The sequence below is a fragment of the Pelecanus crispus genome, chromosome 6 (genome assembly GCF_030463565.1).
Source record: "Pelecanus crispus isolate bPelCri1 chromosome 6, bPelCri1.pri, whole genome shotgun sequence".
NCBI lineage: Eukaryota > Metazoa > Chordata > Aves > Pelecaniformes > Pelecanidae > Pelecanus > Pelecanus crispus.
The window spans coordinates 53,787,526-53,931,704 of NC_134648.1; the positions used below are offsets into that span (position 1 = coordinate 53,787,526).

The following is a 144,179-nucleotide window of genomic DNA, read 5'->3' on the forward strand; positions in this document are numbered from 1 at the left end:
AAATTCTTTTAAAAAAAACACTTGGCCCATTGTTTTAGACACCTAGCCAAATATCATTAAATTAATATTTCTCTTCTTTTAAACAACTTAGCACAAGATGTTGCATTTTCTTCATATGCACTTTCTTGTTGTGACTTTACATTGAGTATTTCCTACACAAGAAAAAAAATCCATTTGTTTCTTTTCCTTTTTCTCTTTTTTTGTCACTGGTTAAGATAAATACCCACAGAGGTTTTTTTCCTTTTTTTTTTTTTTTTTTTTTAATGAAAAGAACAATCTGACCCTTAAATATGTCTCTGTTGATTTTTCAAGCCAGCACCCAGCTGGTGGCTGTGTCCATGGACATTCTTTTGGAGTTTAGAAAGATAATGCATCTGATTCAAAAATGGGGGAAAAAAAAAATCTAGCTTGGATCACGTGCCAAAACGTAAACTAAGCCTTACTGAAAGTTTCTAGTTCACTCCAATCATTTCTCCTCTTTTTAATTACCAGGGGAAGGCTTTATGGATGCATACTCCATTACAAAGACACACTCTTTTTCATCCCTTTCAAAGGCTCTTCTTACATAGCTGCTCTTTGTCTAATATGCCATGGTAGGAGCACTCTGGTGATATTGCCATGGTTCAATCTTTTCCTTTGTGTCTTGCCCTGGTAATCTTATACAGGCTGAAATTTCCATGTGTGTAGCTTTCTGTTGCCATTCTGCAGTGCTGTGTTCCTGATTTGTTTTGGCAGAGCAAGCTTGAGTCTTTATGGCACAGTGAAATATTCTTCGATGCTATATAATTCAGACTGAATAAGGAGTCTGTATAAGGCACGTGTCTCAATATATATATGTATATAAAAACACTAATGTTAATTCAAGTCAAGCATCTTTTACATTTAATTTCTGTCTTCAAGTAACGCTTTGTTTTCATGTTCCCTTTCTTTGGTTTCATTGGGGATCACTCCATTCTCCAGGTCTGAGTGCTGCTGGATGCAGTTGGTCAGGACTGCAGTGCTAGAAGAGTTCTCAGAATTACACATCTTCTCCGTCTCCTCTTCCTTTTTTTCTTCGTCCAAGGAGTAGTTTCGGAAGGTCTCGTAAATTTTACGCACATCCTCGGGGATGGTCTTTTTGAGGTCTTTGTTTTTCCTTTTGGTCATCTTAGCAGATGATCCAAACTTGTTAATGATGTTGTCCTCGGATGCCCCCTGCCCGTGCTTGTTGAACTGATCTGACCCTTTAAGGCGCAGGTTGTTAGGCCTATTGTTGATGCTTTCCTGAGATGAGGCCTTGAAGCGTCCTGTTTCCAAGGCAGTAAAGACAGAGCGCTTCTCTGGAGAGAGCATGTCTAAGGAGTGGGCTCGCTGGTCCAGGCCCAGGCGCCTGCGCTCCATGCTGCGGATGGTGGCTGCCCGCTGAAGCTTGTCATGGATCTCCACGCTGAGCCGCCTCCGTGTCTCTCTGAACTCAGCCGTCACATTCGCTTTCCACTCTGCTGCATGGGCTTTTATTTCTCCAACCTTTACAACAAGAAGACACATGAATTAAAAAAATGAAAAAGCAAAATGAAATGACAGGCTTTCCTATAGAACAGCAGCAAAAGCACTTTCTTCTCTGGCATAAAATCGGAGGCAGGTCCCAACTCCAGAGCATCCATCTGGACCCAAACTTCAACAGCAAAGTGGTTATACTGGGCAAGCTCTAAACACACCAACTAGTGACTAGCTAATGGCTTATGTGGCATATAACTTGTCTGCCTGTTTCACATTTTGCCACCCAACAGGTTTTATAGCTGTGTTACATGATGGGAGGTGTTCATGCTAATCCCTCCTTGGTTAAGAACCAGATTCCTGACTTATAATGTCAGTGGTAGATGGTCAAGAGTGGGAAAAATTAATCACATATACCAATATGCTTCAGAACAGCACAACAACCAGTGTAGCAATATAGTAATGTATTTTCCCATATTGCTCATGGATGGAGCTGTTCAGTCCCACTGAAGGTTCTGTTCAGTGCCACAGAGGCACAGAGAAATTAACGTTGGAAATACCTATTAGATAATTTCAAGTGGACCTCTGTGATCCAGTCTAGGGTTCATTGTCAGGGACAAATGTAGCTGTCTTTAATGGAGGTCTCCATTACGTAACTGTCCAAATACCACCCTCTCAAGCCAGATTGGGGAGTTTTCAACACATACTCTTGTGTAGGCACCATGAGCATGTCCATAAATGTCTCACTGCTTTGCTCTGTTTTACTCCTTTGCAGCTGAGAGCAGAATAATGGCTAAGAATAAAGCACCTACATGGCTCCTGTATTGAATAAATATTTCTTCCGAAATGAGAAAAAAGAACATAAATGACTGAGCAGTATCTCAGTCAACACAGGCCTTCTCCAAAGTTCAGGTAAAGGAGAATAGATTCTGGAGTACAAACTCAGTAGCCAGAACTCAGTTTCTGCATTTAGTGATCCACAAGGAAGTCATCTTCGGTTTCTCAGGCCAGATGAGCAGGTGTCCATTTAGACCTGTATTGCTTGTGGCAGCAGGCATCTCACATCCACCATGAGAGATCAGATTCCCACCTATAGGTGCCTACTGATGATCAACCTGACAGCCAAACTCTCTGTGAAGCCCCCTTTATTAATGGAGATCCACAGGGGATGCACCAGGACTCAGGTAGCACAGATGACTTCATAAATGATAAACAGCACTACCCCTCTGCCAAACTTTTGTCTATGCCTGCTCTTTGGCTAACCCTGCCAAGCTAGCTTTGCTAGTAATGCAGGAGATTGCCTTAAAAATTGAAATTATATTATTAACGTCCTCCACAATAGGGTGTAGCTCTAGAGTCATGTCAATTGTCTTCTTTTTTTCCACCCTTATTTGAGTGAAGCATCAGCAATACTGTCTTTGAATCATGGAGGACATGTTCTGAGTGAATTTAATCATGTTGTCCCTGATGCTGACTACTCAGTTTCTTCAATTTTTAATAATATGGTATTCATATTTATGGTAAGATATGGTAAGGGCCCTGAATCTAAACCTTTATTCAGAACCATAATCCCTGGCATAGGGAAAAGTGAGAAAAAACGATGTAAAACCCTGGTTTAAAGGCAGATTCTTGTTTCATAATGAAGAGAGCCAACTAAAGTCTTCAAATCCCATGCATCTCCAATTTTTAAAGAGAGAACACTGAATTTTTTATCACAATTTTGTTGCTAGTTTCAGAGTGAAGGCTGGCCTCTCCTATTCCATAGTTGCAATCCTACTGATGTGCTCTGTGTATTTGGTAGTATCGATAGAGGTGTAACAACCTAGGTTGCTTCATTTGCTTTTATTCCTCCCTTTGTGAAGGAGCAAAAGATCAGAGCTAACTGGACACCAAAGGCAGCCAGTGGAGTAAACCATGGGGAATATTGAGCATTGGTCATGCAGAGGAGCATCCTTCTTTAGACAAGCAGGAATCAGATGCTTAAGCTCTTATAAAATGACAAACCACTGAGCAATTACTAGTCATACCTCTTCTTTTGTCTTCTTGGACAGGACTCTTAACCAGTCTCCAATCATACTCAGGACAGCAGCAAAATAAGCAAGGCCAACAAGGATCCAGAACCACACCAAGGGTTTATACCACTCCCGGTAATGGATGTCAGCATTTCCTCCTGAAATAAGCATATACTTATGCTTAGAAATCATGAGGTGCCAAAATTATGACAAAATACCTGCAATTCTGAGAAATTCCTGAAAGTATTTCTTGACTCTTGCCAACACCACTGTAGTTCTAATAATAGACAAGAGGCCTGTCAGATGGGAGGAACACAGTCTGTTCTTAATTTGAGACTTCTTCAAATCCTCTATTGTTCTGCTGCTACGTGACCTGACAGACCACCTAGTAAACACTTTTCTTTATATTGTTCATTCCTGCTTTGATAGTACTTGCAACAGCATGAACGCATTTCCAAGAAAAAAAATTTAATACAGCTAGTCTTCCTTATTCTGGAGCCTGGTAGTTAAGAAACTTTACAGTTCAACCCCCTCAGGTTATAGAGTTTCCAGATTTGGGGGGGGGGGGGTTAACTACAGGATTGATACACCTATGTGCAGGAGAAAGAAAAGTAGCTTTGTCTTCCTCTCCAAATCAGGATATCTGACAGGAAGCCAAACATGCATCAGCCCTCATAATAAGAATATATTGTCTGCTTGGGTATCAGTTATAGAGGTGCATTCTCTGGCCAGTGACTTGAGACGAGATATGGATCAAATGAAGCAACAAATAACCTATATGGTCTTCATGCAAGTCTCAAGGTGAGCTGGTAAAACAGGTATGCAAGACATTTGGCAAATCTAATGGACTATGAAGAGCCTAAAATAAGTGCAGTAGCAGCCAGGCAGCAGCTAGAATTAACACAGAATAGAATCATAGAATGCTTTGGGTTGGAAGAGACCTTGAGAGATCATCGAGCCCAACCCCCCTGCAGTAAGCAGGGATTGAACCTGTGAACTTGGCGTTATTAGCACCATGTTCTAACCAACAGAGCTAACCCGGCTGGTCATAGAATTAACTTTTTGAAAATAAAGTAACCACAACCTCACTTTTGAGATTCCCAGTCCTATCACAGTGCTATGTGCACTGCAAGAATGAGAGCCAGCAAGAGGAAGGCACAGCCCTGAGCTGAAAAGAGTGGCAAAGAGTCTGCACAGCCCCATGGGCCCAGCCATATCGCCCAGTGCAGATGAACAAACACCACCTTGGTGGCAGCTGTGTAAATCTCTACCTGAAGACCAAGCCTACCAGGGGACTCGGGCAGAGGATTGCATATTTTCTGGACTCCAGCCTTGGTTAGACAAGAGCTAGACACCAATCTGTACCTCTGTATGACTACAGAGAGATTTGGGGATTTTCCCCCATTAAAATCACCAGACAACACAGTTCAGCATTTCCCCCTGAGCTTTTTGCAATCTGAGACATTCCTACAACTCTTTAATTTTATCCAGACTCAGTATGAGTATACACACGGTGTTCGAACATCCCCATGGAAGGTCAGACATTTGAGAACTGGCAGGGACCCAAATGTTGGTTTTGATGTTAATGTCTCCCCATAGACTGCATGAATCACTCTCTTTTTTCCAGTCTTTAAGAGTGTGAAACAATGGGAGGTGGGGGCTGCTGTTGCCATGGTACAACGAGGCTCTGCTGATCGTACATGTCCCTGAGGAAGCTGGCTATGAAACAGATTGTCTAGGTCTATCTCGGGGAGTAATCAGGCAACTGAGGAAGTATGAGACCACTTTTTTCAGCCTATCAGATATTCTGTTTTTTTCAGGCTCCATCCGCAATTGTACCTCCAACAGTAGTACAAAAACTTTCCCAGTTTGCCAAGAGGTGGGACATGTTCTAGGTGGAATAAATCAGCACAGATCCACTGATGCTGTTTTACCCAATACGATGTAGTATTTTTGATTTGATGTCGAAGAGACAGAGACACTGAGAGATTAAAGTGACAGAAAATAAAAATGACAGAGAATCTGTCTCAAAACCAGCAATAAACCCCAAATCTCCTGGTGATCACCTGCCTTAAACTCTTACCATGAGATCACCTCTGAACTTTTCTCATTCAGGGTCCTCCGTTTGATTTTTGAAAAATCCTGGTTATTAGTAGCCACCCAGCTGTGGATTATATTCTCCTAATCATGTTGGATATAGAACACTTTAATTTAATAGTCAGAGCTTTTTTACTATTATATTATTAAAGAAAACAATACCAAAGTGTGATATGCCTAAGAAAAATATTGTGAATTATTTTTTATTTCACACTGTGATACCACAAAGACAGAATATCAGTGAGCTTCTCTTCACATTTAAGTGGTTAAAATGGACCAAGCTCATACAATCACTTCTGTATCTGAATGATCATAAAACACTTCTTTTTCATATCTGGGGCTCTCTTTTTTCAGTGACTTTTTTCCTCAGTAATTCATGTCTTCTATACCACTATGTCAGAAAAAAAAAGGATTAGAGTCTTCTTTACAGAAAGACTTGTCTGCAGCTCTTCAGCAAAGAAAATTTTATATATCCCTGTAGTTTTATTTGATGTTTTTAAGTCATTCATATTTCATTGATTTAAAGGAAGTAACAAAACAGTAGTATAATATGGCTGTTTGTAACACAGGCATCTTAATGCCTTTAATTAGGACCACTAACAGGAATGAGGAGTAGAGGTCATGCACTAATGGGAGAAAAAATTCCACTTATTTTAACCACCTTTTCATTAACAAAGCAGTTGTGTGAAAAAAAAGAATCTCTCATGTCTCCAGCCAGCAATCTTAACTCCCTCTTTGGAAATTGATAAGCATGGATATTTATAGTTCCTGCTAGTACTGTATTAATCTTGGAGAGTATCCTCCTAGCACTGAGATGCATACCCTACTAGTCCTTCTCTTCCTACATGACTTTTCCTTAACAGGGCAACTGCACTGTCAAAATTTCTGCCAAGGTTAGAGAACAAAATGCAGTTTCTGAAATGCTGCAGCTCCTGTAGTAGCAGCCTACTACTGCATCTGACCAGAGATTTCTCCAGCCCTATGGCTCGGCCCTACTTTGTAAAAGCTTCATCCATTCATCATTTTGGCTACTTGCTTCTGCAGTCAGCCTCAGATTGAGCCCTAATGGACTAATACAAATCTTGAATTCAATGGGAAAGTCATTTGACTTGTGCATAATTCATTACACAATAAAGGATAATCGGGACTTCCCAGGCTCCTGTTATCTACACTGCTGAAAGCTTGCAATATGCAGATGGCAAGGCAACCTGGTATTGCACAGTGACTCCAACAGAAACACCTGGCATCATTTCACTGGAATATAACACATTGTGAAAAGCCTCCTCTCTATACCAGAAAACAAATTCTAAGGGCCAAGGCCCTCGTGCACAGCACCTAGGCTCGAAGCTGCTCACCTGCTACAAAGTCACCGAAGCCAACAGTAGTCAGAGTGACAACCACGAAGTAGATGGACTCCAAGGCTGTCCATCCCTCAATGTGTTTGAAGATAACTGCAGGAATGGTCACAAACACAATGCAGCCTGCCAGGATGAAGAGGATGGTAGAGATCACCCGGATCTTTGTTTGACTCACTTGCTTTTTCTAGAAAAAGGAAATAACAAAAGAAAGAAAATGGTTTTGAGTGGATTTCTGGAACTGTATACCTTGTGAATGGCAGACTGATCATGCTGGTGTCACCTGGTATGTCTCTTTCTGCCTTTTGTGAGCTTATTAGGTGGAATACAGCCCTCCCTCCCCATTAGTGAGAGCCCTGCCCTGGCAATAATGAACCTCTATGTCTGGCCCCAGAAAATTGTGATTCTCATTTTCCATGCACTAGGCAGTTACTAACCTACCAGAAACACAGCCTGGAAAACAGTCCTGAGCTTCAGAAAGGCTCCAGTACACTCCAGTTCAGGTTCAATGTGTAAGAAAAAGTGTACATTCACACCCCCACACATGTATATGTACACCCACATTGCCTCACCAGCACGAAGCATTCAACAAGCAAGACCAAGACTAAAAACGACAAAAACTCTTCTTGTCCTCTAAAAACCTGAGATTTTATGTAGAAATAATTAATGCTTTGGGTTTTCTAGACTCAGGATTTCCAGCTGTCATTCACAAATATGAAGGTTAAATCTCCTTTTCAAAAATAGGTAGCTATATTATGAGTTTACTCCAGAAATAAAGAAATTATGTCAAATACCAAACAACCTGAGATAAAATTACCTATGTAAACCCACCCTGGAAAGCTCTTGAACAAAGAGTATGTGTGTTACTGGCTGCTATAAACTGAATACAAATATGAGCAGCATAATTGCAACATTTTACACTCCTAGTTCATATAAACTCTCAATTTATTTAATATAAACTTAGATTTTCTTTCCAGTAATATAGATGCAAGCCTGAATTAAGACAACTGACTCTGGCAGGTTTATTTCAGATTTTCTCTACTGTAAATAAACTCAAAATTCAATAGAGTTTCACAGAAAACCTGGAAATTACTAGAAATCTTATGGCGGATTAATTACAGTGGCAGTGTAAATTCTGTATTTATCTTGGAAAAGAAGTGTGGAAGTCACTGTAAGTCACATATTTCCAAATCAGTTTTCCAAATCAAGCATCTCCCTTATCCCAGAATGAGATTTCATTTCAGATTAGGACATTGCCTAGACAGGAAATACGGTCTCAGAAGTTATCTTTATAATATACAGAAGGGATATTGCCTGAACTGGTTAATATCTAACCAGCTTGTGAGCAGTACTGCTGCTTCCACTAAAGCATGAACATTTCTTTTAGAGGTGCAATGTCAGACCCTCATTAGGCACTCATCTGATCTGCGATGCTCTGCATTTAGAACCCAGGTAGCAGCATAAATATGCCATGTTTCATAAATACTTTTAGTATTTTAGTATTTTAGTATTAGTACTTTTAGTTCTGAAACTGTTTGAGAAGATCTCTACATTTAATATTTTTCTTTTTGTGTGTGCACATTTTCTGTGTCTGGCTGAACAGAAACAGTTAAATAGGATTAGTAATATAATGCCATAAATAAGATTAATCAAACATAAGACATGGAAAAAACTGCCACTAAAGTACCAAGGAGAAAAACAACACAAGAATATAAAACCTGACTTGACTTCTTATTTCCTCTTTTTCTGGAGAGTTATTTTGACCAATTTGCTAAAATACTAAAGGATGATCTAGACTTTAAGATGTATGGATACACCTTCACAATGGCAGGATTTCAGAATTACTGTATGCGTGGTGAAGGGAAAGCAACTCATCACATGGATGTCATGTGGTGTCTTGGATTGGCACACTTGCTTTTTGTTGTGGAGGATGAGGATTTAACCGAGTTGTTTATTGGCCCCTAGTTTGGCCAAGGTGACTTGTTCACTTATACTAAATGCTTCAGTTTCCTGATACGTAAAAATGAAATGGCAGACACCTTGTTACAGTGGAAGTTAGGAGGCACATGCAGTGCTGTATAGTAATGGGAATCCTTGGACAAAAAGTATTTTGGAGCTGCCAAGCACTACTAGTAAAGCAAAGTTATGCATAGTAATCCTTCCTCCAGTCCCCATATAGCAACATTAAAATGCACTTCAATGTGTGTCAGGATTGTCTTGTCTCATGGTAGGAACAGGAGCAGAAAGAATGGCCTGCAAATCAGTACCAAATGTTCAGGACACCACTTGTTCTTGAGTGATACACTCAGCCAAAGGTGGTTGGTGTTTTCAAGTAAAAATGGTAACGACGTTAATGAGAGGATCTGCAGAAAGGCCTGACTCATGCTTATTGTGCACCTCAGTCACTCACACAAAAGCTGAGCAGCTGAGGGTCTGTTTTTTTCTTACTCTTCCACTGTTACAAATGAAGTCAGAAAGCAACAGTGAATCACGCACAACATTTTTAGAGCTCCTGAAAAGAGCACAAAAGCAAGACTGAGAAGTAGAATTACTTAATGGACAATAACACATGAAATTCAGGATACCAGTGAAAGGGGGGGTCTTATTACAGTTAGACATGCATTCAGAGGACATTCACAGTAGAGTACAACTGCTATAGATCAAAAAAATGCTAAGGCATGAATGTCATTATTCATGGAATATGTACATTGCAGTAATCACACATTACAAAAAGATTGGTTTGCCTGGGTTTTTTTTGCAGATGGAGCTGGCCTTGCTATTTTACTAAAAAGAACATAATTTTGTGCTGTCCAGGTTCTCAGGAATAAGGAAATGCAGCCTTTGCACTCCAGTTTTGGCACAGTCGTATCAAGATGAGACTAGATTAGCCTAAGTCACTGCAGTATTACACTGTAATAACTCATTATTAAAAGAAAGATATATATATATAACATTATATATATATAAAAAATACTAAAGGTTGAGAAATCTGAAAAGGTTCATACAAACTCCTCTTTTAAATAGTATTTGCAATCTGGAGCCAAACATTGGCAAATAGCTGAGCAACTCCAGCCACGCTTACACATCCTCTGAGCCCATTTTGTGGCATAAATACAGAATTTTCTATAGGTGTCAAAATGAAACGGTAAGAGAGGCCTTTCTCTGGGAAAAGTAGTTCATCTCATAGCACTTTAAGTAAAATGAAAACACTTTTAAAAGAGATGTTTTCTATTTTTTTCTTTTTTTTTAGTTTTGTTTTACCAAGTTCTCTCCACATTGATGAAACAGATAGTTTGTAAGATATTCATCAAATATAAATAAATTAGTGCCTGCTAACAAGAGAGACTTCAATTTAAATCCACCTAGAGCTAATCTGGAAAAGATTAAAGGAGGGATCTAAGAAGAAAAGAACAGAATGTTTTCTGTAATATAACCACCTACTGAGGGGGTCACTTCCATTTACTAATGAAGGCGCTGATTTTACTCTCAAGGTGGCTAAGTGCTAAACAGGCAACATCACTGGTATCATCTTGCTCATGTTAATTCAAACAACCTACTGTAAACCTGCTCTAGTGCCAAGAGGGGTGAGGACAGACATTCTCATGAAAACACCCTTATCAGTGGAATTTAGTTCTTATCCATCTCTTCCATCAATAATTGTGACCTCGCTTTTTTCTTATTTTCTATTACATAGAGGGGTCTTATCAGTTTTGGTCTTATGCAATAATTTCAGGGGTTAAAAGAAATCCCTATTTTTTCCTTTTTTTTCCTTTTTTCTTTTCTCTCTCTTTCTCTGGTCTCTGGTCAGACCAAAGCTGATGAACTGGATTCTTTTACAGCTCCTGCCCTTTTCAGGTGAATTAACTCAGGCACTATTTTTCTGACCTGACTGTTGACAACAAAAAGACTAAACAAGGTTCTTAAGCTTTCAAACTGAAACCACGGGGATGATACATATTCCATTGCAAAGGGAGTAGGAGACATTAAGTATGGGATCAAAAGATGCTACAGCCGTTTATCAGACTAGACTAAATGCTAAATATATAGAACATATATATTTCCATGAACAGCATATTTCAAATATGCTTATTCCAAGATTTTGTAGTGTCACCTCCCATGTCACAGAAACTCCCCCGATATTCAGTACTACTCAACCAAAAATAGCACTGGAACATTTGCTGCTTCACAGTGAGCTCAGATGGTTCCTCCATCTTCCAAACATTTTCTTTTCTGAATTCCTGACAAATACCCCCAAGACTCCAGGCAAGTTGTTTACCTGTTTAGCTAGATGACCAATGTCATATTTTTAGTACTTGTATAATGTGTCTGCATGGAACATGCTGTCCTCATCTTTCCACAAGGCTCTGCATTTTGGAGCACTCCTCCAAAGAAAACACATTTCTTAAACATTTCTTTTCTTTTAACTTTATGCCCTCTCCCATGCTGCCAACTATTCTTGGAACAGATTGTCTGTGCCGTGCACTAATTAAAGAGCTTGTCTTTTAAATCACTTTCTCCAGATCAAATATTTCAACAAGAGGAAAGCCAGGTTTTGTACACAAAGCACAAAACAGAATATCACATATATGGGTTCTATTTTTTTCTTTGCCACAAACATTAGGTATGTCCTTAGTTAAAATTTTTTTGCTAGGCTAGTATAGGCTCGCAGATAGTCATATCACACTGCTTGCCTTTCAGCTCAGTGAAAAGCAAGCCAGCCCTGGTCCAGGACCTGGCACATACCTCAGTAAGGTGCAATGCCCATCTCAATGGGCTGTATGGAAAGACTGGCACAGCACTGGGCTCATAGAGCTCCTTAGTGATCAGTGGTATGGTTGCATCAACCTCACTGCTGCCTACATCTGCACTGTGGAATAGACAACCCTACCCGAGGGGATGCAATACTGGACCTGATGGTCACCAACGCAAGTGAGCTCATCGGTGATGTCAAGACTGGAGGCAGCCTGGGCTGCAGTGATCATGTGTTGGTAGAGTTCATGCTCCTGAGGGTCATAGGAAAAGCGAGGAGTACAGTCAGGACCCTAAATTTTAGAAAAGCAGACTTGCAGCTCCTCAAGGAGTTAGTCAGAAGGACCCCTGGGAAACAGTTCTCAGGTACAAGGGAACAGAACAGAACTGGCAGATCTTTAAGGACACCTTACATAGAGCACAAGAGATCTTAGTCTCCAAGTGTAAGAAATCAGGCAAGGAAGGGAAGAGACCAGCATGGCTGAATCGAGACCTGCTGGTCACACTAAAGAGTAAGAGGGAACTGCACAGGCAGCGGAAGCAGGGACAGGTGCCCTGGGAAGAGTACAGGGAAACTGCCCAGTTGTGTAGGGAGGGGGTCAGGAAGGCCAAGGCGCAGCTGGAGCTGAATTTGGCAAGGGATGTGAAGAATAACAAGAAGGGCTTCTACAGGTATGTCAGCCAGAAAAGGAAGGTTAAAGAAAGCATACTCCACCCCGACAAACAAGAATGGTGACCTAGTATCAACAGACAAGGAGAAAGCAGAGGTACTCAACAACTTTTTGCCTCATTCTCACCGGCAACCTCTCTCCTCACCCCTCAATGGACCACAAGATGGGGACCAGGGGGTAAAGCCCCTCCCACTGTAAGGGAAGATCAGGTTCGAGACCACCTGAGGAACCTGAATGTACACAAGTCTATGGGACCTGATGAGATGCATCCCAGAGTCCTGAGGGAAATGGCTGATGTAGTTGCCAAGCCACTCTCCATAATATTTGAAAAGTCATGGCAGTCAGTGAAGTCCCTGCTGACTGGAAAAAGGGGAATGTTGCGCCCATTTTTAAAAAGGGAAGAAAGGAGGACCCTGGGAACTACCGACCTGTCAGCCTCACCTCTGTGCCTGGGAAGATCATGGAGCAGATCCTCCTAGAAGCTATACTCAAGCACATGGAGGACAGGGAGGTGATTCGAGACAGCCAGCAAGGATTCACCAAGGGCAAGTCCTGCCTGACCAACCTAGTGGCTTTCTATGAAGGAGTGACTGCATCAGTGGACAAGGGAAAAGCAATGGATGTCATCTACTTGGATTTCTGTAAAGCCTTCAACACAGTCCCCCACAGCATCCTTCTCTCTAAATTGGGAAGATATGGATTTGATGGGTGGACAGTTCACTGGATAAGGAATTGGCTGGATGGTCTCATCCAGAGGATAGCAGTCAACAGCTCAATGTCCAAATGGAGACCGGTGACAAGTGGAGTCCCTCAGGGGTCCGTACTGGGACTGGTGCTGTTTAACATCATCATCAATGACAGAGATAGTGGGATTGAGTGCACCCTCAGCAAGTTTCCAGATGACACCAAGCTGAGTGGTGCAGTTGACACACCAGAAAGATGAGATGTCATCCAAAGGGACCTGGACAAGCTGGAGAGGTGGGCCTGTGTGAACCTCATGAGGTTCAACAAGGCCAAGTGCAAGGTCCTGCACCTGGGACGGGGCAACCCCCGATATCAATACAGGCTGGGGGATGAAGGGATTGAGAGCAGCCCTGTGGAGAAGGACTTAGAATCATTTAGGTTGGAAAAGACCTTTAAGATCATCCAGTCCAAACATTAACCTAACACTACCAAGTCCACTACTAAACCAATTAAGGGGAGAGTAGTAATTTCATGTTTCCTGGCTTGGTGGCTGCATTATTTTTTAATGAAAGTAAAAACTAGGAATCATTAAGGTTGGAAAGGATCTCTAAGATCATCAGTCCAATCATCAACCCAACACCACCATGCCCACTAAACCATGTCCCAAAGTGCCACGTCTACCCATTTTTTGAACACTTCCAGGGATGGTGACTCCACCGCCTCTCTGGGCAGCCTATTCCAATGCTTGACTACCCTTTCCGTGAAGAAATTTTTCCTAATGTACGATCTAAACCTCCCCTGGTGCAGCTTGAGCCCATTTCCTCTCATCCTATCACTTGTTACTTGGGAGAAGAGACCAACACCCACCTCACTACAACCTCCTTTCAGGTAGCTGTAGAGAGCGATAAGGTCTCCCCTCAGCCTCCTCTTCTCCAGACTAAACAACCCCAGTTCCCTCAGCCGCTCCTCATAAGGCCTGTGCTCCAGACCCTTCACCAGCTTCGTTGCCCTTCTCCGGACACGCTCCAGCAACTCAATGTCCTTGTACTGAGGTGCCCAAAACTGAACACCGTATTTGAGCTGTGGCCTCACCAGTGCCAAGTTCAGGGGGACGATCACTTCCCTGCTTCTGGTGGCCACACTGTTCCTGATACAAGCCACGATGCTGTTGGCCTTCTTGGTGATCTGGGCATACTGCTGGCTCATGTTCAGCCAGCTGTCAACCAACACCCCCAGTACTTGGGGGTACTGGTGGATGAAAAGCTGGACATGAGCCAGCAATGTGCACTTGCACCCAGAAAGCCAACCGTATCCTGGGCTGCATCAAAAGAAGCGTGGCCAGCAGGTCGAGGGAGGTGATTCTGCCCCTCTGCTCTGCTCTGGTGAGACCCCACCTGGAGTACTGCGTCCAGCTCTGGGGCCCTCAGCACAAGAAGGTCATGGACCTGTTGGAGCGGGTCCAGAAGAGGGCCACAAAAATGATCCAAGGGCTGGAGCACCTCTCTTATGAGGACAGGCTGAGAGAGTTGGGGTTGTTCAGCCTGGAGAAGAGAAGGCTGCAGGGAGACCTTAATGCGGCCTTTCAGTACTTAAAGGGGGCCTGTAGGAAGGATGAGGAGAATCTTTTTAGCAAGGCCTGTTGTGACAGGACAAGGAATAATGGTTTTAAACTAAAGAAGAATAGATTTAGACTAGACATAAGGAAGAAATTTTTACAATGAGGGTGGTGAAGCACTGGAACAGGTTGCCCAGAGAGGCAGTGGAGGCTCCATCCCTGGCAACATTCAAGGCCAGGTTGGACGGGGCTCTGAGCACCCTGATCTGGTTAAAGCTGTCCCTGGCCCCTGCAGGGGGCTTGGGCTAGATGACCTCTAAAGGTCCCTTCCAACCCAAAGCATTCTATGATTCTAGAATTCTATGATTCTAAATTGTCCTAGCTCCTTCACATTCAAAATGAGACTGAAACTACATGTATTTTAAATATCACTGGTGTAGAGATAGCGTCTAAGAACAAGATAACAATCTTTTGTTCTTCTGTGTTTTCTGAATACAGCTGATTCCAGCCAGCACCAACGAACCCACTGCAGGACGCTGCTGAGCCCCTCAGACAAGATTGTGGCACCTCTGTTAAAGTGCGTTTAAGAAAGGTCGGAAATGCTGGACAGGCAGAGGAAGAGGGAATAGAGGATGGAATGCGGGAATAACAAGGTCAGGGGAGTGGGAGGTGTTCCATGACAGAGCAGGTACTTCCCTGGAGGGACTGCAGCCTGTGGAGGACCAGTGAAGGACCAGAGGAAAAGGGTTGAGAAAGAAGGAGCAGCAGAGAGAAACCTCTGTGTCCTGACTGCAATTCCTGTGCCACTCGCTGCTGCACTGGACAAACTGAGTGTGAGCTGCAGCAATAACATGGGCAGAGGAGAGGTATCTGGAGTGAAGTGAGGGGAGGAAAGGCATTTTGAATTTTTATCTTTTTTTTGTTTCTAACCACCCAACTCAGTAATTAAATAGTTATGCAAATTGGCAATAAATTAAGTTAAATTCTACAAGTCAAGTCTGTTTTGCCCGTGACAGTACTTGGTAAGTGGTTTCGCTGTCTTTATTTTGACCCACAAGTTTTCTCACTCTTGTTTTTCCTATTTTCTCCACATCCCACTGCAGGGAGGGGAGCGAGCAAGCAGCTGTGTGGGTGCTTGTTGCCAGCCAGGGCCTACTCACCACATCAATGAAGAAGGCAACACCCTTTGAAAGCATAGCAGCAGAATTCTAAATAATATATTTTAAAAGATATACAACATTTCAGACACCTCCATGGGTTAAGAACAGTGGTTTGAACCATTCCACTAGAGACAGGCTTCCCCCACTGCCTAACCAGCTCTCTGTGCCCCAGTGTTATTTTAATTCTCATGTTTTATAATGAATGCTGCTATTGCTGCATAAGAAAATGTAGAATCCATCCCCTATTTCTTAACTGTAGTAAGTACCACAGGGGAGACAGACAGAAAAAGCTGTAAGCACCCACATTTGTTACTAAGCTTGGGAGAGACAATCCTGAACACATACAGGGCACAGGTCAGAGCAAAGAAGGATTTTTTTTTTATATTGCTGTTTTTCCCCATGAAACCACGCTTCTGCAGAGTGTTTGCCTAGACCCAGATGGAATATGCAGCAAGCTTCTCACAGAGCAGCAGCTTTCTCTAATATTATTTTTTTAAATCTCTAGGCATGGATGTTGCTGCAGTCATAATGTGAGTACTGGTACCATGTTATGAAAATACAGAAACACTGGCTTGGAAATTTTCTAGGCTTGATATACCTCTTTCCAATCTTCTTCCTCTCTAGAAAGTATACATAGGGCTTTCTGATATGCACCAACTAATTTTTGCATGTTGCTTATTATGCTACTGAAGAAACAAAAATAACAGGAACGAGCCCAAACCTCTGTTCTGGCTGAGCTGTATTCAGCCCAAGAAAAAAAAAAAAGTTGAATAAGAGGGATCCATGTATACATACGCTTTTCTCAGACATTGGAGCAGACAAAGGACAACAGAGGTTCATGGCACAGACTTAAGCAATTTCAAAGGATGCTTGCAGAGGCCAAATTTGGAATGTATTGTTCCTTCCTTCCCTCCTTCAACTCCCTTCTGAGTTACACCTATATTGCCCTCTCCAGGGAGTGCAAGAATGGGTTAATAATGGTTGTTCCACATCAATTCCCTGTAACTGAATGGATTTTACCTTGCCATTCCTGGTAACCCTGATTTTGATCAGTGTTGAGTCAGTGCTTTCATCTTGTTCATCAGTGCAATTCAGGGGAAAAAATAAAATGCAGTTACAATGGTGCAAAGAAAAGTACCACATAGCAGCAAGGCTAGATTTATGAGTATATGCTCAGCATCTAATTAAGAAATGCACTGAGACAGAGAAAGACAATTAGTGTAGCTAGATCAATGAGAGATCTAGTTATCTGTTGCATGACATGGCCACTTTCAAAGACTTAGCAAGAGAAAGAAAATTGAATCTCATGTTAGAAATATCTCCTCTTAGCAGGGTGGGGAAATTCAATATTCCTTTTTTTAGCTCTGTTTGGGCTTTCATTTTTTTATTCTGTTATTTTTTTGTTTTGTTTTCTTGCTCTACGGTGGAATAAAGGATCCAGATTCCTTCATACTGTTGAGTTTTCAGAACATTTCCCTAGTGATTAGGAATGCAACAACATCAGCATTCATAAGGCTAGAGAAGATACTTTGTTGGACTAGATATTGAAAGGTTAAACAGTGACCTTTTGAAACAGGGAGTTGATCTTCAGGCTAGACTTCTTGTATCTGTTTCTAGACTGCAGGTTTCAGTTTCCGCTTAGTTTGGAATAACTGGCTAAACAGCCTCCCCTTGCCCTTCTCAGGTACAATAGCATACATCATTCTCTGCAAGAAATTCTTGCAGAAGCCTCCAAAGCACATTTTATATTTACCATGAGATTTCTTATAGGTATTAACACTATAAAGATTGCAATATTGCAGTCTTTCTAGAGACAAGCAGTATTTGTGACAAGCCAAGTAACCAAAGAGCGTTCTCTCAGGTAACTAGCCCACAAGGAGTGAATTTTACTCCAGGTGGGATACAGATCCCAGAAAAGCAGAAGGAGAGTAAAAGGAGGAAGACAGCAGCTCTCCCTGGGCAAAAATGCAGAAAGAGTGGAAAATGTCTCATGCCTAGAAGTGTCCCTCCATGCCACAACTCTCCCCCTGCTCCTCCCAGCCTTCTCCAACATTTTCCAGGAGCTGCCACTGCTTACCTGCAAAGGTAAAAGGAGGGCAGGAAGGACCTTCAAAAGGCAAGGTCTGGCATAGGGTAAAGGGTGCATCAAATACTTTGTCCCACGGCTCACAACAGTTCTTATTACCACAATGACATGTGTATGTGCCAAGGGAAAATATGAACATGTAAATTACATTAGAGTGGTTAATACAACAGCTTGACAGTCCTGAAAGGTGAAGGTTGAATACATAGAGCAACATAACCCTAAATTCACCACCTCCATCCAGCCTGTTCATAACCTTGAAGTAGCATCTCTTAAGTGAAAAAGTAGTACAGTCCTCATGTCTGCGATGAGGCACCATGTACAGGTACCCTCATTAAGTACTTTCTATTTAATGCCTTTCAAGATCCATCACCCTCCGCACACTCAGTCTCTGACGCTTCCCCCAAGGTTGCCCACAGGAGTTTTGGAGGATATTCTGAAGAACACTAACTGGAATGGCTCTATGTATTTGTAGGGGGAGGGGGTGGGGGTCAACAATCACTGAATTATGAGTGATTTTGTGTTGCAGTTGCATTTCTGTCTTGCTTTTCCTTTACTCCCTATATTGCAAACTTAAACAATTTTGAGATTAGGATTTTCTTTAGGATATTGTCCTGGTTTTGGCTGAGATAGAGTTAATTTTCTTCATAGTAGCTGGTATAGTGCTGTGTTTTGGATTTGTGCTGAAAACTGTTGATCATACAGGGAGGTTTTCATTACTGCTGAGCAGTGCTTACACAGAGTCAAGTCCTTTTCCTGCTTCTCACACCACCCCACCAGCGAGTAGGCTGGGGGTGCACACGAAGCTGGGAGGGGACACAGCCAGGACAGCTGACCCCAATTGACCAAAGGGATATTCCATACCATATGATGTCATAAACTCGGGAAAACCTGGCTGGGGGTCTGCTGCTCAGGGGTCTGCTGCTTGGGAACTAGCTGGGATCAGTCAGCAGGTGGTGAGAAATTGCATTGTTGATCACTTGTTTTGTATATTCTTTTGTCATTATTATTATTTTCCCTTTCTTCTCTGTCCTATTAAATTGTCTTTATCTCAACCCATGTGTTTTACCTTTGGTTTTTTTTTCATTTTCTCCCCCATCCCACTGCAGGGGGGAGTGAGTGAATGGCTATGTGGTGTTCAGCTGCCTGCCAGGTTAAACCACGACAGATATAAATCAGGTTTTCAGAGATGGCAACACCTGCATCAAAACTCTGGCACATAGGATTTGGTATTTCAGCACTGCACTGTCAGTAACACAGAAATGTTTCCACAGCAATATGACCAAAACTTAAGGTAGTAACAAAAGGAGGATATTCACTATTAATGTTTAGGAAAGAGTACTTTTCAGGCTGATGGTTGAAAAGTTCACATGTTCTTTGTCATTAATCAGCAGCTTCCACTGGAGTATCTTATTTTTTAAGCATCATACAGAGTATCTAGGAAGCCTTAGCTGCTCAGTAAACTTCTAATCATGCTTTCAGATCCTGTTTGTCTTGTGTTTCATGACAGACAATTGCTTGAGACTCACGGGCTTTATTTCCAGTGCACTGCACTGCAATTAAAAGTTATGTGACTAATACTAATTTTAGCAGGAAGCAGGCAGGTATAGTTTTACCCTTTAGAATAGTAGTTCCAGAACATTTCAAACCATAAAGAAGGACTGTTTAACTCACTTCCTTAGTAAGAAAATTGGGATTCAGGCTCTGCGTGGAAATACAACTCCTTGCCACTGCTTATACTGAGACCATTCTGAATACTAACCTGTTTTCAAACCAAATGAGAGATGGCAAAGATTGGGCTTTGATGTAGAGAAAGAAATAGTGCCCATCTTTTTTCACCATAGAAAACAGAAAAGAAACAGAGTGAACAATAGCTGGCAAAAGGACAGATCATATTCCAGAGATAATCCCTGATGTACATAAAAAGTAGCCTGAGTACATTCAAATTAATAGTGGAAGAAAACACCTTCCTGAAAACTTACTTCATCATTACTCTCTTGTTTTTATGTTCTTCTTTAAGGATGATAAATCATCATGCATAGATCTATCCATCACCCATAGAAGGGTTTGGAAACCCTTCTACTCAGTGTCAATTGCCAAATACTCTCTTACCTTGCACTTAAATCAGTTTTTTTAGCCACTAATTGCCTATTAAACCTGTCTTTGGTTTATTAATTAATTCTGTGTAAACATTCAAACAGGTGCTAAAATATTAGGCACCCTACAAAAAAAAGCTAAACTAGATGAAGAAAAACCCTGAAGATAACAGAGGATCTTGGGTTCATATACTACAATAGCTGCAGTCTATCCACAATCAGAAAGCAATGTAATGAAAATTGCTTCTCAAATGAAAAATAAACTATTACAATTTACTGTAATAGAGACAGATACCTGAACATTGATAAATAAAGCCTTTGTATTAATCATGGATTCCAGACTAGTTTTTGTACAATATTCTGGTTTTAGGAGCTGTAAAACATAACGAGCACTGCAGTTCAGTGACAAGTCTGACTCCAGTAAGAAGAATTATTGATGGTTTGAACCTCTAATAATTTTAAATAATGCAGAAAAAAATAATGAAAAGATATTAAAAGGCCTCACATAAGCAGGCAAAACACTACAAGATTTTCTCTGAAGTGCCCTGTAGTCAACAGCTACACTGTGCAGTGCCTAACACTCACAGAAAGAGTTGTTATAGTAATACCAGTGATATTACTTTTGGGGGTGGACTTCAGTGCTTATCAGGTTTCAGTTTTGGTGCACTGGAGCTGACTTGAGATTTCCAGATAACGCTATGCTCTGGATTTAAGCGAGTTTTAAAGTCTGGTTTTACAATAGCCTTTCCTTCTCTGTTTATACTATCATCTTTTTAGGGAGACTGATTTGATTCTAAAATTGGAGCAATTACTATGTCTTCCTGGTGTTGGCATGTCCCCCTTTCTTAGACCTGCTGCCTTCTCTTTCTAGCAACCCCAGGAATGCCCTTTCAACTATCATCAGGCTCAACAGCTCCTGGGGCTCTCTTTAGAGGTAGACTCACTTCAAGACCTTCATGATCCTCTCTTTGAAATTGCATCAGGCTGATGCTATAATTCTCACAAGCCCTTACAGGCGTAACAGACTTTGTTGGTAAAACCAAAATGTTTAAAAGACCTTTCAGAGATGTCAAGATCTGAATGTAACTGTTCAGGTTAATATTAACCCTTAAATTATATGCCAATTTGCAAGAGGTTATTGACAGTGAGCCCACGTAAGCTTTGGACTCAAAACTTCTACTCAGCAACAAAGACCAGTGCATAAGAACAAATCAGTAAAATATTTGCTGCACTTAAGTTACTTTCCCTGAAGCAGATTACCTGTAAGCATCACTAGTTGAATTAAATACCCAGTTAGAGGAAAGAAAACACCAAAAGCCGGGATCCATAGATTTTGTCATTAATTTTTTAGTACTAGCATACTATCTCAGCGCTGTGCAGAAAAGATACTTTCCTGCAGCTCAAATATAATGGAGGGGGAAAGTGATCCAAAGAGTAAATCCAACATATTCAAGACTATACCACAAGCCAGTAGTTGAACCTAAAGTAGAATTCAGTGACAAATTTGGCTCTGGTGGATGAAGAGTCACTACATGTAATGAAGTCACAGCCTGTACCATTTTGTTTAGTTCACCCATCGGATTATCATTTGTCTGTAGCTTCTATTGGCACTGGAGCATGAGGACTACTAAAGCAGGTGATGATCAAAAGCAAAAATAAAACTTCCTGCTATCTTTCCATCACCATAATTAAAGCACTGATAAGAAACATAAAAAAAGATGTGGCATGCAGTATCTCAAGGAGAAAAGTATTTCAGAGACATTCAGAAATTCACCACTTCTGCCTTTCATCCTCCAGTTCAACTTTGTAGGAGTCTGCAGTCACACTTTGCCATTGCTAAGCATACTGCAGAGAAGTGTCCAGATGGCCCTGGGTCTGGACTGCTTTACATCCAAGAAAAGCAATTAGAACAATTTAGAAAAATGCCTAAGAAGGGCATTGAAGGAGTCCAGGCAGGAAGGAGCAGAGAGAGGAATACGTTTGTAGAGTACCGAGAGACTAACAGTCCTCTTTGTAACAGGTATGTTACTGATTAACTAGAGGAGAATGCACCCAGAGTTTTCCAATCTGGAGCATGCATCTTGACAATGAAGTCCTGGATTTCAGGAGTGCTCATGCATTTTGACTTAAACAGTTGTCACACAATATTTTTTGAAAGGATTGAAACATGCATCCTCACCGCATCTTATTGTTTTCTGCATAGTGAAACTCCTTTTCAAGAGGATGGAGGGAGGAGTGCACCCATCAGAATTGGTTCACAACCCACTCCAGTGTGGTGGGAGATACACTGTTTGAATTTCCATATGCTTAAAAAGTCATTGTGCTGGAGTCTTATTTTCCTGAGGAGACCATATCGGCCTTAAATTGCTAGAGACAAATGATTCCGAAGAGCCTAACATCTCAGTATTGACTGTGTTTTTAAAGACAGTTATTTTTGGTCTCAATAAAGTTTGATGAGGAAGACAAGTGGAAATAAAAAGAGGCAGAGCACTTGCAGACTCTGGTGCATCCATGCTCAGTATGCTAGCTACTGTATATTGCTCTTCCAATCTGCTCTTTCTGCCATACTCTTTGTATAGAGCCTATGCAGTTGCTGTAATTTCTGGATTCTTGCAGTACCTGCATTCCTTAATTTCACTTTTATCATCACCTAATTTACAAAAAGCATGTCTTCAGATTTAAAACAGAGGAACTGAAAATGAAATTAAAATACTCACCAGATTCATAAGGTACTATGAATGTATTCCAGGCAAGCACTAGAGTGTATCTAGATTTTTTATTACTCTTATGTTGTAAAGCCCATTTTTAGCCAAGTATGCTTTATGAGGATTATGAAGGATAACACATTGCCTGCAGATCTTTTCTGATAGTGTTGGGCTATGCATGTATCCATAAACTTCATGTTAATGAACTGAAAGATTCAGATCTGGGTCTAGGTTTTGGTTTAAATCACCCCTAAACTTCAGGATGCTCAGACTTGAAATGTACATTCAGGTGCATACCTACTTGAAATAAACACCACATTAAGTATCTACATACATAAACCAATCCTTTGTTGACCTACAGGCAGGCACCCCTATTTTAACCTTCCTCAGGGAACTGTGACTCTTAGATGGACCTTTAAGGTGTTACAGGCAAAAGAACAGGTAGTGAGCTGAGACTGTTCACATACATTTGTTCTGGGTTTGTGAATCAGTGCTCTAAAACACTTCTTTTTATCTGTACAAGCTATCACCACACAGATTATCTTTTTCCTGAGCAAGTTATTCTGCGTGGGGAGCAAAACAGAAGCAGATTCAAAGAAGCAAAATCCCAACTAGTGAGATACGCAAAGAATCACAGAAATCAAATTAAAAATGTCTGCATACTCTATGCTCTGCATAATGTTTCTCTCCAAGGCTACATCACCTTTGGTCTTTCTGTAACAAGGTGATCTTTTGTACGAGGAAAGCATTTGCATCATTTCTTCTTCAGTTTTGCTGCAGGTATGTTACCAAGTTCATATGAAACACTACTTTTGCTGGTGAAGTGGGAATTCTGGGAATTATGAGGGAAAACTTCCTCTGACATAGAATCATAGAATCATTTAGATTGGTGTCCTGGTTTCGGCTGGGATAGAGTTAATTTTCTTCCTAGTAGCAGGCATAGTGCTGTGTTTTGGATTTAGTAGGAGAAGAATGTTGATAACACGCTGATGTTTTAGTTGTTGCTGAGTACTGCTTATGCTAGTCAAGGACTTTTTCAGCTTCCCATGCTCTGCCAGGTACACAAGAAACTGGGAGGGGGCACAGCCAGAATAGTCGATCCAAACTGACCAAAGGGCTATTCCATACCATATGATATCATACTCAGTATATAAACTGGGGGGGTTGGCCTGGGAGCAGCAATCACTGCTCGGGAACTGGCTGGGCATCGGTCAGCAGGTGGTGAGCAATTGCATTGTGCATCACTTGCTTTGTATATTATTATTATTATTATTATTATTATTATTATTATTATTATTATTAACATTATTATATTATTATCATTAGCTTGGTGTTTTGGTGTTATCTGCAAACTTACTGAGGGTGCGCTCGATCCTCTCATCCAGAGCATTGATAAAGATATTAAACAGAACTGGCCCCAATACTGAACCCTGGGGAACACCACTTGTGACCAGCCACCAACTGGATTTAACTCTTTGGGCTCGGCCAGCCAGCCAGTTTTTACCCAGCGAAGAGTATACCCATCCAAGCCAGGGGCAGCCAGTTTCTCCAGGAGAATGCTGTGGGAAATGGTATCAAAGCTTTACTAAAGTCTGGGTAGACAACATCCACAGCCTTTCCCACATCCACTAAGTGGGTCATCTTGTCATAGAAGGAGATCAGGGTAGTGAAGCAGGACCTGCCTTTCATAAACCCTTGCTGACTGGGCCTGATCGCCTGGTTGTCCTGTACATGCTGTGTGATGGCACAGATGATCTGCTCCATAACCTTCCCTGGCACCAAGGTCAGTCTGACAGGCCTGTAGTTCCCCAGATCCTCCTTCCAGCCCTTCTTGTAGATGAGGGTCACATTTGCTAACCTCCAGTCAACTGGGACCTCCCCATTTCTCCAGGACTGCTGATAAAGGATTGAAAGTGGCTTGGTGAGCACTTCCGCCAGTTCCCTCAGTACCCTTGGGTGGATCCCATCTGGCCCCACAGACTTACGTGTGTCTCAGTGGTATAGCAGGTCACTAACCATTTCTTGTTGGATTATGGGGGCTTCATTCCATTCCCCATCCCTGTCTTCCAGCTCAGGGGGCTGGGTACCCAGAGAACAACTGGCCTGACTATTGAAGGACTGAGGCAAAGAAGGCATTAAGTACCTCAGCCTTTTCCTCATCTTTTGTCACTGTGTTTCCCCTCACATCCAATAAAGGATGGACATTGTCCTTAGCCCTCCTTTTGTTGCTAATATATTCATAGAAACATTTTGTATTGTCTTTTACAGCAGTAGCCATCTTGAGTTTTAGTTGGACTTTGGCCCTTCTAATTTTCTCCCTTCACAACCTCATGACATCCTTGTAGTCATCCTGAGTGAGCAGCTGTTTGCTTCTACTTTCCCATTCTTCTAGCAGTATCTTCACATCAGCTTCACTTACTTTCTGTCATCCCTAACCACGTTTTCCAACCTCTCAGCCTCACTTTGTCTTAAGTTCCCTTCTGGCTTCTTGCCTCCAAAACTCTATGCTTCACCACCGACTTGCCATTTGTTACTATTGCATCCTTTTCTCTGCCTATACCTTTTCCTGTCTATTTAAAAACACTGTTTACAAAACATTGTTTCCACAGAGCCTTAGTACACTGAGGCTGTTCCTGGTTGTCTTCTATGGTATCAAAGAGCTAATAACCAATAACAGAATGTAATTAAATCTACTCTCTTTACTGCAACAATCAGAAATTCTTACTAGATTATGGAAGTGTAGGATTCCTTTCTGGTGACTGATTTTTTACATTTCTCAGACGGTTTTTTTTGGTGAAAATGACCCAGGAAATTGTGAGGCTAAGCTTTGAACACTGAAATGTCAGCTTATAAATCTTGTATCATTTTGGAATAATACTGTATATGTGCACCAGTAGGTTGAATTTCACACTCCGTCCTGACAGCTCTGTCAAGAGACAGGATGCCAGCAGATGGCAGATTGATCATTGCACTGGACCGTTCCCCTGTGGAAGTTCTTGAGTGAATTAAAAAAAAAAATATTGTAGCTTTTTTCCTTATAGAAAATCACAATAAATAACACTATATTAAAAAAGAAAAGATAGGGTGTTAATATCCTCTGGGGTTTTAGCAGCTGATGTAATAACATACATGTGCTGGCTAGTAATGGAATGCAATAAAAGAAAATAAAAGAGATTGTGTTGATTTTGGTATATTTTGATTAGATAACAGGAAGTGGAGAGGAAACTTTTCCATCAGTCTTCCATTGACTTAATCTGCTCAGAAATGCAGGTGTCAAGCCATATATTCAGAACTACAAATAGGATCTTACTAGCTAACGTGTCACTTAGGTTATAATATATTTATCTGTTAACCATGTCCCAAATTTTGAATTCAGTAACAAGAGTGCAAAACAGAATAATTTCACTGGTTTGCCTAAGCAGCTATCTGGATTTGAATTTCTGGCTTTGGGAACAATCTCATCTGGAAGTTTGATTCAGCTGTCAAAAATGAGAAGAATCAATGCTGATATGGGGCTGGAAGAAAAAGCACAGGGTCAGGGCTGCCTGGCTATGGCATTACCCTAGGGAAGAAGAGGTGAAGGTGGTACTTCAAGGAAACCTCAATGAACAGCAAACTTTGCTGAGAACTCACTCACCAGTCCCGCACAGGTACAATGCTACAGGTTTGATGCGAGTCAAGGGAAAGAAGAGGAGCAGAGAGAGCAAGGGGAGAGATAATAGAGCAAATGGATGGACAGAGGGGAGACAAAGAGAAAAGACAGTATTTTTAAGTGTTCCTCCTCTGCACAGTTACTCTCTTGTACAGTTTCTTTCCCAGGATCTGTTTTCCATTCATTTTCAGATAAGGAGTTTGTAAAGACAATTCCTGTCACTTGTATAGTAACAAAAGAGATCAGAGAAGCCAAAAATCTCTAAAAAGAAGTTGAATCTCTAAGAGAAAGAGTAGCTAAGGTAGATCTGATGTATTAGAAAGGCAAACAACAAAGTTTAGGAAAGGTAGAGCTTTGACAGTTGCTAAAAGAAAGCTTTCCACCAGCTCAGTGGGACTTCTCTTACTCCTGCCCCAGCCCCAGCCCCATCTTCCAAGAACTACTTTTCCTAGGACTGTTTCAAGTTTAAGGTAATGCCTACTGCTGTCTTTCAGAAAAAGAAAAAAAAAGGTGTATATCATTTTCATAACACTTACATTTCTCTTAAATGTAGAGCAAACCATTTCTCAAGAGATCAATGGGCAAACAGGTTCTCCAAGCTGAAAACCTGAAAGACAGGTAGCAGATGTGTCTGTTCTGACAAGTCCCTGGTTCAGTGAAGTGTGAGTTGTTTACAGAGGCATTGTGTTTCTGCACAAAATAGCATATTTTCTTGAGACATGAGCTTTAGGGGTGCAGCCTTGCCACCATGCATGTCTCTGGCTGCTCGCTCACATCCCTGTATCGCAATTCACACCCTACCAGCTGTGTTGCCAGACCTGTCCTCAGTGTCATGCTGTAAACCAGAGGAGTGAAAGCAGTAACCAAGTCCAGGAACTGCTCACAGTGGCTTCACCTCAGAAGCCAGAAAATCCTGGAGTGCTCTCAGAAGCATGTTGTGCCCAGGCTGCATGCCTGCATCTGTACTGAATTGCAAGATGAGGGAAGATCTGTCAGGTTATGCTCATCTCATCTACTTCCAGTGAGAATCCAACACTCGTTACAAGGTTTGAATAAAGACTATCTGAATTTAGCCTATATTTAACTCATGATAATGACAGCTGCTGCATTCTGTAACTGTGCACTCTGCCTATAGATTGCTTTGCTTTCTATCTTTAGATGCTTGCAGCCTCTGTGTGTACAGAGCAAGCCAAAAGAATGGGGTTTGTTCTGCTCTTTATTATAGAAACAGTCTCAGGCCATTCATAAGACCCCTTACATATATAAGATAACGATACTACCTTTATGGTTTTATGTCACCTTGGAATGCATATTTCATATCTACAGTGTCCGGAAAGCTTTGCCAGGTGAAAATTATTTAAGAATTATCAACTTCTTAATTGGATTTTGAGTGTGTATATGGTTTTCTCAGATGGGATGGAAGAACTATCACTGAACCCAGATATTGAATGCTTGTGACCAGTGCATATAGTGAATCTGGTGACCCTGTACGTATCCATTTTCTGGGGAATCACGCTTGTATGCATGTGAGAACAGACTAGTAGGGTTCTAGGCAGAACCTGGGTTCTGCCTCTGATTATTGAAGATGGGACGTACAAGAATAATCAGTAGCTGAGTAGGTAGGGCTTGCAAGGGGGACCCTTTGTTTTACGTCCCTGACCTGGTTGATGTTTATTTACTTGTACCAAACATGATTACTCCAGTAGGACAGATGGCATAGACTAGCCAATGCATGGTGTTTGGGAAACCTCCTTGTAACCCAGGCAGCGTTATTCTGCCAGTGCCTCCCTTTCCTAAAATGGCACATGAAAAGTTCCTGTTTTTACAAAGCATTATTTTGCAATGAAATACTTCCAGACCTACCTAGTCACAAATGAATAGTTGTTTTCCTGGTTATCTATACACTGAAATAGTGGAAACATCTTAGATTAGAAGATGAGCAGTGGCATGTCCAGCTCCTCTGCTGAAATATTCTGTCAATACTGTGAGAGTAGTGTGTATTTGATAAGAGCAGATCTCATACCCCCTTTATGGAGTTCAAGTTGTTCTTAAAATTCCCACAGAGTGTGTGGGCTGATCACTGCAACAGCTAAATGTGGCATTATTAGGCTCTAATTTGTGCTGCTAATTAATGTAGGTTTGGTGGGGCTTCGCACATCTTGTCAGAGGCAGCAGAAGTGCACTAGAAGAGCTCCTCTGGGAGCAATCCTCCTTTCATCTTTCCAGCTAGGCCGGGGGATGCCGGGGCAAGCCGTCCCTTGTGTGGCATGGGCTCCATGCTCACAGTTACACTGTTGGATGGAGCAAGAGTCCTGTTAAGGACATGCGTTGGGTGAAAAGACTGCTGTGCTGACAGAGAAATCTTCCTCTCCTTCCCGCCTGCCAGTGTGCGCATACTGCCTCTTACCTAGCCTCAAAAATGATCCTAACAACAATGCAAGATCAAGTTGCCTTCAAATCCCATCTACCTGTACAGACGATGACAAAGTTGTAAGGATTTCAGGAGCTCTTGGCTGCCCTGACACCAGCCGCATAACATCCATCCCTAAGGGTGAACAGGATAAACAGAGTCAACTGGAGACAGACAGAAGCAGAGTGTTGAGGCATATGCACATGGAAACTTGATATATTATAGTATCCAGGACACATGCAAAGTTTCTTCCCATTCCCTTCCTCAAGGGTACAAGCTGGACTGTCCCAAATTGCCCTTGAGAACCCACTAGAAGGCAGATAATACAGGTAGCTAGTGAATGCCATCTTAGAGACTCAGCTACAAGGCCTGTGGGGGCAGACCTTGCACTAATTTTCATATCTGTTAATTGCTTTTCAAAATGGGATGATTAGAACTGCATGTGATATTCATGGTGCAAGTGCACCATGGATTTGTGCAGTGGTAGAACGGTCCTTTGGTTTTCAACTCCTTTGCTGACACTCTTTTTTCCCTTTTTTAACTGCTGCTAAGTTTTGCAGTGTTATTTTCAGACAACCATCCACAGCAATCCCAGGTCCTTTTTGGAGTAGTGAAATTTGATGCTACCCCTGTATGAATATTTTAGGATCTCTTTCCTCAAACTTAAGAAATATGCATTATTTTGTATCAGTGACACTGGATTCCATTTACCATCTTACCATCCTTTTGCAGCTTCCATTTTAGCTATCCTGAAACATCTAGAGACATAACTTGGAGACACTGTCACCTGCATATTCATCTTCTTGTCTGAACCATTCAAGGCTATCCCTGTTACAACAGTAAGATCCCAGCAAGGAGTCCAGTAGAATCACACCAATAATGCTACCATCTATTCTTAATCTTCATTTACCCTTTAAACCTGCACTAATGCGTAAGACCTTCTGTCTTACCTCATCACAGCTTCATTTCCTTACAGCCTTTCATGAGAAAACTTGTCAAAAGCTTTCTGAAAATTCAATTTGTTATATCACTAAATCATTGATACAAACTCAGCGACCCCTCAGCTAGCTCCAAAAGATTGGTGAGGCACACCACCCAACATTTTATTATGCTTTTCAGTGTCCTTTTAGCCTATGATTGTTCCTTTTAGTTTCCTCCTAACTATTCTCCTAATTTTTATGTCTTCTCTTTAAAGGTGGTAGCAGGTTGCTTTATGCTCACAAACATGCTGAATTTGAGTTCATCATGGAGACAATTACAAAGTAAGAAACAAGAGTTACACATTGAATTAGATTTTGTACTCTGCTCAGGATTAAATCAAGAGCTGTTACTCCACTTGTGGATTCATCTGATTAGGCCTGAACATTTCTGGACCCTAACAATGTAAACACAATGTGATAATAAATTACATAAGTACTAAAATTATAATGATTATTATATTCTGCATTAGCTAACAATATAAAGTATATATGATGTATAATATATTAATGATCATATATAATATGTCAAATGTCATGTAAATAATCATATAAAGTGAAACCACTGATATTAAGACTAATTACTAAGACACTTGTAACTTCTAAACTATATCAGGAATATTTCAAATAGCTGCACCTCATTACTAGGAATATTGAAGGAAATTATGTATAACCCCATCCACCAAATCACAAAAGAACAGATATAATGGATTTATGAGAATCAAAATAAAGGGAAAGTACACATCTTGGCTAAACAAGGGGACCACAGAGCTCTAAATTGCTTTGGAAGCTCATGAAATAACAAGGAGGAAAAGAAATAATTTAGATGGTTATAAACAACAAGCAACTGCAGTAACTCAAGAAAAGGAAGTAGTACTTTGAATACCAAAAGAACTCCCATTATGTGCCAAAGGGCTATATTCTGTATGAAACATTAGTATCGGCATTCATCTGTGAATCTTAAAATACTTCAAATAGCACATTGTCTTGGTTTCAGCTGGGACAGGGTTAATTTTCTTCCTAGTAGCTGGCATAGTGCTGTGTTTTGGATTTAGTAGGAGAAGAATGTTGATAACACACTGATGTTGTTGCTAAGAACTGCTTATGCTAGTCAAGGACTTTTCAGCTTCCCATGCTCTGCCAGTGAGAAGCTGGGAGGGAGCACAGCCAGGACAGCTGACCCAAACTGACCAAAGGGCTATTCCATACCATATGACATCATGCTCAGTATATAAACTGGGGGGGTTGGCCGGGGAGCTGCGATCACTGCTCGGGAACTGTCTGGGTATCGGTCGGCGGGTGGTGAGCAATTGCATTGTGCATCACTTGCTTTGTATATTATTATTATCATTATTATATTGTTATTATTATCATTACTATTTTACTTTATTTCAATTCTTAAACTGTCCTTATCTCAACCCAGGAGTATTTCTCACTCTTACTCCTCTAATTCTCTCCCCCTTTCCATCGAGGTAGGGGGAGTGAGCGTGTGGCTGCGTGGTGCTTAGTTGCTGGCTGGGGCTAAACCATGACACGCATGTATTATTTTATTCGTAAACTATCATACTGACAGTTTAATGGTCTTGTCCATGTCACCCAGAAAGCCAATACCACAGCTGACAATTAATCAAAGATTTTCTGACATTCAATTCATATCATGACTTCAAGATTGTAGTTTTTCTTAGGCAGAAGCAGGCTGGAAAGTTCAGAGATTCCTTTGAAGCGAAGCATGTATAATAGGAAGCTAGGTAAAAAAGAAATTAGGGATCTTAGCTACTTCTGGTTTTGCAGACCCAACCTGAGCCACCTTTCAATAACCTTATTTTCATTTCATGAAAATGTAGGCCATTTTCAGGTGCTCTCCATTCGGGCATGTACATGCTTACTCATCCATAATCGCTAGTCACATTTTTCCACATTTAGCCTGAGAGATACTCCTTATGGCTGGTCTGGGACACTTCACAGTAATTTAATCAAAAGAGAAATTGCTCATACTCCAGTCTAATACTCAATTAGTTCCTTTCAAAAAGAGTTACAAGTAATTTGCTCTCATCTGTGGGAATGTTTTAGAAATAGATGCCTATTAAACTAACCAGCTTGGACAGCTTCTCATCCACTCCATCCCTGGAAAGACTTACCTCCAGTTACAGTGCCTCCAAGGGAAGCATCACACAGGTCACTTCTAGAAGTTCTGCTTCAAAGAGAGAATCCCTGAAGTGAACCATTGGCAAATTAGCAAAACAGCATCTGCCAGGTCTGCAGCACTGCTTGCGAAAGAATTGCTTATGGTGATAGAGACTCAAAAAATGGGGGTACTGGCAACATGAAGGGAAATTATATATGAGAAAGTCTATACAGAAATCTAGTGTAGGATGTATCCATGGTAGGCAGGGTGGGTAAATACCATGAAGATGATTCCAGTCAGTGGCATTATGCCAGTTTTTGCAGCTGCAAATCTACTCCAGCACATCTGTCTTCTTGCAGTGAAAGCATATCACTCAGCCCAAGTTCACATTCACACCAGTAACCCTGCTTTCCAAGTCTTTCAGGCTTTATTAGTGATACAGTCAGGATCTACTCCGCATCCCTGTTCCTCCAGAAGTTACACTACCCTCTCTGTTTTCAGTGAATGGGCATGCATGTCCAAAGCAACCTGTTATGTTTTGAGGGCTGTTTTACAACCAGTCCTTGCAAGAAACCTAGCTTAGGAGATAGAGTCCCCAGAGATATCCTCAAGAAGGAAATTCAAAACCTGATCTATAACCCCTGCATCACCATCTAGAGAAGTCTATTTCTCTCCACTGACTACAGAGGCCTCTAAGGTTGTTAAGCATCATCTCAACTAGACATGTAAATATTTCATGGTGCCCAACATGTAAAAAGGACTGCAAGTTACAGCAACAGAATTAAAAGCAAGTTATACAACTCAAGCAAAAAACTGACAATGAACTTACTCTGAAAACATTTTCCACCCTTGCGATACCCTTCCCAAAGATGGTTCCAAGTTGGTCTCCAATCCCAGCCAGCAAGAAGCCAAACAGTGGAATCCCAAAGATGGCATACAAGATGCAGAAAACCTTGCCTCCAACAGTGCTTGGGGCAATGTTCCCATACCCTGAGGAGAAAAACAATTGTCAGACTCTCAGAACTTCTACATGGCTTGTTAGAAAAACTAATTGGGTTAGAAAAACTGCTGGTCCTGCAGGCATACCTTTGTTCCACATGTAATTCCTGTTTACAGACTTTCCACGGCATGATGTCATTTCCCAGGCGAGCTACACCCTGTGATTTAGTTCTTGTAGACTCAGTTACCCGTATTTTCTATAGATTCAGATCCTAGCTAAAGTTACTGTTTGATTAATTAATCTATCTTGACTTATCATGGCACAAAAATCACTCCATGTTGGCCTCGTGCCTGCGCTCTGCTGCTCCTCTTGGGCTGTGCCAATGACTTCCTGACAGGAGTGTGATTCACCTGACAAGGCTCATTTTCAGTGGTTAGCTCATAATTTCCTCAGCCCCTCATCACACTGACTAGTTACACTGCAGCCTCCAAACTGTACCCATACTACACGAACCTGCCCTTGAACTCTTTATTCAGTTCCCCTTTCAATTTGACAATAAAGAGCCTAACATTTGTATTTCATGAGGTTTTCTAATAGCTTTTAGCAAGGAAGTTTTTAAGCTTTCACTCTGAAGATCCTACTCCATTTATATTTAAAAATCATTATTGATGCTGTAATAAAGGTGCATATGTGCCTGCCTTCCATCCTCTGTTAGGGTAACCTGGGGATGTTGAAAAGATGACAGATTCTGACCAAGACATAATTACCCAGCTGTATATCCTGAGTGAAAACTCTCACTTTGGCCCAAGCAAGTTTGGGCACATTTGCTTTTGATTCCCAGCCTTGTAACTCCAGATAAAATATTGGGAACATCTGATACTGGCAAAAAGGCAGCTCTCCACCTGTCCTATGAAGTAAATGCAGTCACCACAGTTTGTTCAGGCACTTCTTCCCTTCCCTGCACCACCCATGTGAATTTAACCTTAGGAATCTATGTAGAGCATTATGACTCCAGCAGCCATGGTATTTCTGTTAAAATGTTAATGTTAAAGAGAAAAAACAAGAATTGTGGCAGTAATATTTGCACCTTTTTATTTAAGATCAGGTATCTATTGAAATGTTATAGAGATTTGCATTCTGACTACACATAATTATTTTAATATTAAAAATGATCACACCATCACAAATCACTGATGAAATAAAGTGTTAACAGAGCATCCAGAGAGATGGAGATCTAAGAGTGTCTGCTTCATCTACAGCAATTCCTCCTGGTCCTTGGGAATTAAGGCTGGGCTCCCAGGTCCTAATCCTGTTAGATTTGTGACACTGGCACTGGATATATCTCTCTGTCATGAGATGGTGAAAGGACTATGGTTGGACTGGATGATCTTAAAGGTCTTTTCCAACCTAAACGATTCTATGATTCTATAACTATGCCGACACATAACACTGCCTCCCCCTTCAATCCACAGTCCTTTTCATGGCTGCATCCATGATCCCAGATTTCTCCTAAAAGTCCAAGAAGATCCAGGCTCCACAGTCCAGTGGACTGAGGTTGACCAGGTAATCTACTGAGTGTCTGCCTAAGAGGAGGCCTAACAGGGCTCTTATGGATAAAATAAAGTCATTTTCGTGCCCAGACACAATACGTAGACTCTATGCAGCCTATAAAAATCTCATTCATGGAGAATTTAAAGCAAATATGGGCAAAAATCCAAGCTCTTTTCAATAAGTTATTTAAATAGCAGATGTCAATGAATATGCCTACATAAACTATGCCTACATAGTGGCATTTATTTTAATGAGTAATTTAAAAGCTTGTCACTTGGGTCTATTGAGTAAACAAATATTAAGGGAGGGTTTTCTTACATTTGATTCAGAAGTGTTTTCTTTCTCAACACCCGCTGGCTTAATGTTACTGTTAGAAATATGTGGTAATGTAGCTTAGTACATAAAGGAACACAGGGAGGGGTATGCTATATACAGTCACTCTTTTACGCTCACTCTTGACAACAAAGAAAAGGCAGAGCCAAAGGCACAGACTCCACTGTTTGAGATGATCACCACAGCAAGTCTTGTAACTGCCACGGGGTTTTTTGTTTTTTGTTGTATTACCTGCATAAAGAACTTGCAGAATTCAGTCAGATTCTCACACTTCAATGAAGGGTGATGTGATTGTCAGATTATTTGTCTATACAGTTGCCAGTGTGTGCATCACAGTTGTAATACAGAGAAGCACTTTATCCAATAAATATATGATTTCCAAATAATCAGATCTCTTGACCTCTAACCACGACAACACTGAAATCAAGCTTAAAATTATAAAACCACTGTATAATTATCAGCAGATTAACTTTAACATCATTCTTATCAGTTTATCACGTTTTTCCTTCAGACCACCTTCTGAAATCCCAGCTGCTTGAACAATCTTCAAGAGAGGAATTGGCTCACAGAGGAGAGGATAAAAACCTTAACATATCTAAGGCCAGCATTCAGAGATCAAGACACTGAATACATTGGACAAAATGTATAGGGGGGACAGATGATAAGGGCCTGAATAATTAACTTACTAAAATTTGTGGTTCAAAAAAAGCAAATGGAGCAGTTCAGTATACCCTTCATCTAATACAGAGAAATGCATCAATATTTCAAGGCCACAAATTCTAGAATGGAAAAAAAAAATGTTTTTTTTTTACACAATGTACAATTCGTGGAATTCCTTCTAATTATTAGTATGAAAGCAAGGAAGGATTTTAAAAAGGATACTTATGTGAATATATTTCCAGTTACAAGGAGTAGGTTATAAGAATTACTTCCATCAAACTTCAGAGCATAAGCCAAAATTAATTGATGTACTTAGGAAGAAAGTTACCTTTATGTGTAAATTCATCTATAATATTAAAATCCAAATGCCCAACAACCATAGAATAGTTATTTCATTGGGTACTAGTTCTTGATCGTTTTAGTGAAAGTTAAGACCACCTGCATCTACATCAAGAACAGGGTTATAAAGCCTTAGCTACACCAGTGCTACCTGTTCTCAGTTCAGCATTGCTATTCTACCCTAATTGTGTAAACAGTTTCTGATATTTACCCAGAGGCTCAATGCCCTTGACACATACCAGAGGCATACCTTCTGAGAATTGAGAGAAATACAGTTCAGCCACTTTATTTCTTTGTGATCTACCTTCCTCAAACTGATTTCATTATCCAGGTCTCGGTGTGACTATGTATTTTAAAAGATAAACAATAAACATACCTATTGTTGTGATGACTGTTCCAGCAAAGAAAAAGGCACTTCCAAGGTCCCAATGACTGCTGTTGTTAGAGGAATTTCCTATGGGACTGACTCCTGCATTATCAGCATCAATAGCATGCTGAAAAAAAAGAGACAACAAATCAGCCTTATGCATGCCTTACTATATCCTATGCAAGTCGGTATAGGCTCCAAAGGGAAATATCCAGGACCACGGGAACAGCTTAGATTTAAACTTTTTAATACCTGCTCAAAGTATAGTAGCATCCTCTGTACACAAGAGCTGAATATATGAGTAAACTAAATAGCTATTAAGGTGGAAGAAAGATACAATGCATAGACAAATGACAAAAGACATAAAGCAATTGAGAAATAGAGGACTGACACCACAAAGAGATCCATAAATATCATTCTTGTAGTAATAACTCCCAAAGGAAAAGTTCCACAATGGGAACAGCTGATGTTAGAACTAGCAAGAAGTGTGATAAATACATATGTTTATGAAGTCAACTGAAGCTAGTCAACCAAAGCTTTTAATTCCCAGACAATTAATAATTCATTAAGTTATTGATATTTTATGCTAACTAAAGAAAAAATAGGATCTATAGATCCCACTTGAAATGAACGAATAGGATAGCTATGGAAACATCATGAAACAACTTTGTGATCAGTTAGGACTTCCAAGTTGCCACACTGGACACGACCGCGTGTCCACAAATATAGCACGGTACAGAGACTCACAGCTAGTGTTTGAATGAACTAAATTCAGAACAGAAGCTGAGGTAGCTATACTGCCTCCCAGTCACTGTCCTACATCTCAGACAGCACTGAATCAAACCAGGCAGGCATATTAGCCTGCTGAATGTTCGCTTGGGAATTTCTAAAAGTGCACCATATTGTGTTATGGGGACATACACGTTTGCCTTTCATTGCAGATTCAGAGTCCAAAGGAAGATAGAGCTAAATATATCAGCCTCTGTGCTGGTTTTGGCTGGGGTAGAGTTAATTTTCTTCATAGTAGCTGCTATGGGTTTATGGTTTGGATTTGTGGTGGAAACAGTGTTGATAATTTCGAGATGTTTTTGCTACTGCTGAGCAGTGCTTACACAGAGACAAGGCCTTTTCTGCTTCTCACACTACCCCACCAGCGAGTAGGCTGGGGGTGCACAAGAAGATGGGAGGGGACACAGCTGGAATAGCTGACCCCAGCTGACAAGTGCAATATTCCATACCATATGACGTCATGCTCAGCATATATAACTGGGGGAAGAAGTTCGGCGTTACGGCATTTTGTCTTCCCAAGTAACTGTTACATGAGAATGGAGCCCTGCTTTTCTGGAGATGGCTGAACACCTGCCTGCTGATGGGAAGCAGTGAATGAATTCCTTGTTTTGCTTTCCTTGCATGCATGGCTTTTGCTTTCCCTATTAAACTGTCTTTATCTCAACCCACGAGTTTTCTCATTTTCACTCTTCTCATTCTCTCCCCCATCCCACCGGGGGAGACTGAGCGAGCAGCTGTGTGGTGTTTAGTCGCTGGCTGGGGTTAAACCACAACAGCCCTTTTTGGCACCCACTGTGGGGCTCAAAGGGTTTGAGATAATGACAGATTTGATTGGAATGTGCTAGATTGAATTTATAGCTTATTGCTGTTTAGCTATTAATCGGCAGGCTTCTGTGCTTGCCATGGCACTTGCTTGCCTCACTGTGTATTAGAGTCTAGTGCTTCTTGGTGGCTGCTTTTTGCTTTTGCTGCTTGCCGTGGTGCTGTACTGCTTATCATCTGACTCTGCTGTGCCTGGGAACATTCTGATAACAGCAATGGTGGTGTGCCTGGGCTGGCAGATGGCCAGGGCATTGCTGCTGTTTCTGTGCTGCTGTACTGGACGGACTAAAACTCCAGTGTGAACTCGAGTTGAAGGGACTATGACCTGTGGATGAGTCCACATGGGAGCAGGACACCCCAAAGCGTCTGTGGCCATGGATAAGCCCACGCCAGAGCAGGTACATCTTGAAGCGTCTGTGGCCATGGTTATGTCTGTGTCACAGCAGGTATATATCTGAAGGGATCGTGGCCCAAGGATAAGTCCACACTGGAGAAGGTACACCTCAAAGCATCTGTGGCTGTGGATAAGTCCGTGTTGCAGCAGGTACACCTTGAAGCATCAGTGGCTGTGAATTAGTTCATGCTGGAGCACCTCAAAGCGTGTGGCCATGGATAAGCCCATGACAGCAGCTACACCCCTGGCGGGAGTGCAGCCATGGGTAAGGCCACGTTGGAGCAGGTTTACTTCTGAAGAGACTGTGGCTGTGGGTAAGGCCACACTGGAGCAGGTGTGTCTCTGAAGGCATTGTGGCCCATGGAGAAAGCCACACCGGAACAGGTGCACCTCAAAGTGACTGTGGCTGTGGGTAAGTCTACGTCGCAGCAGGTATACCCCTGGAGAGACTGTGGCTCATAGCTCAGGCTCCACTTGGAGCAGGTACACCCCTAGAGACTGCAATCTGTGGATAAGTCCAAGCTGGAGCAGGGGCAAGGGGAGGAGTTCACTGCAATGTTAAACACTATGGTCTGGTCCAAAGGGACCAGGGGTGGAGATTGTAATGGAAATACCTTTAAATTGTTGTAACCTGGGATTTGAGTTGCATGTGATGGGAATTACTATAGCAGGAACCCCTTGTTGCTAGCCAGGTTAGCAGTAAGGGAAGGAGTTCATTGCAATATTAAACCCTATAACCTGGCCCAAAAGGAGCAGGGGTGGAGATCATAATGGATATGCCTTTAAATTGTTGTCACCCATGATTTGAGTTGCATGTATAGGAATTACTATAGCAGAAACCACCTGAATCAATGGAGGACAAGCCATACAGAAGCAGTGCGAGTGCAGCAGTGACCCAACCTGAGCTGGCTTTGACTCCCAGGAACTCCACACAACACACCACGTCTCCTGTCCTGAGTGACCACCATAACACATGGAGCCCAAAGTCATGGACTAAATGAACTTTAGTGGACTTTTTGTGGACATTTCTGGACATTTTAAATACATTTCACAGGGGTGGTCCATAGACTAAGGGAATGATATCTATGTATTGTATCAAAGGATGGGAAGGGAGGTGATGGTTAATGAGGACGCATTGGATAGTGTGCGACCTGAGCATGGCATAAATGGTATGGAATAAAGGGTGGAGAATGTGCTGGTTTTGGCTGGGATAGAGTTAATTTTCTTCATAGTAGCTAGTATAGGGTTATGTTTTGGATTTGTGCTGAAAACAGTGTTGATAATTTAGAGATGTTTTAGTCATTGCTGAGCAGTGCTCACACAGAGTCAAGACCTTTTCTGCTTCTCACACCACCCCACCAGCGGGTAGGCTGGGGATGCACAAGAAGTTGGGAGGGGACACAGCTGGGACAGCTGATCCCAACTGACAAGAGCGACATTCCACACCATATGATGTCATGCTCAGCATATAAAACTGGGGGAAGAAGGAGGAAAGGGGAAACATTTGGAGTTATGGTGTTTGTCTTCCTAAATAACTGTCACACATGATGGAGCCCTGCTTTCCTCGAGATGTCTGAACACCTACCTGCCGATGGGAAGTAGTGAATGAATTCCTTGGTTTGCTTTGCTTGTGTGTGCAGCTTTTGCTTTACTTATTCAACTGTCTTTATCTTGACCCACAAGTTTTCTCACTTTTACTCTACTGGTTCTCTCCCCGATCCCAGCAGGGGCAGGGAGTGAGCAAGTGGCTGTGTGGTGTTTAGTTGCTGGCTGGGGTCAAGCCATGCCAATCTCTCATCAGCATCTGGCACATTGAGGTGAATCGCTCTAAGTTCACTTTTGAGATGCCCTTTCGTACATATTCTCTAGCTGCTTGTAAATGTCATGCAATCTATTGCCTGTTGTAGAGAAATTCAGACCTCACTCTGGAACAGCAGCTAAAATGACTGCCTTTCAAAGTAAACCTCTCCCTCTTAAATGTTCCCAAGTGAGACTAGTTTCCATAAAACCAATGCAAAGGAACCAAGTTTCTTTCTTTCTGTCTCTTACCTTTTCCAGCTCTTTGCCTTTCTCCCATTCTGTTCCAACCTCACTTCATGTTGCTGTTTTCATGATACTCACACTACTGCCATATCTTCTGCTTCTCTCTCACTCTGATATTTTCTTCTCCCTCTAAATATTGCCACCAGCCTTTAGCCTTGGTTATTTCAGTGAACTTATTCTCTGGCTCAACAGCAAAGGCAAAGTGCTACCTCTTACATCCTGTCTTTGACTTTGTTCAACACAGAATTCCCACCTATCAGTACAAGTTTGTTTTGCCTTTTCTTATTACATTTCTTTAACCACTTCTCTTTTCCCTCTGACTTAGGATCTATGAATTGTCAATGTGGCTTTTATTTCACCTTTTTCTATACAGTCCATGTGCAAAGCAAGGTTAACTATTCTATTTTACCATTGCCCCACTTCTCATCTGTTCATATCTATGATTTCTCTCCTGATATGCTCTATAACCACATATTCTCTTGTGCTTTTAGCACTGACTTTTAAATACAACCATTTAAACACCTCTTCTATCCCTAGCTTTCATGATACACTTTTCTCCTCATTCACCTCTTCCCTCTGATGGCTCAGTTATCACATTTATTCTTTTCTTCCCCTTCCATTTTGCACCTTTCCTCACTCATTTTTTGCCTATATTTCCAGCTGACTTCATTGTCACAAATGTTTCTCTACCACATTTTTTTTTCTTGAGCTAGTTTCAGCTAATCTGCTCCCCAGTTTTTAGTTATTCATCACATTGCCCCACAAAAAGGGAAAGGAGTGGGAGAAGAGGTGCATGGGCAAGAACAGAGGCCAGCTATCAGAGATCAATATGGGACAGCCTTTTTTAACAGCAGAGCTGCTACATGCCAGGCTAAGCTGATTGCGAAATTACAGCATGAGCAAGCTCTGGACTGAACTGGTTGCATTTCATGTGGGCAGAAAGCCAGGGTTCCTCAGCACCTGTCCATACCTCAAGAAACAAGGATATAGAGCAAGGAAGTGTTTAGGACCAAACTCTTTGAAAGGGCTTCTGTACCAGTTGCTGGCATATTGCAGGTGGTGTGAAAGCAGAGATCATTTGTTTATTTACCCAGAAGAGTGTAAATCAGCATAACAGACAGGTTGCTTGTTTAAATAGGCCATGACACACTGTCAGCTACCCCAGCATGTTAGTTCTGCCAAGGAATGCTGCTTGCCTTCCCCTTGAGTGTGTGAATGTCAGCGAGCTAATTACAACACATTTTAATCACATTTGAGTTTACACACTTTAGCAACTCTATTAGGGGCCAAGCACTATCCCCTGAAGTGAAGGACTGTCCTGTTGCCTTAGGTAGCTTTGAGCTTCTCAGGCTCCCTGCTCATCCAGAAAAAAATCATTTTTTCTTTAAAGCTTGACTGATATCATTCATTTATAAATATCCAACTATCCCAGTGCTATCTCTTAATACATAGTATTTTGCATACAGCAATGGAGGACAGAAAAGGAACAGTAAGAGGAGAGCAGCCCTGCAGTTAGCAGCACTTAAATATGCAATTTCAGGTCATGCGATGGGTAAAGGATGCCTTATTACCACCACCACAAGTCCACCTACACAGAAGTATCCTGCTAGATGAAGACTGACACAAAACTCAAACAAGGACACTATCACTGGCAAGACTCTCCCAGTTCACACAGACCATGAAAATTTACAACAGTTTCCTATCTGTGAAACTTCAGATAGGCTTTGCAGCATGACCTGAAGAGCGGCATTCTCAGGCTATCTTGGAGTAGGGAAAGAACCAATTTCCAGAGTGCTAACCACTCGGTTGGCAAACCTTCCACATTTAAGACATTTTAAAATAGCAGTTTCAGATATTTGTATAGTTGAAGTAGCATCAAAAGTAACAGGTCATCAAAGTACCTATAGCTGTTTCACACTTACTGCTTTCCTGATCCCTTCTTCCTTCTCAAGAGGAGTTACCTGCACATGCACAACATTTTTCCAGTATTTTTTATGAATTCAAAAAGCACTCTAATGAATAATTACTGATCTACGGTAATTTATCTTTTGAAATGCCACCCATTCAGGGAAGGCAATAACTTGGAATACCTCAAAGGGCTGAAATTGTCTTTCTTGCTGTTCAAGTTATGGATGTGACCTAAAACCAATAGGCAAACAGGAGTGAGGGAAATGGCAAAACTACCAAAGTAAATCCAAGTGCTCAATATTATTATTATTTTTTTAATAATTGGGTTTTTTTCTGATCACAATTTTCAGTTTGGTTCCCTGTCATTTTACAGATGTGTATTTTACTCTCAGCCTCTTTGGTATCAGCACACTACAGTCCTTCTGTAACCAAAAAGACATGGTGTGGTGAATCTGCATGGGACTGAAGGCAAACCCCACAGCAAAAGCCCAGCATATGTGGTGATACTGGGATGACTGAATCCTGTATTCCCAAAAAGAGTGCAATCCAGACTCCATCTCAATCTGGAATAAGCTTTATCAATTCCACCTGTTGATATTCAGGCATTTTTATTTAAAGGCTATGAGGCATGGGCCCACTCTGGCCTGCCTAGTTGTTAACATATAGTCCAAAGAAAGGTATAGTGAACACTAGCTTGTCTCACCAGGTTTCAAGAGTTACCCCCCCACAACATAAGATCAAAATAGTATCTCTTCTCTATGGATAAAACCAATTATATTCTCCTTATACCAAATAAAAACTACTGGGGTTTCACCGTCTCAGTCCCTGCCCCAGTGACGCCATACAAGTGTCAGGCTCCAGCTCTCCACAGCCCTGTCCTGCCCAGCCACAGTGTCCGCCAAGCTGGGGCCTGACCCTTGGGCTGATGTCCCAGCCCAGCCTCAGCCCACCTCCGTCCCCAGGGAGGTGCCTGATAGTCTGGGCTGGGGGATGCCCCTAGCTGCCCCCGGCCAGCCATGCTCCCTGGCTGCCAGTAGTGGGGTCCACAGCTGCCAGCTCCCTGTCCCCTGGGGTGCAGGTGGCCCTCACTGTGCCTGGATGCTCACATATCTGATCCTCCTTGGGGCGTGAGTGAGGACATGCCAGCTTTCACTAACGTGTTAGGTACCTTGATCACTAATTAAGACAAATATGTCAAGAAAAAGTCTAGAGTTATGCCCATAGGTAACAAGATAGCTGGGAGCTAGTGCAGCTGATGAGGAGACAGGAACCAAACAGACTGTTTCTGGTTTCTCTGGGAAGAAAGTCTTTTTTTATCTGCTTCACTTGTTCATGTTTCTTTAGTTTCTCCAGTAAGATCCCAAGCATGAAGAAGACAAATCTTTTCCAAGGACAAGCATAATACCCTTCTTGAGTGCTGAGCTACTCAAAGGATGTACCCTATGTGTAACCAAGGATAGGAATTTGATAAGAAACGAAAAGAAAATTCTTGTCATCTTTTTTTATAGTTCCAATAATTCCTCTCCACAGATCATGTTAATCCAATAATTATTATCTCCCTCTCCAATTCTTTTCCAAGCAGATTCCTATCAAGCATACAAAAAGCTTTTTTCAATTGCCTTTCATGCTCTGATGTTTCTCTATTACAATTATTAGGATGCTTCTCATTAGCAAGCAGCTTTTAAAGAGTAATTCCTTAATAACTTTTCTCTACGCTCCCTACCTCTCTACTTATTCTTACTAGTTATTCTCATACAGCAATTAAGAGATCCTGATTAAAAATTCCCATTTATTCACTTTTCCACAACAGCATTTTCAAAGGACCAAGGCCAGTAATTTTTGTTCGGGTATCATCAAAAGTAATAAGCTTTGAAAGCCCATCCCTTAAATATTTCTGCCTATCCCATAAAGGTCTTTAGGTGACAATCACGCAGACAGTGATCTACTGACACAGTAATTTGATTGTTGTGCAGGTAGTGTCTGAGGGCAGACCTACAGCATTCAACAAGGGACATGCACAGAGATCTAAGTCCAAAGGGCTTAGCTCCCTGCAAACTTCTTAGCTAAGTTCTGGAAGCAAAATAGCTACAGGACAGTGGCAGACTTCTGCAGCAACCTAGGCTCGGTCTGTCTCCTATAAAACTGGAGTATCTCTGGACTGAAGTTACAAACTAGGGTGCCTGCACCTACTTACACAGGACCCAAGAGATCTCAATTCTTTTTTCATATCCTTTTAGGGGGAATAAGACAAAATAAAGATCGGGGCAGAACAGAAGTTGGGACATATAGAAGACAATCTCCAGAGGCACAGGCAGAAGGTTCAATAATCAGATATTTACCATTGTTTTTCTTCACAGTTCAAATAGTCTTTTCCTGCAGCAACAGGCAAGTCTTCCCCATAGTTAACTCAAAATACTTTCTTTTTCTGCTCCATCTAGAGCTTTCTTCTAGGACATGAAAGCCATCCAAGTTCTCTTCATTTTACAAGGAAACACCCTGAAAAGACAAGCTGGCTTATGACACTAATGAACCTGTCATCAGCTGAAAACAGACATCTTTACAGGCTGTTCCCTTTCTTGCTTACCTTCAGGGCAAAAGTAGTTCAGAACACTAATCAAAAGTGCCTATCCAAAATATGAACTCTTACTAACATAATTAGCCAGTGGAGCCTGACTAGCTTATTTCCAGCTCTGCTTCCTTTTCAGCTTACAGGCTAACTCTAATGAGTTGTTGTAGTCATTAGTGGACATTGATAATATGACTTAGTTCCCAGGTGAATGATTTTTTTTTTTTTTTTTTTGTGCTATAATCACTCACACTTCTAAATTAAACACTGAAGGAAAAGGAAGAAGCAAGCAGCCTGCCACTAACCTAAGTAACTTCTTACAGTAGCAAGCCACTCCATCTTACGTCATTGTGCAGGGCTCATTATGAAAGCAGGGCTCATTACAAAACTTCCACTTCAGGTGACTTTGGACAATACAGACTGCACTGTGAAATACTTGCTATTGTTAAGAAAAAAATGTCTGTCATTGTGTTAGTATTAGACAGACCTGAACCAAAACCCAAGACATAAATACAAATTTAAAATACTCTGAATCTTCCTAGGGATTTGCACTGCTTTCATCACTATATTACTTCTGAAGTCTATGAATGAACATCACAGTCTGGACTCAGCAATTCACATTTGAGCTACCAGTACTAATATTTGCAATGGGTTATTGGAGATCAAGTTGGAAAGGATGTCTCATCCACACTAAATTTCAACAGCTTCCTCATACAGTGCTGTACATCTTCCTTATATATTTTCCAAAGGAGAATCCTTTGAAATTTAGGCAAAGGGATACATTTTTCCATCATTAGCCTTGCAAAGACCATGACACTCTTTTGCTCTTCTCCTAAAAAGATTGTTCCAGAGCCACCCCCACAGTAAAAGGATACAAGCCAGTTCTAAGGTCTCTCTTTTTGTATTTTTTCCATATTCTCCAAAGCACAGAGGTGAACCAACACAGTCATTCTGGAGAGTATGATCTGTGTTCATCTAAAGGTTTTCAGGTAGTCAAATAACATTAATTATAAATAGCTCCCTTAGCAGTAGCCAGGTGCTGACTGCACAGCAGCCAGGACCCATGGAGGTTGCCACTTCAGTCTGAAATCACAGTTGTAAAGGCAGATGCAGCATTTGGTGCAATGCAGAAATGCATTGTGCCAGCCAGGGCGATGTCACTTTCAAGATCATCGACATAAAGGCATGAAAGCACAATGTTAACCCCCGACATTATCTTCAAGCAGTGGTTCAGTGTTCTTCTGTGCAAGTCAGTTACAATCAGAGTTTTCTGTATCAGCATACCCAACTACATCCCTGGAGCCAGTTTCACCCCCAGACATACAGAAGAATCCAAAGGAACTTGTTCTTTATTGACAAATATGTTTCAATATTTCACATCACTTGGCCTTAAGACATTCACATGCTAAGCTGCTAAACCCATTTAATTTACCTTTGCAAAATGATTTCCAGTTATCCAGTGTAATGCCTGAGGACATACTGAAATCTCAGGAGATGGTAAGATTTGTTCAGAATATCTGCCTTCTAATGACACAGTATGCCTGTTTTTTATTTTAGTGTCACCACTTTTGAGGTGAAAGGAGGAAAAATATTGTGTAAAATAAGAATTAAAACTGGTACATAGCTTAGGCTAGAGAATAGGGACTATTTAGAAATCTTTGTACTGCAGTCAGCATGCAGGAGTCTACCATTCTGTTGAGGTGCTTTGCTTGTTGTACCTATTATGTGTTCTCTTTTCTGCTAGAAAATAAAGCATTTTGCATATCTTTTAATAGTGACATTCCCATCAAGGGAATACAAACTTCTTGCTTTTAGTATTTTTTAAAAATCCTTTAATCAGCCAGCACACATTATACCTAAGGATTTGAAAGAAACACTGCCATGAGAAAAACATCTGAACCAGTATCGCTGAACAGAATTCACCCTTCCAACCAAACATGTTCACCTGTCTTTTGCAGGCAGATGAAAGATGTGATCCAAGCCAGCCCTGATCCAAAAGCTGTATAGTCACATCAGCACAATACCGCTTCCTGCCGAAGCAGGTTTGGCTTCACAGCTACAGCACCAGGCTGCCCAAAGGTACAGGTACACAGCTTCTGACTCAGAATGGACCTGTCTTCTGTGAACACAGAGCACAAGCAGGGAGAGCCCACATCTATCTCCAGAGAAACAGAAAGAATTTGTTTTGCTTAGGAGAGGCAGAAGAGCATTGCTGTCTACACGTGTGGGCAAGGGAGAGGAATCAATTAAGCAATGGGACGTTGTCTGTGGAAGACCAACTACAGGGAAACGGAACAAGTTGAGGCTGAAAAGTAGGAGAATGCTTTTTGCGTCACAGCAATGAGATACTGGGACAGCTTCTTAAAAGAAATACTACACTTATAAATTTGATTCACTTATAGAAAGGGTATTATAATACATTTGGGTGGATGGACACAAGAATCCAAGGGGTAGCTCTGTGTTCTTTCAAACAGCCTAAAATCACAATGGAGCTCTGGTGCAACACCCCAGAGGGAAACACACTGTGCTCTTGGAAGGCTCAGACACAAATTCAGGTCTGAAATATGAGGCTGAAGTTCAACTTTGGAATATATTCCCTAGATTTCTCACATTTCTTATCTAATCTCTATTTTCTCCAGGCTAATTGATAGGTTTCTACATGGGATCCTAGAAGATACTCTACTGAAGTCTTGTAAGATCCATAATACCTTCCTTGTCTAGATTTTTAATCAATGAAAGATAACTCTGTCCTTGATAGACCTTTCTTGCATGTTATTCCATTTTCCACTAATCCCTTGATATTTATTTCCTTCAGAATTGATTCTAAAGCTTTGCGTACTAGACCAGATTAAAAATTCTGTGGTTCTTAAATGCCAATTATTTTCTATTTTTAATTTTATACTTCATCATCTTCATTTACCTAAAATTTGTGATAGTAAACCTGTAAATTAATATACCAGTAAGTTCAGAATTCTTGGCTGAATATTTATTTCAAAATTCCCACCTATCATTTCCTGTTTGCTCTCCTGGTTGCTGTGTTTAATTTTGGAGGAAGAATTAAGAACTTAATATCATTTGAAAATTTACAGAGATGATGGACAAATGTCTTGCAAATCTGTCACCTCTCACAAAAATTTCTTCCAGATATTAAGTTCTGATTTTCTTCGCACACATTTTTCATTATTCTAGTGAATACACTTAATCCGTTTACAATATTTTGGAGACACAGTTTCTGTTTCCTGGGCTTTAAAATGACTGGGAAAGAGCCTGCTCTTCACTGCCCATTGCGAGGGCTCTGTGAACAATTTTGCTCCCCATTAACTCAGCTGATCAATGAGCCACCAAGCTGTTTATCCTAACTTCCAAGAAGTACTGTCTTCTTCAGATGGCCTACCTGAATTAGCGTCTCCAGCTCTAGCTGGGTTACACAAACATGCTCCCGAAGAAAGTCAGCCTTCTCTAGTGCAATTGTGTTCTTCTGCCTGCTTTCGAAGGGCTGCTCCAGGGCACGGAAGACGAGTCCTCCCGTCACCAGGTAAACTACCACCACAACAAAGATGGCCACCACTGTTTTCCACTTCATGACTGTCTGCAGACCTTGAGAAGGGGCTTCCATGGTAGCAACAACAGTGGCTCGGGAGGAAACAGAGAGTCGTGGAGCTGGGTAATGCCCGTTAGTTTTGGGCTCAGGTTCACAAGCTGGCACCGCTGAGGGAACAGCCACTGAAACACAAAGTAAAAAAATCTTATTCAAAATCAAATGCCTAAGGGTATGACTTTGATATTCATATACAACTTTCCTAAATATCATTTTCAAGACTCTCGTGTAAACCATGTTATTCACATAGATGCTACTCTTCACATCTGGAATTCTCCGTGTGTGTTTTGTCCATCCATACAGAAGCCACTTCAAGGGTTTGCTTCACCCATTACCTCTAGAACTGGACAGGCCAGCAAAAATTTCTGAAGGATGCAGAAAAGCATTTATCCAATAAGAACATGAAAATTTACACTAGTTAGGACATAAATTACACAAGGTGGTGTTTGATGAGAGACCCTGGCAGTGATTTATGTTCCTAAATCATAATACTAACAGTATTAATAGTGCTAGGAAATTGAACTGTTAATGATCAGCGATCACTACCTGGCCTGGTATAGACAGAATCAGAAAATGCTTTGCAAACCACAATTCTGTTTGGCTTGCCAGCGCAAGCAGGCCCATATTATTTACATGGATTCATAAAAACATCACTTCTGAAAATGTTCTTAAGGCCTGGAAGCTTCACAAATTTTAGCAAAAATCATTCTTCAGCCAAAGCATACTAGATATCTGAGGTCAAATTCACTCACATGCCAAGCACAACGATGGACTTCCCAGCTTGGTACTGAGACACTGTGTAGCCCACGTGACCTTAGCAATACATCAGAGCTAATAATTCCTGACTTACAGCCAGACTTATTAGCCCAACCACTGTGTCAAGCTACCAAGGCCTCCAAATCAAAGCTGGCTCACCTCCAAATAATTCAGGTATCTCAGCATCACACTTCCCCACTCTCTGTTGCCAGTGTTAGCAATGGCAAGATGAGGCTGGGTTCCTCAGCATCCACTGGTATAATGGTACAACATGCAGGCTTTAAAGATGCTGGATTCATTTTAAACCAAATCCCTGCTGTAATCTTACCACGGTGCAGCTGTCACTGGCCTGTAATTTTGTTGAAACCAGATTGATTTATTTCATATCAGACCTAAATCAGATTACAGTTAAAATACTGGCACTTTAGCTGCATTCTCTGATATTATTCCCAAAGTATCTTTGCTGCTTCTGCTCAGAAATTAAAACAGAATGATTTACAACATCTGATCAGAGTGTCATCATAAACTGATTCTATACAATTTGAACATACAATGTTATTACACCTTGAGTTTGAAGTGGGCTACAGCTCTTTCCCAATAGAAACCATTTTATGATACGGAATAATTTAAGAACTCAGCTGTTTACTAAATTCACATTTTCCTAGAAGCAATACATCTCTGAAGCATTGCATTGAAGATAGAGCTTCCACCTTACTTGCTAACCAATAAACTACAGAAATCTACAGTTGCTTTACACTTACAGTTAATCTTTCTTTTCATATGTGACTTGGAGGCTCCAGATACTAAATAGAATAGAAAGGATCCACGATCAGAGGAAAAGCCTCTGTGGTTGATTCCCTTTGTGTGTATCTCAGTTCTGCAACACCCTGTGGCACAGCTGCTCAGTTTGACCATCAAAAGGTCATTATGGTTCCCAACACTTATCAGCCAGGATGGAGTGACATCAAACTTAAAAGGATACTTTCTCTTACCTCCACATATATTTCACATAAGTTCTAAGAACTTGAGGTGACAATAGGCAGAAGAGTGCCAGTATTAGAAAGAAGTCACGTTTATTGTAAAAGAGATCAATTATTTTATTCTCTACATAGATTCATAGAATTGTTTAGGTTGGAAAAGGCCTTTAAGATCATCAAGTCCATCCATTAACCTAACACTACCAAGTCGACTACTAAACCAATTAAGGGGAGAGTAGTAATTCCATGTTTCCTGGCTTGGTGGCTGCATTGTTTTTTAATGAAAGTAAAAACTAGGAATCATTAAGGTTGGAAAGGATCTCTAAGATCATCAGTCCAATCATCAACCCAACACCACCATGCCCACTAAACCATGTCTCCAAGTGCCATGTCTACCCATTTTTTGAACACTTCTAGGGATGGTGACTCCACCACCTCCCTGGGCAGCCTGTTCCAATGCTTGACTACCCTTTCCATGAAGAAATTTTTTCCTAATATCCAACCTAAACCTCCCCTGATGCAGCTTGAGGCCATTTCCTCTTGTCCTATCACTTGTTACTTGGGAGAAGAGACCAACACCCACCTCACTACAACCTCCTTTCAGGTAGCTGTAGAGAGCGATAAGGTCTCCCCTCAGCCTCCTCTTCTCCAGACTAAACAATCCCAGTTCCCTCAGCCTGAATCCTGAAAATCCTCTCCTGACAGGAAAGGATTATTCTAATAGATAGAGTGAGTTTCAGCAGGAAATATCAGTACAGTATTCAGAAGAAACGTAAAATAGGAAGGTTGTGTGAAGCAGTTAGAACCTCCCTTCCTCTGTAGGCAAATATCTTAAATCTGAGTCACAACGTCTCCTTACTGAGCTAAATAAATTTGAGTATTCCCAGAAGGGGCTCAGCTGATGTGAATTAGTGTAACATAACTTCCATGGATTCCATGGAATTCAATCAATTTACATTAGTTACAGGTTATAACTACTGTGTATATTGTGAATCAACACAAAATCTGCAAACCTGAGAGCTGATTTTGCACACTTGAGATTACTCAGCAAAATAGTCTCAGGAGCCAAGGCTCACATGGTAAGAAGAGAGCAGAATTCATATGACAGAAACAACATGCTACATTTTTTTGAAACAGCTATCCGCCTTACCATGACTGGCAGAGTCCACTGTAGGCTGGGTGAGCCTTTCAGTGGAGAGCAATGTCTGACTTTCTGACTTTGAGATCTTACAAATGATAAGTCAAGAGGAAAGAAGTCAAGAGCTGGTAGAGTTAAAACAGCTTTTGTGAGTTTTCTTTTCCTCTCTGCTAGTATAAATGTTGTTTCTTATTCAAATCGCACTTCTGGCAAAGTGTTAATAACAGCTTTACAGTAAAACCATGGCCTGTTTGATTCTGTCTTCAAAGGAAAATGTGTTGTACTGATTTAAGAACAAGATGGGAAGTTCAGGGTAGGGAACGCAAAATGTTCTTATAAATATCATGTCAAACAGCTCAATGGAGTACTGTGCTTGGCTTGCATATCTCTAAAATAAAAGATAACTCTTTTCCCAAGAAGAACTGTGTTAAAGTCTTTCTTTTTCTGCTATTAGTAATAGCTACCTTAAGTGTATGTAGAAATGTTGATCCTAAAGTATTTTGTATGATATAAATTAATACACAGGAAGACTCTACTAAAGCAGCTAGTTGAGCGACTGATGTATGACAGATACGGTCTTCTTACAAAGCTGATGCAGAAAGCACAACTGCAGTCAATACCACAGAGATGTTTCAGGGTAGATTTCAAACAGCAGTTAGGTATTGGAAAACCAGCGTAGATACTCCATCTAGCAGCTATGTCACTCTTTACAACAAGAGAGTGCAGTTAGTGACTTGAGCACATGGTAAGAAGTCAGAAGTCCTGATTTCTATTTGGAACTCTGCCTCCATGAACCTGTGCTCTCAGAAAAGTGCTACCATTCATCTTTAAACCATGGTTTCACCAACTAGAAAAAGATAAAATTGTGCTTACTTTTCTAACACAAATGTCCTTTAAGAATTTTTGAACAAACATATGAACATAAAAGCTATATAAACTTCCAGAAGTTTAACAAGTAGTTTTACTAAAATCAAAGGATGGACTACAGTGGCAATTCAACAATGTGCAGTGGTATACAAACAGTTTAAGAAAATACAGGACTACATAAATTCTTGGATTTGTAGAGATCATTTAGACTATAGTTTAGGACAAATGTAGAGCAAAAGAGAAGGGGATATGTTTACAATAAATGCAGAACCATCCCTGTCTTATTTATCTATGTTTTTTCAAAACAAGCTGCTGTCAGAACAGGCTTTTCCCAGAACAGAGTCTCATCCATGTATGTTTGTTAAAGCATATCAAAGAAGATTTAGTCTGCCTCACTGAAAGCAATGGTGAATCTCCATTCATATTCATGCACTAAATTAGTAGACAGGGTAACCTCAAAGGAACAGGTGCCCTTGAAGGAACACACCAGTGTTTCAACACAGGTCTTACCCCAGTGAGAGAATGCCAGTGCGGGAAGAAAGGTGAGCTCCTGTTTGTTTGGCTAAGCTTCAAAATAAAGCAACTGAAGATATTGATGTTACAAGTCAACTTAAAATGTTAGGATATGTACAGTTGTTCACCTCCAAGAGTACCGTGCTACCTGCACTTGACGTACTGACAAAGAGTACAGCCAGGCCTCCCATTGATATATGAGGAGCTTAAATACCTGAGATTTCTGCTAGTATTGATGAAAATTAAGGAATCAAAACTCTCACTCACTGATGGTCAAGAAGACTGGGGCAAAGCTTAACCCAGTTTAGCAGTTGGCAGCTGACTTGGATGACCATTGTAGGTTCCTTCCAACTGAAATATTCTATTCTAAAGCAAAACACTGTAATATAAAACATTGGAGCTATTGAAATGATGCACCATAAAACATTGCTTCAGGTTAAAAATGGTTCATTACTGCAAGTATGCTTTGCTTTAGGAGACTGATGTTTCTGAGAACAGGTTAGTCTAACTTCTACCGGAAATATTTAGGTATAGTTGGCCCTGCTTTACAGCAGCAGGGTGAGCTAAATAACCTGTTATGACTCTGTGAAAACAGTTCTTATTTAAAGGGAAAATCTCCAGACAGAGGTTCAAAGTACAGCCGCCTCAGAAGGACAGTTTCAAATAAGAGCCAAAATGCTGAGAGAATGTTCAACTGGCTTTTGACTATGAAAATGCTAAGCATGGTTTTGCCACACTGACCTATACCCTGACAACTATTTTACCCAATATGCCAAGAACATAGGAGATACCAAAGAAACCTGGTTTTACAGGAGAGTTTCTTAACTGGTTTAAAAGAAATATATTTCCTCTAAATTAACATGCCCTCCTCTGTGGTATTGCTGTCACAATTTTTATCTGTGAAAAAATGTAAGTCAGGTTTAATGGAGTATCTTATTTAGAACTTTATTTTCTTCCATGTTCTGGTGTTACATGAGCACACAGGAATGTATATACATTTTAATGACAGTATAATAGAGTATTCTTGACACATCTGATGCAAATGTTGCTTTCACAGGATTCAGCACAGAATTAGATTGAGGCCATATATACTTATGCATTCATAAACCCAGCAGCTGGCTTAAATTAGTTTAGTTTAATACACGAGTTGATCAAAAATGAAACCAGGCATTTCATCTCCCATTTTAGTGAGTCCATCCAAGGAAGACAACAAAGCACCAGTATGTTTCCCCAAAATCCTCATAATATGATGGGAGGTTTTTTTAAAGGAAGGAAATTATGCTTTCTTCAAACATTTACATAGTCAAGAACTCAAAATTTCCCATGGAGTCATCCTTATCTTTGTCTTAAAACTCGAAGTTTAGTTTGAATTATGAAGTAATGTTATCATGCAGTCCAGTTTAACTGAGAAAATTAATGAGCAAATCATCCTCCCTATAGCTTTCACAAGATTCTACATTGGGTTATCAGCACTTGTACATCCTTCCTGTAGCACTACTTAATAAGCCAGCATTACCTCCTGAAGTAATTTAGAAATACAATATTTTGTCAAGCGCATGAAGTTGCAGATCAGACACCTGGAGCACCAAGGCTCAGAAATGTCTGTGAGGTGCTAGCCAAATCCACTACAGCTTCCCTGAACTGACCACTAAAACTAGGTTGATCTACCTTCTCTAAAATGGATCATAAGGGACTGGGGGATGAAGTGACTCCACTGGTCATAATTGCTTTAGCATCCTAGCAGTAACCTCCTTTATTTCATTTTCACTGGACAGAGTATTCTAGTTGTTTGTGTTCCCCCCCACCCCTCTTCTGAAATGGCCGCACACTGAAGTTAACATCAAAAGGCTTCCTGATTGAACGGTATGGAAAGGCAGGAAAATGAGCAGGCCACCAGTGGGTAACATATGATCTTGCACTCCAAGGCTCTGGCTCATCTCCAAACAGAAGTTCCTGGGGGATATGGGTATCTAGCATTTGCTTCCAATCTCACAGCCTTCCCACAGACTCCCCAAAGTGATTTCAGCTACTGGTTGCTTGGGTTAAGATAGCAGAGCTGTGTCTGGAAGTCAGAGCAAGGATAAGAGGTATGTTAGAGGTAGAGCTGAGGCAGTCAGTGTATTAAGCTATCAGCTATACGAACTTGTCATGAATATGTCACAAACAGAAAATGCATGCGGGTTTATGGATGAAGGGAATTTGTATGTCCAACAGGAAGCGGGTGGTTGCTACATGCACGATGGAAGTAATGAAACGTGGAAGTTTCTGTCCATGTGTAACCAAAAAATCATTAAGCCATTAAAATTTTGCATTATGAGGACATGGCTAATCATTTCCACCACCTGCTTTGCTTGCTATTCCAGCCCTCTCCCCACCCCCATTCTTCATCTCTGTCTACTGTGTTTTTTTAACAGGTTTTGTAAAGTAGAGAGCATCCATTTAACCAACACAATGAATGCTGGGTTTTTACACACTGGGCACTCAAAAATCTGACGCCGGTTTAGAAAGTCTGGCTTTTAGAGCAAAAAATCCCAGTAGACAATGATTGTGTCTGCCTTTGTGTTTGTGCAGCATCTTTGCATGATGTGGGCTAATTAACAGGTGACATTTCAGCTGTGATCAAGAAATGGGAGACAAAATCCTGCCTGCAGGCTACGATTACATATGGGGCAGAACACAAGAATCCCTGTGGCTGTTGTTCTGGATTGAGGCATAATAATAAGCACTGCTGTCTGGGGACCACGGGATCCATACAGCCATGGATCAAGAAAAATGCCCTGAGCACTGACATGTTTTACACCAGTTTGGCCCTGCTGCCTCTGCATATCCCCAAGGTGTTCAACCACAGAACTTGAGCAGTGAAAGTCATCACGAGCCTGCCACACAAGGGGAATTTCACCCTACTGTTTGTACAGCATTTTGCTGCAAACTGCCATTGAAGTGAGAAGCATTACTATTACATTTACTGTTCATGAAAGCAAAGATTGGCATATTGTTTGTTTGGAAAATGCACAGAGTGCCTCCGAGCATATAGCTTTTCACTGCAGCAGTACCCCACTGGTTAAATCTAACATTGTTTTCCCTGAAGTGGATTCTCTAATGCAGTATTAGCGCTGCTGACTTCAGCAATATCTCAGCAGTCTGCTGCAAATGCAGTCATCAGTGGCAAGGCATTCGATGAAGTACAGAAAGAGAGACAGGTAAAGGCAGAAAGGGCAACATACATTAAACCAAAAAGATTGAATGTGCTGTTGGAAAGAAAGTAGCACTGATTGCTCCCAATTGCTTGTTTCCCAGACTGGGGCAGGAAGAAGGGCGGAGTATGTTAGGTTACAAAACTGCATAAGGAATAAAGTCACTGTTAGCTTCCTATTATAGGATAATGCTAGTGAAATAGAGTCAAAGTTCATATATTGAGTTGTCTCTTTTGGTGGGGAGAGAAATGGCAGTCACATGTACCAGAGGAAATTATGTCTAACCATTGCTTTACCATCCCTGGTGGCAGCTTTGGGGAAAATATCATATAAAAAGGCTTCTGCAATTTTTGTATCATATGTCACATATTCCCAGCTAATGCTCAAAATTATGATTCTCAATAAGTTTTCAAAAAAAATCTACATAATTCTGCTTCATCAGTTATAATTGAAAAATACTAATTAATAGCTCTTGGAATACCCCAACTGCTTAATTGATTTGGAATGCAGTTGTTATGAGAAAACAAAAAAACACCACTGTTTTATAATGTGGCTTTCATTCTTCTTCGTTAGAAAACTATAGTTTAGGCAAAAATAAAAAATCTTAAACAGCCTAAATTGGAACATGGTAGAAATTAAGAAATCAGTGTGGTCTGAGTTAAGGTCTCTCTTTCTGCAGAAATAGCTTCCCGACTATGAGACTCTTCACAGAGTGGTGATGCTGGTGCACTGGAGATCAGAAGAACTAAGGGGAACTTAAGCCTTTTCTCTGCTCCTGGAGAGCCTACTTAGCTATGCAGTAAGTCATCAGAATGATTCTTGCCTTCCACTGAAGGACATTGTCACTCCTATTTGATAGCAGTTTCTTCCAAAGGACAAATCTTTTGGGAATCTTCTCCAGTTTCTATTGTCCATACTACCAGAGTATCACTGCTTCCATTTAGTTGTGCAGCAAGTGCCTGACTGAAACCAAGTACGTGGCTATCTGGTCTCCATGACAGTGTATTTGGTTTAGATGGCAAGGTGTTGGTAGCGGGGTGGCTACAGTGGTGGTCTCTGTAGGAGAAGGCCAGGGACTGCCCCATGCTGGACACAGCCAGTTCCTGCTGACTCCAGCAGACCCACCACAGGACACAGCTGAGCCCATCACTGAAGCTGGCAGCACCTCTGTGAAAGCATAGTTAAGAAAGGGAAGAATATTGTGCAGGCAGTGAGGAATGAGGAAAAAAAGTGTGAGAAACAATTCTGAAGACATCAAGGTCAGTGAAAGAGAAAGTGGTGCTCCAGGAGCTGTAGGAGATATTCTCCTGCAGCCTGTGCGAGTTTTGGAAGAGACCATGGTGGAGCAGGTATTTCCTTGCAGCCCATGGAGAGGACCACACCAGAGCAGATATCCACACTGCAGCACATGGAGGACCCCAAACCAGAGCAGGCTGATATCTCCTGAAGGACTTCTGCCCATGGAGAGACCATGCTGGAGCAGGTTTATCCTAAAGGACTGCAGTCCACAGGAAAGACCCATGCTGGAGCAAGGGAAAAGTGTGAGGAAGAAGCTGCAGCCTAGAGGAGCTGTTATGAACTCACCACAATCCCCCATTCCCCATCCCCCCTGCACCATGCAGGGTGGGAAGGAAGAAGAGGAGTCAGGAATGACGGAGTGAAGTTGGGCCTAGGAACAAAACTAAGGAGGGGGAAGGTATTTTAACCTTTATCTTTGTTTCTCACCATCCATATCTCTTTTAACTGGCAATAAATTAAATTAATTTTCACCAAGTTGAGTCTGGTTTGCCTGTGATGGTAATTACTAAGTGATCTCCCTGTCTTTATCTCGACACACAAACTTTTCCATCTTATTTTCTCCCCCTCTCCTCTCGAGGAGGATGAGTGAGAGAGCGGCTGGGGGGGCATCTGGCAGCCAGCCAAGATCAACCCACCACAGACAGTTTGCACGGGTGCAATAAAGTTGAGGACACAACTCAGACTGCATTGTTCAGCACTGTTTTTCCTCTGAGTCTCACCAGTCATGAAGTGCATATGGATTTTGGTGAAAAAGTCATCAGTCCATTACAATCATGCCCTAAGAATATCAATGTATAGAATCAGGACTTAAACTACAGTGATAAATATGAGTTAGCTACAGAGAGAGCAAGCAGCCTTCCAACAATAATGTCTTTTTGTCACTCTCTACTGGAGTTGGGTCAATATGGAACAAAAACATTCATTTGTCCTGTTGAGTATTTTTTCACTTTTTATCATCTTTCATTCTCATTTTTCCTTCCCACACATAAGCATTTTATTTTATTCATTTTCTATACACATTTAAGAAAATGGATGTTAGCAGCATACATTTTCACATAAAGCTAAATGTCAAATTAATCAAATATTTCATGCTGGCAGGAAGTGCACACACTCTTAACCAATCAAGGAAAAGTAGCAATGCAATGTAATATCTCTGACTGACAACTTAAAAAAAATAAGAAAATCATAATTGGAGGGGTGGACAGATGTGGCACCACCTCTCCCCTGCTGCTACCACATGATCGTGGGGCACCCGGTGCTAAATCATTCATAGACGACCTGATTCTGGGTCAGGGTTTCGTACATAGCAGAGCAGCTCCCTTGCTGCGATCTATTGAGAATCAGCCCTTGACGCAATTATTTTTATTTTTTTTGACACGCCAGGAGCACGAGATGTCATCCAAAGGGACCTGGACAAGCTGGAGAGGTGGGCCTGTGTGAACCTCATGAGGTTCAACAAGGCCAAGTGCAAGGCCCTGCACCTGGGACAGGGCAACCCCCGGTATCAATACAGGTTGGGGGATGAAGGGACTGAGAGCAGCCCTGCGGAGAAGGACTTGGGGGTACTGGTGGACGAAAAGCTGGACATGAGCCAACAATGTGCACTTGCACCCAGAAAGCCAACCGTATCCTGGGCTGCATCAAAAGCAGCGTGGCCAGCAGGTCAAGGGAGGGGATTCTGCCCCTCTGCTCTGCTCTGGTGAGACCCCACCTGGAGCACTGCGTCCAGCTCTGGAGACCTCAGCACAAGAAGGACATGGACCTGCTGGAGCGGGTCCAGAGGAGGGCCACAAAAATGATCCAAGGGCTGGAGCACCTCTCTTATGAGGACAGGCTGAGGGAGTTGGGGTTGTTCAGCCTGGAGAAGAGAAGGCTGCAGGGAGACCTTAATGCGGCCTTTCAGTACTTAAAGGGGGCCTGTAGGAAGGATGAGGAGAATCTTTTTAGCAAGGCCTGTTGTGACAGGACAAGGAGTAATGGTTTTAAACTAAAGAAGAATAGATTTAGACTAGACATAAGGAAGAAATTTTTTACAATGAGGGTGGTGAAGCACTGGAACAGGTTGCCCAGAGAGGTAGTGGAGGCCCCATCCCTGGCAACATTCAAGGCCAGGTTGGACGGGGCTCTGAGCACCCTGATCTGGTTAAAGCTGTCCCTGCTCACTGCAGGGGGGTTGGGCTAGATGACCTCTAAAGGCCCCTTCCAACCCAAAGCATTCTATGATTCTATGATTCTATGATAATCTGCTTGCAGATATTAAGTGGCTAGAAATTGGGTGCTAGGCAAACTTGACTGGTTGTATTGCTTATTAATCTATTTGTTGTTAGTTTAAGAAGTGTGTAAAAGATTAAAAAGTCTATGCAATTACCATTCCCCTTGGCTATGCCATGTCCCTTTTCTTTGTTTTCAACGGATTTTGTGAGGCTGTTGAAAGACTCTCTGGTAATCTATCATTTCACTTTAGTAATTCTGAACCTAGTCTCCCTAAAGAGATAGAAAAGAAGTATGTACAAGGTAATTTAATTTTAGTCAAGGAAGTATAGTGAGAGAAAGAGAAGGGTCTGAATACCATTTCTAAACTTATTGTATTGCTGAAAGGCACTGCCATTTCTAATTGTTAACTCTTTAAAGCACAGAAGAATGGCAGTTCAAGCATCCATCTCACAAGAGCTTTCAAAGCAGGGAAAGGAAAAACTCACAAAGGCTGCTTAGGAAAATAAAAGGTCTGCAGGACTAAAATCTCAGTGCCCTGAACCATATAAAAAACAGAAAATCTACTATGCCAACAAATCCAATCTTAAATCATTTTTTGTATATGTCTTTATTAATAGTTACATATTAAAATTATTTATTTCATAGAGAATAAACTCTTCAGAACAGGGGCCCTAACTTCAGCAGTGTTTAAAACAGGAGTGTCACTGCCTTGAATATATTACAAATAGCAATAATTACCATGTATCAGTGTCTTTCAAATCATTCTGGAAAAATCTGATGCTGGACAACAATAATTTTCCTTAATCTTTCATGTGAGGAATTCAAAAGTATTTTTAGGCTCCTTCTTGCAGACTGATCCAACTTTCATTAAGATTTGCACAGAAACCAGGTTCAAGCCAAGTAAAGCTGGATAGCTTTGTTAGCATAGTACTGAGCTTCTGTTTATAGGCCTAGCCACTTAGCAGAACATATTTGCTTCGAAACAGTGCTGTACCAGATAGGTTCAAGTTCACAGTTTCCTTGGGCTAGCCTAGCTCAGACAGCAGCATTCAACTCTTGATGAATACAACCGTGTAGGTATAGCCTAGACAAAAATAAATTGCTTAACCAAGATCACACAACAAATGACAAAACTGGAGTAGAAATCCACTCTTCTGCTCCCAGACTTGTGTGTTTTAAGACCTATCCAAAAAGAGTCACTCCTATTTTGGCCATCTGTACTTTATTTCTTTAACTTTATGTCCATTTTTGGCTTCCACACAACCTTTCATATGACTCCATATAGTTAGCAACCAGTGAAGATGAAGATGTTTTTCTTTCTTCAGGCTAATAGAAAAGGGAAGCAAACTCTGAATGGCACAGAAAAGGCTGCTCTATTCAACATCTTTCTCTGCTTCACTTGTCACCAAAATATTGAATGGTGACTAAATACTGACATGCTTCATTGTAACTGAGTGTTAAAAGCACAGGAATATAGAAGGAGAGAATGAGTTAGCAAACTACAGGAGGCAAACACTGGATCTGTATTTAAAGAATATGGGAAATATCAGTCTCTCCCTTCAATAAGTTTTGACTGATCTCTTATCTTGGTTTGAACCACAGTAAATCAAACTCCACCACATACTCAAATGTCATTTGTCCATGACACGAAAAGATTATCAACACGGTCATCTTTTCAACATCCCACTTCAATTTTCATTGCAACTTTCCAAAGTATTACCTTAATATAAATGAAAATGCCATTTGGACTAAGTGTAAAAATGTGAACTGTAGTCTCACAAATGAAAATAAGGCACTGACTAACTGAAGACAGTGATGAATTCTCCCCTAGATCCCTTAAGAATAGGGCAAGAAATAACTGATTAATCTGTACCAAGGAAGTAGGGGATTATATATTAGGAAAAAGTCTAGCTACAAGGATAGCTAAGCATGGGAATAGCCATCAAGATCTTGAAATCTCCTTCACTGGAACAACAGGGCATAAAATCATCTGCCAGAAATCATTTAGGTCACAATTTTCAATCTGTGCCCTGCATACGCCTGTGGATCCAAGAAGAAAAGCTATCAGTGAAGGGAAACAAAGAAAGACAGCCTAATGTTATGGGCTTGTATTCTTCATCCAGGATCTATAAACAAACTGGTGAAATGTTAAAGGTATAAAAAAAAAAAAAATTCAAAATCATTAATCTTGATATTCTAGTCCCGACTCACAGCAGGAAAAGTCTCTTGAAATCCTTTCTTTCCCCTTCTGTGTAAGATAGTCGAACACATCTCAACATTCCTCTTGGTATCAGTTGTGCCAAGTCTGTAATAATCTTTCATGATTATCTAAATATCTCAAAGCGTTTCACAAATAACAGATAATCCCCTGTGACACTGAGGAAAAACAACACTGTATGTGTTCACAGTTTGTCTCATGTAAACACTGTCACAGAGATGTTAGCAAATTAATTAAATTCAAGAGTAATCTCAAAAGTTGATTAAAACAAGGTCTTTTTCATACATGCATCAAGCAGGTACAATGATTTGTCATCAATGCATTAGCAAATCTTCGAGTTTTTTTAGGGGACAAGCTCTTTTCCACTATACATGACAAAATGCTGGTCTGTCTGTTACAAGATTAATAGACAGCCATAAATCAGACTCCTTTCTTTTGTTGGCTATAAAGGAAAAATATGATACCTATGTGTAAGCTGCTCTTGCTGATTATTTACAAGAACTTCCAGACTTTGACCCAGCCACTCTGCTGTCAGAAGCACAGTCAGAGCCTGCCCACAAACCTAAAATGGACTGCCCAAGAGTTACTCTCTTGCAAACACAGCCTTAGAGCTCCTGCCTACTGGGAAATGGCAGGGAAACAGCAGGAAGCTGAAGGCTGGCTTGTGCAGGTATCAGCCAGAACTTATCCACTGACATTAAAAAAATCTCTGCAAAAGTCACAGTCATGGGGTGCTGGGATACTTTCCTCTCCCTCCCCCCTCTCCCAGGCACTGCACTTTTCTAAGGCATACGTGACAGCTCACTGGTCAAAAGCATAGATGTGCTAAGGCAGGATGTGAACTCCAGGAACAGCTGAAAGCACCTTCGTTTTTTTTCTTTCTGGTTTGGCTTCAGGACAGCAGTCCTCAGGGGGTTCCTAGCTAACACCTATTGGCATTAACATGAAGATGCACTGCTACTGACACTATTTGTAGCACTACTTACAGAGCTGCCAAGTCCAGACGAATACTTGAGGGAGATTTGTCTTGTGCTGGAGTGAGATTGCACACTGCTGGAGGGCAGTTCGAATTTTGTTTCCCTTGCTTTGCTTTCTCTCTCTCCTGACCTCTCTTCCACCCTGCCCTCCTCCACATCCATCCATCTGCTCTTGTCCCTCACTTCTCTCCAACTGTGCTGGCAGCGTGGGAGGCAGCATGCCCATAACTCCCTGCTCAGTTCCTCTTCTCAGCACTCGGCACTCAGCTTCCCTCCCCGTTGCCTCTGACACTTGAGCCCAGAGCAAGGAGCCAAGCACATGTTCACATCTGACGGGACTCATCAATGAACTTCAGGTATTGGAAAACGGAAAATAGAGTAGAAGAGCACTACAGTGAGGAGCAGGAAGAGTTGAGGGGAGATTAGAAGTGATTGACAGGGACAAGTCCCAAATAAGGAGCCCTCCTGCTTCAAGATTGGTGACTGTGTTTGTTCCAACACACTCACTGGCAGCAGTGCTATCATCAGGTTTATGAAGCTATTTATAGAGAAACTGAATACAGAGAAACCCAAGAAAAATTCTCACCTTTCCCTTTCTGAAATAAGACTAAAACAAATAGATCACTGCTAAAACATGTTTCTCTAGCATTAGATCAGTATTTCTTGCTCTTGCTAAAATTGGGAGTTCTAGTTCATGCAGGTCTCTGCTCTGTCAAGAGCCAAACAGGAAGCAAGTGCTTTTGGCTCAAGATCTTGGGGTATAGAGATGACTTTGTGAAAAAGCGTTCCTGTCAGAAGAGGTGAACATACCATTGTTTTTCCTTATATATTAGGTAATATATAGAAAAACTGCTTTCTTGTCAGGATGTCACAAGCCTCGAGTACAAGCACCAAGGAATAAATACGTGCTCTCTGCTTCTCTGCAGACTTCACCCTACAATGAACAATGGACCGGTTGAAGCAGTGATGCTGCTGCTTATCCATAATCTTCTTTTTAAAGACTAATTAAAAAAATTCCATTGCACCATGATGTGCCATTGGATGACACGAGTTGATTACTTTTCCTCACCAGGAAGTGTCCCATGATTCCCATAACACTTAGGAAGAGTCTGAATCTCACACCACATGAGTTCAAGGTGTTCTGCTTTAAAGTACTCACAGGATGACTTAGGGTCAGGATTTTAGCTGGTGTCCTTCTGCTAGAGCAGCTGGACTGGGATCTTCCAAATGTCTTATCTCAAGGATTCACAAAAGAAATTTAGCCAATGTTCTTCATGGTCAGACCAAGCAGTGAATGAAACCTAAGTCTTGCAACTTAGCATAAGAAGGTCTGTGTAGAAAGGGAAGAACATTCTTATTGACAGAAACCTAGTGGTAAGAAAAGCAAGTGGAAGAGACAAACAACAAAGCAAAGATTCATGTTGGCCTTCCTAGCAGGAAGCTATCTAATCTACATTTGAAATGTGATTGATGCTGGCTGTCTGCCAGGGATATAGCTTAACAGTGGAGTGAAGGAATCTCTTGATCACCTCAGTCATGCGAATGGGACTTCAGCAGCATCACTGACTATAGTACAGAATGGAACTGTGAGACACCAATATATCACTCAGCTGGGGCAGTACAATACCTCCTGCAGGATTCTTTTAGGTTAATAGCCAAGGAACAGATCTTTCACATATGAGTAAGACCAGAAAAACACATGCAATATAACCTCTAACCCCAGAATAATGTCAGCACTAACTGTTCCCCTTCAAAGATTTCTTGGGGCATCCTTATGGATGTACCTGCACATTACTGACCATACCTAAAGAGCTCGTGCTGATGCTCCTCTGTAAAATCAAGAAGTAAAAATTTCTGCATCAGTCTAGTGGTATTGTCCCCAATCTGGCTAATGATTGGAATCTACAGAAAAATACTTTGAATTCAAGCAAATTTCATTAATGACCCACCACTTCAATTAAGTGATAATTTCTCAAATTTTCTGGGCAACAGTAATAAAAGTGGATCTTTCATTATGTGGTAATGGTCAGAAATCTTGTACAAAGTGCATCAGTTGAGCTATTTTTTAGTTCACTGGAGCTATACTATTTGCATATCCTGAGGATCCAGTCTATTTAGCAGTCTTAAGTTCCTATACAAGTAACAGTCTTAGTTAAAGTGAATGGAGGCTTTTCAATGGTTTGAAAACCTATTCTGGAACAGAACAAAGAATACATACAATATAAGATAGCTCTTACAAAATTACTCCGTGCAGAAAAGATCTTTCACAAAGAAGAGAAAGTTGCTGTTTGAAATGCACTTGTTCAGCGTAGCCATTTTTATTTTCTCTTATTCTAAATTCTTTATAACACACACATTTTTCTTTTACACTTTCGGTGTGTAAGTTGCACCAGTAAGGTTGCTGCAGTCAGAATGATTCACCTGTCCAGTCTGCATGTAAAACAATTATTAGAAAGTGACTGTGAATCAAAGAGAGCTCAGGTAAGCAAAAGGAAATAGGTTAAAGAGACTTCAGACCCATTATGCTGCTCATGGCAGTATATAATAAACAGAACAGATGAACAGTGTCACTGGGAGGCTGGTCAGGCACACAGAGCTCCAGATCAATGCCTGGCTGATTCTGGCTGCGCAAAGCTGTCTTGAAGTTTGCTATATAGTATATGATTTAGGGTGTCTTAGATGATAAAGACTGTGGTACAACAACTGACTTAGACAAGACCTTTCTTCTCTCATGCACAGCTTCTATTCAGATAATACTGTAGAAATACAGTTGTAATTTGAACTATGATAAAACTTTATAGCTACACAAGGATGGCATCCACTAATATGGTATGGCTTCTAACATCAGTACTTCAGAACAGCAGCACTTCACAGTGTTGCCATACTGCACCACTGACGTAGCTACATGCATTCACAGATCAGACTTAAGAAAGAGACGGCTGTGGCCCTATAATCAGTTTTGCCCACAATTAAGCTTTACCTAAGCCTGCACAGTGTATAACAAGTGGGCGTGAACTCATTTTCCTGTGCTCAGAGATGGTGAAAACAAATGAAATTCACTGCTAATAATGCCAAGCTCAAAGTAGTATTTAATAACTTTCAGCAGAGCTGCACTAACCATGATGGTGTAACTTCTTGTAACCTCAAAGCATGCGCAAATTGAGAATGAATCCACCAAGAAAAAGTGGTGTATACCTGCCCTAAATCCTCCTAGTGAGAAACTACCCAAAGCCATTTGAGTTGAAGTTCAAAATACAAGCAGGAACAACCCTTGTCTCATTTCTTTCCTTTGCTGTAACTTGGAATACATCCCATTAGAGTCAATACAGATGTGGTCAAATTGGTCATTGCAGCCTGGAGGGTGATTCTGCTGACCCTAAACCAGACATCTACTGAAAGTTCTCCAGGCTCCCCGAACCATATTTGACTATATCTCCCCTAACCATAGCAGGTCCTTAGAAACTTAGAACACCTCTGCATTTCAGATACCTACCTGTATTTAGGTGGTTTATTCTCCAACTAAGTCACACTCAAATGGCATAATTCAGTTGCCCATCCATATCACATAGTACCACGTGGGAGTTCCTAGGATATCCTAATTGGCCTTAAGCTGTTGCTCCAGAAGGGCAGAGGTCTCCCTTAGGTCCATTATCATACATACCAGGCCTATGCAAATGTCTCAGCTGCCTTACAGTCCCTTGAATGGCAGTAGATACATATTTTTAGAAAACTGAATCAACAAGTAATGTCTGGTAGCAACGAGAAATTCAGGTTGCAAGGTTACATGTCAGTATATCATTGTAATCCAGTAATGAACTCTGCTTCTCATGAAGGCAAATTACTATGGTGGCTGTAGTGTCATGAAGAGGTGGCTCTGGTGTTGTTTCTGTAGCTGTCATGATTGCTGCTACCCCAAGGCCTCTCTGCATGACCCTTTCTTGTGCAATCCAAACTTGGCAATCTTAACATTTAAGTAATCAGTGATGAATCTGAGTTAACCTAGAGGAATGTCTTTGAGATGTGTGAACTGCTTCCTTCATTTCAGCTAGGAGTTTCTGCAGTACCATTTCTGTTACAATTCTTTCATCACTGAGGTTTTTCACACATAGTAGCTAGTGACTGCCTTTTGTTTCTTTAAAATGAAAAGCTGATATTTGAGAGGATAAAAGCCCTGGACAAGCTGTCAGTATGTATTTGCTGTTTTCAAATCATGCCAGTACTATTATATTACAGTATCGAGTAAGAGAGAAATAATCTGAGCACCCTTTAACAGCATATCACTGAATCTTAAGAATCTCAGTGGCACAAGTTTAAGGTGCCAAAATCCAAAATCCTCATCCAGTAAAGTCAATAACATGTTGTTTTTTCTTCCTATGGAAGAAAAGATGAGTCAGTCCTGCTGAGATATGAACATATGGCTCTCAAAAAATCTAGGTACTCAAAGCCTGATCCTTAAAGCACTGTGATGATCCTGTAGGACAGTAATACCAAAATAACTTGTATTGCTTTGTAAGAAGTTGTTTTTTAGGGTGTTAACTTTTGTTATCCCCTACTAGTTAGTCAGTCTTCAGCAAACAATGGTCACACAGTCATGCATAATCTATGGGTTATCAGAAAGACAGAGAACTGAAGCAATTTAAAGATCTATTGAATGCATCTCTTTGGGAGCAGAATTAAGGAACAAAGAGAAGAAACATATGCATGTTTCTCCAATGAAGGAATAGCCAAATAAACAGATCATAATCTATTAAAGATACTTACTTCATGAGATGAAGATATTTTGTAATATGTCCATAAGATTATTTATACTGTGCTTTAGTTTAGCTCACAGAGGAGGACCCTGATACACACCTGAGGAACCAATAGAGAACATAAAGGTATTTCTTTTTTTAAAAAATATGCCCTTGGGTATGTGCTTAATTCTAAAAGGTAGAAACAACATCATGTGCTTGAAAACAGTGAATTCTAGTCGGAGGCAGCCAAACTTGTCTTCATGTCCACCCTTTTTTTTTTTTTTCAGAGCATTTTCAGCCTTACCACAGGTACACTCTTTTCATTCTGCATTTTCTGCACCTCTCCAGCAGATCAGACCTTGTCACACTTTGGGTCCATTCTCTTGTAATCTACATTACCTGAAGCAGTTTTCCTCTGTCTCTCCCTGTCAAGTCTTTATATCTTTTCAATTGTCCTCTAAAATTTCTAATAGCAAACTCAAACAAAATGCTAGATCTAACTATGTCTGGACTTTTAAAAAAAAATTGAACCCCCACACAGACTTTGCAGCTGATCACTACCCCTATTCAGGACTCCAGACCCTAAGTGCAACAAGTTTCAATCTCTTTTGTATATTTTGTATGTCATCCCCCTTACCACAACTCGAGCTTTCAGCAGGATGTTCCACTTCCATTTTAAAAACAGAAAAATAAAATTAAGCCAGCCTTGTGTATTTTCTTCCACCTTTTTTTTTTTTCCCCTCTATACAGGTTTTGATAACAGATTCTATCACCTTACTGGCTTTCATTTCCAATTCCAGCACTGAGATATACCACTGAAATTTCCACTGTAACCTCAAAATCTTACCAGTGATGTCCCATGCTTGTATTTTGGGACATCTGAACAACACATAATAATACATGCATTTGGGACACTTTGCCAATAATAAGATCTGTAATAGCATAAGAATTGTGTTAGCAGTTAAAAAGATGAAATCTGAATTCTTGGTCTCAGCACTCCCAGACCAAGGAAATATCCCCTAAATTCTGTTGTTCATTACATGGTAAGAGATGCGTAGGTCACTTTTGAAATATCATTTTGTTTAAATAATCTGAGTTAATGTTTGATTGTAACTGTGAAAAGCAGCCCAGCAAGTATGTTGGGAGGATAACAGTGGTCCATGGACTAAAAAGGATCAGTACTACCACCCTGAAGTACAAGGGTATATGATATGTGCTGTTCTCACTTGTTGTTTTATCTCATTGGGTTAACCAGTGAGAACTGCATGGCACGTTATTTATGAAAGTCAGCAGGTTCATCTTAGAGCACATTTTCCACTACAGTTAAAATGTTTTTCATATACATGCTTTATAGACAAACAATAGAAGTATAATCAATGTCTCAGGAACTAGAATACAAGCAGCCTCTGTCTGACAAACGCCAGGTCCCCGGATGTTTTCCATTTCTTACAGAAAACAAAAATCAGAGGCATTCCTATAAAAAAGGTATTAAAAAAGGTAGTATTTAGCCTTTTGCTGAATGTCACTTCTTTTACATAAAAAATCTGTAGAAAACAGACAACTGTTCAGCATTTATATTCTCTGCTTTGGCTTTTGCTATTACACTGAGATTATTCCAAACAAAGGTTAAGCATTCCTATCACACTGAATTCTGTCATACTCTGCCTGTTGAATACTAGTGTGTTTGTTACTCCTTTCTTATCTTGACCTCCTCATTGTTCCCTCCCTATTTTATTCCAGGTACTTACCCTATTTACAACACAACATCTAGGGCCCATGTTCTCCCAGTGATTCCATGCACTCCTTTACTTTTAACTCAGTAAAGCCTGCAGGGACAACACAGTTCTGATACTTTTAAAATGAAGAATCTCAAGCTGCTCACACTGAAGTGAGTGGTAAAATTCCTAGCTCTGGATTAAATCAAGAGAGTAAGAATTAAACTGTATCACTGTATATATGCACTCTTCTGTCTGAAGCTGATATAGTCCACACGCTAGCTACATAAATCCACATAAATGCCAAAAGCTGAACCAAAACCTACACACTTACAACTGATATCATATATCTTTCTCCCAAAAGCAAACTCCATCACTTCAGGTAGCATCAGTTTTCAAGGGTTGCCCAAGGGACTTTTCAGTCCAAAAGCCTATTAATGGATTACTCTTGTACATGTGTGTCAAAAAATAACATTGGTATTCCTCACTGGAATAATTCTGTCTTAACCTCTCTCACTGCTGACAATTCTACTGCTCGCCCTGTCTTAGACTTACAGCTTCATATTGCCTCTTTTTCTCAGAGTACAGATGACATCTTAATGATACCCTACCTTTCTTCTTTCTCACCTTGACTAGAATTCAGTCTTTCCTCACTACTATTAAGAAAGCTGCTGTCCAGTCTCTCACTCTGCCACTTTCTTATTATTAATTTTACTTTTCTGAATCCTTAGTTTTTCCATTTCCAGGGCATCCTAAAGACAACGATGTTGAAACTAATAGCTCTCTGCTGTCTTTCTTCCTCTCCTGCTAATTCAGTCATAATCTCCCTATCTCTTACCACATTAGGGTCCACAGTATTCATCTGCCTCCCCTGCAGGCTCTACATAGCCTTCAGTAAAGTTCTGATTTCTTCATTCTCTTTTATTTGTTTTCCAAACTCTTCAAATTTTCCACCTTACTGTATTTGGCACTATTGCACCTACACCATGCGCTGCCAGGAGTGTCCTCTTGTTTAGCCAATTTCTGTTCTCCTTCAAATCTCTCTTTAAAATAAGCTCCTCACAGTTTTCTGTGAGCCATGCTTATTAGGCACAGCAGAGTCCTCGTCTATCAGATGGGTCAGTAGCCAATATGATTTTGTGATACAAGTAGCACATGGTCAGCACCCTGCTGACCATGCATCGTTTGCTGGGATCAGAGCTATTTTTTTACACATTATAGCTTTCCATGGCAGTCTTCTTACACTGAGCTACTAATAACTGACTTACTAGTGCAGAAAGATATTGTCTAGTTCACAGTTGCACTCCATTTCTTTTCATGTATCTTCTTGAAAACAGAGGACAGAAATGAAAACCCTCATTCTACTCATCTATGCCTTTATAATCAAGTTTGCCTTCTGCATTGGTCTCTTTGAATGAAAGGACACATAAAAAGCAGGAACTGCAGCAATCTGTAACACTCTGCAGGCAGCATCAGTTTAATTTATACTGAGTAGCTGATGCTGAAGATTTTTCCAACAAACAGTCATCAAGGGATGATCCAATCCTGATATCTGCATGAAGGCATTTGAGACTCAGCTCAGTTGTGCCACTTATAGATGTCCAGTGCTGCTTAAGGTGTCTCAGGTGAAGTGCGAAATCCCATGGCAGGTGACACAGGACCTATGGAAGACTTGAGCCCCTCTGGAGTGGCAGCTGGGGAATATCAAAGGTCTCTAGGTACCTCTAATGGGAAACTCAATTGAGTCTTCAGTGTCTGTAAAGAAGCGCAAATAATACTAGTTTCCTCTAGTTGTAAAGTGCAGAGATAACCTTATTTCTTAATTGATGTGATCTGTGTATGATGACAGTCTGTTTTGCTCCCTCCTAATTGTTTTAGCACTTGATTGCAATACATATGCTCTTCTTTCAATAGCAGATCTTAGATTGCTCTAAACAAGTTAATCATATTTCACAACACCCTTGTGCATTAGGGAAGTATTGATACTCCCGTTTTGCAGTCAAGGAAAAAGGGAGGAAAATAAAGGGTAAGTGGTTTACTGAAGGTTAAACAGAAGTCAGTAGCAAAATCTGAAGAGGAACTCTAGACTGTCAACCACAGCTTGAATTCCCCACAGACCACTGACTCCCCCACTAAATGTAAGGATGATAATAAATGCATTATTTTAGGGTTCTAAACTGCAGAAAGCCATCCTACACAAATGATGTCTTTGTAAAAGGACATGGGAACTTGTATCAAAACTTCAGTGCTCCAAAAGGTCAGTGTAGAGATAAACATCTACCTGGAAATTTAAAAGGCTTTGACAATCCATATCACTGCAATGACAGCAAAAAACTGCTGGCACATAGGATGGAAGAAGACTGAACTCCATTTTCTGCCTACTAAAAGCATCACCAAGATAGACATCCTTCCCTTGGAAAAGACATCTCACCATCACCCTGCAAGACAGTCATGCTTGGGGATAATCTGAGCATACTGGAAACAGTCTCATCTACCTTTCTTTTCTACAAAGAAACAGCAATTTTAAGCAGATAATTCGTAGGAAAAAAAAAATGATATTGCTGTAACATCCAGATGTCTCAGTCAGGATGAGGGACCCACCGTGTTTTAGGTACTGTGTAAATATATATGTGCAAAGAGACTATAAGCCAGTTCAAGCATGGACAACAGGTGGGTGTAAAAAACAGCAGGAGGAATGCAGGGAAGAGGAGAGATGAGAACAATTACAAGAATTAATGTCTTCATATGCTGTTATAAACCCAATCTTATATTCTGAGAAGCATAGACGGGAAGTTGTATGAGGTATGAAACTAAAAATCTGGTCTTTCACTAATTTCAGTTGTTATTGCTTTACCTGAATTGCATCAAATGGGAGAAGCAAAAATCAGTGATAGGCAGATCAAATATTTTACAATTGTTGCTGATTCCACCACTAACACAAGTGGCAGGCTTGTTTTTTAAAATGTAAGACCAAGTAGTGTGAGATCCTGTACCCCTACTCAATGTGTCCAACTCTCCCTAACACATTCTTCAGGTGCCTGCTTGGGTCTTTTACTCATTTCTTACCCCATTCACTCACTGTATATTAACAGTATGGGTTTTAATCAATATATTTGAGATTCTAGGACATATTTTTAGGATGGAGTTTGGTCTGTTTGTTAATGGGATTATATAGTTTGATTGCCTGGGATAGTAGGGGATTTCTCTGGAGGAATCTGGACCATATATACTTCCAGGTTTATGAAATATTTGGTTTATCTAGAAAACACACTCAGCATTTACAGGGAACACACAGATATACTCCATACCCAAGGCAAATGAAGATACTACACAACAGGGTAAAAGCACAGTTCAGTCTCCATGCCCTGTTCGTTACAGTTTAATGGCTGAGAAATCAGCCTCCCATTAGCTGTCTGTCAGACACCATCCCTTATGTCAATTCTATTCTTTTAAACCTGTTCTCTCCACAGTCTTTCTATGGTATATTGATCTTTGCTGATGTGAACTGAGAATACCAGTTTTATGCCAGATGAAAGCTACCAGCAGACTCTAATCTATTTATCTATGTAAATATTTATAGTTCAGTCAGCATTATGGAGTTTGAGCATTAATTCATTTCAATGACTGTCATTCTGACCTGGGTTCAAATCAGCAACATTATCAGTCCCAAGCCAGCTATATCTCCACAGCAAGGGCCCCAGCCTCCAGAAGTGTGTATAGTTTCTAGAAAATATTGCCTGGAATAATCAGATCTAAACAATCTTTAAGATACCATTGCTCTCAGTTACATCACTGGACTGCTAGCTTGCTTGCCAGGAACATCAGTTGATACATTTCCAGTACTGTTAGCACAAGTTAGCACAATTCCAACTACACAAAACTGTGGAAACTGCACGTTCTCTGTCTGACGACAAGAACAGGGCATGATCACACAATACAAACTGAAATGAGCCTGATACTTGCGTGTGAACATTAACTGGACATGAGCTCTGCTTTTAACACTTAGGACTTTTTGTGTCCTTGCACCACCAGCTTTCTACATGTTGATCTTTGTATCTGAGAAAAGTTACTTCAGTTCTTAACTCCAAGGATAGGATACAAATAGGATGCAAAACATAACATCATTCTTCACATTACATGCAGAGAACAGACTACATATGTGAGTGTAAATCAAATTCATTTTAGGGCTCTAAGGGATTTTGTGTAGATCTTTGCTAACATTTATACCTACATAAATATATTTTCGTTTCAAAAAGAATGGAACTCTGATCTACCTTGTCTTCTACCTACATCACTAATTCTTCAGTGGGACTATGTGAGTACAATGTCATTGCACTGTTCCTCTGTCGGTTAAAGGATTGGGCCTTAGACAACTTTTCCTTACCAGTTTGCCTTTTTCCATTCCACCAAATTTTATCTATTTCCTGAGTCCCTTAGAGAATTCAGACTTAACATTTGTTGCTTCCTTCCTGGCTATACATTAGCATCCTTGCTGCCTGGCTGATGAAGTCAATACACTGAGGTGAAATAACAGGTAGGATTCTGCAGTCCTTAGCAGGGATTCAGCTTGGCAGAGAGCAAACCTGCTGGGTTTGAGGTCTTTTACCTGCTACAGTACTCTACAGTTTTGGACACATTAGTAAATTGTGGCCAACCACCTGTTGGATCCATATGCTTTAAAACTGATTGCCAAGCAAAGGAGCTGCATACAGAATGCCATCAGTACAGCCTCCTGCGTGCCTTGTCAGAGGAAGGGAGGAAAGGGCATTTTGCATTAAAAGACATTTTGCAATATATAAAATGAACTAAGATGCAGCAACAGCAAACATGCATTCAGAAAAGCACCTGGGGAGAGCAAGTTTTCACCACACAGAATTTTGACCCTAGGATAAGGAATATACTGTTATTAAATAATCAAATCTGTTAGTGCTACTATCCATGTGTTTGAACTGAGAAGCTGAAGGCAGAGGAGGCTGTGTCGATTTCAGCCTTCACCTAATTAAAGATGTAGTAAAGCTTAAACTAAAGCTTAATTGTGTATCCTATTCCAACAGCACATAAGACCTGCTCAGCAGAAAGATGTCTGTTCTGCTGTATTCCTTCTACACCAGGAGAAACTGTTTCTAATGTTTCATTTTGTAGACATGAGGGCACAGAAGATGACAGACAAATTGACCACTAAAACCAAACCTGTGGAATAAAGATGAATAATCAAAGCCCATGCTATCACTTCATACTTCATGCAAGCACTGCTGTATAGTGACTGGCTGCCAGCAGTTCTGCTGCAAACCTGAGCATATGGCTTCAAGTTGCTCTGCTCCTGTACTGATGCACAGAAATATGACACACTAGTATACAAATTACCAGTAGGGTTTTTTTCAGTCAGTTCTTCTGTAGGTTGCATATCAACCTCCTCCCCGTGCCAGGAAAGGACAGCATTTCATTATGGTTTATTTTAAAACACCACTTGGATCATTTTATTGAAAACCACTGCACTGGCGTAAATCTCCTTCCACCATCATACAAACACACTCCCCAAGGCAGACGCCAAACCTAGCTATAGAGTTAATCAAACTACCCACTTGGGCTGATCAATTGTTAACATGACAGAGTAAAGAATCTAAAGGTCCCTTTGGGCTCCATTATTTAATGTGTCTTTTTATACCATCCACACTATGAGTTATATTGCAGCAACATTTTACTCCAGTTGCTTGCCAACAAACATTTGCCATCGAGGAGCCCTGAGCAAGCAGCCACATCTGTGTCCACTCCTGTACCACCCATTTAGCAGAGACAATGATCACTAGAAACAACAAAGGAGCCACAGATAAAACAAACAATGCTTTGTGAGCCAGAGATCACTGCCATCCCAGGCAAGTTTGCCATGGAAATACTCAAGAAAAAGGGAGGGGAGGGGAGGGAAGACAGCTATCAAATATAGAACTATAAACTTACACCTAGAAGAGGTTTTACCCACACACCCACCCAAACCCACATCTGAGGAGCATTTTCTAACACACTGCTAGGACTGAGCAAGAAAGACTGAGCAGTGCACATGGAAAGCAGACGAGCATCCAACGTCTCCTCCCATTTGGAGTCAAATAGTCTCCTACGAGTCACTAGACACAAGAAATAATAATAATTGTTATTATTACAGTAATGATAGTAATAGAGAATCACCAACCTTGAGGATCCCAGTTGACCTGTTTTCTTGGAGTCTCGATTGGAAATTTCATCGCTTCCTTTTTTGCACAGGGAGGAAAAAGAATTAAATAAATTCCCAACCTTCCTGTCTCAATGCTGCAGTCAAACAAATTAATTTCAAATTATAGGGAGCCTGTGCTGTTTGACTGAGGGGAACTGGTGGTTGCCAAGGAAAGAAATACACAAATAAATCAAAGAAGGTGGGGAGGGGCGGGGAGGGGAGTGGAGTGGAAGGGTTTGTACCGGCGAGATGAGGAGGGGTGCAGGCACCCCAGCAGAGAGAGGGATGGAGCGAGGACCGGAGAGGGTCGCGGGGGGAGCGGGAACGAAGCAGGCTGAGATGGGCAGCGGGTCCGGGGTGCTGCTGGCTCCCGGGGAGGCTCCCGCAGCTGGCTCGCCCAGTCCACCTGCAGATGTCAGGGTGGCGGGGTCCCCGCTGCAGCCCGGCCCCTCTGCGGCGCCCACCTGAGGGGGCAGCCGGGCTGGCGAGCCCGCAGGCTTGCAGGGGCCGGGGAGTCAGCCAGCCCACCCACGCCCCCAGGGACACCTCCCACACGCACGCACACTCTCTAGCCTCAGCCACCCCCGAAAATGAGCCCACCTCAGTTCAGCCCCGGGCACTAGAGGGGCAACAAAAGTCAGCCATGGGGGGGTGAGCCGCAGCGGCGTGGCTGGGCGAGGCTGGGGACCACCCCGACTGAATGCAGCAGCAGCCCGGCTCGCCGAGGAGAGCCGGAGCAGGAAGAGACGGCGGCGGCGGCGGCGGCGGCGGAGGAGGAGGAGGAGGAGGGAGCCACCCTATAGCTTTGGAGGGAATTCACGGAGCCCCTCTCTGCACTGGCTTAAAAAGGGGGTGGGGAGAGGAAGCGAGAGGAAGAGGCTGCGAGTCCCTTTGGAGGCGGTGGCGGGGTGCCCTAGGGAGGGGGCAGGCTCCGGCTGGTACTTACTGGGTATCCTTCCCTGGAGGAGGATGCAGGCTTCTTTGGCGGAGTTTGCAGCCGGAGACGCGCTCGACTAAGCTACGAGCAGCAGCGGCGGCGGCGGCAGCACACGGCAGGAGTACGGCAGCACCCAGAGCCTCTGCAGCACAGGGGGAGGGGAAGGGCAAGGGGATCGTCCGAGCCCCCGCAGGCTCTGGGGGACCAGGACAGGGCACCCCGAAAGCCAGGGGACTCCTGCTCCCCTTTCTGTCCCCGCTCCTCTCCGCGCTGTGGACAGGGACAGACACCTGGCATCGAGGGAAGGGCTGGCACGGCAGAGCTGAAAGATGCGGCCAGGCTGCGGGGAGGGGGCAGGGGGGCTGGGAGGGAGGCTGGAGGCCTCTCGGAGCCCCCCTAAGCTCTCAGGGGGCTTCGGGGAAATGGAGGACACTTGGCTTTACCTTGTGCAATTACCAGAGGTTGGCTGCTTTCCAAGTCTGCATTCTCCCCCCTCTCCCTCCTGCTCCAGGCTTTCCCTCAAACCCGAAACAGGTTGGTGGCACCACAAAAGGGCTCCAATTCCAGTCACAATAAGTGCCCCAGCCCCCCTCCCTTAGCCAGGAAAACAAAACCCCAGCCCCTCTGGGGGCCTGAAGGAAGACTGTGTGAGGTTAACCCTGTCCTGCCTCCTCTCCTCCGCAGTGGAAATCAGCTCCTTGTGTGAAGGGGATCGTTGGGTGGGGATAGTTTGGGGGAGAGATCCACAAATTCACATGGGCCATGGGTCAGAGACAGAGTCAGTCCCGAGGTCCATAGCCAGGACGTTCTGAATTTTCAGGAAACATGGTTGTGATGTAAACATGGTGCCGGAGACAATTTGTGCCCTGCTTTTTGCCCTGTACTTCTTTTTGCTCAACCGCCCTCTCTGTCTTGCCTTCCTATCTGTTGCTCAAATGTTAGTCAACCTTACAAGACGAAAGGGAGAATGTTGCCCTGGTGAAAAAAAAAAGCAGTCTGAAATGTGTGGCTCTCCTCAGGAAACTTATTGTGGAGGCTGGCACACTCTTTTCGTATCCACGCTCAGAAGCTAAATAAATGCACACATCCATGCTTGTCCCCAGTCTTTGTTCAACTAAACAGGAAGGGGAAAGCAACATATGTGAATGTGAATCCACACCTTCGTTTGGTGGTGGTGTGCAAGGTCCTGTAAAGCAGTTTGAAGGAACTAGATGGAAGTAGTGCAGCAAGTTTTCTTGGGGGGAGGTGCTGGGTGTCTCTCCTTTCCCTAATCCAAACACCCCTGTGGCTCTTGTTTTGTGCTGTACAGGAGGCGGGAGAGGCTGCTCTAAGGGAGGACACGGTGAGAATGATAATGAGCCTGCTCAGTCAGACTTGAATTTGAGATGATTACAATGATGACATCAGGAGCACAAGGTATTTCCTTTGCAAGCAAACCACGATGCATTCTGAACAGGCTTCAGGATTCCCGTTGACGTTACTTCTGCAAACTGAATAGAAAAAAAACTGAGGGTAGGCTTTGCTAATTGTGCTGTGTGATCACTTGAATAATGACTGGGAAATCTTTTCATTCTCCTAATAACCAAAAAGGCTTCAAAGAAGGCTTCTGAACCCCCCCAAAAGATCACTTATCAAATATGTATCAGTAAAGAACTACTTATATATTTATACACACAAATATATAATCTATCTATGCATGTATATCACTTTTCCTCAGCATTCAAAACAGTTTCCAGTTTACTGGCATCTTCCTTGTACATTGCTAGGAAAAACTAACATATAGACATATATTGCTCAGTTGTGATTAGGAGCTCAGTCACCCTCACCCAAGCACTACTTTGTCTTTGTGTCGTAACTATCAGCAATTAACTGATGAGGTAGGTATTGTGCCACAGCCATCTGTCCACTGAGAACACACCTAAGATCACCAAACTCAAACAGGCTACTGAAAGGCCAACAGCATTAAATTCCTGTTAACTTATACAGGAAGTCTACAGTCTAGAGGTGAAAAATTCAGGTAGTTCACTACCAGAAACAGATGTTGATTGTTAATGTCTAAAGAGGAGGAATTTTCATGTGTCTATATGAATCTTTATTATTAAACTGACCTTAGAGAGACATCTCATATTTGTTTGACTTACGGTAACACTATGTAGATAATAACAGCGTAATACTATATTCCTGTTTCTGGTATCCTCTTAATGCTCCCATATTACCAAAAAGTGTCTATAAGCTCTACATAAATGTTTGCTCTAGCTACAGGGTTTAAAAACCTTGTGGCAAATCAATCATGATCTGTCAGGTACATAAATGTATGACATCACATAATTGTTTTGCATTTTTTTAGCATGTTATGGTCATGGAAATCTTGCTCAATTATTTCAATGCCTCAGACCTGCAGTTTTATCTAGTGGGCCAATTTATTCCCAAAGTAATTCATTTAAAATCAATGGGGTTACTGCAGAGCTGGATTTGGCACAGTAAGCGCATCTTTCACTGACAGCACAGCTGTTGCATAGAAACGTAACTATTATCTTATGCAAATAAAAGGCCTTTCACCCCTCAGTGATGTCGAATTCTCATGATAGAGAGAACTGGTGCCTTGAAGCTATAGTGTTTCAAGCTGTTACTCTGTCAACTTCTATAAGCTAAGTGGATTCAGTAATGTTTAATATTTAAATGAAAGACCACCAAGACAAAAAACTAAATATAGCATGATCAATCTACTTTAGTACCTGCATAAGAATTTTCCAGACTTGATTTTGTATCAGTAGTTTATCAAACTGGTCTGCCTTTTCATTTAGGGCTCATTGTTCAGACTTAATGTCCTCAGAGTTGGTGTTAGTTGAGAATCAGCGCCTTTACAGGACTGGGCCTGTGACAGTCAACACAATAGACAAGAGGCTTTCTATTACAAGCAATTTCATTGAAAGAAAAATAAAATGCTAAGTGCCGTTTTACTGTTCATTAGTGATATGGCATGAGTGATTTATAACTCAAAGAAAGCCATAGCAGAACAGATGAATAAATAGTTCTTATACCTACTTAAATCCAGTGAGAAGGAGTAGAAAAATGCATCAGTAGTAGACAGAAATCACCTGTAACTTGTATGTTCCATTTCGTGGATGCACTGAAGAGATGCTATATGGTTAGATGGAAGTCTAGACAGTCTTTCTGTCATCACTTGGCAATATGCTCATTTGTGTATATAACTATTCAGTCTATGGTTAACCATATGGTTGTTTGAAATCTGGTATTTCTGATTGTGAAGATCATTCTTCATTCAGTTTATCGCCACAGGACTGCTGTTATTTATATTCAGACCAAGAGAGCCAGAGAATAACCCAAGTGAAGTGCATCCTGTTCTTTATATACTCTTGAACTATCCTTCAGTAGTATGAATTTGGACAGGATCCAGTGCAGAATCCTTTTATAACTTCTTTATTCTCTAGGAAGCCTTCTGTCTAGGAGGGCATTTAAAGACATTTAAAGTCTTCTCTCTAGGATAACCTGAAGATCTTTTTTTCAGATGGTTTTCAGAAGCTTTAGTGTAGTTAGGAATCAAGAAGTTAACCAAGAATCAGGACTACTATGTACTGTGCAAGGAAAAGCAACTTACTGTTTTTACTCTCTTCTACTGCATGCAGTTTCTTAGCACTTTGTGAGTTGTAGCATGCAGTGCTGTGTCTTCATTCATTCAGGGATGAATCCACAGAACAGAAAATTTACTTATTGGCAGAAACAGTTTCAATGAAATCAGTGAGTCTACCTGAGGCAACTACGTCTTTGCCAGGATGGTATCTTCTCAGATCTGACCGGTTTGAGTTACCACAGCCTGTCTGCAGGTTTCTTTGGTCAGTGACACTAAACAGAATACGCTATGGATCCTGCCTTTCATATCCTAACACACCATTCATATCCTCAGACCCACTTTATGCATCCACCCTCTAAATGCCAGAACAGGAGAGGGGGTACCTCGTTCACAGTTTGTAATCACCTTCTTCATTCTCAGTTCTTTTTTGGTAACCATTCCTCATTAGCCAGACTCCAGCTTTCAGACACCTGTTGTATCAATCTCTTTGTATGGCCAGCAAGGACCACAGTGGAGTAGTCACCGCACATTTTTATTCTATCTGAAAAAGTACAGCACATGCACATTATTAGTGTAATAGTATAATGTAGCATTTTTTTTCAGTAAAAGATCTGCCGTGTAAAAAAGTATTAACTCAAGCTGCATAGTACTGAGTCTCTTTCTGAACCCACTTACATCTGTTTCACATTAGTTTAATTTGACTTCAGTACAATTACTCCTGAATCATAGTCATGGGAGAATTACAATCTGGCTCTTAGTTTTTCCATGATGTCCCTGAAGAATCCTCATAAGATCAAAGGCTGATATCTGACAAAAATAGCAAGCCTGATTAATAAAAACAAGACACCAAATTCATTTTATAGCAGTACTATTCTCTTCCCTCACATCATTTTTGGGGGATTTCTTACTAGATAGTTACATGATGCTTTACCTTAGCAGCTTGGTAACTTTTCTCTATAGTAAACAGGAAATCTGGGGGTTAGGTTTCGGAGATCCCTGTGTTTCTCTGGCGTTCACAGCCCTGGCGGGAGGAAGGGCGCCCGCAGCACTCAGCCCCGGCCGCTGACGGCTTGCAGGACCCTGGACAGCTACGAGCCGGCAGCCCCCCGCTACCGGCCGTGCTTCGCCCACCTGGCCCAGCCGCACCGGGGGTCCGGGCGGCCGCCTGGGGCTGAGCGGACGGCGGAGCCGGCGATGCAAGAGAGCACGGACGTGAGCCTCCCTGGTGCATGGGCTTCGTGGCCCCGTGTGAGAGTTTGGCCTGCCAAGGCAATGCAGTGGCAATGCAGTGACAGCACAGGCTTTGTAAAAGAACCTAGCAGCAGGCGCAGAGGAAGAGTAGCACACAAAATAATCCGGAGAGGGAAAATGAGGGGCGGCGGATGAAGGGCAGTCAATGGCAGGAACGTACTGACAGAAGTATGGGCAACCATGCTTCTGACGAGGTAAAAAGGGAACAGGAAACCCCAAAGCCTGTGATACAAATGAAGGACTGGAGAATAGATGGCCTTGACACGAAAAGGGTAAGGATAAATGGGTGGGACACAGACTCTTTGGCTTGAAGGCAGAATGGGGCATAAATGAGTGGAAGTGTTTAATGCACTACAGAAGTATATTAAATCACACCTGCACATATAGGAGTAGTATAAAATGGCGGTATTTGAGTAGATCAAGGAAAATAGAGCCAAATAACATGGGTTTCTGTATATGCTTGTTGCTCCAATGTTTTTTTGTTTAATGCCTCCAGGTGTAAGAAATACATTTACAAAGCTTTGTACTTAGAACACACAGGGATCTTGGGCAAGACTTCAGATTATTTTCTGTATTGCTGCACAGCCTGGCTATTTCCTTCTTAATCTGCAGGACTAGTAGAACTAATTCAGCTACATGGAGGAATGCTTATCCTGTACTCTGACCTTACTTCCCGCAGACATGACAGCAGCCTTATCAGCCAGCAGGGCAGCGGCAGGGGCCATACACACCAAAGACGTTAATGCTGGTCTCAGAAGCATTGCCTTACCACCCATCTTACCGAAAACTCATTTCTTAGAATCAAATATGCCACTAACTGCAGCTGTTCCTTGCAGTGTTTTTCAATGAAGTATATCGTCTCAGCAGCCTATTAAATGCAGGGATTAATGCAGCTATAGAATAGTTAAAGTAAGGAGGAAAAGTCTGCACAGACACCATTCTCTGTGACCAGTCCTCCTATAGTGTTCAGCCATGCCTATTTCTTTTCTACTCTGAACAGCAGGGGAAGAAAGAAGGCATACTGAGCATCTAAAGGGCTGACTACAACTCTTGCATTAATCATCATCACTTTTACAGTACTTAGAAGAGCTTTACTACTTTCTAAATTAAGTAACATATTTCTCACATGGCTTGTGTAGTAAGAAGCTGTTCCCAAAATATGAAAGCAATGGTATTTAGTATGGAGCTGTGGAATAAGGAATGAGATGAGGCTTCCTATTCAGTTTCACTCCCAGCGCTCTCCCCCACCTTCCCTCAACTTTGTAGCCCAGGACATGCATCTTTTCAGCCACGCAGATGTAGAACTTTTGCAACCAGAAGTTTAGCCATTGTTTGAAAAGGCTAACACTCTGAATTGCCTGGGTCTCTGTATCTGCACACCACTGGCACCTTCTGTTCTGCATCTCTCATGGGGAAATTACTTTGAAATAGGATGATATTTCAAGCAAATCAAATCAATAAATTATTATTCCACTGTAGGAAGAGTGGGGGCTATGTTCTGAGTGTAAATTAGAAAACATTAATATTAATTATAGGAACAGTGTGCCTGGCACTACAATAACAATCAGGAAAACAGCTCATGACTGCATGTCTTAATAACCTAGCAAGGAAAAAGCTATTCTTGTATTTCTGAAGACACGTAGCCTAACAGTAGTTGCATCCCAATTTGAGTTTCTACACAAATTGTATATGCACACACACATATGGTCATGGACAAGAAACACAAATACAAACCCATGAGTGGAATCTAGTGGACTTGGTAAAAAAGAAAGCAATTAAAAGACTAGATTCATCCTAGTATATAACATCATCTTCTACAACAACTACCCTGATGAACATATTCTCCATTTCATTAACTGTTTCATAGTATTTTGTGGGAGAAGATATAGTGGAATTAAAACAGTTTAGATGCAACATGGCAAGAGACTGAAGTGTTATTCACACATGGCACACTCTCAGCAAAGTGAGAAGCTCACTGTGAATCAACCCATAGGCATTGGCTTCTCACAGTTAGCAGATCCGCTACAGCCTACAGACCAAGAAGTGACATGCATTTCATTCTGCTACCCATGAAAAGAAGTGTGTCACCATATATAATTATAGTAAGCTCCTGGACTATATGTAGTCTGGGAATATAAAGGCAATGAAGAGACTATGTGAGTTGGGAATTGTACTGAGACAACATATCTTTATGTTGAAGAAAGGAAAAATGGAAGTACATTAACTTCCTAAGCTAACAGTTGCAGGGTGTCTACAAGCAGCCTCCTTTATCCATTTACATTATGAATGCACACATTCTTTAAGCCTTTTATGGAGCAATTCAGGAATGCATCCTTACAGCTCTAAACCAGCTGCAGTTACTTCTGTATGTAATACATAGAAAAGTCTTGGGATCTTCTGTTTAAAAGGAACAATAGAAAACACTATATATCTTTACATCTTTACATTGTATTTGTCTAGAAAAATCCCATTTAGTAGTTCTAATCTGCTTCCTTACAATACAAAATAATGCAATGCAGGTAATCTCCAGTTCCCAGAGACTTAACATGGTTGTTGAACAGTCAGATCAAAATTACTTGTATAACAAAATGCATGTACAACTTAGATAAGCACTCTGGGGGTTTTGTCTTTTTTTCTTTTTTTATTGTGACAAAGAAATAGTTTCACAAGGCTGTCTATTACAGGAAAGACCTCCCCCTCATTTAGAACACTTCTTTGAAATACTAAAGAGTATTGGGGATTGGTGACTTTTGTTACAGCAGCTGTCAACCAATGTTTTCAAAAGTGACAAGTGATTTCCATCCCCAGCTGAAGACACCTTGAAAAAAACAGTTTTCAGACAGTGCTGATTATTCACTTTGAGAAAAAGATGCCCCTTTAAAACATCTCCAGTTGACCATTCAAGAATTCAGGAATGCAAACCAATTAGTCCTGATTCATAGTTATAAATTACTATAGCACAAGTTCCCAAAGGTGTTTAGGCAAGCAACTCTGATTGAGTGAATGGCAGTTAGGCACCTAAATATCTTGTGGATCTCATTTTAAGCACACACCACCAAATCCATCAGTACTGTAACCATGCTAATGGAATTAAAGAAGAAAAGAATTTAATACAGAACTACATTGGCAAGCATGTTGAGTAAAAGAAGATGATGGAATGAATGAAGGCTCTGTCACCCTCATAATTAGCTATCTGCACAGACAGTGGTAAAAATGGACTCCATTGTAGAGTTCAGAAGTAGTGCAAAAGTGTACATTTATGGTGTGAGTTTTCTGAATGCCAAGTTGGAACTCAGAGCAGCTATGGTTATAAAAATGTTGACAGAAATTTGACTCTACTAACATTAGATGCTGCTAAGTATATAAACAGGCATGGACATTTGCTATTACAGGTCCTTGCTAGATAGATCAATACCTTGCCTTTGCCAATGCCTGTACTTGATATTTCAAGGAGAAACATAATACAGCTAATTCTATTTTCTTTAGCATCTTCCAGCTGAGTATCTGAAAACACTCTACTAGCAAAAGTGAATCACGGAAACCTTTTAGAATAAATATTATGGCCATTTACAGCTAAGGTAATTCGTATATAGAATGGTTTAGCATCTCATCTAATTTTATGAGGATCCTGGATACAGTGAAAAATGAAAATGAGTTTTTCCAAATCCCAACCGCTTAATCAGAAAAAAAGGGTAATTTTATGACATAAGAACCCAGACTGGTATACTGAAAAATATTGTTGTTAAAGAAATAATGTAAGAATCAAGACATATACATAGTTGTTACTATCATTTTGCTTGGTAAAAATATACCTCTTATTCCAGCAGGCTATTCCATACAAAATCTTTGCCCACCCTCCCTCTCAATTACGACAAACATCTATAAATTATACATGCTGGCTATTTGGGTTATAAATCAGCATTTCATATTACTTTCTGTCAGTATAACATTATCCTTTAATTATAATAAATATCTCATTCTTGATTTTGTAACAGCCCAAAAAGAATAAATCACAAACACTTTTTAATTTTTCATTTTGTGTAATCACAGAAATCTATAGCTGTCGATTTATCCTTGTACATCAACCTCCTTCTTCTCACTCCCATAATCCTCTTTGTCTTTTAAATCTTCATTCTGCTTAAGAAGCAGTGGCCAAAACTGTATGAAACACAGATATAGTCATTAAAGATCCATTGCAACTTTATTTCATTACAAAGCAAATTTTTTTTGCATTATTTTCCATGCTTTTCAACATAGTAATGTATTTTGTTTCTTTCATAACTGGGTAAAGACAAACTCTCAAGGCAAACTACAGAAAAGCTGGAATCCTATTGTTTCCTCATTTCTTGTAGGAAATTCACTGAAGCACTGAAATCAGTACTCATTTAAGCTGTGACAAACTCTAAAACAAATGAGGTGATATTTGGCATTTGATTCTTCAACAGGTTTTCTCTGCTTCAAAGGTGTGGCATCTTCATGGCAGATAGGACTTGGTTTAGTTCTGCTTCACTCTGATTTGGGATGGATGTTTAAACAAGTGGGCTTTTTTCTTTGTTTATGCAATGAACATAAAATGACAAGTTTTGAGATACAGTGAATAGGTGCTTTGTGCATGAAAATTCTCTAAGACTGTGGCTGTTTGTCACAAATTTTTCCAAAATTAGTAATATTTCAGTTTTGGTTTTAGGAATGATGTCATTAAAACAAACATCTATTTTTGGCTTACTTTATCCTCTACCATGACATTCATTATTCATTAATCAGGGGTTAGTAATAAAAGGCAGTCAACTTCCTTTTGTTAGTAGTTGTTTCTGATTCACACACGGTGGTAGGAGGAAATCCAGCTGTTGCAAACTTTGGATACAGAACAGTCTGACAGCCCATAGCACCTTTAGAGCTGGAGAGGCTGCCATGGGAACTGACAAAAGTAAACCAATATAGCGATACGTTTCATTATTTTGCAGAAACAAGTTTTCAGATCAGTAACACTGCAGCAGCCACAACACAGCAAACATGAGCTACTTACCAGTAATGTAATCCTCAAAACCTACCAAGATCCAAAAGAACTGGCTAGTGAAATCTTCCAATGAGAAGAAAATTATCAGTAGCGGAAAAAAAAAAAAAAAAAGCAGTCTAGCTCTACTTTCAGCAAATGAAATTACAATCATTTTTTCTTACACACAAAGAAAAAGCAGCAGAATTGATGTGGCTGAACTACCCTCACCCTCATTTGTACTTTGTAAATCAAAGATTTTTGCTACTGTCTCAACTTTTACTAAAAGAACCAATTTTTCTTCAGTCATTTCCAAAGCAACAAGGAAAATATATCTCTCTGTCTGCAAATCTAAAGACAACAGTCTTACAGGGAGCCTTGTGTTCACCTCCATTTTGTTTTGATCATGAGTGTTTTGGTTTATGTGTGTCATCTTCCTCCTCAGATATTTTATTCCACCTAAAAAATTGCTAATGTTGTTAAGGCCAAGAACAACTGAGGCTATTTAAAATTTGCTTTAAGCTTTAATCAGTCAAGTAACTTGTGTTTTAAATTGCTATCACCTCAGTCCCTTGACTTAGAGATATGATTAACAAACACCATTAAGAATCAAATTACTACACCTCCAGTAAAGTGAATAGAAAATTCTTCCCCATAACTTCTGCTGAGGTGAAAGAATCTGCTAATATTTTCTAACTCATGGTATTAATGTATAGTTTACTGGGTACTTACTGAGGAGCGTGTTGCCTTGTGGTTATCAGGTGTCTTAGCCCTTCATGGATGAAGGTGAGGACACTGCTCCTTATCTATCAGACAGAGCAAGTTTCACAACACAATGAAGTTTCTCCAGAAATCCTTCCATAGCTCTGAGAAAACTGAAAAAAGGAAAAGAGAATTGTATGGGAGAGAGGGACATGACTAGCCATAACCAAGCTACCAAACTCAAGATGATACCAAATAACTGGAAAATTGTGAACGTAGTATCTGTAATCTAGAAAGGAAGAAAATGATCCAGGTAGTGACAGGCCTGCTAGTTTGACCTCAACACTCTTCAAGGGTATATTTTAAAGAAAGCAGAAACCAAGGGCATGTGGAAGTAATTAGTAAATGCAATAAAACGTCATAGGTTTTATTAACCAAATAGAACCTGGGAGGTTCTTGAGATGCACTTAGCTAAAAGGGAGACAAAACAGGTTTTCTTGATAGGTAAACTACAAGGATTGGAGAGAGGTTACTGGTGATGATGCTGGAAGACCAGTCTTGGAAGACTTTTGATACTTTCACAGTACATTTTGTGAAATAGCTAACTGTGCATATTTATAATGTATGAGATGCGGGAATGACAGAAATTGGAAAGTATTGCCAAAACTGAGAAGGAACAGATTATAATTTGGAAGGTATTTATTAATACTGCAAATTTGTGTGGTACAGATTAGAACAAAATTAGTATGAGTAGCACTAAGTGCAAAGGCATGCACTGGAGGACAAAGAAGAATTGTTATTATGAACAGCAGATGACACAGGAGGAAAGAGACATGGGAATATTAACTGAACATGGGAAGTCTTGGAAAATAAAATTCATATGAATCAGATACATGTTTGTAGCACAGATCTTACCAGAACATATGAAGAAAAAACATTAACTGGGGGAATGGGAATCCTAACTTCTGGAAAGTGAATAGAAGAGCATGAGACTAATACTGGTACAACATTAACTGAGTATACACTGATCATGAATTTAAAGGTTTCTAGCCATCTAAGGAATTGAATTTTTGGGCAAACTTTTAAAGAGGGCTGCAAGAATAAAAGCATACAACTTTAAAGACAGAGATTGAACAGTTTATGGAAGAGATTATATGATGTTGTTGTCTGTCATTAAAGAAACCATTATAACACAAGATTTCTCCCTACCCTAGTCCTGTTTTCCTTTATTTCTACATTGTATCACTGATTTGCTTATTCAGAGTAAATTCAACCCTTTCTAGTCTTGTGTGGAATTGCTATACTCTATTACAGATATTCATATTTAATATTAAAAATCACTGGCCCGGCTGGCTTTTGTGACATTAGATTAGGGATAAATATTATTCTATGTTTAGGCTTCATCCATATGATGTAATCTGCAGGTTTGGTATTTAAGATTCAAAGGATAGATGTCATTTCTGTTTCTATTGATGATAAGCACAGTGCAAAAAGACTCATCCCCAAAATGCAGACAAATGCACTAACTCTAAGTGTCTTCATTTTTTACTACCAAGTATGAATCACATTAAGATGATTTAGACTGCAACCTACTCAAGCACCCGAACTGGTGTATGCAAGGTCACACAAGTCACTGACAAAAGCTATAAACAGACCCTGAGCATCCTTAGTTTTGGGCCTGTGAAACATCCATCAAACTGAAGTCCCTTTCTTTTCTGATGCATGTAACATGTTAATGGAAAGGGGAAAAAAAAAGGTTTTATACCAAATTTTAAAACAATAAAATTCAGGTTCTGCCTAAATCTGAACATGGATATTCCTGAAGTCTTATGATGTCAGTACCAACATACAAATTTAGTAAGTAGCGGATGTTTTCCTTGGAATGTAACTTCTAGCTGAAGGGAAGTCCTAGACAATGTAACAGAAAGTTTTTATGGCAATTCTTCCTAACATTTTTTTTTTTTTAGTATTAATGAAATGATTCCACAGAAAAATTACTCTTAGAGTATTTCATTGCAACAGTTAAACTTCACACGCTCCATTTTGACTCCTGCCCATTGCTTTCTTTCACACAGTTACAATTGGTTAATGTGACCAAAATTGCTATTACTTATGAAACATGGCATGCAAGAGATTTTCTCAGTCTGTTTTCTTCATCTTCCAGTATGCATAAACACACAGGCAATCCCATTACAGTACCTTCCTAAAGTGAAATAGAACTCCCAAACTCTTCCAGTTGGGAATTTCAGCCTATTTATAGTAAAACTGTATTTCGCATTCACGCAGATACTGAACATATATCGAAGTGCTGTGGAAAATCACAGTATATCTGTATTGTCTTTTGTAGGTAATTCTAAAGCTGCCTTTGAGAATTCCTCTTCTTGACCTTGGTAAAGCTGAAGGAACTCTCTTCAGCACATTGGATCCCATTTGTTCAAGCATGTGCATGGATTAATACACTGCTAGGCAAGCCTGAGCATGCTGTAGTAGCTATGTAGAAGGTGGATGGGCCACACAAAATGCCACACAGACATCCTTCTGTCTGCCTGTCATGGCAATCCATCTCAGCCTAAGCAGGAATAGCTTCACAGGATTTAATGGAGTTGCATCATTTACATATGTATAATCTGAGTCCTGATTTTCTGATATTGACTGAAATATTAAAAATATGTTTTCATCCTGTTTCTCATCAATTACTATGAGTAAGCATTTCCATGTGGCACAATAGGTAAATCTGTTAGAAAATAAAGCATATCTTATGGTCTAGACAACTGAGTTATGACATTTACATAGGTTTTTTCCTTTAAAATTCCAATTACTCCATTAGTTACTGCAGTCTGCATTCTTTAATACCTAATAGTTCAAGTAAAGTAACAATAAAAGAGCAGCCCTCAGCAGTCAGCCCTAATAAAGAACAGTTTTTCACGTACAAGCCTCCTGTCTGCAAACTTTCATGGGAACAGTAGAAAAACAGAAAATGACACAGAGTGAGAATAAATATAAGTCGATCTTGAGTCACCCCAGCTACTAGGTTTTACATTACAGCTGAGACTAAAGTCTTATACAATTTATAGAGGTTTCTTCCTTGCCACATTTAAAAATACTCTTGTATCACAGGTATACACGAATTATAAGACTGTATAAATCTGAAGAGAAGGAATAGTTCTACAGAGTACGTCTGCACAGCAGTGTCCTGAAGGGGTTTTGGTAGTAGTTATTCATACTGCAGGGGAGGCGTTTTCTTCTAAGCTGATAAATAGTATGGCAGTTTAACACTGTGTTTGTAGAAACCTTATGTTATTATATATTCCTATAGTTCCCCTCATCTTCCTTTTCACATTCCCTCTTACACTGTTAGCTCCCTTATTGCATTCTAAATTACAGGGTATTAAAAACTGGAGTTTTTAAGACATGGACCATCTCCTCTGAATTGTTTCTGCATCATCTTTCCCACGAGAGCCCTAGCTTTACAAAAATCTCTGACTACTGCTGCCACACAGACAGTAACAAAACAACTACATGTGTTGCCATGAAGAAAGGGAAAGAGCCTCCAGCCCTGCCAGAACACATAACTTTCCATAATTTAGAAAGTTGCAAGGATGTTTCAAGATTGTACATGATTTTAAACAACTTGAAGGACCATACGACCAAAGAACATGCAGCAAACATGAAGCAGAAAAGAACCTGCCATTCCTCCTGGAAAAGTATGGTGTTTTTTAAAAAAAAACAAAACCCAAAACTTATTTCAGTAAAGTCTTTTCTTTTTTCTCCTCACACCAGCTGCATGAGAGCTACTCCAATTGTTTGGCACAAGAACTTCCTAAGTAGGTAGCAAAAGATTCTGCTTAGACAGCCTGTTTAAATGTGTTTAGAAAGCACTGCCTCCTCTGATCTTTCAGGGAAACGTTTTTCATTCCAGATAGTTGTAGAGGAACGGATTGCAAGGCTAATGGTCTGAATGTGCCAGCTGGGAATTGCTGCAAGTCAGCGGCAGCCTGCTGCGAGTAGCAGCGAGGGGCTTGGAACTCTGAACCCCGAGCTATGGGCAGGTGACAAACCTGCACTGAGAAAGGGCACTGATGCCAAATAAAAACTCAAGTAAACCTGGGAGATTTTTCCTTCATAAAGTACACAGTGTGATGAATTTAGGGCTTTTTTAGAATACTCTGCGAATATGGTGTGCAGATCTAGTTGTTGGGATGTTTTCTGCCTGCATATGTAGGCTTACTTCGATAGATGGCTGTAAGGAAAAGCAAGCATGAAAGAAAATCAATGGCTTGAAAGAAGCAAAGACTCTCCAAAAAAATGCGGATTTGAATTTTCCACTGTACATGCAAACTATTTTTTTTAAGCAAGCCAAATCCCCCAAATGCAGAGTTCTGACATTATGAACAGATCTCTGTCCCAAGTGAGCAGGTAACTGAGGTCCTCCCAGACACGCCGTCTTTTTCAGAGGAAACTCATCTTGTCTGTGGGCTAAGTGTGCCAAAGAAAATGGGCATCATATGGGGGATTTCCTTTTTTGAAATCTTTTTCTCTAATGACTTTGTTTCTTCCACAAAAATAAACACTACCCTGGACTTAAAAATGCTGCTTTGTCGCTGAATACTATTAACTGTACATTTCCACAGCAGTTAGGTGCCTACGGTGGATGATACACAGGGCAGAGGTAGTAGACAAGAAGACAATAGCTCTGTAAGTCCATGTCAGGGTAGGGACAGATGCCCATCTACACTTGCAAATGTGACTCTCATAATATATTCCTGCTGTTTTCGTTCCCTCCCAGTGTAGGTGCATTTTAAAACCATGTTCTGTTGCAATGCATTCCAAGGAAAAGGGGAAAATGCCCTGACGAAAAAGACAGCCAACAACATTCAGTGCTGTGTTTCCTCTTTTCACATTGGGAAAGGACAAATCTTACAGGTTTTGTCATGTTATTGCTTCTTCAACAATGGTAGGCTCTCTGCAGCAATCTGTCTTATTTATTTCTGTACTTGTTTGGATGGATCAAAGTCCAGGACTGATTCAATTTTTGTTAAAGCTTATTTTTGTTTAGTACATGTTACAGGACTTAATGTGTTAGCACATCGCTGTACATCTGGGTTACTTTTTAATTACACTTAAAATATATATACTGTCACAGACCAACGGGATCCAAAGGCCAAAGAACCATAAGTCAGACCAATTAGAAATACTTAAAGCTTTGGTATGTGTTGCCATTGGAAGTAAAAAATTTCAGAGCCAGGACATCACTAGGATGCTGTGGCTGCTGATTGAGAGGGAACTAGTGGAAATCGCTACATTCCCTCAGCGTTGCCTAGAAACCAGGGGAATAGTTGTGATATGTTTCTAAAAACACTCACTTACATTTGGGTGTTTTAATTATCTACATGGTGGAAAAAAGTATAGGAACAATAGGGAGGAGACTATGAGAAATCTGTCATTTGGGTCACACAGAACAGCATACTTACTGCATGTTGGGTACCGCACACCGAGAAATCGGGAACCTGAAATTCAGAATTCAGATAATGAAACCAAAAAAGTATTTTAAAAAGTATAAAAATATTACTGTGAGCGGCTCATTTAAAAAAAAAAAAAAAAGAGAGGTGTGTTTTCTGTAGCATGATCTCTGCAGCCATTAGAGAGTATTACAGCTAAAGGTTAGGATACCAGATAGAAGTGAGAATCTCATGCACTTATATTCTCTCCAGTATCTTCAGGTATCTGAAATGGAAAGTATTTTAAGACTATCTCTACCTCTACAATCTACAGATTTAACTACTTGGATTATAGCAAAATCTGAACCAGAGACCCTGAAACACAAGAATTATGGTAACTAAATTCCTGAAGCCCTTTCCCCCAGTCTCTAATCGCACATGCAATCAAAAATGTGTTTCAGAGGAAATTAAAAAACCCACCAAAACCACTGTTGGATTTGGGGCTTTCTGGATTTGTAGGTTTTGTGTGGAGGAGTGAGGAGAACAGATATTCTCCATGACATTGCCCTCACATCCAAGAGACATAAGAGACAATGACAAAATGCTATCAAATTACTTTGTTTTGACAAAAAGGTAAGGTGTTTGTGGCATCATGGTTGACGGTAGTTGACATGCTATGGGAATAGACACTTTATAAAAAAAAGCAGTCAGAAAGACAGAGGACCACCAGAGGACAGAGGACCGACAGGTTTCCAAGGCATATATTCTCTCTCCTGACCTCTCCCAGATAAATTTAACACCAACTTAATCTATAGATGATTTTGCAGAAAACGGAATTAGACTGCCAAAATGACCTCTACAACGTGAAGCACAAGAACTAAGGCCATATCCAAAGAGTACTTCACAGCTAATGGGAATATCTAAAATTATAAGGGAAATCGCAGGCTGACCACCAACAGCTAGGGATTAGCAAGACATTTCAGCTAACATTCAATAGTTGACTACTGAAAAGTTTTCTAAAGTATTCGGTAGAGTCTACCCAAAGTACTGGGGTAGACAAACTACAGGTTTCCTCCAGCATGAATGTTTGTGTGACTTACTGGGAACCTTGAATAAGGCAGAAATAAGGAAGAAAAATTGTTTTAAAATACCATCCCCTTGATTTTGCTAAGATTTTGAACTCCATTCAAACTATTTTTCCTAGTATGTAAGGAAGGGTAGAAAATCACATAAAAAAATGTATTTAGCCTATAATTAATAATCTTTTCTAGATGGTGAAGGGGAATGTCCCTCTGGCTGGGATGACATGTAGCCTTTTTTGAGGTGTCTGGCTATGGAGGTGACTGCAGTAGCCCTGGCCGATCAGTGAGAAAAAGCTTCACACAAAATGTACACACAAAGGGGTTTCTTGCAAAAACCCTCGGAGATTTCATGTTAAGGAAAATAGCAACCTTCCGGACTAAAAGTAAATACGAGCCTATCGCTTCTTCAAAAAGTTAAAATCCAACACATCAGCATGAACACACCCATCAGTGATGGGATCAAATGCTGCTTTTCAAAAGTTTACTTTTGCGGTTCACTTCTAAGGTGCTGTTTATTTGGAAAAATATTGAGAATTCATTTCTTCGGTGTAACGCACTGGGAATGCTCTAGGCTCTCGATTTGTCATTCACACCTCTGAAATATGAGCAATTGGCCTTAAATCACTCCCTGGCATCCATTATTCTTCGACTTCCTGCCAAGTGACAAGAAAAAGGCTTAAACAATTAGGGCACCTTTCACTGAGGAGGCAAAACTTTGGCTTGGCTGCAATGCACCGCTTGAAGAGACAGCTTGGGGCCGAGCCCGCGGGGCGAGGGGGCACCCGCAGCGCCCTGAGCCTCCTGCGCCCCGCCGGCGCGGGGCCGGGCCCCGGGGAGCGGGCTCCGCTCACAGCCGGCCCCGGGGAGCGGGCACCGCTCACGGCCGGCCCCGGGGGCGGCGGGGCGGGGCCGGGGCCGGGGCGGCGGGGCGCAGGCCTCCCCGCCCGGCGCCGCGCTCCCGTGGCCATGGCAACGCCGGCGGCGGCCCAGCCAGGCCGCGGCCCGCCAGGCCCAGCGCCCCGCCCCGCCCGCCCGCAGCGGGGGCCGAACCGCCGCTGCCGCCGAGGCGAGCGCCGGCCTGCGCCGCCCCTCCGGGCCCGGCCGGGAGCATGGGGCTGAGGATGGAGAGCGGCAGCAGGCGGAGCCAAGGTGCGGGGGGCTCGGTGGCGGCTCCGCGGCCGAGCGGGGGGCGCGGGAGGCGGCGGGGCGGGGGCTGCGGCTGCGGCTGCCTGCCGGGCCGGCCTCCCCCGAGGCTGCGGGCAGGCGGCGCATCCCGCTTCCCCGCCGGCCTGTGCCGGCGGGCATGGCGGCGCCGCTGCGCGGGGGGCCGGGCCGGGAGCCGGGCCCTGAGCCTGGCCCTGGCTGCGTGGCTCTTGCAGCCGGCGCTGAGCGGGGCCCGGGGCTTGCTCCCCTCACGCTCGGCTGCCCAGAGCAGAGCCACCCGGTTTGTCAGGCGCGGGGAGCGGGGCCGGGCTGTGGGGCAGCGCTGCTGTGCCAGCCGTGCGGCGGTGGGAACAGCCAAGTGCGGGCGCCTGCCCCCGCTGGGCGAGGCTCGACAGCTGGGGCTACGAGGGGTTACAGGTATAACCCCCGAAAGGTTATAGCCCTCCGGGAAACGTGGCCTTAAACCGTCCAGCTTACGGCCATCATCGCGAGTGTCCGTGTGTATTTTAACGGCATTCGGTGCTGCTGAGGTGAATGTTTCAGGCTGCCGGTATCAGCGCTTTGTTTTCGAGGCCTAAATTTCTGTGCCCTCTGGGGTCAATTTTTTTCTTCTCCAAAACTGATACTCATGGACTATAGTGGGTTTTATCCTGTGTGTATAACATGACTTCATTACCTTTGGATCCAAGTTTTTTGGTTTGGTGGGATTTTAATGCAAGTGTGTAGTTGAAAAATAAAAGGACTTAAAAGTTTTTGAAGCTCTTATAAAGTGATTCCTTACCCAGATTTAACCAGCCGTGGGCTGCTTTTGTGCTCTGTTCCTATGAATAATCTTAGGGGCGTTTGTCATTCATGATAAAAACAGGCATAAACATGCAAAAAATGTTCGCACGAGCTAACTCTGGCTCTTGGAAAATACCTAAAATATTTTTTGATCTGAACTGGATGACATGCATAATACAAAACAATGGTAGGAATTACTCAATGCTGCACTGTAATGTCAAAATCATATGTAGCTGCATAAGGTCAGGTCCTCTGAGATAACGTTATCTTTCATGTTGTATCTTGGTGTCAGTTCCAGTCTTTGGAGATAGTGACAGATGTCACTCCAGAAGATGTCTGATATTGAAGTACAGTTTGGACATGAATTCTAATACTACACGGAAATATGAAATTCAGAGCAAAAACTAGTATTTTGTGCATCCAATTTCTACATTCTCTTACGTAGTGTGAAGGCAACTTTACTACAAATTTATTCTTTTTCTCACTGTTCTTATTTTTTATTCTCAAAATATTTTTATAGGCAATCGGAAAGCATGCCGATTGTTTGTTGACCATAAAATGAGAATAAATAGGATGCAAGATCTAAATTTCATTCAGGTTGCAGCAAGCTTTGTGTGAATGACTCCTGTTTAAAAAAAAAAAAAAAATAGCTCAAAAGTAGGAAAGAATTGACTGTGTGTCTGTTACATGGGAAGCTATTGCTTGTCTGCATAGGAGGTTATCACAGAGTCAGTAGTATGTGAACGGACAGCCCAATGTCTAGTTTCACAGACATACAGGAAGAATCTTTACAGACAACAGGGATTTGCACAGGCAGAGATACTAATTCCTTACGGGGAGCTAACCTAGAAATCTGTGTGCCTGAGCAAACTCGGCAGAACAGCCATTGGATTGCTTGCAGACAGTTTATGAAGGAGGCAGAATACATCATCTTTATGGTTTCTCTGTAGGACAGTTGTATCCACGCACTGTCTATCTAGAACATTAATACAGAAGAGGTAGGATACCCTATTTCATGTCCTAGTGTACTTCATGCAAAATTTCTTGTTCAGGCCTGGCCTCGTCACTGTAAAGAAAGAACCAAAATTTTATCCTTGTTTTGTATCAGGGTTTCTGTTTTGTCTAGTGAGAATACTGAGCAAAAAGAAAAATTGGAATTTATTTTTTTTTTTAGTATATTGGATTATATAGCATTTGCATGTAGATCTTTCAAAGTTCAAATAAGGCTGAGCTTTTTCCCCCATAAAAATAGTGAAGAATTAATCCTTTATGTTTTTGCCTAATTCTGGGTATAAATCTCAAAGTTATTTATTATAGTAATTTCAGGAGTTGGTTAATACGGTCGCAGATTTATAGTATGACCTCAAATAATCCGAATACTGTAATTCTAAATCAGCTTTGTTGTTTAAATCCAGTCTTCTGCACTGGGCTGTGTAATTCCCACAGGCAGTGATTGGCACATATCTGAACAGCAATGAAATCATATGCTTATTGTTAATCAATGACGTGTATTTGTGTCACTGTTACCTTACAATGATGGGGAAGTCATCATCATTGCTGCATGGAGGCTGCTGTTAGGTTTAGGCAGTTTGCGCAGGCTTCAAAGATTCTAAAATACAATGAAAATGCTTTGCATATTTACAGAGAACACCATCCTATTTAGATTGTTCCTGCATTGCAGGAAATACTTGCACTAATCTGACTGGAGCTGGAAGGGTGTTACAACACTGCTGTGAATTGTGAGCTTCTTTCTTTTTCATCTATATTCCTTCATTTGCCACTTGAACAAACGGGTTTTTAAACTCAAGCATTAGTTTGGTAATACCAATTCGATTTTTCAGAAGCTGAAGTTGCCTTTGACCAGCAGGGAAGCTGAGAAAGAATCTATTTGTTTCTTCAAGGAAGGAGGGTTGTTTAGAAGTTATATTTGAAACATAATAGTACATCTTAACTGAAATTGGGAAATGTTAATCACCATCCTTAAGTTTTTACCAAATTAAAACTTTGGCTCAGCAAATCACTTAAACCTATCCTGAATTTGATTATTAGTCAATTAGTCTATTAAGTGAGTTTTAGTCACTTAGTGTGACTAATCCCATCTCCATTCAGCAAATAATTTAAATTTGTAATAAGACTTAAGTACCTGATTGGTCCCATTTCATTGAAGATTTCTTGCATGCTTCAAGTGAAATATCTACTAAAGTAAGCAGGATTCAAATCATTAACCCTGCTAGCTAGTTTTCTTCAGATTATACCCTACAACTTTCTCTGAAGCACAGTCTGGATCAAGGTTTCTTTGCTCTCCATTCTGGGTGAGGCCAGCTATGCATTAGTTTTGCTAATGTATTTTCAATTAGAAATTTGAGAGGGTGGAAGTTAATAACACTAATGGGGGTAGCTTCCTTGTAGGCACAGATTATACTAACAAAAGAAATTTTTTTTCAATGTGTATAGAAGAATCTAAATATAGTGTGTCTATACATTTAGATACGTATATTTTATCTGTTGGTCGGTTTGACACTAGATATTGAAACACCTTCAAAATGCATGTTCATGGGATGACATAATGTTGAGTTTCTTGTAGCAGTAGAAGCCAGCACATATATTTGTCGCGTAGGATGTGCTTGTGAGCTAGTGTTCGCACACCCGTGAATAATAGCACCATTCCCACAGTAGAACTGTTACAGCACATGGTAGCGTATGCTCCTGGATTACTCTGCCATCTTGCACAGGCACAACTTACCCAGTGAATTCAGATTAGTAACCTTTTAAGCCAGGAGTTTCTAAACTGTGATATGAGTATTGATAGTTTACGCATATCACTTAAAAGTAGCATATGGACTCTTCTGGAACACCATCCCTCACACACCCTTCTAGAAAATCAGAAACTGCTGGTGCCAGTGCTAACTCTATAGAGGTGCTGCCCAAGCAAATGATGATGGGACTGACTTACACTCATTTCCTTCTGCCTGCAATTTGTATCACAAAATGTGCTGCTGACAGACGCAGCTGTTTGTTTGTGCTTTTGGAGTATGAATAGAGCAATAACCTGCATCCAAAACTTCACTTACTGGTCATGTGAAGCCTGTAGCTAGAAAAATTGTAACAAACATTTTTCAAGAATTACTTCATCAAGTTTGACTCAATTAATGTATTTTAAGGCTACTGTGTATGACTTTCATTAGATTTCTTAAATTTATCAGAGGATTTTTTGAATCTTGAAACTGAAATACGATTTTGGTTGAATGGTTTGCATTTATGCAGAGTACTGTTAGATTATTAGTTGTTAAGGACTGAGAGACCTAACTCTTAGGCATTAGGAGTAGGTGTAAAGAAGAGCTTTTGGGTAATCCAGCATAGTAAGTGTATAAATAGCGCCCATCTAATTAATGGCTTAGAAGATTATGTATAGTGCATATGTCAGGGAGTGATACATTGTATCACTTTCATCATATTTTGCCTCTGACACAAATGATCCCATGCAAAATTCAAATGGAACATTTAGGACTTTAGTTCAAAATTGGGATATTGTAACTTCGTGGGGCTTTATTCATAAAGTTTTGCTTCAGAAAATTTAGAAAATATGACTATATGTTGTCCTCTGGTGGATTCTGCCATTGCTTAATAAATCTTAAATGTGATTCTGTTAAAGCTGGCTTCACATCTAACACTTTGTACTCTCAGAATTGATGGGAGTTTTGTTATCAGTGAAACTAGAAATGGGTCCAAGAGGCTTCTGTTTCACTTGCGTGAACAGGAAAAAAATACAGGTGTCATTATGAAGTGCTCAGTTTTGCCCCACTGTAACTTTCAAATAAAATGAACACTCTCTGTGCATTCAGTAACCAGCTAATCTAAAGTCATGTTTGAAGTTCTCTTGTGATTGCCTGGATGCTGCAGAAAAGCAGTGGAGACTTGCGATATTTTAACCTCTTCTCCTAAATAAGGAGTCTGTGGGTGGGTCACTGCTCTCTGCCAGCTTTTTTCTCTTCCCAGTTCGGCATCTATTAGCCAACTTCACCTGGCTGTGAGTAAGAATTAGACGTCTTAGTGGTACAAATGTCAGTGGCTGGGTAGGAGGAAACCCAACAAATTAACATACATTTTTTAGAGAAAGTCATTCTGTTCTTTGTCCGTTCCCACATATGCAACTGGAGGATAAGCAACTAGTCAGCCAAGGATAAGCAACAGAAAAGCTTAAACTAGGCGCCCAGTTGGAACACCTGTACCATCTCATCAGCCACAGCTGAGCAAGTAGGGGATGTTAGAGTGAGGGGGGAAGACTGCAGGTAAGGAAAAGGCAGCAAATTTGGAAAATTGAAAGGAGTTTAGGGAGTACGGTAGGAAGATGTAAGCTACATCAGAAGGAAAGTAAGCTTTATTAGTAGTACTACTAATAGAGCATCCTATTATTCTTTTTTTTAATAATGAAAATATCATCATGCAGATATAAAAGAGAGATAGTAATTACTTATTTAAATAAATTAAGTTTAAATCAAGTGTGGATTTTCATAACCAGGTTAATCTCTTAATTTACTTTGAGATAGCAGTGCTTACTCTGTATCTTTCTGTGTTGTATTCATATGCACAATTATTTCTGTAGCATAAACAGTTAATGGATACTTTGATTTAAAAATTCTCATACTGTCAAAAAGGGAGGAACCCATATTTCAGATCCTGATTTAATTCCTTTAAATAAGACCCTTTCAGAAGTGTTAGGATTAGATGCTCATAGGAGTTTCCATCACTACTCCTAAGTCATTTAGGATTTCACAAAGATTATTTAAACCACTTTTGTTCCCTCCTCAGCATGTGTACAGCATTAGTGCTGTAGTGTACTGTTAGTGTGTACTGAGTTAGAAGAATGAATTCATAGCAGGAAGCCCACTGAAAAAGATCACTAGACTAGTCAGTAGAACAAGGGTGGTAGTGACAGAGCATCCTTGACTGCTATTAAATTCACAGCACAAACCCCCTTCTGCATGTAGTTGCCTGAATTACCCACTTGGACAAAGGTGTCTCACTAACTGTTTTTGGTTTAGAGCCTTGAGGGATTAGGGAAGAAGAGAAGAAGAAAAGGAGCTGGTGGTGGAAGGTGGAAGAGGCAACAGCACCAAACCTTCATAAATTAGTGCAGTGGATAGCGTGTTTGCAAAGCATTTGTCAACTTGGGTCGAGTATCCTTACCAGCCTCAGGGAGATCAAATCCCCGCATCTCAGGCAAATGCTGCAATTCTACTCCATTATAGGCAAGAGGTGCTTCCTATATTTCCAGCTGAGAGGTGGCCACTGTGCAGCTGAGAATGCAGGAGTTCTGGGGCCACCAACAAAACAGTGCACAAAAGGGCTGGTGCCTTGGCTGAGTGATGAGCACATGCCTCTGGGACAGCTGGGGAGACCTGAGCTCTGCATCTACCTGGGCTGAGGGCTGTCTGAACCCAAGCTAAGGTCTAGGAACTGCTCTTAGGAAAATACAGTGTTCATACAACTCTGCACGGTGACGTGGAGGTTTTGTGGCTTGTAGTGCTGGATTTAGATGCCTATATCCAATATCCCACCTAAGGTCTCTGTATTTTTTATGGATTATCTTTTAAATAACAAGTCTTGGTGGGTGAGGGTAACCAGAATGATTCTTTTTTTTTCCCCAGGGTTTTTTGATTTACAATGTCTGAAGTGCAGGTTTGTTCTAAAAATAGCAAGTCTAATACTTGTGTTTAAAATCCTTCCTATGAGAACATTGTGATGAAAGACCGGGCTTCTTTCCAGTACATATTCACATACCAATTCTGAAATGGCTTTGTAGAAAAATAATTTCCATAAATTCTGCATATCCACTAACAACTAGGAAACAAAGTAACAAATAGAAACCATCAATTTCCATCATTTTTAAGACTGGAAAATTAGAAATAAAGATAGGATGCATTTTAAATGGAAATTAAAAGATATTTTAAGATACTTTGTTTAAATTATCTTTGGAATAATATAATTATTACTTACCTTAATACTAGCTGGAAAGAAATACAGAGAAAGGGTTTTTTAAATTTTTTCTCCTCTGTGTTGTATAGTGTCACACACTTGCAGGGAAAGCCTACAACAACCAAATAGAAGCATTAATAAGGAACTAGAAGATCTAACTGATTTTTAGAAATATTTGTTTGCTCTCTGTACTTCGGGAGAACACACAGCATGAGAATCCTGATTTTATATTCAGTGTGGACAGTCCACTTACATCTATGTGGAAATGTATGTTTAGATCACATAGTTACATGTAAAATATATCAAAGATAGGAGTCCATTATATGTCTCAGTTTCTGAGATTTAAATCCCAGAAAATAATTCCTTAAATGAAGTGAAATTATCTTGAAGACTCTCCAGTCCAGTCTGGAAATACATTTATATAGACCTTAAATTTGTGACTGGAAGTTTTTTATTGTAAGAAGTAGAAAGTGTGCATTTTGGTAAGGAAACTTAATTATTGCAAAAGCTGCTATAGTACTGCAGGTACTGAGATCAGTTCTGCTAAGTCTAGTTCAGACAGGTGCTCCTACTCCCAAATAATTTATTATTTCAGAAACATCAAAATCAATAGAAAATTTTTCACTGAAAAAATTGTCACTCACAATTTTGAAAAAAAGAGAAGTAGCGAAAATGGTTGGTTACTATGTAATTTGCTGAAAATCCCCTTCTCTAAAATTCTCTTTACATTCTAAGCCTTCAATTTAAATGTAGTTTCTGCTGTGGTGCAGATAACTTTGAAAACACAGACTGAATCTAACCACATACCTGTTCAGGTCAGTAGACAATTTGAACATTAACTCTTTCTACCCCACTTCAATTGTTTTGTAGAAACAGTAAAATACATCAGATATCCTCCACATACCAAATCCTCCGGTTTCTCCTCTGACATTAGCAATGTATGTCTTCATTGTAAATATTTGACACTTTTAAAGTGGTTTTGAGTTTCAGACTGAAGATATAGGGAGGGTATTATAAGTTGAATTCAGTGTAAAAATGGTACATTTGATGGAACATCTACATGAAACAGCCTGGGATCCTGAGAAAACAAAGGCTTACTTGTTACTATTCTTTGCCTCTTCTGTTTTCAATAGTGCTAAGCATTATTTCAGCCAAATTAATGTCTTTGTCCCTTTTTCTGTGATAAATTTTCTACACGTTTTGTGAAAACAGGTAGTTCACAGAGAGAGAGAGTTTCAAATGCTCTCATTGATGAACAGGTTACGAAAATATCTCAGTCCCTTTATTTGGCACGAGAGTCAGAGATGTAGGAGCAAGCACTGTGGGATACCATGAGAGGACCATAGGAAGCCTTCGTCACAAGTTCTGCTGTTATTTTTAAGTTAAAGACTGTTCTATTCTTTAATTGAAGATTTGCCAGGACAGAACCCCCAGAATCCAACTAGATATTAAAAAAAAGTTGTTCAGCATAAACCTTTGCCTGGGAAGGAAATGTCATTTGTTAATGGCATGAAAGCTTTCAGCAGGTCCAGGTGCTAGTGGGGCTGCAACCCTGACATTGCCAGGGTAGCCTAAAATCTGAGCAGTCAGAAACACTTTTATTCAAGGTCCTCCACTTCCCAGAAAATGGTTCAATATTGTAATGGCCTAGGTATTTCCTAGGGGGGTTCAGAGATACCTGTGAAAGGAGTAAGTATTGTTGTTATCCTGCAGTTAGCAGGAGCTGGGTTGGAAATCCATTTGGTTGGATCGAGGACCTGAAGCCTTTCCTTGGCAGCACAGGAGTTACGGCACGCAGGAGGAGCTGAGGCCAGGGAAGATAGTGCGGGGGACATGAACACCTGCATAAAGACCCTGACCTCTTGACAAATGATGCTGTGTTTCCAGTGCCTTTGGGACTTTGGCGAATTGGGGGTTTCTGTGTGGCCTGGGGGAGATCTCTGCACTGTCCACATGTCCATAATTGAAATAGGCAGAAGAAACTGTAAAATATTTCTCCCTCCAGACCCTTTCTGACAGTTTTTCTCGCCTATGAAATAATGGGGGGTGGGGGGGGGGTGTTGGGGTGTTAACTTTTTTTTTTCTTTTTCCACCCCCGAAGCCTGCTACAGATTAATTGTAAAGGTCACAGTTGTTCTTTCGTTGGAGTTTTTCTGTGTGCCATCTGCTGGTGATGCAAAGCAAGTGAACGTTTCAAAATAGACTGTTGTTCCTGTAGTGCTGAACAGATGCATCACCAGTTGAAGCAACAGGTTTCTGAGTGTCTCTGATCATCTTTAACTCAGGGCAAAGGCATTTAGCTTATCTGAAGAGAATCGGCTGTAGTTATAACAATGTCTCCGCATTTTTGAGATGCCCATGCTTACCTCTCTATGATTCTTTCACATCAAAATGAGTTAGAGGTGGTCTTGTAGGTGTTTATCTTGGAGACCTTAGAGGAATGCTTTATATACACTAGTATTTGTAGTAATAGGATATCTCCTGTTAAAATTTGACCTAGAAATGGTGCAGATTCTTAATTAATTAATTCAGATGCAGATTTTTAAATCATAGGTTGCATAACAGACTGGTTGTGAGTCTGACAGTACAGCATTTATTTTCAAGGAGGAGATGTTGAACTTTTAATTCACATTCCTTTTTTTTTGGCATTAATTCACATTTCCTTTTCACATTCCATTTTTCGGAACAACTAGTTGTTTAAGTTTTGTCAGCATCTACACTTGTCTGTAGAGTTCCTAGTCTATCAAACTGCCAGAAGATTGAATGGCAAACCAAATTCCTCTTACATTAACAATAGATTTTTTTGAAATAGTGTGTTCTCATTGATAGGATGATTTTCACACAAGCATAATTCCTTGAAGCTATTAAACTTGTATTTTAGTATAATACTAACCACAATCATTGTCTACGTACAGAATATTTTTCATGTTAGTCATTTGACATAATGATAAAATTTAATCAATAAAACTTTAAAACAAATGGGAGGTTAGCATAGGTGCAAAACTGTGGCCATATGTGTGTGCAGTTTAGTGACCAATGTAAAGTTCAGACTGAAGTCATCTAATGGTTTCTTCCACTGTTTAGCTCCCTGAACCAGTGAAAGTACAATCACCATGTCTTAGTGTTTAGATTAAGTTACTTAACTACACTGTTGTACTTCAGTAATAACATTTAAATACGATTTTTTTCCTCTATGAAAAAGGTCCACTACAGTCATTCATGAGTTCTTTGGGGAAGGATTCTGTTTTATCGTGTCTGTCAAAATACACGTTTTCTTTTTTCTAACATTTATTTTGTTTTGTTTTGTTTGATGCTTTATTAAAGTGAGTGAATACCCAGCTGTTGGCATTCCCAGATGTGGTCCAGCAAGTCCATTTAAAGGACACTTGAGTACTAAGAGTAATGGTAAGTAACACATGTGCTTTCATCAGAAGGTTGACATGGTTCGTTTTATGTGAATTCATTGATTTTATGATTAAAATGTGTTTATAATTAAAACCTTTGCATTGAGCTCAATTGGTGAAGTTTAATAGTACTTACATTTAGTATGCATTACTGAAAATACTTTTGAGGAGTGAGTTTTGCCTTGACTCTACTGCTAGGTAGAAACAGTTAGCAAGATAACCAAATATATATAGATGTCACATCTATATTAGGTGGGATATAGGTATGGTTACTGCTTTAAAGAGCCTTGAGGTGAAACATATTCCTTTACAGTCAGTAGCTTACATGAGCTAGTATATATTTCTGTACCATACTGCCACCTCAGACACTTTTTTCAAAAGAGCATAGAATGGAGGAACAGGAAGTTTCCATGCTGATATTTTCATTGTCCAACTTCAGCCACTTCTGTAGCCATTTATTGAGTTAATGGCTCAGTGGGGAAAAAAAACCAAAGCAGACAGGATGATTTCATGTGATAGTAGCTGCTAAAGAAAAATGACTGCCAATGGGCAAAGAAGTTAAGTGCACAGTAATTTAAAGTTTGTGGCTTCAAATTGCAGTTAATAACTGTTTTAAAATTTGGATATTCTTGTGCCTGCCTTTGTAATGTTTAAATATATTTTAATCTTACAGCTTTCTGCATTGACTCATCCCGAAGTCTAACTAGTCAGTACCTGATCAGGGATCACATGGTGTTTCATTATAACAAAATCCTTTCAGCCAAAGGTAAAAATGTGCATATATGAATGGACTTTCTACCCCCAGATTTAACTCATTCTTTCAGAATAGGCTCATATCAAGAGGGAATGAACTGGATTGTAGGAAGTGTAGTTTTCTTCCTGATACATACTCAGACTGATGTCAGCAAGGAGATATGGCTGCTACTTACTAATACTTTTGTGTTATTAGAATGGAAAGTTTTGTATGAAAACATTTTCCTTAAGTGCTACCAAAGATACTACTTTAATTTTAGGGTACTTTGTGCTGTATTCTCTTCATTCTGCTTTTGATGAAATAATGAATTATGAAATAATATGCTGAACTGAAAATCATGGTGATAGTCACAATAGCAAGCATACAGGATTTATTTTAGGAATGAATGCAAAACTTTCAATTAAACTCAGACCACTGTGTCTTTTTTCTTTTTTTTTTTTTTTTTAAATGTTCATTATCTTTTGTTCATATTTCAGTCAATGGCAGGTAGTTTTAGGATTTTGAAAATTGCCCCATGTGTTTGTAAATGAGAAAATCACATTACTATTCTGTATAATTGAGCACTAAATATCCATATGATTATTTTCACATATTTTAATGTTAGAAGGTGCTTATATTTATCAAAAGACAAATATTATGAAATCTGGAACTTAAAAGCCTATTGAACTTGTATATGTTTGTATGTTTCTTAATTATGGTGAGATCCTGATCAAAAACTTTTGAGATTTAGAAATGTGTGTTTACTCCGCTACGAATTGACAATACCCCATTGTCAGTGCTATAATTGAAAGCAAACTGTATTACAGCCCAAGTTATTTTTTTAAGGTCATATAAGGAGCGTGAAGTACTGTGTTTGAAAAGTTAATAACATGCACAGAGCTAAGAAAAGTCTGTAGATAGTTGTTATTGTTGTTGACAGTTCACAGCCTATTTTCATTCTTCATGGCATAAAGTTGTCTTGGGGATCTCAGTCCTAGAGATATTAATGCTAGGGCTTGGCAGGATTTAAATTTGAGTATTTAAATTAAATGCATAAGTGTTTGCAGGATATGAGTTATGAGAGAAATATTTTTTGAATGCCTCCCAAAACATTGTACACTCTTTTTCTAGGTATTTTTAGAAATAGGGTTTTGGAGGTGGTTCTGCTGATTCTCTTCATCATGCCTCCTTTTCTTAATGTCTGCTTTAAAGAGAAGTACACTGGGGCTTTGGATTCTGCCAGAGTCTATGCTCACAAATATAGTCATCTCTCTACCATGTAACGTACTCAGTATCCTCAGGTGTGCAGATAAATGCCATCAGCACAAACTGTACAGAAACCTTTTGTAAGGAATCTTCATTTAAATGATGATTCTTCCTTCAAATACTTATTTTACTTTAACATCTTTATCTTGAAAATTCTCTTGACTGTATTAATATCAATCTAATAATTTAAATACACAGTAGCTAGCATATTTCAAAATAGAGAAAAATTACTGTTCTAATTGAATTACTCTTTGTTCTGTGTTGTTTTATTGCTACTTTTTTCTGGCCACCACAAATATTAAGTCAATATTGAATCACATTTATTTTTTTCTTATTTTCAGCAGCCGTAGACTGTTCAGTGCCCAAAAGTAGGTTGACCAGCATCAAACGTAAGTATTTGTGATATGTTAATCCTGTAAAAGCTTCTGTAAAACTAACTTAAAACAAAAGTGCCAGAGGAATAGAAGAGTAACAATAGAATATAACCCTTAATAAAGCATTCGTGTATCTGCTTGTTTCTTCAGCTTTTCATATACTGCTCCAGCTATTTGTAAGAATCTGCAGTGAATGTAATGCTAGCGAGATGGACCTAGTCTGTTAGTGATTAGTTGTGCTTAGGATCACAATTAATTTTGCTTAGGATTCTTTTCATCCACACAGTAATAGAGCACATAAGGAGAATTTCAGAATTTTCCTTCTCCTTTCTTCTGATATGACGTGAGCTTGAACTTTCAAGAAGAGAGCTTACTAGTGCAAGGTCAAGAGGAACTTTGGGAATGTGGGCACCTGAGGACTGGGACTGAAACCTCTCGTTCCATTTCACAGAAAACAGAGCCACACCCTGGATTAAACTGCAGTTACTTTTTGGGGGAGTTGTCTCATTTCTTAACACTGTTTAAAGATATCAGTACTGTAGCCTTACTTCGTAGTGTTAGGTGAAGAGCAATACTTCCAAATCATTGATTTACGGGATACTAAATGAAGTGTATTAGTCAAAGGGGGTAAATAGCAGCTGTTCATTAAAATAACAAGGGTATATTTCTGTTATCTGTCTGTCTTTTTCATTAATGCAATTAGAGAAAGCTCTTTTTTCTCCAATTCAATATTTAGTTACAACTGCTGAGGTACTGGAAAAAATTAAAGCATTCTTTTAAGATAGAAAGCTAAATCTTCTGAGGACAGAGTATTTTGTTGTTAGTCTCAAATCCAGTCAAACCAGAGTGATACTGCCTTGTAAAATTATCATAGTAACTAGAGCTGATGCAGGAAATCAGTCGTCCGTTTGGTAGAAAGACTCAATTTCATCAGAAATTTTTTCAGTATTTCTGCTTAATGGGTTGAGACTGAACTAAGCAACAAGCTGCACCTGCATCAAAGATGCTGTATGTGGGCTTGTGTTTTCCTGCTTTCAAAAGGTGCAGCACAAGTAGCAACAGTATTTCAGGGATACCTAGAGTCTGCAGATTGCAGTAGGAATTTCAGATCACCTGTTCTGCAGAGTCATCTCAAAAAAGTCTTCCTTCTCATGCTCCAGCGCTACCAAGATTTGCTCTGAAACAAGTATGAAAATACAGGGTTAGCATAAGAAGAAAATTTACACCTACATGTTTGTGTAATAAAACCCTCATATAGCTTTTCTTTCTGCATCTGTAGAATCTTCTTAGGTTCCCTAATTAACAGTTGTTATTCCATACCTTTTCAGGTCTTGGGTCTTTCTCAACACCAACAGATGCCTGTTTATTTTAGTGTCTGCTGTCTTTACAGATAAAACGCTTCTGAGCTGATACCTTGTGTGTTTCACACCAGAATGAGTTTCCCTGAATAATGAGTTCATTCTGGGAGACAGTGACAGTGCCTTAACCTTAGCAGATAATTGTCATGACACTAGCAGGTGTGCTCAGTAGTGAGGAAATTTCCATTTCAGATAGCAAGGCTTTGTGCAATATGTTTCTCTTTCAGTTCATCTTACTCAGACCAGTGTCTGACTATGTAACTCTGTCCTGGTCACAGACAGAACATTAATCTCCTATACAGGGTGTGATGGAAACATTTCACCTTTGTTGCTGCTTTTGTTTTTACCCATCTGTTTGATAAAATTGGTACACTAAATCCTTGCTTAAATTGCTCTTTCACCTATTTTCAAACTGGGCTGGAAAAAGGTGCTGCTGTGTTTTATCTTATTAGAACATGCATACAACCAACACAGCCCTAGAAGATGTTTCCTGTTCACAAAGGAAAAAAACTTAAAGCTAGGGGAAAAAAAAATAAAGCCTTTGATTACAAAAAAATTCCTCAATTTACCTACTGTTATTCTAGCCTAAGACTCGGGAGTGTCAATTGTTACTTAGTTGAAATTTATTATATTCCCAAAATAGAGCTAGCTCATAAAGTGAAGCTGAGCATCACAGCTCAAGGATCAGGATCCTAGTCAGTAGCACAGGATTCATTTAGAAGAAATGTTGGACTTACTTCTTGGTATCACAGAGCTGAGTATCCAGTGCTTTTTATCCTTGGATTTAGCTAAGTTCTAAAATACAGTTTGCTCGATATTCTGTACTGAGAGGAATTGTACAATTATGAAGTGACAATGGATTTGCCAATTTTAAAAATCTGTTTAACAAAGCAATAAATAATGTTGTATTTTTTTCCCTGGAAGTGGCTTCTCAAGACAGTATTATGTCTCTGCCCCAGTTTTCAGGTTTTATTTTGTGAGATGCTTCATGTTCTCTAATAAAAATGAGAGTGCCGAGTGAAGGTTAGAAAGCAAAGTAATAATCAAACTTATGTAAACAGTATCTTTTTATTAGAGTATTCCTCAATGTAGTGTTTTTACTTTGCAATGCTGAAAAATGTTCCCAATTACATTTTCATCTTAAATTGTCTGCATCAAATGCTACAAACACTTATTTTTCTTGCAGTAAAAGATTTGCTTTTTCTTTTTTTCTGCAACAGCGAGAGAAATGTCTCAACGTCTGATTTCATTGAAGTTCAGCACTTGTCTCAGACACAGGGCTAGATGTTATATAGCTTGCTTGCTGGTTCTGTTTACCATTTCAGAAGAGGGTCTTTCTGCCTGATAGAGATGAGAGACATTGGTTCATAGATTTCCTGTCTAGTGATTTCTCTTCAGCAGCTCAGTCTGTATGCATTGTCATTTCTCCTAATGTTTTGGGAGCTCAACTTCTGTCATGTACCTGCCGTCATGGAATCACAGAAATGTTGGTTGTAAGGGACCTTCAGAGGTCATTTAGTCCTCCCTGAGCTTCCTGCTTAAGATAGGACTTGTGCCAACACTAGATCAGTCAGCCAAGTCTTGGAAACTTCCAGGGATGGAGATTCTGCAACCTGAGTAACCTGTTCCAATGTTGCAATATCTACGTATCTAAAAGATTGTTTCCAAATGTCCAATTCAAACGCTGTCAGGATTAGAACTGAATTCACTTGAAAGCATTTATCCTGGTAATTCCAGTTTTAAAGGGCAAATTTTGGAATGTGGAATATAAGGGGTTTAGATGCCGTTGTTGAAATTGTTGTTTCGTGATGGTCAACAGCATAAGTGTCTCAACTGCAATAGGTCCAGGATTTTTGTGTGTGCGTTTGTACCAAATACTTAAGATTATTCTTTCTTAATAAAAATCCTTGAGGATTAATATCTATACTCAATGTGTGCATATAAACTGATATTTTTTCTGACCTGCTTTCTTCATATGTTTTGTCACCTGACTGAGATCACTTTATAAACAGATAAGAGATTCTGCCACACAGGCTGAAATTTGTGCGGAGTTAGCAAAGGGATAATTCCACAGGGCACATCTACTTTCAATTTCTTCATTATTGGTCCCACTACCTTCAAGGTATTTAAGGTTAAAGCTACTCAGGTATCCCTTGTCCAGTATCTGCACTATTCTTATAAACTCTAGATGTTTAGAATGAAATTGAAAATTATTTCAACTTATTTCATACCTAAAATTACAGTGGTTGGGTTTTTTTCCTACTGATCTATGCATTGTTCATCAAGAATTACAGATTTCTGTACTGTAATAATAGTGCAACCAAGTGTTACGTGTTCAGGTGTTAAGCTCAGTGCAAGGTATCATTTGTAGTGTCCCTGGCAATCCACTGGAGAATAGTTTTTCTTCCTCTGTCTTTTATGAAACAGATTATGTGGAGATGACAGCCAGTAGCTCAGGCAGTGATAGTACTGGAAATGTACTGAGGAGGAAAGTAAGGGGAAAAGGATTTTTATAATATTTCCAAACTAATTTCTTTTTTCTTCCTGGAGATGGGACATACAATTTGTCCAGGCACAGTTGCAACATCAATATGACTGAATATTGGGGGAATCTCTATAGTCGAGGGGTTTACAGCTTTATTCTTCCAGTGGTTCTGTGCCTGTCATTGCCTCAACTGAAGCATATTATTACTTGTTTCTTTTTGCATTCCTTGTCTTACTACTTATTGCATCCCAAATAAGGTTTCCATTCCCCCTCTATTTCAAAAGAGATGCGGGAAAGGGAGTAAATTTTCAGTTTGAAATGCTAGGATTTATTAATAGCATAGAGTTACAAAACAGAATTCCCGCAGATAGTGTTAAAAAACATCCCCTGAAAATGTGCCTTATGTACTGCTAAAATAGCAGGTGAGTATTTCCCTTTGGGGTTGTTGCCATGAATCAGTCATTAGTGTTTAAGAATTAAACATGATACTGTAGTTGGCATTCTCCCTGGCCAACTGAATGTGTTCTGTCCTTAAAGGGGATTTAGTTTCCACTGTTCTTTTCCTGGTATCTTAGCTGGCAGCAAAGTAGGCAAGCTGCCATGCCACTGGGCTAGCAGTGAGCATGTTCTTGTGTATTAGATCAGCCTTATTGACTTAAAATAGTTGTTAAAATGTGAAACTTCTTGAAATGTGAAACTTCTATGTTCAGAATTAGTCCAAGCATGTTGATTGATACCAGTGGCCATTAGAAGTCTGTGGTTGTGGAATTTGTGCCAGAAAACTTGACAAAAGCTATGCCAAGTAAGACAGCTGCTGCTACACATGCCTGGTTTCTAACAGTACTAACTTTTCAACCCATATGTTTAGAGGTTTTTCCACAGGGCATATTGATAGTACAGCCTGAACCCAGTGATTAGTGTGCTTGGGAATGCAGGTCTCTTTGATACCAAGGTTGGGGGGGGGTGGAGAAGAAGAAAAAAAAAAGTATTCTGAGAAGTTACCCACCAGAAATCTATTTTAGTCTGATGGAACTTGAATACTTGGGGGGGGTGGGTTGAGCGATGGGGAGAGACAACAATTCAGACTGATCAGTAATGTTGTTGTTCTACTTTGGGGGGGGGGGGGGTGGGTTAGGTTCAAGTAGAAATATCAAGAAATATATATTCTTATATAATTCTGTATTTAAATTTTAATTTTTCATGTGATCACGTATTTTGCATTCTATCTGTCTACCCTTTATGCTGTGAAAAGCAAATATCTATGAAAAGCTGTCTTACGTATTTTATTGTTGCAGCTGTTTTACAGGAAGCTTTCACAAAATCTCCCTATCTTTGATTCTTAACTTTTCTGTTGAGTCTTGTCCTTATATGTGCATTTCTGAAAATTAAAGTTATAAGCAACTAATATAAGTTCTTCAAAGTCAAACACTCAGCTAATTCTACCATGTATATTTTCAGAGTTCAAGTATGTCTTTGGAAAGACATTCTACTGTATTTATCAAGTCTGAATTTTTAGACAGCAGGAAAACCCACTGTGCAAAAAATCTTTTATGAACATGTACTTTTAACTGTAGTAATTTTCTTTGTTTTTGCAGAGGTTATTTACTTTAAAGTTTCTTCTGCAGGTTTTCTTTCTTTTTTTATGAGGTGATTTATTTTATATATGTATTCAGTACATCAGAAATACATTTTTCACAGAGTTTGTAGTTGCAAAAGGACATTAGATCACCTAGTCTGACATCATGAGTTAAGCAGACCAAAAATTTCATCCAGTTGTGCTAATATGGAACTCAATGCCCATACTGAATATGCAAATAAAGCACATAAACAAGAAAGGCCTGCAGTCTTGGCCTGTAAAGGTCAAGAAATAGAGAAAACATACTTTCCTTTTGTAGCTGTTTCAGTAGTTAACCATCATTATTATTGAAAATGTGTCCCTGATTTTTAATTTAATTTACTCAGCTTTACCATCTGTCCACTGGGGGGGTGTTTGTTCTTATACCATTTTCCACTGTTACCGAGGGTCACAAAATAGCTATAGCATACCAGAGAACAGGAATAAAATTATCCTTTCCACTTATTCTTAGCAGTAGCTCAGTGCAAGTATGTCTAAATTGTCCTTGGGGGTTGCCCCAGTGGTACCCTGAGACAAAATCCACTGTCCAAGCCCACCTAGAAGCCAGATGGACATCTCTCTAGGGTACACAAATGGAGGTTTACCTGAGCAGGCTCAGAAGTTTTCTTCAGAGTTAGTGCAGCGTTTCACAATTTCCATGTAGTAGGCTGTACACAGGCTGCTGGATTCTTCATACAGCTCACAAAAGTATCTGTGAGATGTCTGTCGGATGAGGACCCCATACGAGGATCAGAGGCGGATGGATTTGGGATAATCCTGTGCTTCTAGCCTCTCTTGAAATTCCTCCGCAGGATTCATGTCTCACTGTTAGGCTTTATTTCCAGGCTTTAGCAATGGCCAGATTTTGCCATTAGTAGCTTTGCCAAGCAGTATCACGTTTCTGAAGTACATACCCTGTTACAAACATTACTTTCTATTTGATACAAGCAAGGCTGTAGTATCAAGCCCTTAATAAATCCTTTGTCACTTTTTTTATGATGATTCTTCCCTTATTTGATGAAACAGTGCTACTGATAATGGATGTGAAAGAGGACTGCAGAATTGTCTCAGAGTTATGAAAATTAAAATTTCTGTGTTAAGAAACCTAGATTTAGACTTATGAGAAACCCGAACTTCACACCCAATGGCAAAATTCAGTTTTCATGTGATGAGATCTCACCCCAGGTGCTTAAATCATGGTGTATTGGGGATTTGTGTAGAGCTAGGAAGCTGATAGTAAAAATTCTTACAGAAGGAAGAACTTGCTTGCAGAAGTATTATCACCAACTGATATGCTGAACACTTTAATTATGGTCACTGCAAGCCCTTCAAGCTCAGCAGAAATGAGGCTGATGTTTGCATTGTTTATCTAAGAGAATTCATAAGGGAAATAATAACCAGAAGTGGTTATTATAGCTGATATAAAAACACAATGGAGAAATGCTCAGTGTTGGGCAATTCTTTTGAGATACATTGTTCTGCAAGCTGAACTCAATTTAAATCTAACTTAATATTTCATTGTCTGCCATGGATTATTTACATCAAAAATGAAATAACTTGAAGGTTAACTGCCAATTGTACTGTGGTATGACATATGATAAATTTAGAGATTGGAAATTCAGAGCAAAGGACAACACTGGCATTCCAAATGTCCTTATAAGCGCAGAGCTTTCAGGCTGCTTAGGAGTGTGGTATGTATGATTATTTTGTTTCTTCCAGGTTTATGACATTTGTTTTATAACTCTAAGCATGTGTCTAGAAATACTGCTGCAGCCTAGGCTTAAGGGAAAAAGAATCAAGCTATAGAGGGAGGATTCTAACGGGAAATAGAACGATGTGATCTCTGCTTTGGAAATGTGGTGTACTCTTTGCGAAAAGGGTATTTGCCTAGGCTAAAGTGTTACTTCTATGACAGATTGATCAGCACTTAATAGGGAGCTCTTTATGGAGAATGCTACAGTCTAACTTCTAAAATTCATGGTCTGTCTTGTGCTTCCTCTCATTGACAACAGAATTGAGAGAACATTCACAGGGTGGGTGCAATAAGTTATGGAATTTAGTTTTACAGACTGAATTTATCTGATATACAAAAATCACTACTTTTGTTCATATTCTAATACAGTTTCTCTTTACTATAAATCTTTGTGGTGGCTTTGAGTACAGCAGTTAATGAGATATAATTAATCTCAAAGTCTCTAATAAGGCTTTAAAAGGGACTCATGTTATTTGGATCTACAGACTGTGGTTTTTTTAATCCCTAAACATTTAGTTTTCCCTTTTTAGAGAGGTGAAAAAAACCCAGTGGTTTTCTTTTTTCTTTTATTTGTCACAAGATACTTATTGTCTTGAAATTTTCCAGTATTTAACTCTACAAATGTGCTATGTTTCTGGAGCCAATGTACAGTAAAAGCTACTTGCAGTGAAACTAAGTACATGTTAACAAATGAAGTTGATTTTTACTTCCCACTATTCTATGACAGTATGCTGCAGACACTCTGAAAACTAAAGAAGCTATATCTGTGATTGATTTGAAGCAGAAGATATCTTCAACAGTGAGCAACCTTTCCAGTTAACAAACTGCATGTTTCTTACTGAATGCTGGTCTCATTCTTTCTGCGTTTAATATATTCACAGCTGCGGGACAAGTGGTTATGTATGGCAGCCTTAAGTATCTTCAGCTTCCATCAGTTGTAGCATTGTAATTAGTGCCTCAAAGGTTCAGGCCATTTGTATGATACCATTTTCTGTCTGGCTAAAGTCAAATGGAAAGACTGGATTCTCCAGTCCCTGCTTAGGAAAAGGACAAGTGAAGTAAGGGGAGGCAGGCAGTGTGCACGTTTTTGTGTCTGTACCAGTAGCCTTGTCTGTGTTACTTGCTGACTGCCTCAGGGCTATCCTAACTTACATCTAGCTGGCTGTTTACATCTACATTAACTGTTTTCAAGAAGGATTTCTTTATCTCTTGCTTTGCTGGTTTCACAGTTCCTAGCTTTTACAGCCGATCTACCCTGAAAATTCCCTAATTTGGCAACAAGATGGGTACACTGCTGGAATTTTCTGCCATTCTGTTTTGCATTTGCCTGCTCTGCCTTTTAGTACGCGTGAGTGACTTTATAGCTTTTGGAACGCACTTAATGGATTAGCTGAGCTAAGCTCACTCACTGTATGACTGGTGCGAGGCAAAGACTTTACATTTGCCATGCAGGTGACAGTAGTTCCAGTGGGTCATTCTGACATCCAAAGATAGCCTTAGCTGGCATACTTACTGTTCTTTCTTTACTCATGGGCACAAGCCGTGCTTTGGCTGAGAGAAGAGTCATAGCACACAGTCCCGGAGGAGGTTTGTAGTAGTTGGCTTTTTTAGCTTTGAACGCCAGTAGTAAAGGCAGAGTCTGTCCATGTATGTTAAAACTCAGACTTTATCCTGTAAAGAGCGGAATAAGGACAACATCAGAACTCAGTTTTGCAGTAATATTCACACTGCTTTGCACTTCGGCCAGAAACTCCTCTTAAGGCATGGTATGCAGGTAGAACATGCAGTAAAGCGATTAACCCTATCTTGTCTTAGACAAACCCACTTTCCACTTAAGCACTTGAGCGTAAGGAAATTCCTGTTTCGGGCATCTACTCGCACTTACAAAAGGGATACCTGTACTTCTGTATGATTTGCATTTTTGCTTTGTAGAGTTCTCATTCATTCATTGTTTCCCTAGATATTTATTTAGCACTCATTTCAGCCATCACCATTTTACCTGAGCGGTAGGCAAGACTTGAGTGTTTACAGCTCCCATACATGTGCACACACAGACACACTCTGTTGGCCCAGTGTGAGTAATTATTTATCTCAAACATATAAAACTTCTGACCTGCAGCTAATTTTTCAGTGCTTGTCTGTAACTTTTAAGACAAACACAACTAGAAATAATAGTAATTTAGAATAGCCACATAAAACTCAATATTTTTTTTCCTACACTAAATTCTTATTAATTATTTAATGGTACAGCATATTTTTAATTCAGAATTGTAGAATTTAGCATGTCTTAACTTCAGCTAATATTTTTCCAGTAATAAAAGCAACTTCATATTGTAAGTAATCTAATGGAATATGCTGAGTGAATCAGTAGCCATAAAAGAAATTATTTTGTATTTTACATATCAATTGTAAGAATTGAAAGAAAAAGAAAGAGGGATTTCTCTGAGGAATGAAAGCAAGGATTTTGCATCTGAAAGATTCATTTCTAGTTCAAAAGGGGACTGAAATGTTTAATAAAATGAATACACTACTTAAATAATTCATAGAGATTAACATGTCTGTAGGGTTAATGTACACAGATGAATGTATTTTAAACGTTGATTAAATGTCCTCAGATTGGTGTAGTTCTCAACTGTCTAGAAGAATGTACTGCACCAATCCATGAAGTTATTTACATTTCCGTGCGTTAAGTGTAGTAGTGTGTGTGAAGATTGGGGTCTACCAGAGTATGATATAAATACATTATGAAACCAAAGCAGAAATCCACAAAGGGTCTTTCCTTCTGTGTGTCTGTATCAAACAAACCGTTCATACATTTGGGTCTGTGTTAAGTGAATGAGAAATGTAGTCCAGAGTTAAAACAGGTTTCATTGTGTATACAGACTTCAAAAGTGTACTTGCTTGTATAAACCCTCTTCTTTCCCATTTGGAAATGAAATTATTAATGTTTTTCATCAGCCTCATTTGGATTTTTAAACTTTGTGAACTTCATCTCTGGCACCTGGGTGCTCACAGTATACGAAAACTTTGGACTGTATTATGCAAGATGCCATATGTAGGTGACTGATAGCAAACTCGAACACAGAAAATTTGCCCATCTTTTGGGCTCCTCTCTTTATCTGATGGCATAGATACCTAACTCATCTTCTGTGCTGTATGAACACTGTGAACAAGGTCTTGGACTGCAGACCAATGTAGATTGATAACAATTTCCCCTCCTGATCTGACAGTGGCCCTTTCACAGTGTCTGCCTTCATTTTTCATGTTCTTGTCATGAACATGCTTGTTTTGCCATGGATTTCTGTATTTGGGAGACTACTCACTAGTTTTCCATGGTGTGAGCATGGATTTTTCACATCAGATTCACCAACCATAAACATTTTTTTTTTTTTCTGAAATACTGGATGAGAGTACAGTCAAAAGAGTTCTATCTGTAAAAAACTGAAAGCAAACTTGTGAGTTTTTGAGCAGAGTGCTCTGTTAGCAATACTGATCTTTGAATTCCTGCATGGTGGTGTATTAGTTGTGAGATGAGAATACTTCAGGGAAGCTAAGGTGCAGCTTCAGCTGAGATACAGCTTCAGCTACCAGCATACTCTTAATATTTTTCTTCTAAGAATAGAGGTAATTTTTAATAATTGCTGTGTGTTGGAAGTGGAACATCATCTCAATAGTTTGACTTTGCTGAGCAATTGGAAACCCCTATGACATTTTCCAATCACTTAGGACAAAAAAAGAATATTTCAGTTTGGATCTGACAAACTTTGTCTCTTTCCTAAGTTGCTGACCAGCAAAGAAGAGAGAAACTGAAAAAGAAGATAGCCAGGTGTGAAGAGGAAATGAGTGTGGGTAAAACTGCCTCCCGATCCAGCTCAAGAGAGAGTGGAAGGCTGCTGCCATCCTCTTTCAGAAAGGTAGATATTTTAATTTTGTTTAGTAGGTATTGTAGTCTACTTGCCTCCCGTAACAACAGCTGATCACTGCTGTGCAGCAGCCTCTAGAGGGAGGGCTTGCATATTTCAAGCAGCAGAAAATAGACAGGGGTCTTCCTGGCGTGTGCCCAACACCAAATGGACATCTCTGCCTTCTGTCAAAGATGGCAGGTATCTGGATGAAGAGTTCTTGTGGTAAATTCAAGCTCTAGTTGCCTTTGAATTCTCTTGCTTTCATCTCAGCTGAAATTCCCATGTCCTCTCTGTCACTCCAGAGCTTTCTACCATTTCCTAAGGCAGAACTCTAGTTATTACCCTTCCTAGCAGAAGAGTCGAGAATCTTCTATTTTTTTTTCTATATCCAGAGTCCTACTTGGAAATACATTTCATATCTAACAGTATACTACATGCTCAAATTGCAGTTATTGAAAGTGAAAATAGTACTTAAGCCATCAAAATAAATGCTTTTCTGTCTGTATACATAGGTTCACTTATTTTGGCTGGCATTTCATCCAGATATGTGGTGTATATTTCCAAATCACAAATAAATAAATAGCCTAATAAATTACATTCTTTTGTTCATCACTGTAAAGGAGCAATTGCAACTTAAAACAGAGTGCTGCTTTAACTCTGTTGATTTTAACAGCAAATGCTTTATATGTTGTTTAAATATCCGTAGAACTGGAGATCATTTCCAGGTAGTACAGAAAACTCACTATTGGTTTCTTTCTGTGTGACCGGTTTTTGCAGCAGGCAAGTCTGAGTGTGACCTTATTGCAGTGCAGAGAAATAAGGCTTTGAAATTCAGTACGTGGTTCTTATTTGTGGATGAAAGCACAGGCATGCATGAGAAAAGGGAGGAAATTTCATATTTAAAATCCAAATTTTATTTTTTATTAATGCCATTTTTTTTCCTTCCGTGTTATTTTCTGCAGACTGGGGCAGGAGAAGTTCCTTAAATTATTTCATCACGAAACCAAGTAAAGTGTGCTTAAAATGTATCTCTAATTACTGCATAAATTCTCAGTTTTAAAGTGAGAGATGTACTTGTGGTCTTTAATATAGCATTATAACAGACTGTCGCTTTTTTCCTTTGTTTTAATCTTTTGCAAAACAAGGTCTGTCTAAAGTAATATCTGTCCCAGTTCTTCTAATTACTTACAGGTGCCTTCCCACCAACATTCGTCTTGAAAGTGTAGTCTGTATCATGCCAACAGAAACTGCAGCTTTCCTTATGTTTGCTAGCTTAAGGGTATAATTCAAAAAAGTGTCTGAGTCTGAACTTCAAGTTATCAACTGCAGAGTATGTTTTAGAAAGTAATGTTGGGAGACTTGCCAAATTAATGTTTAACCACACATAAAAAGTAATTTTTTGATATAATACTTTTTTTTTGCCTCTAGGTTTTGGGTTTTTTTTTTTAGTTTACAAATGCAAAGAGTATTCTTCACTAAAATACTCTTTGGCGCTTTGTTAATCAAATCATTGATTGCTGGACTTAAAAAGTATGTTTCACTGTAGTGTAAACAAGAGCACCAGTGAGTCAGTAAGAAGTCAAAATCTGTAAGTGAGCCTTCTGTTAGAAGGGTAGGCAGTGGAAGTAATTGAGCTGTCATATTTTTGTGCTAAAAACTAAGCCCTATTTAAACTTTACTTCATTTGCCAAAATACACATTTGATTTCCTATGCTTGTTTGTACACCAAGGGAGGATTCTTCTACTTCAATGATTAGATGTCCTCTAATGCATTGTGAGGATGAGTTAGCCATTCTAATTGTATTTCTGTAGTCATCAGGATATATCGATAGGTGGCAGCTGGAAAACAAACTCTAAGGATGCCTATTAAAGCATATGATAATGTAGAGGATTTTTGCCACACAGTAATCATATTATTGCTGTCAATGTTGCCATTAGGAAGAAGCTGATTATACATCCTTTATTTGTGGAACTGCTCCAAAAATTATTTTGTTGAATTAGGATATTCCTGCATTGGGATGAGATTCAGCACAAATTTGAAGCAGTCAACCTTGGAATACTCCAGGTTTCCAAGGAGGTACTGGCAAGAGTAGAATGTGGTCCTGTGCTTAATAAGCATCTTACAACATTACAGGAGGAATGTAAGAAAAAGAGACAAGGACAGTTCTCCTGGCTTTGCCACTGTTACATTTAAGTGTAAGAATACAAAAGTTAAAGAAATTACTTTCATAATGCATAATTTCTTGCCTAATAAAATGTGGCTCTTGTAAAATATATATCGATTTAAGGGTAACATACATACATATATGTGTATATAAAAATATAATAACCCTTGTAACTCTGACAAGGTCAATGTCTGACTAGATTATAGGCTAAATACATGCTAACTGGCTTTGATATATGCACCTGACTTCCTATTTTCAAAGGGCTTCGTTCATTAGCATTCACTTTTTATGCATTCTGGTAAGTCTGGTGCCTTTATTTCATCATTTCCATTTCTCGTGTAGCTGCATTTATTATTATTTAATGCTGCAATAGAGCACAGAAACTGTTTTCAATTCAGACTGTGCTTTGTGCATGGTAAAATGAAAAAGAAGTAAAAATAATTCCTCTAAATCATATAATACGTTATACATTTCTTAAAACCTCTGTGATTTAGTCAGTGTATTTTATTACTCACTGAGCCAACTATGAAACTGAATAGCTATAATGTGTCTTGAACCTGACTGGCCTGCTCTGTGACTGTTTTGTACAAGGGTTTAAATGCACAAGAACAGTGAATTCTTTATCTGTTATATCTATTCATAAATATAAAGTTACTGTAATGTGAGAATCTGCTATGATACGTCATGAACTGAGAAAGTTATTTCTGTTGTGGTGTTACTTATATTTCATTACTGACTTTTTGAAATAATCAGTGATTTTAATCAAAGAGAGTATTTTGATCAGAGATAAAAATATTGCATCTAGAGCCATGAGTTAAGATGTGATAGATGTTTTTGGTGTGTCATGCATTTCTCTGCTTTCAGCAGAAGACCTAAGTGAGAAGCTAAGGAGCAGGCTCATTTTCAAAAGGCACAATGGAGCAGTCTTTGGATGGGATCAGTAGCAACTAAATTACTTCAAGGACAGTAGTTTGTCTCTCACAGTTGAGGGGCAGGGAAAGTGTAAGATGTCCTGGGGACAGCTGTACTTCTCTTCTGCTCCTCTCTTTCCATGTAGCATAATAACGATGGCTGACACCATGTGTGAAAGTTAATCAAAATAGGATGATAAACTACAGATATGGATGCTGAAAGGGCTGCTGACTTTGTGTTTGTGTGTCTTTGTGAATATGTAATTTTTAAGTGAGTATTTAGAGATTTATTTAGACTGAAAAGCTTGAGGATGGATAAGCAGCACATTGGTGGGTATCCACTCATTTATGTGTCAGCAAATTACTTGTATATACTCCTTATTTAATTAATTACTCTAAGCTTTCTCACAATGGAAAAGGCTGTTTGACAGAGTCTGGAAAATACTGTGACGTATATGCATAGAATGCCACTACCATATAGTCTTTCCAACTTCTGCCAGGGATGGAAAGCTATATCCTAGTGAAATCCCAAGATTTTTAATTTTTATTTTTCTGTACAAAGCTGATTTGGGTTTTTAAACATCCATCTGAGTGATTCAGTGGGTCAAACTGCATGAAGTGCAATATGACTTACCTCTGAAGCAAGAAAACCTGAACTGAGCTGGCCATGAGTAAAATCTATGATTTGAGCAAGATCTGTATTTCATATCCCATGTTCAGATAATCCTATTAACAGGCATTTCTGGCTGCTAATGAAATTTTTAAAAGAAATTAATCCATGCCAAAAGTCAGTTGGAGGAAGGCTGCTCCAAAGGAGGGTAAATTTTCTCTTTTAACCATTTGAAGTATGGTTGCCATAGCCTTGACACTTCAAGATCCCTGTCAGCCTGTTCTTTGAGACTTTTTTTGATTTCTTAAGAATGACAGTTATGGTCATCTGCTTGTACATATGAAATATAGATTAGGAAACACCATTAACTGTTTCTAATCTCTCTTGTTAATTTGGTATGCAGCACACATACGTGGCTATGTGAATTGCCTACTCAAATGCTTTATATTTAAAGATTTATTATACTGTTACGATATTAACAGTCTGAAGATGTATTGTGCTTGACTTAGTTCTGTCAGAATGAGAGATGTAAGTGACCAAAGAAAGCAGAAGAACGTTCTGAGCATCAAAGAAAGATGTTTTCCTGAGGAATGTTCAGTACAGATTTCCTTTCGGGCTTCATAGTGACAATTACCTCTCATGCTGGTTGGTTGAATTAATACATTTCCATATGCACATTCAGTAATACCCCTTATTAATAACATCACAGTATTTGATGAAAGTAGGAACATACCACATTATACAATTGAATACCTCACACACACAAAAGGAAAGATTGTAACAGGAACAGAGTTTTGAATGAGAAAAATGGTTATTATTGATGCCACTACGCAAACTGATTACATTCATACAGGTCTTATTTGTTCACATATTTGTGTGAATTTTCTCTCTTGCCTTTCTCAATTCTTAACTAATTATCGAAGTGTGTAATGAAATGAACAGACGACATACAAGGGGGTTATGAGAGCAGCAACTGTAAAGGCAGCTTGTCGCTTACTACAGGAGACCTTTGCTCTGTCCAGGCAGCGGAGAGCAGGTGCTCAGCCCACTTACAGCAATATAAAAGTGGCTTATAAATGGAGCTGTCTCAAGTTAAAAGAATCAGGTGCTCATTTATTACCAAATTGCAGCTTCTGTATCTTGATAGTGCTGTTCATAAAGTGCCTCTCTGATCTCATTTTATGATGGTAGATGAACTGTTCTATTGGAATACCTTTTCATACAAGAACAAGTTAATTTCAAGACTTAATTAATCTTGGTGTAACTTCAGTGACCCCAGCAAGAGGTGCCTTTGGACCTTTTATGTGAAAATAGATTTAGCAAACTTTCTTTCCAAAGTTTGGTTTTTATAAGACAGATGATACCTCAGTGGCTTTTGAGTTGAGAAACTAAACTTCTTTTAGGAAGTAAAAGTAACTTAGAGAGAAATCTAGATTCTTTCTCTGTGTTACTTCTCTTGTCCATCAGATGACAGTGGTATGCTTTTATCTGTTTTTACTGAATTTTCTCTTCCACAGAGTCTGTGAAGATTCAGGGGTCCTCTCTGTACAAGCTGGCTGCAAGTAATATTCCATTTACCCCAGTTTTGTAGCTAACAAAACTGAAGCATAAATATGTAATTTACGAAACCTTTTTAAGGGGGCTATTATTGCTGAAATGTACCACTGAGTACATTTGTATCTTTCAAAACAAATTACAGTTGATTGAATCAATAGAATAGGTACATATATTGGTAAGCAAGATAGGTGTCAAGATTCTTGACTCCATTAGCTGTATACATTAGTTATAGTTCTTGATAGTGCTAATGTCCAAAGCTATACTTCCATTGAATTTTTTTTAATTGTATCTGAAGAATAGAGCTAAATATCTTCCCATCAGTGTGTTACTGCATATTTGTAGGCATGTTTTTGTCATCTTTTTTTTTTTCCCCCCCAGCTAAACATCTGATATTTTTATAGATACAGATTAGAGAAGAAAATGAACATACTTGCTCTTACAATTAACTTGCCTATACCAACACTGGTGTACAAATAATTTTCTGAAAGCTTGGTGACAAATTGCAGACAAACAGCATTCTCTGACACTCCCTAAAATCTTTTTGAAGTCACCAACGTAGTTCCTTGTTCCTGATATTGTTTCTTTGTGTATCCCAAGGCTGAGCTGCCTACCTGTTTGGGCAGTAAAGGTTTACCCCAGGATAAGGGCTTCAAAAGACATTCTTCTGTCTCAGTACTTGAATGAGTACATCTCAAGACTGACACAAACACGGCTTGGGTTTGCAGTTCTATCTAGGTACTACCTTAGCTACTTGGTCTGTTCTACTTATGATATGTATGAGAAGGAGAACAAAAGAACTGCCCTAAGCTTCCTCATAAATAAGGAATGCTTAAATTCAGGATATTGCCATGTTTACCCTGTACCTTTGTCTTGTTTTAGGATCAGCTCAACTGCTTCCAAGGCATAGAACATGTGGCTTTCATGAGGTGTAGTTGTGTAATTGGGTAATATCACTTAATATCTTCTTTTATTATTATTTTGTATATTGCAGGGCACCAGTCATCCTATGTTCACAAATGCTTCTACAATCTGATTTATATTGCAGCTCCACCAACTGTTTTAATCACTGAGAGTAAAAAGTATACAAGAAAAATTAAGGTGTTTATAATGCATACTGAAGGCTATGGAATTAGCTTTGCAAAACATCTATATAGGTGGATTCTGAAACTTTCCAGTCTTAATCTGTTTTCTATAGTGCTGAGCTACCACTGCAAGTACTTTATATGCAAACAATCACACTGGTAAGCCTTATTATACTGCTTGCTAACAGAGACATTTGTTTGGCATTGTTACTGCATGTTATCAGTTCAGCATTTAATTACGCTGTAGTAGTAAAATAAAGTTGGCTCACGTGAGAGACCACCAAGAAGGGCTTATTTTGGTTCAGCTAACTAAAAAAAAAAAACCTTTTTGCATTAGGCATCATCAGCAGATATGGACATTTTGGGGTACTGGAACAGCATAGATAGGTCTTACTTATTTGGAAGAAAACTGTGTGGAATTGTTGTAAAGGAAATATATGGTATGACAGCAGTGTGATGTGTGACTTAATTTTGATGGTAAACTATCTGCATTTTTTAATATTCCTCTAAATAACATATACTACATGCCACAAAATGTATATTCATCATCTTGAGTTTTAATTTAAAATATTATGTGGTTCTGAAAGGGGAAAACATGGAATAGTGTAGATTCAAAGCAATAACAGTAGCAGTGTTAGGAGAAAATGCAGCATTTATAGAGTAAGAGTCATTGCTTAGAACTTTTAAGAACACCTTTTTTTAGGATTGGAATGATAGAATAGAAAATCTGTGTATATTTACAAGCTATACTATGAATTACATAGGTTCATATACTATACTATATATTACTAGTTTACTAGTATATTGTGCTTCTTTTGGTGAGGAGTGAGTTAGCTGACCATAATTTTAGGCTGAACCACACACTGCCTATATCTTACCTTAGCCATACCACCATGTGCTACTGATTTGTCTCTTGGTTTGTTGTCTAACTAGTAGCCTTGTAACTGTGTCCTTTTAAAGTAACATTGAATGAGAGTTTGCTTCTGAGATTGAAGTACATTTTTAAAGTCTAATGTGTTGAACAGTTAAGAAGCAGGAGCAGTAATACCATTTCTCTACCATCACCTGAAATCAAGTATATCTATTCATAAACTCAGCACGTGTTACCTGACCTGTTTAACTGTAGTAAGCTAACTACTTGCACTGATGGCTTTCTGTAGTGTTAGAGGGAAAGTTTCACAGCTGCCTATGTATCTGCTGGGCTGAGAAACCCAAAGGAGAACAGGATAGAAACTTGACTGTCTGCTGGAGGACATTATGATTGTTTGTATTGTCATAGCAATTGGACATTTCTCATGGAGCAGGGTGTCATTACACAAGGTAACACCCTGTGTTTGTACAGCCCTACCAAAGATGTGCATCTCCCACCTACAGGAAGAAAAGGGTCACACATGGAATAAACAGTCAGTTATAGTTTTCTTATTCTGTGTAATAAACCATATTACAGTATTTTCCATGTTGGTCTAAGTTGAATCAGTGAGCAGTGCTACTTACAGAATATACAGCTTATAAAGATAGCTCGTGTGTGATATGCTTTGAAGCTAATAGGACTTAGTGAGAGGCAAAAGCTCCACGCTTGAAGACAATATGTACTGTGAACCAGTCAGTAGGATACTTATGGATAATGTCTACCTTACCTTGCCCAGGTGGTATGAACAGAGTATACCCCGATAAAATAATTTGCCTTGATGCAATGATCCCTTGACTATTAAAAACGTATTGAGCCTTTGGACTAAAATGATTAAAACTCTTGGTTTGATGTAGCCATCAATATTCTGTAACAAAGCACCAATGGTTTGCTGCTGAAGCAAACCATTTTCTTATTACTCTCTTATTTCCAATGACTAGGTTTTAAAATCTGTTAGCACTGGGGCTGCTCTGAAACCAGTTTGATTTTACAAAAATGGAAAGTTTTTACATAGAAAATACCTCCAAGTTGGTAACAATAATAGCTGGGAGTACCAACTTGAGCAAAGCTGGTAACTTGCAAAGCAATCAGATCTTGTTTTAATTTTTTCTAGAGTTTCTTGGAAGCAGAAGACAAAGACGGTCTCTTCCCCTGTGCTCGGCAGGCACAGTACCTATCAAGAGCGCTGTCTCCTTATGGCGAGCATGGCTTGGTGGGCTCCAGTCCAGTAAAATATGCCAGAAAAGATTCTCAGAATACATCTAACGCATCTAACTCAAACTCAAGTGTCACTACATCAAGTACACCAAGAAAATGCTCTGGACTTTCATGCAGTTGCTCCACTGATAGTTTTGTGAGCATTAGTCATTCCCAGAGGTGTCAAGGAAGCAACTCCAAAGTATGCAGTGGGGATCTTCTAGACAGACACCCTGAATTCTTTACTGATAGCCGAAAACCTTTTACTCCACGCACCTTAAGATCAGATGCTAAATCTTTCCTGTCAGAGTACAGGTATTACACTCCTGCTCGAAGGAAAAGGAAAAATCACTGCAAGCAGCATGTGGAAGCTCAAACACAGACTGATGTGATCAGGTACAGAGATTAAAACTTCATTTTGAAATTGTGGAATTTAGATGTTATCATAACAGTATCTTCATAAAAGCAACATGTTTTGTTCTCATTTACATTTGTATAAAACTGAAATGATTCTAGATATGCCTTAGCAAAAGCTAGAACAGAATGTGATTTTCCTTTTTCACTGGCGTATTTTGTTGTATTCTTTCTGCAGCAACTGGTTTCATCTATATAAATTGGATACAAAGTGCCACTAAACCCAAACTGTGGGATCTCGCATCTGCTGGGGATGGTCATTCCCTCTCTCTTTTCTTTGCGCTCTCTGGTGTATAGTTGTGCCTTCTGTCTTCTAAAGAATTAACCACTATAAGCATGCAAGTAGTTTCCCACTGTTGCCCCTGTAGTCTCTGCTTTCCAATTCGTTAATTAATACATCATGCAGAGATCCTTTTTTTTTTTAACTCTTGAATGCAGCTCTTCATTGTCTTTATATCATTTTAATTTAAATGCCTTCAGATATATCCTATATGAAATATTTTATACAAAATTAATCTCATCTTCTCTTGCATTGAACTCCTTCTTAGCAAATTAAACAGTTTTGATTTAGTTTTGTGTTTTACTGATACTACCTCATAAAGAGAAGTCTTTTCTCTTTTGTGTCCTCAGTGCCTGCATGCATACCTCTGTTTTTGTCCTAGAACAAAGTAGGAATTTCATAAGACTGGAATTACAATAGCTTTGGCTACATATTGCAACTATTAATTTTCTGGCTGTGGGTCATATATTTTCCTGGTGCACTTTTAATGTACAGGATCATCTCCATTCTCAGTTCTGAACAGTTATTGTGGAAAATTTAGCTATCCCCTGTAAATACACAGTCAAATAATGGATTTGGATCACCTATGCATGACTGTTGTCATCCTTCAAAATGAACTGTAACATAGTTTTATTATGTGAATGAAAGTCTGGCAGAAATTTTCTAAACTGTCCAAGACATTTTAGTACTAGGTCCCATTCAGATTGATGGGAAATTTCCACAGTGGCACTGGTATTCTCATCCTGGATATTTTGAAAGTGGCCTTCTTGGAAATCTAATACATCTCTAAATTTTGTAGCTTTCCATCTGCAGACAAAGCGTCTGAGAGAAAAGTTATGACTGAACGGCAGAAGATCCCATTGAAGGTAATACACCTATCAGTCATCTGGGTACTCTTACCACACCTTTCACTATCATTTTGGAGTATATACATCATCTCTGCCACAGCAGTATACAACTGATTTAAGTTTCATTTTCTTTATTGTCATGAGATGAATTAGTTCTGTAGAGGAGAGAGCATTTCAGAAGAATGAATTCAAACAGTAAGAAAAAATATTGCGGCATGCGAAGAGATCTGAGGATATTACAAAATTTAAAAAGAATCTTTTTCAGCAGTTCTTACAAGTGCACTGTCACTTAAATAGCTGTTAAGGACATAGGTAATTGGTACATTATTTTACAGCAGAAGAAGGTACCTCTTTTTCAAGGATTTTTTTTCTTCATTTTTACATTGGATAACACATTCCAAAAAGCACTCAACAGAAGATTTGGAACCAAGGAGTCCCTTCCTCTGAAGCACCCAGACCAGTGGGTGGTGAAGTTTTCCTTAATACTGTTTGCTTTCTGTCTTGCTGAGTGTATCTGGAATGCTTTAATGAAAAATCACACCATTTCAAATTCTACCAGCTCCTAGTATTTTTTTGTCGTAGTCACAGAAATCATAGAATAGAATCATAGAATCGTTTAGGTTGAAAAAGACCTTTAAGATCATCCAGTCCAACCATTAACCTAACATTACCAAGTCCACCACTAAACCAGTTAAGGGTAGAGTAGCAATTTCATGTTTCCTGGCTTGGTGGCTGGATTATTTATAATGAAAGTAAAAACTAGGAATCATTAAGATTGGAAAGGACCTCTAAGATCATCATTCCAATCATCAACCCAACACCACCATGCCCACTAAACCATGTCCCAGAGTGCCATGTCTACCCATTTTTTGAACACTTCTAGGGATGGTAACTCCACCACCTCTCTGGGCAGCCTGTTCCAATGCTTGACTACCCTTTCCGTGAAGAAATTTTTCCTAATGCCTAGTTTGCATCCATCATTTTGATTTGAATTGCTAAGTGTTTGTGACAGTTGAACTGAGTTTTTTGGTTATTTGGTCTTTCAGAAATTGCCTTAGTGTGTGGTGGTTTAAGTTTATTAAATTTTAAAGATGAAATGGAATACCAGCATCTTTGGGAAGCAGAGGGAAGCAGGCAAAAGACCTGCAATATTTCTTAACTCTTCAAATATGAAGTTATTCTCTTTTAATTTGTACTAATATTTGGATGGAAGTGTTTTGATCAGAAGTCAGGTTCTTACTTTGTGCTTTATCTTGTAGCCACTATATAGACAAGTCCTTAAACAGCCCTGTCAGACATAAGAGAAGTACTTGAATAACTGTGGACTTCCTTCCTGAATAAAGGCTACAGGGTCAGACTCTTCATGTCTCTAGCTTAATAAGGCAAATAATTATGCTTTATTCATTGGAGGAGAGGGGTGAGAGAGAATATGTATTTATAGCTTTACTGAAAATAGAAGAGAGACCACCTGAATTGATTTGCATCTGCAGCTGAACCTGAAAAGGTTAAATGATTATTCAGAAGGCTACACACCAGTTCCATGAAGAACTTCTGATTTCATTTCAAAACTGCCATATCTGACTTTTTCTTTGGCTATTGTAAAAGTGACAACACTAAGTCATGTAGCTTTACAGTGGCCCTTTCAGAGTATTGTAATTTAAAATGCAGGTAGTCAGCAACTTTACTTTCGGCCAGTTTTGCGCAAGCAGCTCAAGAGATGTGATTTAGAGTGCTGGTTCCTGTTTTTGCATGCCAAATTTTACTCCTGTTGATGACATCTACCCCTCTGGCTTTTAGAGAATTCATCTTTGACCTACTTGTCAGGGGAGAAATGTTCCACATCTCCTGTTGCCCCTGACTAAAATTTTGGATGTCCAAAAAACCTGATGACCCTTTGCTGCCATATGTCTCAGTTTACCCAAGTTTCTCAGAAAAGACATAAAATTTGTAGGGCTGCTTAATCACAGATAGTTATTAGGTTCATTTTAATGGTAAAATTTGCTGTGTATTTGCACTAATAATAAAGATTTTATCTCTGTGTTTTAGGCTGAAGATAAAAGATATACTGTGGATAAGCCTGAGAGAGGAATAGCTGCTTTTCCATACTCCTTCCTAAGGTGTCTGATTTACAGCAGGAAGAAACATTTGAAGCATTCCTTCTTGCTTTCTATACAGCTGCTTCTTAGGCCATAAGCCTTTACTACCATTTCTCTTTATAAGTCTCTTCTCACAGGACTTTTCTTTGGTTGGGTTTTTTAGATCAATAGCCTTTCCCAATTTCAAAACTCATGATTTTCTTATGATAAAGTTCCACTGGGAAGCCAATTAAGAAAGAGAGCTCTGAAATATGAGTATTTTTGTCAGGAGTGAGAGCGATGACACATTAATAGAGCTCTTAGTTTTGTATATCCAAGCATACATCTGAGCTTACAGACTGTATTTCTTGTACAGTACTACAACTAAATACTGGATTGGTATTCCAGTTGGTATTTCCTTTAAGGAAAAAGGGTCTCCAGACATCCAGCCTTTTGAATCCACGATCTGCGAGAATTGCAGACCAGAGGCATTTCCCACATCTTTTTCTGAAAATGTAGCACAGATTTAGAATATTGTCTACCAATAACTGTGGTGAAAATCAGGCCAGAACCCAAGGGCTCCCAGCTGGTTCTCCTCATTGCTGACCTAAGTATTGTGCATGAGTCACTGATTTGCTCTCTGGCCTTTTCATACAAACACATTTTTACCTGAGGAAAAAAATTGTACTCTGAGTGAAAAAAAGCACTTTTATGGGTAGTGGAGGTCTTTTGAGGTGTTAGAGCACTGCATCTAGTGAGGTGTTATAATACGCTTGAACCATAGTCTCTCAGGCTTCAATGTAAGCAGTGGGTTTTGCTACTGGAGCAGGTTTTGGGGGTGTTCTGGTGGTTTTTTTTCCAAGAGGAAGTGGGATAATGGCACAGCATGGCTCCAGAAGAAGGTGAGATGCAAGGTAGTATAAAGGGTTTTTAGAATGTTGCTCTCTTTCTTACCCTCTAATTTTCTGATTAGAGAGACATCATTGTATTCTCAGCGGTCTTCAGCAAGGAGGACTACTGAGGCTGAGTAAGTATGCTTAAACCATTTTTCTGCTAGTTTGCAACATTAAACTAGAAGCTCTTCCTCAAAACTGATGAACTTGAAACAGTAAATGAGGACTCAGAATAAGCTGCTGTTCAGAATTCACAGTGCAATTGACATGACTATGAATTGTTATATAATACTTAAAAATTTACATGTGAATCTTAAAATGAAGAAAATTCATTATAACTCTGGAAGAAAGATAAACTTCTCTTCTTTACTAGTGGCTATACCTTTCACGTTTCCAGTTCTTTTTTGGTCTGTAATCTCTGAAGCAAATGTTGGCAGAATAAAATACCAAGTTGAAGGGCATTCTTACCACATTTCTGCTCTGAAATTTGATGAGAATTAGAAGAAGTTTGAATTATATTCAGAAACACTGCCAATGCTTTATTGTGTGACTTTGGGAAAGTCATTTAATTCTTTGTGCTTTAGGACAGGCTTGTTCTTGCCTGACTTTAAGCATGTAATACAGGTATCAAAGATCAGCTATAGATACCTTTCTTGACTGTAGAGGGAACTAAAATTACATTCTTCAGGCTGGATGACAAATTTTACATGGTGAGAGTCATTCAAGATGTATCCCACTTTTTTTATTTTCTGTTTATTAAGACTTGATTGGATACTTTGGGATATTTAGAAAGATGCTATGAAAGAGAAGCAGCACTGAGATCTCTTCTTTGGGGGGTTTCTTTCTTGCTGTTTTCCAAACAGAACTCCAAACTTTTGGAGAGTCTGGCATCAACAAGGCTTTAAGAGGTATTAAAATAAAGAGAAATTTGATCAAAGATTTAAAAGCCACATCTCACACTAACAAGGATTCTGTACAACAGAGAGAGTTGTTGTTTGAAAGGAATGGAGGCTGTCAAATAAGCACTTAGATTTTTCTGAGCTTCCATTGAGGACTAGCAATTTTCAGCTGCAGTTAGATTCTCTACAAGCTCCTTTGGAAGCCTTTACTTAGAGCATCAAACTGCAGTTTTACACTTTCTTCCCAGGTAGCACCCCTTTCTTCTTGAGTGCAAAGCAGGTTCTGAATGCTTTCCAAGATTTGCTGATTTCCTCACTCAGGATCTCTGTGCTAATTTATACCACAATAGAAAATTAGCATAAACACGAAGCACTGTAGCAACCTTTCTAACAGTCTGATATTTTACACAGGATTTTTTATCATTATTCAAATTGAATGAAAGGCTTAGTTTGTCCTGATAGAATTACCTTTTTGAAAAACAGCAGCTGGTGCCAAGAACTATACAATCTTCTTAATGACATTTCCCATAAAGGTGGTTGGACCTACTGCATTGTGTACTATGTGTCTCTATTTTAAAACATTTAACTTTGGGTTTTCTATTCTCCCTGCAGAGAAGAAGAGCTTTTATATTTAGGTTTCATTGAAGATGTAACAAATGAAATTCTTAGCCTTGGGCTATTTTCTAACAGGTAGGATACAGTAGTTTTCAAATTTGTAGTGCTGTGTCAGAAACACGTGGATTCTGTAAGAAAGGGAGATAGTGTGTTGTAATCAGTTCTTCGCCTTTAAGAATATATAGATCCACTGTTACCCCTTTGCTTTTGTTTTGTTTCCTTTTCTTTTTTGCTTTCTGTAAGAAAGGGGAACTAGGAAAGACCTGTGGGTCATCTACTTTGATCTGCTGCTATGTACCATGAGATAAAGCCTCTTTTAGAAACTGACCTGGAACCCTAGGTGGAGTGATGCTAAGAAGAAATCATTTTACTCTGCAACATCTGTTTTGCTAACTAAACCAAGTTACTAATCTTTCACACAACAGATCCTCCCTCTGTCCTTGTTCCTGTTCCAATATGAATTCAGTCTTCAGCATGGGTTGTCAGGACTACATATTGTTTCAGATAAGGGTTCAGCAGTTGCCAAATCAGATTTTTTTTTTAATAATTAAACAATATGTTATGATACAAATCATGTATTTCAGTAGTACTCCCAAATTCTTTTCCATATCATTTCTTTCTGATAAAGAACTCTCAGTTTATAGCAAAAAAACCCTTCAGTATTTCTGATACACAATTTTAACCCATTTTTGTAGTTCCATTTTCAAGGCAGTGTAATTTCAGCATAATATTCTGATCTTCTTCTGGGCTGATAATGTTCCCAGCTGTTTTTCTATTCTGTGGACTCTCTTGGTTTTTTTGTTTTTTTTTTTCCTCATGTCAAGGCTATCAATACACTAAATCAAAAAATTAATCTTTGGGAAATTTCAAGAGCAGTCTCCCTCTGGTTCTTTTTTACAGGAATGTTGTCTTCCCTTAAAACCCTTCTTGCACTGTTTTTCCTTTTTTTAATAATTTCTCATGTAAGCTAGATTCTCTTGACCTTCTGGAAATCTGTTCTGGTGACTGTGTACCTTAGTTGTCACAGAACACTTCCTCTGTGCTGAAATTTTTTCTCATCCTGATTAAGCAATGTAAGAGACCTCTCAGGACTGAGGACTTTTCTCTGGATTTTTTTCTGAAGCTGGATTTCATTCCTTCCCTTTATTTACACTTGGGTATATCAGCCACTATTGTGCACCTAAGAGATTTTGGATACTTCAGCATGCCACTAGAACCACCACTGGATTGTTGGCTTCTCCCACCACATAGACCCAACAGACCATACACACCCAGAGTTGTGCTACAAATCGCCCCATGGTTACCATCCGCTGCCCAAACCTGGGTCTGCCTGCTGAGCACGTGTCCAGTGGGATACTGTCTCCAGGCAGCCTTCTTTGTGACAGAGCATAATTGAAACAATCTTAGTTGTCCCAGCCAGCTAAGAAATGAAAATAAAAAACTAAGGTCATTAATTTATGTAGATCTGTTAAAAGTTGGTTTTCTTCCTGTGAAATCATTTAATTGTTCATTTGTAGAGTTCTGGAACAACTGTTTGAGTGTCATATACAAGAAAACAAGAACCGTTTGGATGAGGTAGGTGCTGCCCCTATAATATTCTCCCGCTCCACATCCGACTTCAGCGGGTACGGTAGAAATGCACTGGTATATTTGCGCGTAAAGGTAACGGGAGTGCTCAGTGGGGAGCATCTCTCTCCATAAATGAGATTTGCAGACTCACGGATCACGGTACATCAGGAGTCACAGGCACAGTCACAAAAAAGGGACAATAGTCAGCTTGGTTTGGTGACACTTGCTGTATAATTTAGTCACTTCATTGCAAGCAGCCTCCCTTTCCTTATGTCAGAATTAAGCCCTGAGTTCTGGGCAGATAGGTGCCATGGGACTGGAGAAGTGTCACCCCATTCGTCCTTCACCCCCTAGAGCAAAATGCGCCACTTGTTGGATGTGCTGAAAGCAGACCTCGGCTGCAGCCCAGACAGCGGTGCGGAGCAAATCCACACAGGCTGGGAAGCCTTTGACTTGCTGGATCTGCCAGAGTTTGATACAATGGAAGAGCTTGAGCTTACCAGTAAAAGTGAGAGGCAAAGAAAAGCTACAAAAAGTGAAGAATTCTTGGGGAATGTAGACTTACCATTAAAGGAACTAAACAAATGCGAATCACCAGTATGCAGAGCAAGTTCAAAGGAGACACAGAGCAAGGATGACTTTTCAGAAGATGTCGCTGAAATTATGGATGCTGGGACAGATTCTCATTCTTGTGTGAAATCTGAAGACCCAGACACTTCACTCTCATGTGAGGCAACTTTAAACTTGGTTACTTGTGACCTTGATTTGGAAGCCAACAAGGAACTTGATGATCTTGAGGAAAGCTTTGCAGAAGCCCTTCAGATCTCACATGACTATTCACAATAGTAGCCAAAACTTAGCTGTTAAATAGGGATAGAGCTAGTTCTGTGAAGAACTGCCATTTGTTAAATAGTAGTAAATTATTTTATTTCCACTTTATTTCTGTTTAAATACTGCTAAAATCTCTCTAGCAGGATATTGTTAATTGGGCAGTAATTAATCTCTGTATTAATGTAGACTATCTAAAGAGTAAAGTGTCAGTTATCAAAAAGAATTTGTATGTTTTGTCTATAACTCAAAACTAACTTTTGAGAATATTAAAATTAGATTTATATTTTTTGAAAGCTGTAATAGTAAGTTATGAAATATTTATTGGTTTTTATTTATAATAAATAAATTCGTTGCCAGTGCAGTTGTGGTCCTGCTATAAAGATCCAAGACTTTGTAGTCTGCAAGAAATCAACTTACTTGTGTCAAAACATGGTATACTACGTATCTGCAGAGCAGAGATGGAACTGTCCATCCTGGAAGAGGGCATTGTTTGATGTTAAATCCCACTGAGGCACAAAGTTCTTATAATCAAATTTTTCCCTTTTATAGTAACTGTAGAACATAAGAAACATAGCTTTTCCATGCATTACCTAGGGTGAAATAAGGAATGAGCGTGGACAGGAACTTTCTGAACATAATTTCTTTTGGTGCTGGTAGATGATCATTCCTTCTTCAGCCTCAGCCATGAACTCAATTGTCTTATTCCTTGTACCAACAGGTATAAAGATACATTTTGCAGTATTAGCTGCTCTCAGTCTTTGCCTAACCTCCTGTCAGCTTTCTGGCCTGAAAAGGACATTTATCTCTAGCTACTGCATTGCATATGGCAGCTCTTTAATAAGCAGCTCTTTTGTTTATTTGTTTTATATGCAGCTCTTGAGCTGTTTAATCCTAGTTGTCCATGATTCAGCTGGTATTTCTGAAAAGTGAAGACTGCAACAATTTTCAGACTGCACAACACTAAAATACATGGTTCAATTTCTTGCATTAATGACAATCTTGGCATAGCATTCTGCATCAATCTTTGTTTTTGAAAAAAGGATTGAGTTGCGTACTGATTGGTTACTAGGACTATCTAGTAGAAGACACATCAGGCATCTTGTACAGCAACTGGAGGAAAGGGGTTTTTATGGTTATTTTATGGTTTATTTTATGATTAAAGTTTAAATTGAAATTAGCACATGCATCGCGCAAAATCAGCCCAAGTTTCTTTGTCTAATCAGAGTACAGCTATTACCTGGCATTCACGTTAGTGCAGAATGAGCTCAACAGGTTCTGAGGAAATGCAGGGAAGTTACATTGTCTTGCTGTATGTGAGGAACTATAAGAAGCCTTAGGAACCGGATAAAGCCTGTCCCCAGATACCTCTTAGGATTGGTCTTAATCTGCTTCCTCCAAGGACAAACCAAAAAGTGGTTACAGTTCATACGTACAACTGCTACCACCTGCCTCCCCTGTGGCTCATGAGTGTCTACCAAAGGCTATTGGTTCTGTAAGCTAGGTGAGCAATTTCAGCTATAAGTAGCTCCAGTAGACGTAGACCACTGCTTCACTTGTGAAGCATAAACTTTTTTTTTTTTGGGGGGGGTGGGGTGGGGAGGGAATCGCAAAAAAAAACTCTAGAGAAAGCTAATCAAACAAAAGCAACATTTCTGGCACAGCTGTCAGCATTGCAGTGCAGAACATAATTGCCCAAAAAAGCAAAAGGCACTTTCCTGGCTGCCTTGGCCACAATAATAAATTACACTTGTTGACAGCGACAGCAGACCAGGGTTTATTTTAGCCATGTACTGTGCAGATGGGCACTACTAGCCTTTCATCTGCCACACTCAGCTGGCTCTTGTAAATGGGGCCTGCAGCTTGAGTGCCCTGGCTCACCGAAACATAGGTACAATAATGTGGGGATTTTGCATCCCTCCATCAGAGCTTGTCTTGTTGAAACAACATACGCACAGGGCTGATTCAGTAGGGTGCAGGGATGGTTTGTCCTCGATCACAAGTGACCAAAGCCCTTCTCCCATCCCCAAGGAACCTCCCTCTCTATTCCTTACCCCACAGAGCTGAAGGACAGATGCACCTAGGGAACTATTGTTTCTAATGTATGAACAATTTTAACACAGAGGGACTGGTTAGAAAACTAAACAGCGTGGTTCCACGTATCCAGGTATAAAGCCTCTTTGCTCCTCAGCCAGGACTTCACCCACTCTTGGGCCCCTCCATTCTGCATTCGCCAGTCTCAGTCAATAACGGCATTCAGGGGTTTTTCCCTACTTATCACTACACTGTATAACTTGCACGTCATAAAAACAAAGATCACTTGGCAAACCTTGGCTTGTGGTCAACATGTGATTAAAGATTAGTAAGAATTTCACATTTAAATTCCGCAAATAAAAAAAACTAAACACCACAGCAGTGAAAGTGGTCATGACATCACCTCACAGAAAGGTACAAATAATGACACCCTCATTTCCTGTAGTATGAGTAACACAAAAATAAACAAAACCAGTTCCTTGACCATATTTCCTGTTGATGAGCTGTCTGAACATCAATGACATTTTTTCTGGGTAGAAGGAACTCAAAAGAGTAAATAAATTAATTAAAACAGACCTTTCACAAACAAAACATCTGTCTGCCTAAACCACAACTGTAAACACTTCTTGGATCCAGAGTGAAATTTCTGGTAAAGAACGAGAAGATTGCGCACTCCGGTATCCTAGCAGCTGGAGCAGTCAGCCCAGTCCAAGGAACTGGTTTCTCATTGTACAGCCACTCCCACCAGATAGTGGGGAAAAAAACATTCTAGATAAATGTTACCTATATAAAATGAATCTGTTTATCTACAGATCCAAAAGCAAATTCAGGCTATCCAGGGCTTAAAACTTTCTCCCTTTTATTCACATTTACTTTAAGGTGGTGCTTAAAATATAAGTTGTTTAAGCAGCTTGATACGCAAGCCTGACCCACATCACTGATGAGATTAATCAACAGTGCAAGCTTTGGGTTTTTTCTTTTTTTCTGAGGGTTTCTTTTTTTTTTTTTTGGTCTCATCACCTTTTACTTGGTGATATACTCAGGTCTTGGCACAAGCAATAGCGGAACAAGGTAGCCATGACACCATTACAAATCTGAATGCTTCACAAGTAACAAACTTAGGAGCAGTTGGCAGCTGTGATCTGCAATGTAAAGCCTTATTTCTGCCCAGATTTATGTGGGTGATGAGCACATGCATAACAACATCAATGTTTACCTCAAAGGACAAAAGCCCGCTACTGTTACTTCACTCTGTAACAAACCGGTCTCTTTAAAGCCTACAGTTTTGTCATCACTGCTCTTACTTTGAAAGGTAGGATTCTGTTTATTTACAAAGCAAAGTGGGGCTTTTGGTCATTTGAAGTAAAGATTGATATGATGAAAGGAAAAGGTGCTTAGATGTCTTAGGGTTGACCAGAAAACAAAAACCTGCAAGCAATACCCAAGCTGTTGTTTTATCCCTGATTGACCCCAGTCTAAGACACCTACAAATTTTTCACTTAGGCTTAGCTGCAGAATGACTCTGGGGTCTTGTTTTTCTGCACTTCTGTACATTTTTACATCATTTATAGCTATGCAACAGTAGTTGTAGAATGATGCAGCTCAACTGATAATGTTTCATAATTATAGTGCAAATGGCTCCATCAGACAGTGAGGAAAAAAAGGCTACTTTTTTCTCAGCAATGATCTGTGCAAGGAGTATGAACAAGAGTACTGGAGCATCAGTATAAATAAAAATTCAGTCCAGGAGTTTCCTTTGCAGCACCTAACGCAGGCTGTTTCAATGCAGTGACAGCACAGCTTCTAACCAACAAGACATCCCAAACACCCTCCAGCGCGCTGCTACCGTTCCTCTGTGCCTGAGCACCAGTGAAAGGCAGCAGTCTCAGGGCACAGCCTGGGGGAAGGAGAAACAGCGATGGAGAATGAATGTTAAAGGGAATGTAGGAAGAAAGGAAAGAGGAAAGGGAAATTGTTATTTATTCCATCTTTGAAAAAATGGTGAGACCTATTATCAAGTAGAACACTGGTGCAGAGTAGAAATTTAGATGCCGCTTGTTAACATTGGTCTTCAAACATATTTTAGAGCTCCCTCAGGTTTTCCACCTTTTGTATCGTAGCATTTGTATTTGAGTATTTCAGACCTAAGAATTAATGAAAAAGGGAAAAAAACCACAAAACTGTAACTCAGGGTGTATTTCAGGGAGCTATGGGAAACTCCAGCATCCCACTTTATTTTTTGACCGCCCAAGGCAGGAGCATATGCTGATAAGCAAGTGCAGGGCACTGCAGCTGCATGATGTCTCTAGAGCCACCAAACCTTTCTTTCTGGCACTTCCCAGGCTCTTAACCTGCTGTTCTCAGGAGCTAATACCTGGTATGTACACAGATTACAAGGAACAGAACAGCGACCAGTGATTTTAATAAAAACAATTTCTCACTCTCCAAAACAGCCAAACCAGATACTCACAAGCAGTCCAGTCTTCCTGTTTCTTTTATCAATAGTGAAATCTGCTTCATTCAGTAACAACCATCTTCAGTTTCTATTCCAAGTAGCAAAGCAAGTGATATGCAAACAGGTGAGTGGTAAATTAATCTGCCACACCAGCCATTGCACCAGCATGGGTTACAACCAGTCAAGGGATCCAGTTTCAAAGCCTGTAGCAGGTTGTGGGCCAGCGGAAGCTGAGCATGTCACAGGGATAAAGCATCGCTGGGAGGGGAAAGAAGAATCAGGAGTTATCACTGGCATGACAAATCATCAGTTGAGCTGTAGAGCACCCGTAGCTCATCTCTGTCTCAACCACCTTAAAGAAAACCTAGGAGGACTCCAGGATGTCAGGCAGTCCACAAGTAGCAACAAAAAGAGTTAATTCAAGTGAATGGAACCAAAATTAAGAATGCTGTGTCTACTGTGCACAGGACTTTCTGTAGAAAGCCTCCAGAGCAGCTGGGCTCTCTCTGCAGGCCTTCGAAAGGGACTGATCCTTTTAGCTTACCCGCTAAGCTAATCCCAGCAGACAGCAAAGGGCAGGAGGTGTGCCTGACACCCACCTGACAACACACAAAGTTACACTTGCATTCATCTTTTAAACTGTGAGACGGGCCTGCAAAAGGGGTGGACTGTCAACCTAGCACCACATTTTGGGCTGGAGGAACGCCGGAGGTGCTGAACACCCATCCCCACTGGGCACAGGCACGGGCTGCTGCTGTGCCCTCGCTGCTCCTGTAGATTGCAGGCTTCAGCACACACAGTCTTCCCTGCAATCCTTCCAGCCCTACCGCATTGGGGGGATGAAATTAGACCTTGAGAAGGGCAAATAAAGGCTACATAAATGGAGTAGGGAGGCATATGAAACTTGAGAGAGAGAAACTCAAACACAGCCTCAGCCTGGCAGGCCACAGAGCTATGCTGTCCCATTCTCATAGAGGACAGGCAGCGTGATCCATAGCACGAGGTGCAGAGCTCTCTGCAGTTATCCCAAGAATCCAGCAAGCCTGTAGGACTCCCCTTACAGCATCTGTGCGAGGGCTGCAGCATACCTTACATCTCACAGCAGCCAGAGCCTGATTCCAGAAGATGAGTAACAGAACTATGAGGCGACCCCAGCTCTTCCCAGCTATCTGTTTCTCTCACTCATAAGCAAGCACACATGCCAAGTAAGAAACGAAGCAACGTGTCAAAGGCCATCAGCTCTCCTGTCAGCCTGAGAATTCCTTGCAGGACCTCAGAGGCGTAGCCTCTCCAACCAGAAATCCAGCTCAGAGACATTTGGCACCCTGCTTTTTGCCAACATTTGACACAAGCGAGACCAGAGATGATACAGATAGCACAGGTTCGGGAGCTGGCTATGAGGCTTCCCAAACGCTGGGCACAACCATCTCAGATAACAGTGGATTGTAAGAGAAAGACAGAAGAGCTCCTCGAGCTCTCATCTCGGTTTCCCTTTCCCCAGCAACAAGCTTGCATGATGAGTCCTCCGCTCCCACCTTGAGAGTCTTAAGCCTTACACAAGGGCTTTCAGCTTAAACGTAGGTCTTTCAAAGGCCCTCGCTGTAGCTTTCCATAGCATGTGTTTTCTCCATGGCTGTTCCTCAATATTTGAACTTCTTAGAGCCTCTGTTCAGTTCACTTCATGGTGCAATCAGATCTCCCTAAAGGGTTCTTGGGCACATCTCTACAACCAGCTCATTGTTGTCCATCCCTTTATCCGAAGAAGCAACCAACAGGTGAGAGCACACCCCTTCCATAAAGCACCCATGATGCAGTCTCAGGCACGCGCCAGTAACAAAGCTATGGGGCAGGTGAGCAATAGGATGGGCCAGCTCATGGCCAAAGTTAGCTCCACAGGTATCGGGACAATTCAGCCTGTAGTATTAGTGCAGTACTTCCAGTTTCTTTCAACAGAGAATGTAAATTAGCCTCAGTTCTGCTTATTTGTCATTATGTAAACACCAGCATTGTGCAGAGGGATAAGGCCGACCTTTTGGCATGAAAACAGGCTCAAATGGAGCATTTTATTTCCAGCCTGATGACATAAATGCACTGAAAGTGCTAAATTTACCTTGGCAGCCCTCCTAACAAACACCATGGCACTAGGGATAAATTTTGCTCTGATTGCAGGTAGTGCATACACTCAGCAATGCTCCTTATTTTAGGTAGACTGTTTTTTTCACAGTGCATCAAAGCTACTGCATCTAATACCTATCGTTTGGATTCCTGTTGCTCTTCTGATTGAGCTGGCTGTGGAAAAGCTCCTTCTGCCCTTTAAAGCATAAGAGGAACTTGGGAAGAAGACAAATCCTTCATCAGCCATCTATGTTTGTTTCTATTTTTGGTGAACAACTGCACTTTCCTCCTCTTTCCTAATTACATTTTGACCCTGACTACCAACACAATGCAGTGTTTCCTCTCTCCTTATGAAGGAGAAAACAGATGTCTTCATTTGGACAAGGCATTGCTACAGGAACCCATGCACTCTAGCAAGAGTCACATTGCATCTACAGAAAGTAGTAGGGACCATTTTCAGGTAAGGCTGAAAGAGCCATCCAGCAGGACAGAGGAAGAAAGAATCATCTACCAGCACCCTGGAAGGAAGAAGTCCTTAGGCCCAATTCCTTCTGGAGCTGCTGTCAGGAACTGAATCAAACCCCAAGTTTTGACAGACTTGATTCTTGTCTATGTATATGTGTTTTTTAAGCCAGAAGTCACCCCCAAAGAAAATCTGATCAGATTTACTGATTATCATAGCTGGCCTACCTCTGCAAGATAGCTTCCAGGACCACAAGAATCAGGAAATAAAAATGATGTTGTATTTTTAGTGTGTCAGTGAAAGGATGGCTTAAACAGGAAAACTGAGGAAGTACAATACCCTAAGATTTATAGTTTCAAATTAAATTGCTTCTCCTAATTCAGGGAGAGAAGTAAACATTTGGCAACTGGTGGAATTTAAAGTGATGGAGACCTACAGCTCCTGGTCTTAAGGAGACAACTCAAATTTTTGAAATACAGAGTGAGCACTTGCTATTTCTGGAGGCCCAGAGACAGTCACTTCAGAATGAATGAATTTATTTCTATACTGCTATGGTACAGGAAACTCAATAAACCCTGATAAATCTGCTAAAATAATATCTTCCACATTATCAAACAAAAACCAAACTACCTTCTAATTTCCTGAAGCCTTTTGCTGAAGATTTTGTCAATGGAAAGACATTTTCAGCTTCAATCAGTCATGAATAGCACAGCATGCAGACAGAAGAAATCAGATACACACATGCACACACAAAGTATGCAGTTCCTTCAAATCACTGATTATCAGTATTAGCCAGCCTTGACAGGGGCTTCCTTCATAGGTACTTAACACCAGTGAAAATTCTTCATTCACCTCTGGGTATGATAATTCGGGGTCTGTTCGTGGAAGGATTTTATGTCCTTCTAAATTTACGTAAGGCACATGACTGTCATTTTAGAAATGGCTAATAATAATAATAATCTGAACCTCATCTGCAAGCCCTCCAAGTCTTTCCCAGTTGTTTTGTTTATTACAGCAGATATTTTAAATCCACAGAATAAGCAGGGCAGCAAATAATATTGGCTTGGTATGTTTGGGATGGCAGATGTTTAGTTTAAACTTAGGTGTCCGTCTGAAAGATTAGCATGCAGATCAGTCTAGAAGATGTGGTGGTTGATCAGAAACGGGACAGAATTTTTCTAAGCTCTGCTCCTTCTAGCTCCCACATCTATGTTGTGCCATTTTGCAATCAGAGAGCCCAAGAACACGCATATGCCCTGAAGTCCTGGCTTCAGGAAAGCTCCCAAAGAATGCCATGAAGTCAAGTGTTACAACATGTCTTCAACCCTGTGCACCTCTGAAAGATAAAGAAGTTTTGTGGTAAAATAGTTCCAGGCTCACCCATATCCTACTTATGCTTGGTTTTTCTTTGAATTAATGAGGCTAGTTTAAAGCAATTGTAATAACAACAGAACTAGCTTTTGAGAACTACCAATTCGCTAAGCATTATGTTCCACTGGAGCCACAGAACTGCCATCACTCAAACGCAAGTGCTGATGGCAGAAGGTTCAACTTGCCCAAGAGCCAGACTGAGCCAATGGATATACAGCGATACGAAATAACTTGCTTAGTTCAGAGCTGATGAGCATTCACCCAGTCCTCACTCAGCTCCAACTCTCCTGCAACACCATTCTCCTGTCAATACCTCTGTAAGTGACATTCCCATCATACTCACAAATTGTGATCATCCACAGGTAGTTCTCAGGCTGCAGGAGGTAAACTGGCAACGTTTCTGTGGCACTAGGCAGCTCTGTCTCCATGCAGAATCCAGCCTTCTGGGGCATGCTCATAAACATAGTGGAGAGAGAGAACACACATTTATATCATGTCAGTGACCCCTCAGGGAAAAGGAATGGGTGTTAAAAAAACCCCACAAACACCATCAGATCCTAAACAGTGCAACCGTCACATGTAAAACTTCCAACTAGGTACCTAGCATTGCTGAGTTTCATGTAACCTTCATCTATCCACAGCCATTCCAGATTTAAACAACCCTAACAGCTGAATGAGAGCTACTTCAGTTGCCCTGGTCAAGGCACTAGGCTAGAAACCTCTCTCATCAGCTCCCCTAAGTTCCTCTTGTACCAAGTTCTGGAGCTTTTGTCCAAGAAAGGTACTGACCAGCTGTGCCAAATCCAAGAATCAAGCCACTTCCCTATCAGCCAGCTCTGGCCACCAGAAGGCTCTAATGGGGATTTTACAGTGGCTGGAAAATAACAGCTAGTTTAGAGCAATTGGGATTCAGGGGAAATCTAGATTTCTGAAGAGACCTTTGCCTCAGGACTAAAACCAGTGTAAACAGTAAGTCTGATCAGAACTGCTGGATGTTTTTACCACGTGCTTAGGACCCGAAGAAGTCACGTTTCCCTCTTCTGATCTTGAATCTATGTCAAATAAGATAGCTTTGCCCACACTGAACATCACACAGGACATTCCCCAGGATCTGGGAATTGATCAGACAACCTATCAGATCAGACAGCTGGTGTGTT

At 40.2% G+C, this 144,179-nt stretch overlaps 2 protein-coding genes across 2 annotated transcripts; one reads left to right on the forward strand and one right to left on the reverse strand.

Annotated features, from left to right (window-relative positions):
- Positions 1-882: 882 nt before the first annotated feature.
- Positions 883-74,954, reverse strand: KCNK10 (potassium two pore domain channel subfamily K member 10). Its single transcript, XM_075712774.1, has 7 exons — positions 74,903-74,954; positions 47,914-48,242; positions 36,007-36,124; positions 32,637-32,797; positions 6,941-7,127; positions 3,504-3,646; positions 883-1,506 (listed from the first exon to the last, which is right to left on the reverse strand). The coding sequence occupies exons 1-7, from the start codon at positions 74,952-74,954 to the stop codon at positions 883-885; spliced, it is 1,614 nt and encodes a 537-aa protein (XP_075568889.1).
- A 19,073-nt stretch (positions 74,955-94,027) lies between these two features.
- SPATA7 (spermatogenesis associated 7) lies at positions 94,028-134,602 on the forward strand. Its single transcript, XM_075713049.1, has 12 exons — positions 94,028-94,499; positions 104,166-104,246; positions 104,919-105,011; positions 106,586-106,633; positions 117,610-117,743; positions 126,081-126,559; positions 127,657-127,723; positions 129,752-129,822; positions 130,754-130,807; positions 132,185-132,262; positions 133,705-133,762; positions 134,111-134,602. The coding sequence occupies exons 1-12, from the start codon at positions 94,028-94,030 to the stop codon at positions 134,600-134,602; spliced, it is 2,127 nt and encodes a 708-aa protein (XP_075569164.1).
- The last annotated feature ends 9,577 nt before the right edge of the window (positions 134,603-144,179 follow it).

What these genes read in the sequence shown, in the direction of transcription:
- SPATA7 (XM_075713049.1), top strand. Translation starts at nt 94,028, where the DNA reads ATGGGGCTGAGGATGGAGAGCGGCAGCAGGCGGAGCCAAGGTGCGGGG. An exon ending in TAGGTTGACCAGCATCAAAC is followed by an intron (nt 106,634 to 117,609) that starts GTAAGTATTTGT and finishes CTCTTTCCTAAG; the next exon opens with TTGCTGACCAGCAAAGAAGA. An exon ending in CTTGGGCTATTTTCTAACAG is followed by an intron (nt 132,263 to 133,704) that starts GTAGGATACAGT and finishes GTTCATTTGTAG; the next exon opens with AGTTCTGGAACAACTGTTTG.
- KCNK10 (XM_075712774.1), bottom strand. Translation starts at nt 74,954, where the DNA reads ATGAAATTTCCAATCGAGACTCCAAGAAAACAGGTCAACTGGGATCCT. An exon ending in AACAGTCATCACAACAATAG is followed by an intron (nt 32,798 to 36,006) that starts GTATGTTTATTG and finishes TTTTCTCCTCAG; the next exon opens with GGTATGGGAACATTGCCCCA. An exon ending in GGGTGGAAAATGTTTTCAGA is followed by an intron (nt 7,128 to 32,636) that starts GTAAGTTCATTG and finishes TCCTTTTTCTAG; the next exon opens with AAAAAGCAAGTGAGTCAAAC.